The 144,179-nt window shown below is 43.7% G+C and overlaps 2 protein-coding genes across 2 annotated transcripts; both read left to right on the forward strand.

The window, feature by feature from the left end:
* Window positions 1–22,826: 22,826 nt before the first annotated feature.
* On the forward strand, window positions 22,827–43,009 carry API5 (apoptosis inhibitor 5). Its single transcript, XM_035116074.3, has 14 exons — window positions 22,827–23,002; window positions 24,477–24,638; window positions 25,772–25,865; window positions 27,685–27,750; window positions 28,763–28,914; window positions 29,865–30,071; window positions 31,022–31,126; window positions 31,537–31,626; window positions 33,191–33,372; window positions 34,912–35,005; window positions 35,667–35,723; window positions 36,507–36,583; window positions 38,342–38,478; window positions 40,793–43,009. The coding sequence occupies exons 1-14, from the start codon at window positions 22,934–22,936 to the stop codon at window positions 40,870–40,872; spliced, it is 1,572 nt and encodes a 523-aa protein (XP_034971965.1). The 5' UTR covers window positions 22,827–22,933; the 3' UTR covers window positions 40,873–43,009.
* TTC17 (tetratricopeptide repeat domain 17) lies at window positions 43,003–109,980 on the forward strand. Its single transcript, XM_035116059.3, has 25 exons — window positions 43,003–45,918; window positions 54,385–54,474; window positions 56,217–56,386; window positions 57,388–57,499; window positions 58,702–58,833; window positions 60,021–60,130; window positions 60,995–61,139; window positions 61,499–61,638; window positions 62,142–62,302; window positions 63,011–63,123; window positions 64,017–64,163; window positions 64,770–64,885; window positions 65,346–65,520; window positions 66,509–66,586; window positions 68,042–68,266; window positions 69,109–69,295; window positions 82,584–82,754; window positions 91,510–91,766; window positions 92,799–92,964; window positions 94,812–94,932; window positions 97,164–97,323; window positions 103,690–103,773; window positions 105,441–105,560; window positions 106,408–106,551; window positions 108,971–109,980. The coding sequence occupies exons 1-25, from the start codon at window positions 45,679–45,681 to the stop codon at window positions 109,100–109,102; spliced, it is 3,696 nt and encodes a 1,231-aa protein (XP_034971950.3). The 5' UTR covers window positions 43,003–45,678; the 3' UTR covers window positions 109,103–109,980.
* The last annotated feature ends 34,199 nt before the right edge of the window (window positions 109,981–144,179 follow it).

A 144,179-nucleotide genomic window follows, 5' to 3' on the forward strand; every position in this document is an offset into this window, starting at 1 on the left:
GGCTTCTTAGGGAAGGGAGCAACAATAATGAGACGTTGCATCAAATCACCATCCCAATCCTTGCAAAGCCCTTAGTGTCTGCCAACTGAAGGCAAATGGGATCTCGGCATTTATTAGCATCATTTCCCTCCTCCTGCTTTTCAGCTCATAGGCACTCAGATCAACTTAGATACATTGCAAAATAATAATTTCATAAATTTAAAAGCAATGCAATTTAAAAGTCGCAATTGGTTAAATAATCAGTTTAAAGCAGCAAAACATTGTGTTCAAGATCATTCCAGTGTCTGAAAAGAATGTATTAGATTAGACAGATTAATGATATTGTCATTTCCAAGGCGTACATTTGCAAACTATGTGGCTTTGTACTTTAGAAGAATGCAAGAATTACTAGATGTGTCTTTATTGGTGTATACTTTGTAGTGATGGTATTCTGTATTCTTGAATATGTCTCAGAGGGAAAAGATTCCCAGAATCCAGGGATGGGGGAGAAATTTGATTTAGTTAATATTTAAAGGTGAACTTACCTAATTTGCACTTTTGGAACTGTATGCTAACCAAACCACAGTCATCTTTCTAAATGTGCATTTCTCTGGCATATAGTAAGGTAAAGGTAAAGGGACCCCTGACCATTAGGTCCAGTCGTGACCGACTCTGGGGTTGCGCGCTCATCTCGCATTATTGGCCGAGGGAGCCGGCATATAGCTTCCAGGTCATGTGGCCAGCATGACAAAGCCGCTTCTGACAAACCAGAGCAGCACATGGAAACACCGTTTACCTTCCCGCTATTTATCTACTTGCATTTTGACGTGCTTTCGAACTGCTAGGTTGGCAGGAGCTGGGACCAAGCAAATGCACATATTCATGAAAATGGCATACAAATATGCCTTGCATTAAGCAAAATTGCATTTAAACGTGCATATTAGGAGAAATTTGCACTAAAATGCAGGTGAATTTTTGTAAGAACTTCAAAACAAAAAAGCTTGTGAAACAAGAGAACCTGAGAGAAACCAAAACTGATGGTCACCCATTCCTACTGAAAGGACCATTACTCTCAATAAAGTGTAGTGGCATTTGCGGACAGGCCTGAGAGAAATCTGGGAGGGGGTGGGTTAAAATGTTAGCTGAGTCACGGGGCGTGCCTTGAGTTTGATTGGCAGGCACTTCTAACTTAATGTTCGCTCACTTTCGTTTCTGCCCAGTCCTCTTGAGAAGCTCCGAATCCCCACCCACCCGCCGCTGAATTTAGGCCTTAGCCGACACTGCTTGCCCGATTAGCGGGGCTCGCTGTATTCAGGAGTTCAGTAGGAATTTTTCCACTTGGCTGATTGGCTGTTGCCATGTGGTTTTTGCCTACTGACGAGCAATATGTCACAACTTGTTAGGTTGGCTGTTAGGCTTTGGTTAAATGGTTTTGGAGGGGCATGGCCTATAGGCCTATCCCCCAATTATTTGCTCCTTATAGAAGTATTCCATTAAAGGAATCCTGGGGCTCAGGGACTCTAGTCCATCATCCGGCCTTAAGCAAGGATGGTGTGTCCATTACAGAGCCGAGCCTCGGGGAACACTCCTTGGGGGAAGGAGAGTACTGGGAAACCGTACCTCCAATCCCTTGGGGTGTTTACTTGACTTACCAACCGCGAGGTAAGTCGGAGTTGGTCGTGACCCAAATGGTCAGATGGAATTGGTCCTGCTCAACTGAGCAGATGGTATGGTCCTGACCCAGTGGTCAGATGGAAATGGTCCTGTCCCTTAGGGTGGACAGAAGGATTAACCAAAGCCTAAGCCAACACTCGAATTTAATTTGTATTTTAAATAAAGTTGTGGCCAAAAATTAATGCCAAAAACCAAACCATAATTATTGTGTCCGTTGTGAGTTATTGGGATTTCTTGGGGCCTTGTTACGCAATCCCAAGATAAAGTAAGGTTCTTTGTAGGCTGCCACATTCTGTAGACATTTTACTCTGCAGTTAGTGGGGAAATGCCGATGCACTTCTAGGTGGCATCAGCAAACGTATAGCATCCAAATCATGAGAAGTAGTTGTACCAACTTATTCTGCTTTGATCAGATTTCACCTGGAATGCTGTGTCCAATTCTGGGCAATTCAGTTGAAGAAGCATATCAGCACTGGAACTTATCGCAAAGATGGTGAAGGGCCTGGAGACCAAGTCCTGTGAGGAAAGGTAGTAAGAGCTGGGAGTGTGCAGCATGGAGAAGAAATGGTTAAGCCGCAGTTCCACTCTGTAGGTGGAAGTTAGTGTCTCACAGTTACTCATTTGCTTAGTGCAAGCATTTCAGTTTGCCAGGTGGAACTATCTCCCCTCTCCTGCCCCTTCCCATTCTGTTCTGGGTGTTCTCCAGACACCCTGCAGAGCCATAGGGGCGGGGGGGGGGAGTACAGGGGCACATGAGGGAATAGACTCTAGCTGCCACTAGCACAACTATTTTGTTGAATCTGGCCCTATGATTCAACCCTGTTGGTCTTACTAATCTGTGGGAAATCAATTACCCTTTATGTTAATTCCAACATAATTTTGTATCTTTTTATCCCCTTCTAATGTATGCTCCCCTGTCAGTAGGGAGGGAGGCACAGTTTTGGCTAACACTAACTAGCTTACTATGATGTTGATGCCATGGAGAATGTCCTCTCCTAGGCCACCACAACCACCCCCACCCCCACCACCCCCGAGAGCTTCTGAGAGTGATAGAACTACCAATAGGGGCCCCTCTGTCAATATTGGCACCAGAGAGGGTCTGTAGCGAAGGAGGCTGTCTTTCAGATATTTAGGACAAGAACTAGGAGTGAACCTCATAGCAACTGATCACTGAATTGCTATACATTTCTGTTGTGAGTCTGAAGTGCAGCTCTCCTTCCAAGTATGGTAGAACTATATGATGATACAAAAAGGTTTTTGGATTCAACTTCATAACGTATGCAGCCGGGAGGAATGAGGCAGACAAGAGCCCATCGGTGGTGTCAAGGGCCTTGTATTGCAGACATTTTATTGCTTTGGTGAAAGCTCCCAGTCATATCGCCAAAATCCATGTTTACACAGAAATGACTTAACCAGGACTCAATATTTACTCATTCAGATTATATCAGTGCAGCTTCTCTATGCCTGTGGCGGGGAAGGAAAGCTATTTGCCTGTATCTGATCAGATTTTCTGTAAAAACTCCACATTCTTTAGAGCAGAATAGAGTTTTATTCTATAACTGTATAGAGTTTTATTGTATAACAACACAGCTAATGTCAAGTCAGAAACAGAACGTACACAAGATACAACTTTCACTTTTTATGCTAAGTGCCATAATAGTCCCCTACCTATTGTATCCTATCCAAATATATAGCTAAAATGACCCAGCATCCAAGACCAGTGCCCATATTTCAGATTTAAAACATGCAAACTAATGATAGACCTGGTTTACCAATAAACGGACTTGGGGCAATAGGAAGCCATGTTCTGCAAAGAAGTGGCATATCTGGAGAAGATGGGAATCGTGTGTTCTTTTGTCTATACCAGGAATGGAGACCCCCATGCCCCTCCAGATGTTGTTGGACTCCAGCAGCCAGCAGCCCCAGCCAATATGGCCAATGATCAGGAATGGTGGCGGTTGTAGTCCAGCAACATCTGGAGGCACACAGGCTCCCCGTCTTTGATCTACACATTGGTGAGTGCTGTCATTCCTGTTAGGATATCTTACTCACAGGTAGGACCCTGGTAGAGACACATGCCCGACTGGCATGTTCTCTCCCTCCTGGTCGATCGTTCAGGAGCTTCAAAAGCTTTCTCCAGCCCAAACATCACAGCGACTGATGCCAACTGACATTAGCACACTTACGGATCCACAGAGTTTGCGCAATTGCATAACAGAACTCAATAGCACAGCATTTGGCTAATCTATGTTTATTTACATATAAACACACACAGAGCACTGCAACATGGCTCCCTCTCTCTCTAGCATCGGACAGCAAAGAGAATGAACAAAGGACAATAGTTCCACTCCAGGAAACACAGTAACAGAAACATCCTGCCTTTGTCACTTCCCACTCTGGAATGAAAACATATACCATCATGTGATAAACAACAATCCCATGAATGCAAACATGGGAAATGAATATTTAACAATTCCTTCTCTACCACTACCACCTGCAGCATGTATAGAAGGAAGAAGGGAAGGTCTGCTTAAGATGCAAACAGGGTTCCAAGTCTCTTAGACAAAGTGTTGCAAGCCTAAAGAGTTAGGGTTTGCAAAGTATGGAATGTTTCATGATGCTCCAGTTTTATGGCATCTCTAGCTTCCTGTCCTTCCATGGGTATTATAAGGCTACAATACTTGCTGTCCAGGATACCTGAATTGCAGGAGAGAAAAAGGCTTATATCAAGGATGGGTAGATTGACCTATTTCCATTCTATGTGTCGACTATTCTTCGTCAGCAAAGATTCACAGGTCAAAGTGTACCAAGTATGTTTGCCTACATACTTGGCACACTTTGACCTGTGAATCTTTGCTGACGAAGAATAGTCGAAACAGGGCCTTGTCCTGATTTTTACTGGAATTTATCTTTATTTGCCTTCAACATTGGGATTGATTCCCATTTAAACTCTGCATCAAATCAATAAAACCTTGTGAAGATTTTTTTTTTTTAATCCATCTTCTTTTGGCCTGAGTTCTTGCAATTTATCGTTTATTTCTGGACTTTCCCAAGAACTCCAATTTCCACTCTATTTCCATTCTATGTCACAATTTCCACAAATTAATCTGCAATTTAAAAAAAAATCTGCACAATATTCCATGTTTAAATACGCAATTAAATATTCTGCCAAAATACACAGGATTGTTCCTAAGTCATACTTAGAGTAAACCAACTGAAATTAATGGGCATGACTAACTTCAATTCTATTGGTTTTAATGGGGCTACGCTGACAGTGTTTAGTTGGAAACAACTAAATAAGTTTCTTTTTAAAATAATAATCAGGTATGATTTTCTAATGAACGTGTTTGGGCCAGAGAAGTCATAAATATGCTAGCACAAAATATGTGCTGCAGCGTATTTTGGAAGAATATCTGTAGATGGGATAAATAGCAAGTAGGATAAATAATGGCACATTGCTGCCCGTTGGGGCCTGCCATTCTAGCGAATTCCCACTACAGACCAAATTCATTTTAGCAGGAGAGTTTTAATATATAACATTAGCCTCAAAACTCTTAGAGGAAACCTCTATGGTGTGAAAGTGTGTCATTAGTTTCTCACATCTACCACGCAGCTCTCCATGTGGCGTCTTGACGCCATCCTTAGAGCACCCGATGTTTCCAATTAGGAAGAATGTAACCCAGCTTTCATATCTGGGAGAAAAATCAGTGGCTTTTGGTTTGCCTTTGCCTGCAAGCCTTTATTATGTACTTGTTGAGTCCCTACTGATACATGCATCTCCAGCCAAGAGATGTTTCCTATGTGTGGGGAGAGAGCATAGATCCAGTGACTGGCCATGAAATAGCCCAAGGCCCAACTGCTTGAGGTGGTTTTTTTGCTACAGAAATGCACAATACAAAGCGTTTTTTCCTCATTAGTCTTATCAGCCCTAGTGAAGCACTCCTGCTAATCCCCACCTCCAGCTGTTCAATCTGGCCCTTCGAGCAGCCACTTCCAATGGTCACGGATTAATGATACACAGAACTTGAAAAGGGATAAGAGAAAACAGAGAGGTGAAACACTAAACTAAACGCAAGAAAACAGAAGCTTGAAAAGTTGGTCAGGAAAGCCTGGAAGGCTTCTCAGCAAAGCAGCATATCATAAGGCAGACTTCCCCAACCAGGTGCTCTTCAGAAGTTTTGGAGTACAAATCCCATCAGCCACACGGGGGACAGAGGGAGGTGGATGGGTGCTCTTAGCTGGCTCCCAGCTGGGGTGGGGAAGAGAGATGGATTGGTGTTCCTAGCTTGTTCCCAGCTGGGGAGGGGGGGAGAGGGATGGGTGCTCCTAGCTGGCTCCTAATTGGGGGCAGAAAGGTGGATGGGTGCTCTTAGCTGGCTCCCAGCTGGGGTTGTAGTCTTAAACTTCCAGAAGCACTGTATAAAATAAGTCTTCCTTTTCCCTCTACAAACTATAATATGCAACAATAAAGCAAGTGAATGTGGTTAAGCAGAAGCCTAAATGTGTTTCAGATGAGATAAAACAGAGGACCTGGGTATCATAGTTAGTCACTAAAAGTTCCACAACACTTTAAAAAGAAGAGGCAGTGGGTTCTCATTTCCAACGTGTAAAGCCAAACCCATAGTTCCATAATTATTATTTCAGAATGAAGCAAAATTCCTGCATGACACTTTTTCCAGATTAGAATTCAGTGTTCTTTGATCACTTCCAAGCAACCCATTTCTTGAGCATTTACCTTGATTTGTTTATATGAAGTTTGTTTATAGGTTATATGACATCCCCTGTTAACTGAGCATTCGTTCTGATTAGTTTGCAGGGAGGTTGCACAAAGTCAAGTTAAGCGACTGTTACCCTGCACTTTTACCCTGCCATGGAAGATGTTGCTCTCATCCCATTAACACAAAGAAAATTATTCTGCTGGTGACTAGCTCAGATCTACCTCCTTTCAGTCTGAGCTCTTGCTTAGCGGTAATTCAGAAACAAAACATATTGTGACTATGGATCACTGCCAAATTACAGCAAGGTGATTTCTAACAAGGGGGAAAGCCTGTTAGTTGACAAGCAGCTACAAAGAATACGAGACTATCCCATCCCTTTCACATGCTGGCTCATTCCCACCCACTTTCCACCGAATTGGCAGCTAATTGAAAATTATGGTTTTAATTCAAAGCCACTTCATTGTTTCAAAGCACTTAGGGATCCTGTCTCTTATTGAATCCATTTTTAGCGAAGTCAGGAGAGGGTCTTGTCAACATTTTACTGGCAGGGCTTTCATCCAGACTTGGCTGAAAATTGGGAAGGGCCGATCCATGTGTTTTGTACACTTGCACTTGAATCATTTGGTACAGCACTTTAGGGATTCAAACCACTTGCAAATGTAGGTTGGGCATCCTATCTTATATACCAATAACAAACTCATTTTCCAAGCACTTATCCATATGCAGAACGTAACAGGGACATGACTGGGGGGCTTCCCCGCCCTCCCCCAAAAAAACCAGTCCATTGAGGACTCAACATGCTCAGCAGGCATGGGAATATGACTAATTGTCTGGGGTGTGGTTGAAAACCAAGGAGATGGAATGGGGAATCCTTGAAAAGGGCATAATCTCAGAATTGTTTGATGAGTTCCTAAAACATGATTTTGTTCCTCTAGCAATGAATTTGTTCATGAACTTGTTGGGAAGGAGCCTGTGTGTAGAGATAGCAGTGTATCTAGAAGCAATAGCTGGGCTATTGGAGAAAGCATTTTCCTGGATTGCAAAATAGGTTCAGGAAATGGAAACAAGGTACTATGTTGGGCAAAAATATTCCTGCATTGCAGAGGGTTGGGGTAGGTGTCTTTCGTGGTCCCTTCTACATGCTACAGTTCTATGATTCTATATATGCTTGCTGCCTTGCTTTTCAAGGAAAATAAAATAAATACTGTGGAAGTTTAGGCCAAAATCAGAAAATAAATCTGAGGCTGTGTGCCTCTTGCTGCTCTAGTTCACACATCCAGGGTTGAGTAGCAAAGGACAAGTGCCAGAAATGACTCTCTGGAGCCACCTCTGTCAACCACATTCAAGGAAAGCCATTAAGTTCAAACTAGTTCCAGATCCTTAAATTCCCCTGTCAGTTTCTGTGGTTTTTCAATCACATTTTCCTACTAATTGAATTTCTTTCCTCAGCTTTGCTCCTGTGCAAGTCCCCTTCAAAGAAGAAAGGATAAACTGACTGTAGATGGTAGAAAGTCAGCTTGTCAGAGATTAACAGGCACTCGAATGCACGTCAAAAACAAACCAAGCGGCTAAAGATTCACGGATAGCATTCCCTGTGTAGCCCACTTCAGGTGACCCCCATCTGCTGAGATGTTCTCCATAATGCAGAGGAAAGGGACAAGTTCAGCAATATAATTTATTAATTTTGAGATCTGGCACCCAGCAGTCCATGCAGCTCCTTTGCTTACCCCAAAGCAAGAACAAAGTTGCAATGCCGAAATTTGTCAACACAGGGTCAGAATACAAAGTTACCCAGCTCATAATGCTCTCATCTGGATCATGGCCACCATTCCACCCCCAGAAGTTCTCCTCTGACTTGGAATGCTAATTGAAATTATGGGGAAAGCAGGTGGAGAGGAGGGAGTGCTATTAGACTTAGGTTCTGCTTGTGTGGCAGGGACATCTGGTGGGCCACTGCGAAAGCAGAATGCAAGACTAGATGGATCCTTGGTCTGGTCCAGTAGGACTCTTCCTATGTTCTTCTTACCTGCACACATAGTCACACTGAACTGAATCCTCTTCCAGCTGCTGATTGTCCTGCTGTGTAAAGGTATTTTTCGCTGTGGGGCTAATGACAACTAGAGGAGGGCGATTTAGATGAAGAAAATGATGTGTATAAGGATGAAACATTGGTTCTCCCAGTGTTGCTCCTCTGATCAAATTTGGACCAGCATCCCAGCTGCCTATAATTTAAATTTTAAAAAATAGAGCCATTCACAGATCTCCCACATCATGTATGGTCCGGCCCTTTAGTAAAAAAATATATAATGTGATTTCTAATTATGTTCGCAGGAGACTATGCGCATTCAGTCAGGAGGGAATCTCACAGAGTTTAGTGGGGCTTATTCCCAGAGAGTGATACATAGGATTGTAAATGTACAGCACAATCCTTTGTGGAGGTGGGCGTACCTAAGCTCACTGAAATATATCATAGGATCACTATCAAGTGCAATCATGATGTCAGGCTTAGGGTGCAATCCAAGTTCTGCCAGGAAGTCAGATGAGGAGGAGACAGGAAGTGGTGTAAGTGCTGCTCTTCTGTCAGAGACAGATGTATGCTGGCACAATAACACACTGCTGGAAGTCGCATCCCTGCCCCTCAACCACCTGCATGCTGGTGGAAAGCTGCACCATTGTAGACGGGTGTGCAGGCAGTGTTCCACTTGCAGACTAGGAGAAAACAGGGCACAGGAAGCCATGACAACGCCCACTTCTTACATCTTATACCCGCCACAAAATGGCAGGGCAATGGATGTGGTAGTCTTGAAACAAGCAGATTCCTTGTTACCCTACAGTACCATGAATGTATGCTAGGATTGTTCTGCGTATGGACTCTCCGGGATAGAAATGTTAGAACCTCCCCCTTCTGGAAATAGCCAGACCCATTGAAGTCTGCAATCCACAAGTTGTAAAGTTGCAGAAAAGTCTCTTGATTCATAGAATATTTATTAATGTTCTGAATAAATTGTGGCAGTTCTGTCCTTTCTCCCCTCTGTTTTCAGTGTGAGCCTGCCTCCCATGCAAAGGGTCAAGATATTCTGTCACAGTCAGATTTTACTGCATGTTGTTGTTCTCCGGGCAGTGTCACTGTCATCCCCAAAAGAACTCTGAAAGACTTTGCTTGCCACTATATTCCTAACAACTTTTTTTAAAAAAAGAAAAATCAGATTTTTAATCTCACAAATAACCATGCCTTTCACCGCCTCATTCATCTCTGTGAGGAAAGATCCATTGGCTCCTTGATTGGCCACTTAATTACAATTGCTAGAGGCAGCCACTACCTAGGACATGGGTGTCAAACACAAGGCCCGGGGGCCAAATCCGGCCCGCCAGACCTCGTCATGTGGCCCGCCGAGCGCCCCAGCCAGCGGGACCCAGCAGCGGGACCTTGCTGCTGAAGCGCCGCGCCAACAAACAGCTGGGGCCTGGGGGGGGTAGAAAGGCGGGCGGAGCAGCGCTGCGTGGAGTGCCCTGAGCCACAGCAGGAGAAGGAGGAGGCAGCTTGCCGGGTTAGCGCCCAGCAGTGCCGCACGGAGAGTCCCGAGCCTCTGCGACGCAGCAGTGTTCTGTAGCACTTTGAATCCTCCTCCTCCTGCCACGGCTCGGCGCCTGGAAACGGCTGCTGCTGCTGCTGCAGCAGCACAGACAAAGCACCCAGCAGCGCTGTGTGGAGGAGGAGGAGGATTCAAAGTGCTACAGAGCACTGCTGCGTTGCAGAGGCTCGGGACTCTCCGTATGGCGCTGCTGGGCACCGACCCGGCAAGCCGCCTCCTCCTCCTCCTCCTCTTGCCTCACCTCCTCCTCCTCCTGCCGCGGCTCAGCCTCATGAATGTGAGCTCAGCAGCGGCTCAGCCTCATGAACGTGCAACTCTGAGGCTTTACGCACGTCTCCTAAAACGGACACCCGCTGCCTCACGCTGCACGGGAAATGCTTTTTGCCCCTGGGTCCCTTCGCGCTCTTTTCTGGCGCTGAATCAAGGCGACGACCCCCCCCCCTTCCCTTTCTTCCTTCCTCTCTCTCGTTCTTATTCTTTCTTTCCCTCTCCTTCCTTCCTTCTTTATCTCTGTCTTCTCTCCCTCTTTCTTTTTCTTTCCTTCTTTATTCCCTTCCTTCTTTCCTACTCTTCTTTCTCTCACCTCTTTCCTTCCTCTCTCCCTCCTGCTCCATCTTTTCTTTCTTTCTTTCTTCCTTCCTTTCTTCCTTCCGTCCTTCCCATCTTTCTTCCTCTCCTCAGAAACATAGGATGCTGCTTTATACTTCTGGCCCTTAAACCCTGGAACCAGGAGAGCAGCTCCAGTGAGCCAACCTCAGCCAGTCCCTTTGGTGAAGGGTGGTGGCTCACTGGCAGAACATCTGTCCTGCATGCAGAAGGACCCCAGCATCTCCAGGTACCAGTAGCTCTGCAAAGCTCCTGCATGAAACCCTAGTGAGCCTCCACCACCCAGTGCAGTTACCAAAAATCATTTTTCAATAAATTGTACAATAATTGTACATTTGAATATCTACTTGCCATTATTCTGACTATGTTTCTGCTTTCAGAGCTAGTTATTACTTACATTATTACAAAAAAACAGTAATAATTGAATGCAGTGACAATAATTTATGATAATAAAGAGTGGACACATAGTCCTACAGATACAACTGGCACTTTGAGGGTGACCAAACTGCTGATGCGGCCCCCGATGAATTTGAGTTTGACACCCCTGACCTAGGAGGTTAATTGTCACAGAGGGACTACAGTCAGCTTTGAGAAATAGGGGGGGGGATAAGTCAAAACAGAAAATCAAGAGGCAGAGAACAGACACACCTCTAATGACATAAGAATATTTTGGAAGGCCTTCAAGCAGAAAATATGTAGTGTAATGAGCAGAAGGGCAGGGTAGAGAACAGGGCAAGAAAGTGGTTTAGTAGGAGGATATAGGTGATCATTGTGCGTCTTTGCTGCCTTTGTTTTAAAAAGAAGTGTGTCCTTTTTTCACCTTCATTTTCAGGTTCCCTTGTCTGATTTTGAGTGTGATGCTTTCCCACAACAAAGGAATGTAAGTTTTGAAACTGTCGTCCTCACTTATCTCTTGTAATAGAAATTAAGCAAATGTTGCTCTTACTATATTGCTATTGGTACGTAATGGCTATTGTTACTGTGCTGTTAGGTAATCTTAGATCAGGAAAGAAAGAAAGAAAGAACCTTGTTCGTTCCAAGTCTGAACAATCTTTTCTCTAGGTTTGTATCATATTTCTTGGGAGATGTCTGTAGTAGGGATGGAGATGGAAGTGTGGATATTGAGTGTCCCCTGCTGGGCAAATAAGCAAGAACAGAAAGGACCCAAATTTTACTCTGTGCCGCTTTCACAGCCCAGGTCAAGTTCAGAGCACCTGTTTATTGAACATTTGTCTTGTTGGATTTGCACAAAGTTTGTAGGAAGATCGGATGGCAGCAACTACTTTTTATGCATTCATTCTGATTTGCTTGCAGGGAAGTTATACAACATTGGGTCGAGCAGTTGTTATCCATACTTTCCAGGGCAATTCACCATCAGTAGTAGTAGTTGTTGTTGTTGTTGTTTGTTGGTAATTGAATTTGTTGGTCTCTTTGTCTTGTCCAGGGCAACCCAAAGCCACTTACAACCAAGCAGACAAAAAATACCATACCTCACCTAAATACCAGGAGGAAAAAGAAATACATTAAAAAACATTCCACCCACTTCTAAAAGGCCACAGTTAGTTTAAAGCCACTGGGGACTGAACTTCCACACCAGGCAGCCTCTTGTACTCATGTAGGCACCCCATGTGATTTAAAACCCTAGACAGCTAAGATCAGGTATAAAGGAATACCTAAAAAGTCAGCATGACGTACTGCCAAGAACATGCATGCAGCGTCCTGTTTCCTGTGCACCAGGGGTTGGAAACCTATCCAAACACCATGGAGAGAGACAGATAATCAGAATATGATGGGGAAATTGCATTTTCTGCATTCCTCTTCAGTTGGAAGAGGAACATGGCTCTCACCGGCAGTTTGTCTGGAAGTCTGGCACTCACTTCCCCATGGAACTAGTTACAGGTAGGTAGCCGTGTTGGTCTGAGTCGAAGCAAAATAAAAAAATACAGTATCTGAAGAATATCTTCAGTATCTGAAGAAGTGTGCATGCACACGAAAACTCATACCAAAATAAAAACTTAGTTGGTCTTTAAGGTGCTACTGAAGGAATTTTTCCCATGGAACGTGAGGGCAGGCAAAGGCACTGGGTGCAAGGAGCACTCTGGCTGCTGCAACACCCCACCCCACCCCCAATCCCATTCCTGGAAGCAGAGGTTATCCTGCTAATTGGGTTTTTTTAAAAAAAAATGGAGTAAATTAAAGGCGCGTGCTAGACATGTGTTATGTACTGAGCTGAATCCTAGAACAATAGGATTCAGAATCAGCGGGAGCTACCCAATCCAACTCCAGGTGGAAGTGAATCCGCAACCTGATTGGCCTGCTGGAGCAGCCAATCAGGCGGCTGGCAGAAGTGAATCTGCTACCTGATTGGCCTGTAGGAGCAGCCAATCAGGCTGCAGGCAGAAGTCACTCCACAATATAATTGGCCCACAGGTGTAGCCCTGAAGTAGCCAATCACGCAAGGCCCATTGTGTAAATAATGTATATAAGCAGATGGTTTTGGGAAAAGAGCCATTCTTCTTCTCCTCTTCTCCTTGATGACTATGAGCTGAATAAAGAGCATGAAATTCACTCTCGACTCCGAGTACATTTCAACATGATAAGATAAGAAACTGCGAAAATGAACCCAGCTACAAGGATTTAGGTTTGGATTGAGAGGGGATTTCATTCGGTGAAAGAGATGATAGGGGGAGGGGAGCCCATGGTTTGCCTATATCAAAGTTTTTCTCTACATTTATGATATGGCAACCATCCCTGGAATGCAAGATTTTTTATTTAAAAAAATCTGTACAAGTGAAGGAAGAAATTGGAATACAGTGGTACCTCGGGTTGCGTACTCAATCCGTTTCGGGGTGCCGTTTGCACCCCGAAAAGTATGCAGCCCGGGCGGCGCTTCCGCGCATGCGCAAAGTGCTCAGACCACTTCTGCACATCCGCAAAGTGTGCAAACTGCTTTTGCACATGCACGCGCAGCGGAACCAGGAAGTAAACACTTCCGGGTCCGCGCGGTTCTTAACCCAAAAGTATGCAACCCACAGCGTACTCAACCTGAGGTGTGACTGTATTAATATAGAATTTAACAAGGTATGACTGTATAAATATAGAATTTAACAAAACTGGAACTGAGAGGGAAGGAGAGGAAACCCCATGCTTTGAAAATATGGAACAAAGTCCTCCCTAATCTGGTTATCCACAAAGGAATGTTTTTGAGATAAGGACAATTGGCCATAAATCAAGCAGCAGGGAAGAAAGGAGTCTACCAGCTGTGGGAATAGAAGCTTTTGGATTAACTATTCCATAGAATCATAGAATCTTAAAGTTGGAAGGGACCCCAAAGGTCATTTAGTCCAACCCCCTGCAATGCAGGAATCTCAGCTAAAGCATCCATGACAGATGGCCATCCAACCTCTGCGTAAACACCTCCAAGGAACGAGAGTTCATCACCTCCCGTGGGAGTCTGTTCCACTGCTGAACAGCTCTTACTGTCAGAAAGTTTTTCCGAATTTTTAGTCAGAATCTCCTTTCTTGCAACTTGAAGCCATTGGTTCGAGTCCTCCAGAGCAGGAGAAAACAAGCATGCTTCCTCCTCCATGTGACAGCCCTTTAGATATTAGAAGATGGCTATCGTATCTCCTCTCAGTCTCCTCTTTTCCAGGTTAAACGTACCCAGCTCCTTCAAGCGCTCCTTATAAGGCTTAGTTTCCAGGCCCTGAGTCATCTTGGTTGCCCTCCTCTGCACATGTTCCAGCTTGTCAACATCATTCTTAAATTGTGGTGCCCAGAATTGGACACAGGATTCCAAGTGTGACCTGACTAAGGCAGAATAAAGTGGTACTATTATTTCCCTTGATCTGCACGCAGTACTTCTCTTTATGCAGCCTAGAATAGCATTAGTTATTTTGCTGCTGCATCACACTGTTGACTCATGTTAAGCTTGTGGTTCACCAAGACCCCAGATCCTTTTCACATGTACTGCCAGTAAGCCAGATGTCCCCCATCCTATATTTGTGCATCTGGTTCTTCCTGCTTAATTACAGAACCTATTTGCAGTCTGGATTCAGACCATTCTTCCTGGGCGGTAAAAATGGCGAAGACTGCTTGTTTAGGTAAAGGTAAAGGGACCCCTGACCATTAGGTCCAGTCGTGACCAACTCTGGGGTTGCGCGCTCATCTCGCATTATTGGCCGAGGGAGCCGGCGTATAGCTTCCTGGTCATGTGGCCAGCATGACAAAGCCGCTACTGGCAAACCAGAGCAGCACATGGAAACGCCGTTTACCTTCCTGCTGTAGCGGTTCCTATTTATCTACTTGCATTTTGACGTGCTTTCGAACTGCTAGGTTGGCAGGAGCTGGGACCAAGCAACGGGAGCTCACCCCGTCACAGGGATTCGAACTGCCGACCTTCTGATCAGCAAGCCCTAGGCTCAGTGGTTTAACCACAGCACCACCTGGGTCCCTAGACTGCTTGTTTAAAGGTAAAGGTAAAGGGACCCCTGACCATTAGGTCCAGTCGTGACCGACTCTGGGGTTGCGCGCTCATCTCGCATTATCGGCCGAGGGAGCCGGCGTATAGCTTCCAGGTCATGTGGCCAGCATGACAAAGCCGCTTCTGGCGAACCAGAGCAGCGCACGGAAACGCCGTTTACCTTCCCGCTGTAGCGGTTCCTATTTATCTACTTGCATTTTGATGTGCTTTCGAACTGCTAGGATGGCAGGAGCTGAGACCAAGCAACGGGAGCTCACCCCGTCACAGGGATTCGAACCGCCGACCTTCTGATCAGCAAGCCCTAGGCTCAGTGGTTTAACCACAGCGCCACCTGGGTCCCTAGACTGCTTGTTTACTGGAAGCCAAATCACAGGCGAAGTGATGCAGAGACTTTTGGATACTGTGAGATAACCACTTCTCCCGAGGCATGATGGGAACTATCAACAGTTGTAGCAATGAATGATTTAACACCTTATATGGACGGGAAAACATTTGGGGGGGGCTGACACACTCAGGAAAGAATAGGGATTACAGTTAGCGATCCTCACTTGAAACTTTATAAATTAGCTAATATACCAACACAAGATTGTAGCTGTTATATAAGGGATTATTATATCGGAATGGAATGGAAACTATTAAGATTTTGGAATGCAGAAAAAATGTAGAAGAATGAAGTCATCAAATCTTGCACGCAGGGAGGCCAGTTTGATTAAATTGTATAATTTGACATTGGAATAATTGGCATTAATTGGATAAAATTGGTATTTTTATAATGAGGCTGCTATTGGAACGATACTGGAAAATCAATAAATACATATTTTATTTTTAAAGAAAGTATGCATGCAATCAGCTTCGTGTCTGGTAGCAGGCACATGGAATAGATTCATAAATAAATAGAAGCTGCCTTTCAGGAATAAAGACTGGAATATCCTTAGAGAAAAGTCAATGAAGGGATTCATTCAGTGGGCAAGCAACACAATAATTGGTTGTATTAAACAAGAAGTGAGGGAATAATAAGCAAAGTATCATAACACTCTACTGTGAGCATATGTTATGCCCTTGCTTTGAATAATTCATATAGTCTGGAACATTTCATCTTCAAGAGACATAATATGAATAGCAAATTTCCAGCGAATGGTAATAGCAATTATTGGAAGCACTAGAGGAAGAAGGAATAAAGTTACTGTTTACAAGTAAAGCAAGTTAGCACTCCTAGAGCATCTCTTAATATCTCCCTACGACCTCATGAATCTGATATCACACTCCAGAGCAGTAGCACAGAATTATCTGAGTGTTTTAAAACGTTTATTGGAAGTGAGTGTGCAAAAGCCTTTGCTTGGAAAGGCCTAATACTCCCTTAATGTCTTGCATTCACCCAGAAATACTGCTTTTAAAATTAAAATGAACAGTCATACATTCATAGCTGGCATAATCACCAATGATCATCTAGGAGTTGATAAGATGCTGTCTCATTTGGGAGAAATGTCCTAAGAAATGTGCTAGAAGCTTGCAGAAAATCAGGTGCATGATTTAATCTGGTCCTTATGCATCTAATGGTTATACGCTTTCTAATAAAACCCAGCAAATGTTATACAGTCGTACCTTGGTTATTGAATGGCTTAGGTGCCAAACAAAACGGCTCCTGAACACCACAAACCCGGAAGTAAGTGTTCTGGTTTGCGAATGTTTTTCGGAAGCTGAACTTCCAACGCGGCTTCCGCTTGACTGCAGGAAGCTCCTGCAGCCGATCAGAAGCCGCACCTTGGAGTTGAATGGACTCTCGGAACGGATTAAGTTTGAGAACCAAGGTACGACTGTAAATGTATTGCATTGCTCTTGAACCTTAGAATCTTGCAGAGGCACCAACTTGCCCCCAAGATTGAGGTGACGCACGGTGTGTGTGATGTCACACGGATTGCATGTGCAACGTCACGTAGTCTGGAAAAGGCCAAACACTCTGAAGGAGCCAGCCATTGAAGCTGTGCTTGGCTCCATGCTCGGCCTCCTCTTCCCCCTCGACATGGAGGGGGCTGAAGACACCTAGAGTTGACACACCTTGAATCTTGACTTCTGGGCCCTGTGCTTGTGCTGAGCCTGTCCCACTATAAATCTGAACAAAGACATCCTCCTGACTTACAAGTAGGAGTTGCTGTTGTAGTGTTTGGGGGCAGGACCGTGGCATAAATTACTGTGGGGGAACGCAGACAACTGTGTTGGCGCAGAGGAAGAAAATCTAGAATGTACTATAGGGCAGTGACTTTATTTGGACCAAGCGTAATGGCACAGAACAGAGAACAAGCTTTCTGGAACCCTTTGTCAGGCTGGATGTCCAGCAAAATGGTGGTGAGAGAGGAGAAAGATGGTATGATGTTAACGCCATGAAGTCAGCCGTTGTAGGTAGGATGCCAGATTTAAACCTGGGAACTTCTGCACTCAAAGCAGGTGCTCTACCAGGGAGCTGTGACCTTTCCATTGCTAACAGGTTTTAGAGACAAAGAAATAGCCATTACATATTCTCCATTTTTCGGAAATGTGAAATCCAGCCAGTACTTGGACCCATCTCCAGCTCTAAGTGAAAGGAATGCAGGTTCCTTGTGAAGCAGCAAACAGAAGTAAAAAAGAAACGAAGTTCTATTTTATATTAGTAAAGCTGGAGATTAATTGCAGGTAGACATTGAACATTCACTTACTTATAGGGTTTTGTTGCATTACCCTGAAGAAAGCAGGAAAGGTGCTAATTGTTTAAAAGTCAAAACCTAGCATAAAAATATATAATTAAACCTTATTAAATTATAAACCGTAACTGAATTTATCAAAGGTATCCTTTGATTAAGGTGGCACAGCATATGTATCTGTGCAGCTTTGAAATTTCCTTCTGAGGGTTTCCAACAATGCAGCTCAAAAGTGCCATGAGAACCCACCATTGCAAGTTTTTGTTTCTTTGTGATTTTTTAACCAGGCAAGGAATTTAAATGTTTTGCTCCCCACTAGTGCATTATTTCCACACAAGATAAATTGATACAGTGCCAATGCTTGGTTGGGTGGATGAAGACTGCCATGGGCTCTTACTGCCACCTAGGGGCAATCAGTTACATTCAGCCTATTTCTGCTTATTCATGTCAAAATGCTACCAAAAAGTACAGGTTATACCAGCGTCTATGGCAAAAGCATTTTGAGATCATGCCATGGTCACTCACACTTCATTTGCACAATGGTAACAACATATTTTGCCTTCTAATTTTTAAAAAATAGTTTCTGCTTTTCCGTCCAATGAAGTTTATATATTTAAATAGGGTTGTAGTGGTTGTACGTATTACTTCTTGTAATACACTTAAAGGTTGTTATTCATGTGTTTTTTAATATTGGTGTTCCTTTGGATCCGATAATGTACTATCTGCTCACAATAGTGAGGTATCTACAGGCTTGAGGAAATCCTGAGATTTACAGCAGAAATCTTTAGGAAACCTTTAGGGGGGAAATCCATAAGGAAATCCCCAATGAGGACTGAGCATGCTCAGTGGTTATGGAACGCTGACAGTCTTTGGCGAATAAACTAAGGCAGTGGTTCCTAACAGGTGGTCCGGGGACCCCCAGGGGTCCGCGAGCTATGCCAGAGGGGTCCGCAAGATGCTATTAGAATAAAAAATATATTAAATATATTTCGTATGATAACAGATTTTTTGTTTTGGTCGCTTCCTGCATGAGCAGAGTCTAGCGCAAAACTAGAATTAGATAGAGGCAGTAGTTCTGCTGTATGCCGTTAGGTGGCGCTTTACAAACACTACTGTTTTGCAAAGAGGCAGCGTGCGCATTCTACTAACGCTCACCTCCCCAAGATGCTTTGTGCGCGTCGGCTTCATTTGTGCGCTACTGCGCAGGTACCCTGTCTTCTCCATTCCCCTCCCTCCTCCCTGGGGGTCTTTGTCACAATAATGGGGGTCCTTGTCACAATAGCGGCTCGATGAGGGGTCCTTGAGAAAATTTTGTTGGGAACCCCTGAACTAAGGGTATGGGGAATTTGGTTGCAACTCTGAAAAGAAGCACTCTCATGCTGCAAGTTATTTTATTATTTAGTCTACAACACCCTTCATTGAAAGACCACAGGGCAGTTTACAACATAGTAACATAATAGATACTTAACCTAAATACAAAACATAGGCTTGTATCCAAAATTAGTTACGCTCAGAGCAGACCCATTGAAACAAATGTGCATAAAGTAACTTGGGGTTAATTCCAGTTCCCACTACATATTTTATTTAAACGCACGCACACATACAGATAGTGGTGGGTGGGTGTCCATGGGCATACCCAGCGCGGGGCAGGGGGGCAGCTGCCCCCCCGAATCAAATAATAATAATTTAAAAATTAAGTGAAGATTCGGCGGCCGCTGCAGCCGCCGCCACGGTGTCGTCGGGCCCGCTGGCTCTGCTCAGCCCTCGCCTGCCCCGCCACGCGGCGGCGGCGAAGGCTGCGAGCGATCGCATCGCTCAGCCGATACCGTGTTTCCCCCTTTTTAAGGCGTAGTCATAAAATAAGCCATAGCAGCATTTCTAAGCATTTGAGAAATATAAACCGTACCCCGAAAATAAGCCATAGTGATAGGCGCTGTGCGGAAGAGATCACTGAGCTCCCCGAGTCAGCAGCAGCAACGCCGGCCGCAGCAGTGTTTGCTGAGTCCTTTCTTGCTTTTGGGACTTGGTTACTGTGCTGGCTTGGGATGGTGTGTGTGCAATTGCTGTTGCTGCTTCGTGTTTTTCAGCTGGATTCTCTGGGTTCTAAGCACTTTCCCCCGTTTGTTTGTGAAGCAGCACTCGGCTGCAGCCCCTGCCTCTCCCGACGGCTGCATGAATGCGAGGCTGGATTTGATCGCTATCTCCTTTTCCATTTCTTTTGTCTTTGAGCACCCGGCCCCGCCCCCTCTCCCCTTCGTGGAATGAAGAACGGAGTTTTAGCAGCATTTCCTCATTATAAAAAAAAGGTCAGGAACTTTTACTTTAACCTCAAAAATGGGATATTTCCTCTCTCTAAAAACAACTCTGACCTGAACACCAATATAACGGGGGTAGATCACCTCCAGTTTATAAATCCGCAAGTAGATCGCAGTCTCCTAGAAGTTGGGCTCTATACTTTGGCTGATTGCAAGCCTTTGCATCTTTAAAAAACAAAAACCATGCGCTTCTCAGTCTTAATTTTCCTTTAATTCATCCCCCTATACCCTCCTCCAACCATTGCCTCCTTCCATTCCTTACCCCCCTCCCTCTCTCCCCACTTCCCTCACTCCTGTGCGATCTCATTTAGTCATATACTTGCTTTTTCTGTTGTGTTGTCTATTTTATATTTAATATTATTACCCTTTATGATGTTATTTTTCCCCTTGCGATAATTATTTATTTTTTATCTTTAACTAACTTTCCTTTCCATATTTTTCCATATATAACTCAACACTTTCCCATTCCTTCTTAACTCTTTGGATAGAGTGCCCCCCCATTATTGTTGTTAATTTTACAATTCCTGGATTTTTTATGGAACCGAACAGCTCGGGTGCTTCAGAATGTGCCTTCTGTTGCTACAGGGCTATGGGGCTTCACTATTTGACCCCCCCCCCAGGTTGGGATTTTTAAAGTAGTTCTGTGGGTCCCAGGGCACAGAATCACCCCCGATCCTTTCCTTTGTCTAAACAGACCTATTCCCCCCTGACTTTGGAAGGCTGTGCTTCAAGGGTGATACCAGGGGTTTTTTAAGACCTGCGCCTCTTAAGGATTGTTACAGTCCATAACTTCCATTGCTTTCTACAGGGTTGGGGGTTTAAAGCACTGCCACCCCCACCCCACCCTGCAGGCGCTCGGAACTGGCAGCGCCAACAACGCGCCCAGCAATGTGCAGAAGAGAGCACCGAGCATCCTGAGCCAGTGGGTCCCAGTTGTACCAGCACTTTTTTTTTTAAAAAAAGACACCCCCTGAAAATAAGCCACTGTGTGTTTTTTTGAGGGAAAAAAGTTATAAGACGGTGTCTTAAAAAAGGGGAAACACGGTACTAATGGCAAGAATTGAAATGCAAAAAGGGGCGACGCGAGTTCGCGGCAGCAGCAGCCAGGCGAGGAGGAGGGAGCGAGCGGGGAGGGAGGGCGAGTGCGCCAGGGCTGCCTTTCCTTGCACAGGCGAGGCTGGGCTGGCTGACGTCGGCCGCGCCGCCCAGCCGAGGCAAGGAGGAGGAGAGCGGGCCGAGCGAGAGAGAGATGTGGCTGCTGCTGCGGAGCCTCTCTCCCTCCCCTCCCTTCCAGTTCATGTCGCTGCAGTTGTGCAGCCAAAGTGGGGAGGGCTTGGCGGAGCTTACAGATAAGGAATGGGGAGGCTTGTTGCCTCTCCCAACCCTACGTGTCCAGGATTGAGTTGGCCCAAAGTGCATGGGCATCATGTGACCCTTTTTTTATGATCAGGGCTGGAGAGAGAAGCTATACCACATATTTAAGGGGGAACCCAGGTGGCTCTCTGGCCTGTTGGCTGTGTGTGTGTGTGTGTGTGTGTGTGTGAAAGGTTTCTCTTTTGAAGAAGGGTAGAGGAATCTAAAGCAGCTGGCAATACAGACTTGCTCCTGATACACCAGGGTCCCCAAACTAAGGCCTGGGGGCCGGATGCGGCCCAATCGTCTTCTAAATCCGGCCCGCGACGGTCCAGGAATCAGCATGTTTTTACATGAGTAGAATGTGTCCTTTTATTTAAAATGCATCTCTGGGTTATTTGTGGGGCATAGGAATTCGTTCATTTCCCCCCCCCCCAATATAGTCTGGCCCCCCACAAGGTCTGAGGGACAGTGGACCGGCCCCCTGCTGAAAAGGTTTGCTGACCCCTGTGATACACCCTAATAGTTGGCATCGCTTCTGGAGCAGGATTGGAATCTGAGTAAACTTTTCCTCCATTGATCCCATCAACATCCCTGGGATGGAAAACCTTAGCTCTGTCCCAGAATGCCGATGCCAAGTCTCACCATCTTCCTTAACTTCACTAAGCAGAAGGTTGAAGGCTCTGCCATCTCAAGTTTTGAAATCGCGGCGCCTAGGTGAGACCGGAGCCAGTTTCACCTGGGCTCCGTAGCCCCGCCCATGTTCCCACTTTGTGGCCCCTCCCCTCCCGTGCCTTGCCCCCGCCCCTTGCCCCCCTCTAGTTTTGATCCTGGGTATGCCCCTGTGGGTGTCTGTTACACTCAAATGCCATTGCAACCCGTGTACTTTGGGTCTTAAAGAATACACACACTCCACAGTTCCAGTGCCTTTATTTAACATTTTTATTAGCCCTGGGGCCTTTTCAAAGGACAACTGTGCAGTTTTGGTGCAGGATCTGGATGGCTTTCCTCACAATCATTCTCCTTTTGCTATTTTCCCAGCCCTCAAACAGCAATGTTTTGCCTCTGAGAAAAAGATATCCCTGCTCCCAAGCTGTACTCTTCCTGTTTTGCCTATGCAGGATAAGTAGCCGATACCTTTTTTAAAATAATAATAAGGAAGAATGGTAGCACATGAACCTTATACGTAAGAAGGGACTGACGAATATCAGCATTCCTAGCGGGAAGGCAGCTGATTCGACCGTATCAGAAGGGCGACCGGGAAAGAATGTGAGACTCCTGGCCTCACCAGCTCCGCTTCTGCGCTGGCTGCAATGACACCTCCGCGACGGCAGGGGCCGCTGTAGGAAGGACGGGGGCAGATGCGCCCTCTTTCCACCACCGCCGGAAGCCGCGCGCGGCCTGACTAGGCGATTCCGCTCGCTTCCGTCCACGGGTTGGAGGTGGCGTGAAAGGGAAAGCGGTTGTTTTCGTCGCAGCTTCAGTCGGAGATTGAGAGAGAGAGAGAGAGGCCGGCCGTGAGAGGACCATCCGCGGCACGATGCCCACCGTGGAGGAGCTGTACCGTAATTACGGAATCCTAGCCGACGCCAAGGAGACCGCGGCCGAGGTGCGACCGGGCGGGCGGCTCTGACTGCGCGCGGGGCTCCTGGGCCTAGGCGGCGGCCGGGGAACGTCGGCGGCTTTATGCGGCGGAGGCGGCTATTGCGGGGGGGAGGACGGGCCAGGCTCCCCACCTCTCTGCCTCTGCTCACCTCCCTCTCCCCGTCATGAGTCTGGATTCGACCCCCCCCCTTTGGGGGCATCGCCTCCCCCTCCGCTAGAAATATTCCATTGAGAAGGTGCCCCTTCCTTACTTAGCTAAACAACCTGACGGTAGGAGCTTGAAATCACGGGTGGGCCGAAGGCTCGCAGCTTGGCAAAGGCATGCTTAAAAAATAAAATGAATAAAAATCCGGTTGTAAAAGGATAAAGAAAAGCTGTTTTGTGAGGGGGGGACGTGCAGCGTAATAATCCCGTGCTCGCTTCTCCCAGTGTGCGTTTAGTTCAACGGGGGTTCCCCCCCCCCTCAAAAGTAAGCCTGCTTAGAATTGCGGCCGCAGCATCATACCATGTGCTGCGTGCTGCGCTTGCTTATAGAGGCAGGGTTGTAGTCGTGTTTACGTGGGCGTTCATTCATAAATACATTGTCACAAGTGATGCGATATAACATCTCATTTTGTATAACATGTACCCTGACGTTATCGTATGCATCCCTACAGCTCAGCCCTGTGTATGTTTACTTACCAATCCTCCTGTGTGTGTTTTAGAATTGTGGCCTTAGAGACTTATGTGCCATGCATCCTCTTCTAACGCCATTGCCCCAAGGGATGCCCTTTCCCCAGTGGTGTATTGTACTCACAAACACAGGTTTTCCCCCTCAACTCTTCTTCTTGTAAGCATCTGTGTTTGCTGTGTTCTACCTTGATGTGTAAAAGACCAGGGGGGGGGTCCTTCTTTTTTTCCACTATACTGCCACCCGCAATGATCCATGGCACTGTCTCCTCCAACACTTTCTTGGAGACACCTAGCAGTAGGTTATGAAGAACATATAAAGCAGGCATCCCCAAACTTCAGGCCTCCAGGTGTTTTGGACTACAATTCCCATCTTCCCCGACCACTGGTCCTGTTAGCTAGGGATCATGGGAGTTGTAGGCCAAAACATCTGGAGGGCCGCAGTTTGGGGATGCCTGATATAAAGTATCCATCTAAAATTAAACGCTACAAACATAATGGTAAAAGTGTTCAGCTCTTTCCCAGAGTAAGCATGTTCTCCAAAAGCTAGGACAAATAGGATGATATTGCAGTATTCGGAGAAGATGTTTGCAATGCAATCCTATACATGGCCTACTGAATTGAGTGAAACTTACTCCCATGTCCATGGGCATTGGTTTGTAACCTTAGACTTTTAGGAAAGGTGGTTTTATAGTTATCTAACAGACACCAAAAATAACTTTCTGGGTGTTGTTTGGCACAGGAGTAGTGGTGGTGAGATCTTCAGTGGATAACATTTGTTAACGGAGAGTTTTTATCTTCTGTCTTAGCACAAAGATGCTTACCAGGTGATTTTGGATGGTGTCAAGGGAGGTGCCAAGGAGAAGAGATTAGCAGCACAATTTATTCCAAAATTCTTCAAACATTTCCCTGAACTGGCAGATTCAGCTATCAATGCCCAACTGGACCTTTGTGAGGATGAAGATGTTTCTGTAAGTAATTTTTCTTTGGCATTTAGCACTTGCCTCTTCTTCCTTCTGATTTCATCCTTTCCCCTCTCCTCCCCACCCCACTATCAGATTGACCCTAAAAAAAATGTGGGGGAACAGAACATTTTTCAATCATAAGGTCTAAACCAGGAGAAACAGCTACCGGTATTACATCTTTGGTTTGTTTAACCAGTATTGGCATGCTTGTCAATTGATTGGTAAATTATTTTAAGAAACAAAATTATGGCAAGTTGATAGTGTGTTTTTTTTAAAAAAAAAATTGTACCATATAATCATCTGGGAGCAATCAGAGTGTGGGTGCCCTTTTTACCTGTTCATCAGGAGTTGGGGTTCATACAGACTTAATTTAGGCACAGACATCCCTTTTCAAAAAGTATTTTCATATAGTTTAGTTATGAATTTATAAGCTTCTCTTCAACATGTGCTCCCAACATATATGGTGTAAAATTTAAAATGAATTAACAAAATAATTTAAATACCAATTTCAAAAGAACAATGCAAACTAGCAAAACCAAAACAGGAGTGACTCCCCAAGGCAGGATGAAACTACATAATATTTGCCTGTTTACAAAACAATGACATAAAGTGAGAAAGTTCTACAGAAAAGGTTCATCCTTACATCCATATGAGTTGTAGCTTGAGCAGGGCTACATTAGCTCTTCATGTCTGTTTTAGTTGTTAAAATGTTTCACAACAGTGCGAGAGGAAATTTGTCATTTTAAACTTGTCTGTGTTGTAGTTTTATTTGGGTGTGAGTTAACCACAGTAGATATTGATGTTACTTTTAGACTGTTCATCTGTTGTACTGTGACGATCTAATGACAGATAAACATGTAATATTTACATATCTACCACAAAGTAAGTCCCATTTTCAGAGGAGCTTCCTCCCAGGTACATTGATTGATGTAGGATTTCAGGCTAAATCCCTTAGCGGAGCCTCATGATAGCCTTAGGCCTTTAGCAATTAAGTAACGCTGAACATAAAACACTGACATCAAAATCAGACAATATATTGTGTCTGACTTTCCCAACCTTTTGTTTGAAGCTGTATCATCTGTGTAAGAGAATTTTAATTCATTGGTTGGTGAATGTGTGTGTCTTTGTTTTGTTTATAGATCCGGCGCCAAGCAATCAAAGAATTACCTCAATTTGCTACCGGTGACAACCTCCCCAGAGTGGCAGACATACTCACCCAACTTCTTCAGTCAGGTAGAAGAGATTGGTGTTTGTATTTGTAACCTTCTTACAAGGTGTAATCAGAGCAAGGATATAGATTCGTTGCTATGGTTGTCTTCCTCAACCATCTTGTTTTTTTCCATGTCAATATTTGCAGTTCTATATTTTAGGAGTCTTCACCACCCCATAACTTTTGCTGTCTTACCTACTGTTCAAATTCCTAAACGCTCTGAACCTCCTTTGATTGAAAACTCAACATGTACAGGGAGCTGGCAATCTGTACATTCTAAAAGGTGCATGTCAATCTTGACTCGTGCTAAAAAGTGCATAGTCCATAGTGCAGGAAAGGGCTGTGCTAATGTACCATTGCAGGCAGAAAAGCACAGGCTGCGTGCCTCAGAACCAGATGGAGCCCAACCATTCCGTGTCTTTCACCAGGTGGTACTGCTACTCTGGCTGGTGCAGGAATTCTTCGTGCTAGCTTCTTGGGGAAGAAGTGACTATCCACAACCTCTAGGTCTTAAAAGCTGCATAGGTTTGTTGGAAACAATGCTGCTTCACACGTTGCAGTGAAACTTTTTGCTTGGCACAGTTAAGTGGGATAGATAGATGTATATGGCTTCTAGACGTTGGGTGAAATCCAGTGGTGGTCATTCACTGGTGGAATGTACACTTTTGGCAGACAGAATTCCTTCTCCTGCCCCTAATCACCTAAAGCATTGGATTCCCTCTGGAGCAGAGGGGCCGGTGCAGGAGGGTGGAAATGAAGGGGGAGGTCTGCTTGTGTGGTGTTGTATGTTGCCCATTGATTAAACTTTCTTGTCTTTAATAAAAAAAATAAAAAAATTGTCCAGTAGCATCTTAGAGACCAACTAAGTTTGTTCTGGGTATAAGCTTTCATGAGCATCCATACTTCTTCAGATATTCTTCAGTGTGCATGCACACGAAAGCTTATACCCAGAACAAACTTAGTTGGTCTCTAAGGTGCTACCGGACAGTTTTTTATTTTATTTTTATTTCGACTGTATCAGACCAACAGGGCTACCTACCTGAATCTAGAATTGTTGACTTTGTGCTTGTTTTTGTTGTGTTCTGCTTCTTTTGTTTGTTTTTGATGTAAAATAAGAAGTGTTATTTATAAATTATAAATTCTTTATGAATTTATAACTTATAAAGAATATTTAAAAAAACAGTGCCCTCAGGTTAAAACCTGGACATGCTTTGATTAATTGATTAATTTTCTTAAACCACAATATGGATTATAAGTATAGTATTCAGATAACAGGAGAAATGACTAAATGATTATAGAAGCAGTTTATTAAACAGATAATACAGACCCGCTTTCAGGAAGACTGAAGTCTTGGGGAAGATAAGGAATTGGGAATTAAGAACATGGTGGCATAAGTTCTTCTGTAAGAACATAGGCTTTATGCATTGTTTTTATGTATGGTTTTTTTGTTTTTTGTTATTATTTTATCATTTTTGTTAATTTCTTGTGTGTGTTTGTTAAGTAAGAAAACTAATTAAAAGCTTATTAAAAAATAAGCAGTGTTATTATGCTATCATTGTGCATGGTGTTTTACAGGGAATGCTTTATATGCTTCTTGTAAGGAAATAAACATAAGTCAGCCAGATGCAGCTTTGTATTTGTACTGTACTGCTATGTTATCTGCCTTCTGTTTTTATCTGCCTTCTGTTTTTCAGACAATGGTTTTGCCACTTTCATTCTTCACCTGGTTCTTTGAATAATTTCTTATCACATGAGATTCTAGTTTGTGTCGATTTCCAGTGCTTCACTTTATTTAGCTAGAATTAAAAATATTTTTCATCTTTAATTTTCTCTTTTCCCCAGATGATTCTGCAGAATTCAACTTGGTTAACAATGCTTTGCTAAGCATATTTAAGATGGATGCTAAAGGTAAAGCATGCATTATATCCTGACATTTATAAATTGTTTGTACACTCTTTTGGATCTTTTGGGATGAGAATTGACTATCTTTTGAGAGATATGGAATAGTTACCAGTCTGAATACCTTTTTGACAATAATAGGACAATTTGCAAAGATACAAAGAATATAGTTTTGTGTATTACAATAGATAGCTATTCCAGAGGAGGGTGTAGCTCTTTTAGAATCAACAGGCTTTTTTCTACTAATGTGGTATATAACATTTGCCATATTTATGCCATTTCCATGTAGCTGACTCATGCTGTTCTTTGGCAATCACTTGTAGCTGAGTAAGATTGTCTTCCATAAACACGGTTTTAACAGTAAGTCTGTAAGTGACTGTGGAGGTCAGTTCTGGATCCCATGTCCTTCCACAGTGGCGTCATAGGTTTCCGGGCGGGAGGTGATCACAGTGAGGGTTTGCTAAGCGTGCCTTCCTCTTAGCACGTTTCTCCCTTGCGTCCTGAGTTCGAACGTCTTCAAAACCCATGACACCTTTGGTAAAGGCTGTTCTCCAATTGAAGCACTCGCAAGCCAGTGTTTCCCAGTTGTCAGTGTTTACAGTGTTTACTACATTTTTTATATTTGCCTTGAGAGAGTTTATATACCTCTTTTGTTGACCACCAGCATTACGCTTTCCATTTTTAAGTTCGGAATAGAGTAGTTGCTTTGGAAGACGATCATCGGGCATCTGCACAACATGACCAGTCCAACAAAGTTGATGTTGAAGAATCATTGCTTCAACACTGATGATCTTTGCTTCTTCCAGTACACTGGCATTAGTTCGCCTGTCATCCCAAGTGATGTGTAAAAAAAAATTGGAGACACGGTTGACGAAATCTTTCGAGGAGTTGGAGGTGGTGTTTATAACATATAACATAGGTTATATAACATATACTGTACTTGAAATACTCAAATATCTAACAAAATTATATTTCTTTCCATTGTAAAGGGATGCTTATGTGATATTTATTTCTATTTTAGGAACACTGGGTGGTTTATTTAGTCAGATTCTTCAAGGAGAGGATATTGTACGTGAAAGAGCCATCAAATTCCTCTCCACTAAACTCAAAACTCTGCCTGAAGAGGTGTTAACAAAAGACGTAGAAGAACTCGTACTAACAGAATCGAAGAAAGTGAGTACATAAGTTTAGTTCAATTACGGACTTCATAACAGAATTGCTTCCTATCAGAACACATTAAGTACCACCCACGGGTGTAAATGAAAAATGCAGCTAATAGTGTAGCTTCACCAATTCAAGATTCTGAAACATTTTAGTCTAACAAAGGTATGCTATTTTTACTGTGGGGTGGTTGCTTTCTCCCACCCCCGGCCACCGCCAATGAACTATCAAGACTACAAACATTTTTGTCTGCTTTGGAGAATATCTAAGTTAGCTATCTAGGAGGATGATACTGGAATTGGAGGAATAACTTTTACTACCTGTCATACCATATGTGTAAGAAACACGTTGTCAAGCCTCTTGATAATGTTACCTATCTAACATCTATTGAATCTTACATATTACATTATCTAAAATTGAATATCGGCTTTGCTAATAAAAAGACGATAATCTTCATATTCACTTTTGTTCACAGCCACATAGGGGTCATTTTTCATTTAGTGCTGGAGACACATCCAAGTGACAGCTGGCATTTATTTTAAGATGGGGAGGAGCCATTGTTCCTTAATCCCATTTTATATTTGCTCAGACAAAAGTCCCATTGAGTAGAGTAGGGGCTTGGGCCCAGGTAAATTTACAAAGGTTTGCAACCTTAGACCTATTGTATTAAATAAAACAAGTTAATTTGCAACAGCAGTTAGGTTGGATTTAGAAGGTTCAACCAAGATTCAAATTCTGCTCAGATATGAAGCATTGGGGGAGATCGTTCCATCTGACTTAATGCATGGAAGCTTTAATACTAAAGGAAGAGGTTTTTTAAATGGTTTGTACTCTGAAATGTGCTGTAAAAAAATTAAGCGAGGAATGATAATTTGCAAGGAAAAAGAACACATGGGCACCTGTTCCCACCTGCATTGATATGATTCTTCATTCTTTTCTCTCTTTCTCTTGCTTTTCTTAAGGTGCTTGAGGATGTGACAGGAGAGGAGTTTGTCTTATTTATGAAGATACTATCAGGCTTGAAAAGCCTGCAGACTGTGAGTGGGCGGCAGCAGCTAGTTGAACTAGTGGCTGAACAAGCTGATCTTGAGCAGACCTTCAATCCATCTGACCCTGATTGTGTGGATAGACTCTTACAATGTACTCGTCAAGCAGTCCCACTTTTCTCAGTAAGTATTTGCAGTATGGTGTGTGGTTTATTTAAGTGTTGTGACTGTTGTGTCAACACAGCATGGCTGTATTGGCTGCGTCAGAATGACTATCCCATAATACAAGTCATGGGTGTGAAAAGCTGCAAGACGGTTGCATGTGTAAAGGAAAATGGACCCCTGACTGTTCGGTCCAGTCGCGGACGACTGGGGTTGCGGCGCTCAGCTCACTTTATTGGCCGAGGGAGCCAGCGTACAGCTTCCAGGTCATGTGGCCAGCATGACTAAGCCGCTTCTGGCAAACCAGAGCAGCACACGGAAACGCCGTTTACCTTCCCGCCGGAGCGCTACCTATTTATCTACTTGCACTTTGACGTGCTTTTGAATTGCTAGGTGCGCAGGAGCTGGGACCGAGCAACGGGAGTTCACCCCTAGGCTCTGTGGTTTAGACCACAGTGCCACCCGTGTTGCATGTGTAGCTGATATATATTTATAAAATAGCTTGTATCCTACTTTTGACCCCTCAAGGACTCTCCCAAGGACTATCCCAATAAATAAAGCAAGACCATCAATTTCATTGGATCAACCAGCCAGAGTGTGCTTAATGTTTGGTATCACTCAATAAAATCTAGTTAAGATAGATTAAAATCAAGTGCAGAATAAAATAAACCATAACAAATTAGGGAGGAGACAACAAAATTCAAATCAGATTAAAAACCAAGTGGAATTAAAAGACCTTAGAAGCTGAGTTCAAAGCTTTAAAGAAAGGAAACCAAGCAATTTAAGATACCTGTTTGCTTGAGTTGTAGCTTTCCTATCTCTCACTGCATGTAAATTGCACCACTGTTTTATCTGAGCATACTTGCTGTCTAAAATCTTTGAAGATGTTTCAGTCATGGAAAACAATGCCATGTTTACTTAGTAGTATGCTAACTTGTTGCTGTTACAACTGCTATTTTGTTTTTCTACAGAAAAATGTACACTCCACAAGATTTGTTACTTACTTCTGTGAGCATGTGCTGCCAAACTTGAGTTCCCTGACCACCCCAGTTGAAGGCCTTGATATACAGTTAGAGGTAAGCTAATCTGGAAATATCTCATGGAGCCTGAATTATAGTTATCCAAGGTTTGCCAAAAGAAGATAGGAAGAAATTTATTGCTAATTTGGACCACTGACAAGGCTGATTTCGGTTGACTTATCTTATACTCTCTCCTAAAATAGATTTGCCTTTTTATCATCATGCATGCTGCTATGCAGAACAAAACAACTTATGCATATAGTCTGCAGCCTGAAAGAATGCTATTCAACTAAGATCCTACAGGATCCTTCCGCCCTCTAGGCTCATTTTCTGATTTGCACTGTCATATCCAGGAATAAGCCCTTTCTTTCTGTCTTAAAATCTGTTTTTACTTAAAATTGTCATGGTATAAAGTTGCAACTGTTAATTTTCCAATGGCTCTTTTCCTCTCTCCTCACCCACTGTAGGTGCTGAAACTGCTTGCTGAGATGAGCTCCTTTTGTGGAGATATGGAAAAGCTAGAATCAAATTTGAAGAAGCTTTTTGATAAACTACTGGTAAGAGGATTATTAGTCTTAAGAGAGAGAGTGAAAGTTTGTAATTAGATTTCATTAGGCCTTTTATTTTATTTGAATTGAAAAGCACCTAGTGTAATGATAGTAATTCCAGAGGGATAACCGTGTTATAATAGCTAATTGCTTTAGCGGATTTGAACACCAGATGTTGACTAATTTTCATACACAACATGTTTACAAGTGTGAAGAAGTTCAATTCTCTGTGGATAGCACAGCCCTTGAAAGATGCTTGAACAGCAACCGGGAAGAAATACATGCTTGGCTTCAGTAGTAAAGGGCAGGGGCTCACAAATTGTGTCCAGCTTTGGTAGTTAGAGCACCAAACCGTAGGTGAGGTACTGTTGTCATCCTCCAACGTTGCCCCCCCCCCTTGGTGTAATCTGTAAGGGAGCCATAAATGTGTGGGGCTGGGTGTAGTCTTCCCATCTCTGTCTTCTAAGTGGGCAGCAAGAGGAGGATTTATTATTCATAATATTTTGTATACTGACCTTCATCCAAAGATCACAGGGTGGTTAACAATATAAAAACACAAAAATATATAGCATAATAGCTAACAATAACCCCCACACAATTTTTAAAAATGTCTCTGTCCTGTGGTCTGAACTGATTGTCGGGAGTCCCCCCCCCCCTCTTTAATCATTCCCTTTCCCCATGTTTCCATCTGGGCTCCCTTCACTGACATGAAATTGGGGCAGAGTCTGCACACCCCTGTAGTAGGCAATGGGAATAGATTCCATCTGAATACATAACTATGTCTTGCTGCTGAGGAGAGTGTCAGGAGGAGAGCAGGGACATTGGAATGGATAAAGACTCTGCAGAGGTCAAGATGCAGTGGAAAACAGCAGACAAAAAGCAGACTAATCTTGACTGGGTGAAAAAAAGGGAACGTTTAAAATGTTGCTACCTACTCTCACTCAGTCAGAGGAATAGAAGGGAGGAGCAGGGTGGCGCTATGGATTAAACCACAGAGCCTAGGGCTTGCCGATCAGAAGGTTGGTGTTTCGAATCCCCGTGATGGGGTGAGCTCCTGTTGTTCAGTCCCTGCTCCTGCCAACCTAGCAGTTCGAAAGCATGTCAAAGTGCAAGTAGATAAATAGGTACCTCTCCGGCGGGAAGGTAAACAGCGTTTCCGTGTGCTGCGCTGGTTCGCCAGAAGCGGCTAAGTCATGCTGGCCACATTACCTGGAATCTGTACGCCGGCTCCCTCGGCCACTAAAGCGAGGTGAGCGCCACAACCCCATAGTCCACGACTGGACCTAATGGTCAGGGGACCTTTATCCTCACTCAGTCAGAGAAATGGAAGGGAGGAGCAGGAACAGAATTATAAGGAAAATGTTGGCAGTTTGTGTGTTCTGGTTTTTAAAAGGACAAATGTGGCTTGAGATTGCACCCTAATTCTGACAGCTGGGATTACATACTTGGCTGTGCAACCATGTTTGTGGACCTCTTTTGGAAGGAGATTTGGTAACGAGTACATAGTTGAGGCAATGACATCTTAAATACTAGATGAAGTAACGTGTCAATTCTTCTGGTTTCTGTTTCTCAGGAATACATGCCACTCCCTCCAGAAGAAGCAGAGAATGGGGAGAACGCTGGCAATGAAGAGCCCAAATTGCAGTTCAGCTATGTGGAGTGTTTGTTATATAGCTTTCATCAACTAGGTCGAAAACTTCCAGACTTCCTGACAGCCAAGCTGAACACAGAGAAAGTAAAAGACTTTAAAATCAGGTACGGTAGTATTAAAGTGTGTGCAGGTGTGCAGGCTTTGTTAGAATAGCAGTAATGGAGTCATGTAGAATTCTGCTGATCTTTCCTCTGCCAATTATAATTAACCATATGATTAATAAGCAAGCATTAGCCAATAATATAAAAGGTTAACTAAAACTTCAGACTGAAAATATTGAAGATACTGTTCTAGTTTTCAGGCAATAGGGAAATGTCTATGTCAGAATAGCTGTATAGCCCCAAACTGACATTTCAAAATTGCTTCTGGCCCTCTAAAAATTAATGAGAGAATTCTTCTCAGTTTTCTTATTAAAATTTACTTGTTGGATATGTCATATTGTCTTTCTGTAACTCAAACTAGCCTATACTTGTATAGCAATGAAATGAATAGTTTACTAGGCAGTGAAACAAAATGCCTTTAGCTTATTAATATGCACCAAAGGCTTATCTTGTGTAAAAGCTGTAATGCTTCCAACAAAGAATTACCTTTACGTTCATGACCTGTAGCATATTAATACTGAACTGCAATTTAAGCTGCTCTTGAAGAACTCATAAAGGGCTCACATGTTCCGAATTCTCAGATCAAATGGCACTTTGACCAATAGTAACCCAAATGAGTCTAAGGATTATTTAGTGGATTTTAGTGGATCTCAACATTTGTGTCCCATGGTGACCCTAACTTAGGGCTTTGCTCTGAGGTTTTCTGCTAACCTCCATGTGAGATTTCCTCCATGCCTTTGTTCCATCATCAGTTTCTAAAGTTGATAAAGGAGTGGTTAGACGCCAAAGACTACATAATTATTTCAGACTTCTCTTCAGCATCAGAACAATCCTCTCCATGGCCAGTAACAGCATCTGGCATCCTGGGGATAGGATCCATCACTAACACCTAGCTTAGACACTTTGATTCCTATTCGCCCCCGGCCCAGTGATCCAAGCAGCACAGAGTCTACCCAGCATTTAAAGTGGGCATTATTGGAAGTTTATCATATATATTTGAATATTCTATTTTACATATACAAATGAAATAAAAACATAAACATAAATCCCTTTATAAATCAGAGCTCTCCATCCACTGCCTTCCATGGTAACCTAGAATTCCATTATGGGAAATTTTTCATGAAAGCATGCCGGAAGGAGACATACAAGGCACTATCCAACTGTCAAAGGGACTCCACTCAGGGTTTGTGTAGGGTTTACACCTTAGCCTTTTCTCCTCCTGGAAATATCCTTCAAGGCAGTGAAGGTTTCGGATCAAAGTTCTGCTTCTCTCAGTAAAATGTTCTTGGTTTTGATTGATGGTTAAATTACATTTGATATTTAAAGAGTCTTGATTCATAAATCTACCCCAATGTTTATTTCTCTATGGAGACACCTTTATTTAGGTCATTCTACATATGGTCTATTACGCAAATTCAGTTTGCCAAATGTCTTTCTGTTGAGGCTTTTCTTTTTTCAAGATACTAGCAGTTTTCCTTTTTATCCTCTAGATTTCACTGTGTGTTGCATAACTTACTGTTCAGCTATTCTCTTTTGTTAAAGATTACAGTATTTTGCTAGAGGACTGCAGGTTTACATACGACAGCTTCGTTTGGCACTCCAGGGCAAAACAGGAGAAGCATTGAAGACAGAAGAGGTATGTAGTCCTCTGTGATGGCAGTACCTTAGCTGAATTTACCATAATGATTTTATCACAGTATAGTTGATGGATAAAGCTTGTGACAGTGGCTTCGATCAATAGTAACTGGGTGTGTTGCTCACAAAAAATAGTTTTTCCAAATTCTGTGCCTTCTGAAAATCTTCTCCCGAGGGTTGTGAGACTGTCAGGATATGATATGGGAGCTGCACAAAAGGGGAATTGATGAAAATCGGAGATGTCTTTTTCCATGAGCAGAAGTATCTCTCCACTTAAGCAAGCACCCTTGGATTGAACTAATTGAAGAGTGCCACTGTATTGCTTCTATTTTTATGCATCCACTCTGTTTCATAGAGAACAGAAAAGCAGTGTGTTGCTAGAAGTGTAGCAAGAGTGGTGGTGGGGGTGTTCTGCACCAATCCTCCACATAAGCCAAAAGGCCATAACTAAACTACACGTTCAGTGCATGTGATTGAAGATATTAAGCATGAAAGATTCCAGACTCTAGCAACTGGTAGTGTTTCAGATGGAAAATAGTTATCGGTGTTGGTGTTCGTTAAAAGAAAAGAAGGCACTGAGCTTCATTGGAAACATCTTAAATATAGACTTCAAAACAGTTTAACTTTAACATTTCTAAAATAGCCTTTCTCCTTTTTTGCAGAACAAAATTAAAGTGGTTGCACTGAAAATTACAAATAACATCAATGTTTTAATCAAGGTAAGCCCTTCTATATTTTATTACTGGATTTGTTTAAAAAGGATGGTTTGGTGAAGATATTTGTCCTGAAGAGCAAGAGCAAAGAGCAAATATGCAAAGATGTTTATTCGGCTGTACGCCCATCATAAAACACAACAAAACAAAACAAATCAAATAAAAACCGCAGACTCGTACAAACCACAGATAATATAACACAATTCACAGTTCACAGGGACAAATATTAACAATTCAAAAAACATATCTTGAAGGTTTAAGATTTAAGATTAAAAATTTGTCCTGAAGCTATTTCTGACCAATCAGTTCTGTGGCCCTAACTCTGTTCTTTCTCGAAACAGTAATACTGTTCCAATAACTTTTGCTGGGTGCTGCTCAGAGCGGCTGGCACAGCCCAGTCAGATAGGTTGCAGCATTATTGTTGTTGTTGTTGTTTGTTGTTATTAAATGTAGTAGATTCTTTCCTCACCCTGTTGTGTTTGAGCATTATACCAAACCTGTAGGGAAATTTAGTGTTTTCAAAAACAGTGCAGGAAACAATGGAATTCCATCAAATACTTTACAAGAACATAAAAGAGAAGTGAGAGAGAGACCGAATTCATACTTTAATGCCGATCCTAATAATGGACTTTGCCAAATGTGGATTTTAGATTGATTTAAAAAAAAATCTGGGAAATCGTGTCATCATGCAAGAAATTTTAAATTTGGGGAACTTTAGTTTTTAACATCTATTCTTCATCTGTTTAAAGTACTATTCCCAGAAACATATAATTCCTATTTTGTCTCTAGGATCTCTTCCACATTCCTCCTTCATACAAGAGCACAGTTACACTGTCATGGAAACCAGTACAGAAATCTGAAGCTGGGTAAGTTAGCAGTGAATGACTTCCAACTATTTATGTATTTCTCTCTTGTCTTTCTGCGCTCCAGCAGATCTCTGTTAATGTACCGTAATATTGGAGTCTTCTTTTAAATCTATTTAAACATCTATAAAGCTATGCCAAAAATGTTATTCTGCACACATAACACCAGTCTTGAAAGATCTACATTGGCTCCCAGTACGTTTCCGAGCACAGTTCAAAGTGTTGGTGCTGACCTTTAAAGCCCTAAATGGCCTCGGTCCAGTATACCTGAAGGAGCGTCTCCACCCCCATCGTTCTGTCCGGACACTGAGGTCCAGTACCGAGGGCCTTCTGATGGTTCCCTCGTTGCGAGAAGCCAAGTTGCAGGGAACCAGGCAGAGGGCCTTCTCAGTAGTGGCGCCCGCCCTGTGGAACGCCCTCCCATCAGATGTCAAAGAGAAAAACAGCTACCAGATTTTTAGAAGACATCTGAAGGTAGCCCTGTTTAGGGAGGCTTTTAATGTTTAATTGTTTTATTTCATTTTTCTGTTGTAAGCCGCCCAGAGTGGCTGGGGAAACCCAGCCAGATGGGCAGGGTATAAATAATAAATTATTATTGTTATTGTTATTGTTGTTGTTATTATTATTATTATTATTATTATTATTATTCATTGGTTGAATCAGTGTGTTTGAACATCCAAAGGAGAGTTAAGATAAAAGGAATAATAGAATTGTAGAGTTGGAAGGTACCTCGAGGGTCATCTGGTCCAACCCTGCAATGTAGTAATCTCAGCTAGATCCTACTTGTCAGGTGGCCATCTAACCTCTGCTTTAAAAAGGATATACTTTATATAGCAAAACAAATAGTCGCTTCAGCAATTGTAATAACTTTACTCTGGAGAGAGAGAGAGTCAGTAACATGTTCCCATGCACACAGGAGAAATACAGGAGGCGGATAATCTTTGTTTTCCTTCTAGAAGTACCCACTCCTGATGAGGAGCTGCTCCAAAGAGTCCTTAACCTTTCAGAGGCTACTGCTGCTAGAATAGGGAGAGCTACAAATACTGCAAGTCTGAGTAGAATACCATATGCAGTGCCTGGCATCCTTGGCATCTTGGTCCTTAAAAAGATGCCTAATCTAGGAGTCACCTTCTCTAGGCAAAACATAAGGCTACCTAGTATCTTCTTTACTTGAGAATAAGCAGGTGGTGGGCTTTTCTTTAAAATAAATAAATAAGCAAGCTGCTTTTACAATTTTCTGCTATTGGTGTCTGGAAATTGAGTAAAAGCCCACCTGTTCTTGCAAAGGAACAAGCTTTTCCAAACTCAAATATTGTGTCTTCCAGATGTTACTTGACTTGTAACTCCCATTATCCCTGGCCCGTAGCTGTGCTGGCTGGGGCTATGCGGAGATGTAGTCCAGCAATATCTGGAGAGCACTTTTGGTTACTTACCCCTGCTCTAAGAAAAATAGAAGCTTTGATTATTAAAGTGATGTTCAATTTTACCAATTTTGTGATATCGTATTTGCTGAAATCTGCCCTGAGCGCTCTCATTTTATTTTGATTTTTAATTTTACAGACAAATGGGCTAGAGAGTAAAGTAATAGGAATCTTCTTGCTTTGAAATACTAGGAATTTCTGTTCTATGCTATTAATGTTTCAAGTCTGTAAATTAACTTTATACAAAATGCCTTCATTAAGGTTTCCATTGCTGTACATATTGGGTTCATTTTTTAAAGTCTTGTCTCTGCAATATTTTTTTATCCTATTTTCTTTGAAGGCAAAAACGAGCAAGTGATGATGCAGCTTCAGACTTGCCAACAAAGAAGGCTCCACCAGGACCAAAAAGGGATTCCAGGCAGATATACAATCCACCCAGTGGGAAATACAGTAGTAACCTGGGAAATTTTTCTTATGGTAAGCATTGCAAGAGATTGTGTTAATCTGCGCAGGGGAGAAATAGGATTCTGTTTTGTGTTGTAAGATGAGCTGCTAGGCTCTGTTGCCTTTGGGGGGGATGTTCACTGGTATTTCTGTTCATGAATTTTGTGTGTGCTTTTTCGAGATACAATCTTGGCATGATTTTGCTTTACATATCATATTGAACAATGTCTGGACAGGTGTAGCAAGCCTGTGCCCCTCCAGATGCTCTTGGACTGCAGCTGTTAGTCGAGCAACATCTGGAAAGCCTCAGGTCTCCTGTCTGTGGTCTAGAACAAGATCTTTATTAGTGCTCCCATTGGCATTTACCTGTATAAAATTTCAACCTGTCGCATCCAATTCTTGAGTCAGGTTTTATTCACATTGAATAGGAAGGGGGGGGGTTGTAACATGATAGGAAACTACATTCAGATTTATGGGAAGGTATTCCATACTGGGACCCAGGTGGCGCTGTGGTTAAACCACTGAGCCTAGGGCTTGCTGATCAGAAGGTCGGCGGTTCGAATCCCTGTGATGGGGTGAGCTCCCGTTGCTCGGTCTCAGCTCCTGCCAACCTAGCAGTTCGAAAGCACGTCAAAATGCAAGTAGATAAATAGGTACCGCTACAGCGGGAAGGTAAACGGCATCTCCTTGTGCTGCTCTGGTTTGCCAGAAGCGGCTTTGTCATGCTGGCCACATGACCTGGAAGCTATACGCCGGCTCCCTCGGCAAATAATGCGAGATGAGCGCGCAACCCCAGGGTCGGTCACGACTGGACCTAATGGTCAGGGGTCCCCTTTACCTTTACCTATTCCATACTATCACTAAATTATTTCATGAAAGAGCAATCCAAACTCCTGTTCACCATGCCAGATACTGTGCAGACCCTGCAGCTCTCATATGACAGCAACGGGCCTGATCCAGGCTTCTTTGCTTTGCCAGCCTGAGCACTGGTGCAGCACAAAGGCTTTTTGTTCTGTCCTCCCACCTTCTTTCCCAGCCAGGGCTGTAGGAGTGGCAATGGCTGTGTTGTTCCATGAATCTCTGCCACTCTTGGTCAGTAAGGTAGGACTGCAGCCTAATATAATGCTGGAGAAAGGAAATAAGAATTGGAGAGATCAGTATAAGCAGTTTCAATTAATGCCCTTTCCTCACCATGTTTTTTCTCTTTAAAATGCATTTTTCAGCTTTCTCATTCAATTAAGGGCTGAAAAAATGGTATGTTTGATACTCATTCACAAACCTTGGCTTTCCTATGCAATCAGTGCCATCTGTTTACTTAACAAAGACATTGTCTGGGTTCCAAAGAGTTTTATAAGTGTATATCTGCAATTAGTGCTTCATCGGAAGTTCCCCAGAGTTTTGCAAGTGGCTTGTCTAGTGTTGTAAATGGCTGCAGGCATAATGAGGAGCACTGGAAACTATGACACGGACACTTCCAGAATAGCTTAATAATAACAGGTAGTCACATGCTCCATAGCCAGTTCTGCAAATAAGTCCACAAAGAAATGATTAGCCTACCTCTACCTGTGTAGCATAATTGAGGGGTGAAGAGAGCCAGTTGACTTGCCATTTGCAAAACCTTTCTTGGAATGAGTTACTACCATAGGTAAACTGGCAAGCACCTATTTTCAAGTTTGTGTTCAGCTGAAGTAAATTACTGACCATACCTTCCACTATCTCAGGTTTGTATGTTTTAATGTAACTCAGCCTGTGATCTTAAGAGTAAAGGGTGGTTAAGAAATAATGATAACAACAGACGTGCAGTATGTGTAAAATATGTGCATACATATGTATGCACATATAGAATAATTATACGGATTACTGCTACTTTTTCTGTGTATCAGAGACTTTGATGTTACAATAGTTTTACTGGATAAGGAGGGGTCACACATGAACATGCTAAATATTTCTTACTCGGCCTTGTTTCAGAGTTGGGAGGCACAGACGAGCAGGTTTATATTCTGACTTGAAATACATTTACCATAGGAAAAGCTATTCAAAGGCAGGTTCACACTGTCCTATCCCTTGAGTGGTTGTGTAACTGGGAGAATGACCTTGTGGATCAAGCCTTATGCGAATTGGGCAGTACGCGCTGGGAGCTGGTGTGGTTCTTACTAGTCTTGCTTCCACAGTTGGGTTCCTCATCTACATGATTAAAGAGTATGGTGCAATTCTTACTGTCACGTTTGTTTAAGTGACACTTGTATTTAAAAGCTAGAATTATAACTAGGGGTAGTTGCTGTTTTCCTTCTAGTCAATCAGAGATCCATATGTTTTAAAACAGACTTTTATTTCTCTTTATTTTCAGAGCAGAGAGGTGGTTTCCGTGGTGGACGAGGGAGAGGATGGGGTGGCCGTGGTAATCGCACTCGTGGAAGAATCTACTGAAATCAATGGTGTTTTCATTGCCATGATCATCTTTCAAGTCTGATGGATTGCCTGGAGGGCTGCATTGTTTAAAGAACTGTCTTCTGCGAAAAACTGATTTAAATGTTCTTATACCTTTGTATGTATGATCTACTTTTCTAATGGACTGCAGACTCGCCCACAGTGAAGCTACAACTGTATTTTGGGATGTTTAGCAGCTGGCAGTTTGAGTTTGTGTCTGGGTTTGTTTTTTAAGCATCTTCAAGACTTGTCCAGGAAGAAAGCATGGGTTTTCCTGCTGACGTTACATTCATCTATAAATATGGCTTTACAAAGTAGGCTCCTTAGTGTACAATAATTTTCATATGCTAGACAAGAGGTGGAAATGTTATAACTGAAGTTGAAATCAGCGGTAACCCTTCTCCAGACAAAATTGTTTTGTTTTTGTTTTTTTGCAGTAAGTGGGAAAGTATGATATTGCAGAAAAAGTAGTATAGGCTACCAGTGGTAGCATTGATTGTTGATAGGAATCCTTGATTTTTAAAGTGTGCAACATGGATGCAGAAGAATATGTGCTCTTTATCATAAGTCAGTCCATTTACTTGTTGGGAAGGGTGGGAGGGAGCAGGGAAGCCCAGGTGTTAACGTGAACACATTTTGCTCTTCTCCATATATTGTAACATAATGTGTGTTTTGCAAATGGCTTTTTAAATGTTCTCTATAAATGTGTGTGTGCATATATATATTTATATATGTGCCATAAAATTATAGTGAAAAAGAATAAAACTGCTAGAAATGCTACCCCAAGAATGGCAAATTTGTGATGCTGTAATAACGCCTGTTAAAGAGCTTGGATCAGTTAGCCCTTAGAAGAAGCTCTTTTGTTTTTTGTTTTAATTAGTTAGATACCTATGTTTACAAATATTAAGCATGGCATTAGGCACTTGGAATTACTGCTATTCAGTTGCACTTGGGTAAAAAGTTAAAACATCTTGGTAAATCTTACATAATAATGGAATCATTATAGTGATAAGGATTCTAGATATTTTATTTAAAATAATATGATGTAGCAAACTTGATTCTCACCTCCCCCCAAAAATATTTCCCATTAAAAATGTATGTTGGATCCTTGGGCATGGGAAGAGGAAGAGTGAGCAGCATAAAATGTCAATATCAGTAACAGATCATAGGAAAATTTATAACACTGCCAGAATGTTTAAGTTACCCAATATCAGGCTTTATTTTAAAAATTGCATATTCATTCTTCGCATCACCCCCAATTCCCCTCTAGCGTTTGATACCTGTACTGAAAACCAACATTTTGTACAAAGCATATTTCCAGCAAGCCTCATGTATATCAGAGAGAAACAATTTATAAACTGGACAAATAAATCATTTTAATCATTCTTTGGGCTCCATCTGTGCTATGCATTTAAAGCAGTACCATACCACTTTGAACAGTCATGGCCTCCCCCTGCCAAATAATCCTGGGCACTGTAATTTGTAAAGCAGGATGAGAGTTCCCTAGGGAAAGCAACTGATTGTTAAACCACTGAGAATTGCAGCTCTGTGAGTGGAATAGATGTTTCCTAACAACCCTCAGACCCTTTAACAAACTACAGTTCCCAGGATTCTTTGGGGCAAACCATGGTTGTTTAAACTAGTATGGAACTGCAGGTGAAGCCTTGATGCGTACAAACAATTTTTTCTTTCAGTGGCCACAAACATTCTAATTAAGGGGAAACATCTACATCTGTTCAGATTTTTGTTTTAGAAACTGGCCAGGTCAAAGTAAAAATAATTGATCAAAATGGATTTTGAACTATTTTTGGTTAATTCAGTATGTTTGCTTACAATGGCAATTTGAGATCCTTTAATAATGTGAAAGCCTAATTTTTAAGGATGGGCATTCAGTGATTACTACTGTGCCGAAGTAACTTTGGACAGGAGGTGGGGAGGGTCTCCTAGGTAACAAATTTGACTTAAAAACTATTTCTATTCATAAATGATGTGCAGATTGTCCTTAGAAACAGCTAGCTTTTTCACTTTTTGTTGTGGCTGCAGTGACTTCTTTTTGGAGACACCCATTAATCACATTCTCTTTGTAAAATTTCCTTTATGCCTTTGCAATAAATCCATTTTGTAATTTTGTTAGTGACTTCTTGTTGCTTGGTCTTTTTTAAATGATAGCTTCCTGAAAACACACTGGACTTTTAACAAAATATGTCATCTCTAGGTTTTAGGGATAATCTAAATGTAAACCATTTTTGTGTGCTCTTACGAGTTGGGTGTGATGCAAAAGAGAGTTAAATATAATTAATTCACTTAAAAGAGCTTGGTTGGGTGTTGGTGTTTCTCTACTTAGCTCAGACATCAAGGGATAATGCACTTGCAGCATGTTGCTTTTGCATAGAAAAAGCAATGCTCATCCAAAGAAGGTAGAGTGCAATAGAGAATTTCCTACAGCAGCAACATCCTTTCTCTTCCTAATCATTCACAGCAAATTTACAGTGCTCTTGGATAGGCAGATTGTGAATAGGATGGCCAGGTGAGGGAGGGGGTTCCTGCACTTTGTTGAGGTGAAGAGGGGATTTCAGCAGGTGTAGCTTGCATGACAAGCCACTCCCCCTTCTACACAACTATTAAAGGTGCGGGAAGGTTCTCTCTCTCTCTTTTCCTTACTAGTTAGGAATGAACATGCCTGAAGAACATGTTGGTAGACATTATTGGGACGCTGCCTTAAACTGAATTAAGTCATTGGAGCTTCTAACTCTCTACTGATTGCCAGCAATCCTCTGAAGCCATTTGGGGGTTGCAAGAAGGCTGCATGAGGAGGAGAAGGGAAGCCCCATCATGGAAGACACGTACCCTTGCTTTTGACACCTGCGGTGTATATTTTTAGGATCCACCTTATATTTTTGAGATGGTACATTGTTTTAAATTGTTTTTAATACAGTGGTGCCTCGCTAGACGAATTTAATTCGTTCCACGGGTCTATTCTTATAACGAAAAATTTGTCTAGCGAATCCCATAGGAATGCATTGAATTTTTTTGATTTTTTTTTCTGCTCATAGGAACGCATTAATTGAATTTCAATGCATTCCTATGGGAAACCGTGATTCGCTAGACGAATTTTTCGTAAAACGAGGCAACCTCCGCTAGAAAAATCCTTTCTTTAAGCGAAAATTTCGTCTTACAGGGCGTTCGTTAAGCCACTGTACTGTGTTTTAATGTAATTGCCCCAGGGATTGGAGGGTAAAGGGCATGTAATAATGTCCACTGACTCAATCACCCATTCTATGTATTTCTAAGGGTATTTTATAATCCATAGCTATATTCCTGGTCCTGCAATTTATTCTTCAGCGATTGACAAATTATTCTTTTTTTTTCCAGTGATGCAATGTCTTACATAAATCTCTGGATGGTTAGGAATATTGCTGAATTCTGGTTTGAAAATCCCTAAATTCTTGTATCTTTAATTAGTCCTATTTGTTAATGGGGTGTGCATGTGCAAGTGTTCATCCTGTCAAGTGATAGACCCCGTCTTCCCCACTGTATTCAAGCTATTGAAGTTTATGCCTTAGATAACTTGATGTGTTGTGCACATGGGACACATTAAACAGCCACATTTAACAATAGATGCATACTGGAAAGGTGGTCCATTCCTTCTTACTAAAGTCATAATTACAAATTCAAAAATATAGTACAAAAATACCAGTTTAAAATTGATTAGATGCAGAATGGGGGAGTAGTATAACTCACTTTGTACGTTGAGGAAGAACCTTGTTTTGGATTAACAGCTTTTAAAATTAGTTGCAGTATCTAGCAAGACTGAAATGTTTCCCTGCTGCTTTTTGAATATTGTCATTTCTAAGGGCATTTATTCTTTGGAATCTGGCCCCTTTTCCCTGTGCAGAATGCAGGTGAGCCCGATTCTGTTCGGTCCTGTAAAAGTGGACACAGGGGACAGGGTAGGCATCTTTGTCTGCCACGGGTTCTAACCCCTGTGTCAGTATATCTGTTGTTGCTGAGGCTTTTGTTTCAGATGCGGGGGCAGCCTGAAATGTTCTTCCATCCGGACGGGCAGGTACAGCAGCCTCCAAACGGGCACATGGTCCCATGTCAGAAGCAGTCTCTCTACTCTGGCCCTCCGTTAAAAAGGGCTTCCTCTCGGGAAAACGGGCGCAGGATTGCAGCCTGAGGCACACGCGCTCCTCTTTGCAACCGAACGAAGGACTTTAACGCGGTCAGCCAGCTGGCGGGTGCTCCCTTTGCGGAACAAAAAGAGCGCGGCTCGTATTCACCTTCCGATGACAGCGGCTGCGAGCCCGCGATTGGCTGCTGCCTCTGAGCAGCACGTGGGAGGGCGTGGCGGAGGATGCGTGGGAGGGCGTGGCCTCCTCTCCACTCCCGGCGCCCTCCTTTCGTAGGCCACGCCCCCTTTCGACACATTCTTTCTCCGCCTCCTCCCGCTCTCAGGGGCGCAGCCACGCGAGACGTCCTCATCTGTTTGATCTACCGCTCTCCTCCCCTTCCTCCGGGCTCTCCCGGTCACATAGAGATAGAAAGAGGGAAATGTTAGAGTGACACGCGCACGCAGGACTTGTGGTCTTAACAGGGAGCTGGCTTCCCTCACTTCATTTGCAAGGCGAGTTGAACGAAGGAAGAAAAAGCTGCTTTGCTGCTGCCGCGGCTTCAAAACATCTAAGCAAACAAAATCGGGCTTCGTGCTGCGGCGGCTTGAAACATCTAAGCAAACAAAATCGGGCTTCGTGCGAGTCTAATCCTTTTCGTACCTCTAAGCGCGCACACACTTCCTTCTCCAAAATGGCGATGGAGGCCAATCCGCTTCCGGGTGGCGCGGGTAGGCCGGGCTTGAGGAAGATGGCGGCAGCAGCGGCGGCAGCAACAGGAGCAGTAGTGTCCGGGCAGGATGGTCGAGGGCTGGCGTGCGCCTCTCCGGGCTGGGCGCTGCTGGGCCTTTTCCTGCTGCTGGGCTCTGCGGCCCAGCCTGGCGCCGCCACCACCCACTGGGTGGTCACCGAGGATGGCAAGATCCAGCAGCAGGTGAGGGAGGGGCTCCTCTGGCCGCTGTGGGAACCGTCGCCATAGAAACGCTTCCTCCCCCCCTCCCTTCCCTCTGCATTCTTCTCCCGGTGCCGAGGAGGGTCCGTCCCCTGTGTAGGGAAGGAGAGAGAGAGACTCTGAGGGCGCGTTCCCGGTGCCTGCGGTGCAGCCCCTTCCCATCCCTCCCCTCCGCAGGGCACTTTCCAGCGCTGCTTCCCTTCCTGGCTCGAGTTTCCTTCCCTCCCTCTCATGTCTCCAAGGGCACGTGGCCGCGAGGTTCTTTCTAGAGAGCTGCGTGAGCAGATCCTGCAGGATCAGGCCAGTGGCCCATCTAGCCCAGCGTCCTGTTATCGCAGGGGCTGGCTGAGCCCTTGCCTGTGGAAAACCAGCAAACGGGGTTGGAGCACAAAAGCAGCTTCCCTCCTGTGGTTTCCAGCAACCTCGTTGCTGCCCTTCTCGAAGCTCTTCCTTTGATCAGCGTTTCTGTGAAGAGCCCAGCAAGGATCCCTTTAGGACAGCAAAGTGCCTCTGAGGAAAGAGTGTGGTGTAGGAATAGTCAGCAGGCCTTCCTTGTTGCTTTTCTGCCCACACACCTTCTGGGTGGCCCACGATTTGGTCTTCAAGGGTATACTGCCTCTGCTTATGGGCATTCTCATTTAGTTATGGTTAAGGTTGACCTCTGTAAATTTATCTAAGCTATCACTGTGCCACATTATGTAGCGGTGAATTCCATAAGTAACCATGTGTTTCATGTAATAGAGAGATAAAAGTACTATCAGCTGCCTGTCAGTTTCATTGGGTGAACCTTCGTTCTAGAATAATGAGAGAGGTGAACTGAAGACTCCTCAGTTTCTCCACATGGTTTTATTAACATGTCATGTGTCTTCATAGCCATCTTTCTCTAAAGAAGAAGAGTTTGGATTTGATATCCCGCTTTATTACTACCCGAAGGAGTCTCGAAGTGGCTAACATTCTCCTTTCCCTTCCTCCCCCACAACAAACACTCTGTGAGGTGAGTGAGGCTGAGAGACTTTAAAGAAGTGTGACTAGCCCAAGGTCACCAAGCAGCTGCATGTGGAGGAGTGTAATCACCAGATTACAAGACTACCGCTCTTAACCACTATACCACAGTGGTTGCCAAATGTCCTAGCTAGCCTTTCCTTGTTTGGAAGTCCAGCTCCCTGATCACTTTAGTTGCTCTTGTCTGTAGTGTTTTAAGTATTTCCTAATAATTCCCAACATTTAGTTTTTCCTCCCCACCCTACAATGCTGCACCTTCTGTTGAAGCTTTCATTTAAGGTTTTCTGTGGCACACAGTCATCTTCCACCTGAAATGCCCTTTTTGAGTCCTACAAAATCTCTTTCAAATTTCATCTGCAAACATGGCTAACCCTAACTCCACATCATATAGGAATGTTAAATGGCAATGGACCCAGTACAGAGTTTTGTTCAGAACATTTTCAAAATGTTCTGCTTATTCCTTCGGTGTGGTGTTGTGGTTAAGAGCAGTAGACTCGTAATCTGGTGAACCAGGTTCGCGTCCCTGCTCCTCCACATGCAGCTGCTGGGTGACCTTGGGCTAGTCACACTTCTTTGAAGTCTCTCAGCCCCACTCACCTCACAGAGTGTTTGTTGTGGAGGAGGAAGGGAAAGGAGATTGTTAGCTGCTTTGAGACTCCTTCGGGTAGTGATAAAGTGGGGTATCAAATCCCCTTCTTCTTCTTCTTCTTCTTCTTCTTCTTCTTCTTCTTCTTCTTCTTCTTCTTCTTCTCTTCTGCGTGATCTTTAACCAATTACCATTTCACAGGACAACCATGACTACTGTTTACTTAGGAGCCTTTTTGGAAGTCCAAGTATGACTACTGAATCTCCCCTTCCTTACATGCTTGTTGACACTCGAAGAATGAAAAACAAAACATCCTTTGCAGAATCCATTCTAATTAATTAATGTTGTTTAACCATCTAGTTTCAGTAATGCTTTCTACTAGTTTACTTAGGACAGTAATTAGGATATGTGGTTCTGTGATTTATCAGAGCCCCTCTGGCTCCCTTTATAACAGGCTTGATTTCAAAGGCAGCCCTGTCAGTTTCACCTTTGTCCTCATTCAATTTGTTCTGTTTCTTTCTTGATGGAGAGACTTGGGCAGAGGCTGATAAGGACAAAGTTCCATGTCGCTCTGTATTTCACACATCACTGCTTTTGAGTGAGTTTTATAAGTTACCACAGAGCCATCAAACCCTAGCTTTAAGTCAGGCATAGACAACCTTGGCTCTCCAGATGTTTTGGAACTACAACTCCCATGATCCCTGACCACTGGCCCTGTTAGCTAGGGATCATGGGAATTGTAGTTCCAAAACATCTGGAGAGCCAAGGTTGCCTATGCCTGCTTTAAGTATTATCTGGGCTATAGCTCATTTATCAATAGGAAGATTTTCTGTTTGAATGGCAAGGGAAGACATCAGTCCACTAGACAGCAATGACTAAGCAAGGTATAGAAGGTGGTGCACATGTATAAATCTATTCAGGTACAGTTCACCAGAAATGTAGTTTAGAAAAAAGTATATCATTGCAGCTTGATTCCCCTGTTTTATAAGTTAAATTTTTGCCAGCAGCTTGGAGCATTCCCACCAAATTAAAAGGACTTATCTAATTTGAATTGTTTTTCTGTTCTAAGCTGATGGGCTTTGATATAAAAGGTATTCCATTTTATAGATTGAATTCAGTGGTTATCTACATACAGTATAATAATCTGTTTTTATAGGGCTTCCTGGTTTTCCCATATTTTGTTGTTACCTAGATTTGTTGGTTCTCTTCTGTGCTTTATAATGTATGTCATATGCTGGGGGGGGGGCGTGAATCTGTAGGTAAGTTTAAAATGGTGAAAGTTTGGCTATGCTTAAACTTCATTGTATGAGGTCTGCAACTGAATTTGTTTTCTAATCATAACTCTCTTACTTGTTACAAACTGTTCTTAATATAGAGCCTCTGCTGATCACTTCCCAGTTTTGCTAGCTTTCTGATTTTCCTATAATAATTAATATCCATACCATTTACCATACGAGATATTGAAAGTGACTCTAGTATTTATTTTGCTTCTAATCCAATCTCCTTAAAGGGTACAAAGTCTGAGAGTTAGACTTGCTTCCCTGCTATGCAAAGTTGCCTGAGGTTTTGGTTGGTCCTAGGAAAGCTATTGCCTGACCATGAATTTTAGATATAAAACACTATAGATGGTAAGCAACAAGTGTTTGTCTGCTGCTGGACAGAATTAGCCAGCAGTATGGGGAGGGGGGGGCACTTGGTGTTCTCTTCCTGCTGCCCCTCCTTAATCTGCTCTGGAGGGGACCCTTCGGAGCAGATTTCTGGGGAGCTTCAGGGGGTGAGGGGACAATTGAAATTGACTCCCTACCCAATCTTGCTGACAGTTTATCTTCTAACTTATCAAATACCAATGGATATCATACTGTATTCGCTATTCAGGTGTGGTGATGCCTATTAATTGAAAAAAAATAATATTTACTTATTTATTAAAATGTGTATACCGTCTTTCATTTAAAAGAAATATTGAGGTGATTATAAATCAATAAAACAAACAGCATATAACAAAATATGATAAAACAATATTAATGAAGCAGAAATAAAACATCAGGATCAGCTGCAGTAGCCAGAAATGCCAATAATCAGTATTAACTCTTGGGCTGGGGTTTTTTGTTGCGGGGGGGGGGGGATGTTGCTGTTCATTTTTTGTATCTTTATTTTAGATCTTGTGTCTTATGTGAAACTATTGTTAAGTTTGGTTCTGTCTTTTTAATGTTGTATTTGTTTATAACTACTTTTGCTATGTATTTTTTCACGTTGTAAGCCATCTTGAGCATGGTTTGAACTGTGGAAAGGCAGCATACAAATAAAATTATGTATGTGTGTATGTCAGTCGGGAAAACTTTGGGTAAAGAACTATGTTTTAAATTGTTAGAGGAAGCTTCCAGGAGTTGCTGTGCACCTGATCTCCATAAGGAGATCATTCCACAAGTGAGGGGCCACTGGAGAAAGCCCTTATCTGTACATAGACATCTTCAGGCTATGGTAAAGTTAACCAGGTCTGTTCAGCAGATCACAGTGCCCGGGCTGGGCTGTGGTGTTAAAATCACCTAAAATGAGTAGACAGTCTTTTTCTTTTCTTTTTTAGATCATGTGTAGAAAGGAAGTTGGCGGTGAATGGTGTCAGCAGCAAAGGTGGACTGGGGCCACGTTTCTAACATCTCCTTTTCTCCCTCTCCACTCAGCAGGTTGCTGAAGGAGAGACAGATTGTAGCCTTAGGACTACATGGGGCCCACTCCTGACTGCAAATATTACTGATTGGTAGATCAGCTTAGTGAATATTGCATTTGGGGGGGGGGAGATTCCAAAAAAATCGGAATAATATAATTGTCAAATTATGCTAATTAGATGCTGCAAAATCTTCAGCTGTAACTATTCAAATGTCTTGCAATATTCATACCACAGCTGATGTTGTCTACTACGTACAGTGTTTCCATTGTTGACAGAATTTCCTAATCAATCTCAGACCTCTGCATTAAGCAAGCTCTGATGTTTTTGCTTAAGGGACACAGTGATTTTGCAACTTTGTGCTGGTTTTAATTGCTCGTTCTCCTTTTGCCCAAGTCCTAGTGATCCTTTTTGATTTCCAAAGGAACTTGCATATGAGAAAATATTTATAGGCTTAAATCCTACATTCTCTTAGTTGAAAGTTGGATCCATGAAGATCAAGAGTGCACATTTGCACAGATGTAATTAGGATCAGAGATGCTCTCCACCCACAGTCACATAGGGATTGTTTCTTCATCATGTAATTTTACACAGTTGGGGACATGTGAATAATGCAATTACATGGGTGGGGCAGATTGTGTGGGTCTTTCTTTCTACTTACTCTTTCCCCGTAATTCATGGATTCTATAAATGTTGCTGTATTCACTGAAATGACCTCCTTTACTTGTGTAAGTAAAGAATAGTTGTAGAAATTCACAGTCCAGTTCGTATTTACTTAGTGTAAGACCTAGTGGGGCTTAATCTCAAGTAAGTGCACTTGGGGTTATAGCCTTAAAGATCTGTCAAATAGTTCCTTTAAAATACTTTTCCACCATGCTCATTTTGATATTATTAAAGAGGGTATGGAGAATATTTTGCAGTTTTGTGTTGTGATGAAAAAGCTGGATAGTTGTCGAACATTCTGTTCAGAATAGAGATAAGACAGGATAGAAATATTAAACATGCTTGGTTATATGAATAGTTAACAATAAGGTGACTGATAAAAAGGCACGGGGTGCAATGCCTCTCTGCAATTAAAGTCTTCTGGATTTCATGGCATGTTATGGCTGCCTATGCTTCTTCATAGATGTGTAGCATAAGAAAACTTGGCACTTAAGGCTCCACCTGTGTTTAGTCATCCTGAGATCCTTGACTAATTCAAAACTAACATTTTTAAGCATGCGACTGGCCTTTCAAAAAGCACCTCTGACTATAAACTAATTTACTAAAAAGATTCAGCAAAACAAGTAACAGAATATAAGACTTTAAAAACAAGCAGCATATCCCAGTAGACTGTATTATATAAACAGATAACTCCCCTCACATTATAAAACCTTTTGGTTAACATAAACTGTTAATGGTAGTCTGACATGAGAACTTACTATGCTATTTGGTTGTTATTTTGCATGTATTGCCTAAGCACTATCTTCTGATTTAGGGTGGGATATTTTATTTTTTATCTTTATGATCTTGTTAATACTCAAAAGAAAACTGCTAAGCCACCCAGGAGCTTCAACATGGTCCTACCCCCACCTCTTGGCAGCATCCAGCCAACATCAGTCCCAACTGCATCCAAAAATCTAATTGAAATTGGTTTAGAATGATCTGTTTCAAGCAGGAGTATCTTGAACTGCTTAACAATTGCCTTCCCTGCTCATTTGTGAGGAAAGGGAAGCTTATATATATTTATAATTCTTCAAAACCAGAGGATCTGTGAAGACCTTTGGATAGATAGATAGATAGATAGATAGATAGATAGATAGATAGATAGATGTGTGCATTTGTGCACAAGATTAATCAGCTATCTTCTGAAAATAGATGTTCTATTTCTGCCCTAAGGTACAAAGGTGGACTCGTGCTAAAAGGCATTATTCCATGTCCATTGAACCCTGCTGCCTACTGTGAAGTAGAATCCTTTCCCTACTTCTGTTATTATTTGCAAGGGTCCATTTAGGTGTGTGCCATCTGCTTTCATTGAAAATGTGATAATAGCCTAGCCTACATGATATTTCCTCCAGGGTAGGAACATAAGAAGAGCCTACTAGATCAGGCCAGTGGCCCTCATCCAGCATCCTCACAGTGCCCAGTCAGATGCCTATGGGAATGTGCTAGCAGGACCTGAACGCAACAGCACTCTCACTTCCTTCACTTTCTAGCTCTGGGCCCCTGCCCCCTTAGCTGATAAAAACTAGCAGGGATGTGGCAGCTGGCTGGGCCAGGGAAGTGATTAATACCTCAGCAGCTTTTGATACCATCAACCATGGTATCCTTCTGGGGTGGCTGTCCGAGGTAGGAGTGTGTGGCACCACTTTGCAGTAGTTCTAGTTAATTAAGTTATAGTCTGGGGATTTTGCTTTGGCCCTGTGGAGCCTTCAGTGTGGGGTTCCTCAGGGTTCAGTTTTATTCCATATACTGTTCAACATCAACATGAAATTGCTGTGTAGGGATATTTGGAGTATGTTGTCAGCAATATGCTGATGACACACAGCTCTGCTTCTCCTTCACATGTGCAGATGTGGCAGTGGGTGTGTCGGACCTTTGTCTTTCCTCAGTAATGGACTGGATGAGAGCCAGCAAGCTGAGATAAGGCTGACACACAGTAAGTGGGTGGTTCTCTAGAATGGGAGGTTGCCTGCTCTTGATGGGGTTGCACTCCCTCTGAAGGAGCAAGTATGCAGCTTGGGGGGTACTCCTGGACCCATTGCTGTCACTTGAGGTTCAGGTGGCCTTGGTGGCACAGAGTGCTTTCCAACAGCTTTGGCTGGTGGCCCAGCTATGCCCCTACCTGGACAGGGATAGCTTAACTTCTGTCGTCTATGCTCTGGTAACCTTTGGTTACATTATAGCAATATGTTACACATGGAACTGCCTCCGAAGGTGGTTCAGAAACTTCAGCTGATGCAGAATTTGGCGGACAAAATTCTTGCTCACCAGGGCATGATGGTTTAAGCATATAAGGCTAATCCTGGCCTGATTGCTTTGGCTGCCAATTAGTTTCCAGGCCCAATTCAGTGTGCTGGTTTTGACCCATAAATCCCTAAATGGCTTAGGGTCACAATACCTCAAGGACCACCTCTCCCCATATGAACGAACCAGGACCCTGTGATCATCATCTGGCACCCTTCATGTGCCCCCTCCACAAGATGTCTTGTGGAGGATGGCAATGCAAGAATCAGCCTTTTCTGCAGTGGCTCCCAATTTCTCGAATGCTCTCTCCAGATAAGCTGGCATGGCAAATTTGGGGGCTAGGCTAAAACATTTCTCCATAACCAGGCCTTTGGCTGATTAACATTCTATGTCCTTTTAGATGTGTTTGTGGAAGGGTGTGTGTGTTTCGTTAAGTATTTTGTGTTCTCATTTTGTATTTTTATGTTGTGAACCACCCTGTGATCTTCAGAAGAAAGTCAATATACAAATTTAATAAATAATAACAATAAGTGGTGATTTCCCCCTTCATAAATAGCCCTCAGAAAATGATGGGAGTCAAACTTCTACTTTCCTGTACAGCAGCACTAGCAAACTCAATGTGCATATCGGGGAAAGCAATTCACTGGCATGTTAACAATGTGGATCTAACTTGTCTTTTATAGCTAGATAACTATATTAACAATTAACCTACTATACTAAGTGTGAGATTTTACTCTTAACAGACCTACGTCCTTACTAAGTATAAAATTTTAATCTTACATTCAGCAGTGCAAAAAGTCTGAGAAAGAGATTTGACAAACTAGTTGGGGTGACCCTATCTCCCAACAAATATTGTCAAAATGTAAATGTTCAGGTGCTATACAATTGTTGGCACACACTTTAGATTATAACACAGAGTATGTTTTTAACTAATCAACCCTCATACCAAATTGACCAACGTTATGTAATTTGTGTAATTACTGAAGCTTAGCATGTTTGGATCTTGTCAGTACGCTGGTTCCATGAGGAAAGAAAAGTAGAATATAAATGTAAGAAATCAAAGAAATAAAAACAACATTCTGTTTCAATTCCCTATATCCTAAGCTTCTGAAAGTTGCCTGTAGCCATTTGGCAATTTATAATGTTCAGAAATTCCTCAGGGCTATAGCCTGTTACTAGCAAATGCCTGAATATTCAGTTGTCTAAACATTAAGGATGTTTAATAATGCAGCTATTTTGCACTGTCTTCTAGGTCGACTCGCCAATGAACCTGAAACATCCTCACGATTTAGTAATACTAATGAGACAAGAAACAACTGTTAACTACCTCAAAGAGTTGGAGGTGAGGCTGTGTAACGAAATGGTCTTGGAAACCTGCTTTGTAGGTACTGAAAAGTATGAAATGCTAATTTCCTGATAAAGGAAGTGCATTTGGAGAATGATAAATACGGATGCTGGAAGCTTTAGCATCAATAGTTTTTTCTTCATATTTATTATTTCAGTCTCTATGCATAAAACCTGCAACTTAAAAAAAGAAGTGTTGAAGCTTTTTGGCTTTCCTTTGCTATTGGAGCTGTAAAGCGTGGTCAGGTTCCAATGAACCATGGAATTTGTTCTCTGAGTCTAAAGGGCTCCAAGAACAGCCTCTCTCACCTCATGAAAATTTCTTTGAAACTGAGTGGCATTTCAGAAACCATATCGGACACGCTTTTCATTTTGATATTCCAGACACCAAACATGGTATCTGAACCAAAGCACAGGCTCAGGAAAGCTCGTGGTTTACTACAGTAGCACCAGCTTCTACATATCTCCCATCTAAAAAGAGGTACCAGTCTGAAGCTTGAGCAGTGCCAGAAAAAACACACTAGTTCTTTCTTAAAGAGCATCCCGTGTCAGAAGCCAGCTAGCAAGTTTATAATGTAGCTAGGATTGGGGGTTCTGCTGGTTAAAAAAAACAAAAACAGATTCCCAGCCCCTGCAGCAGACATAAAGAAATTTATTTGCATCCTAGTCAAAGATGTCAAAAATAAGTCACTACCGTGTTTCTCCGAAAATAAGCCATACCCCGAAAATAGGCCATACCCCGAAAATAAGCCATAGTGATAGGCAGTTTAACCTTGTAGGTTAAACTGTACCATACTTAATTTTAAAAAATAAGACATCCCCTGAAAATAAGCCACGGTGTGTGTGTTTTAGGAAAAATAAATATAAGACAGTGTCTTATTTTTGGAGAAATACGGTATGTACAGCTAAGAGCACTCTTGGCCCTGTTTTGTGCAGATGATCCTACGTACGTACATATCTCTGTATTTTGGACCTTAATCACTAAAAGAATGAGTAGCAACCTTGATCCTTTATGAAGACTTGTTCACATGGCAGTGATTAATTGTGGCTCTCAATATTAGAAGTGTCCAATATTTACACTGGGATGGGGGGAAATTAAAGTCTTAAGAGTTGTATCCTGAAAAGCATGAGCAACAGAGCTCACCCACCTTCCCACTTTCACTGCAGCCCCCTGCAACCCTCCCCAAGAAGCCTTTTGAAATGCTTTGGTATGCAATTCAGGTGACTACAGTTAAAGGAGGGAAGGAATGGCATGGTTAAAGGTAAAGGACCCCTGGACAGTTAAGTCCAGTCAAAGGCGACTATGGGGTTGCGGCGCTCATCTCACTTTCAGGCTGAGGGAGCCGGCGTTTGTCCACAGACAGTTTTCCGGGTCATGTGGCCAGCATGACTAAACCGCTTCTGGCGCAACGGGACACTGACGGAAACCAGAGCACGGTAATGCCGTCTACCTTCCCTTTCTGCTTGCACAAGGGGCCTTCTGGATACTAGCCATTAAATTCTGCATGTCTGTACAATGAATTGAGTTATTCATGTTGGATAAGGATCGAATCAACATTTGTCAGCACCTCATTGCCCAGTTATTTCTGAGAACAAAACTTATAATTGGACTTCTCGGTGTAAATTTCTAGATCACTGAGTTCTTCATACAGAGTGGCATGATGAGTTCATGAATGTTTGTTAGTAATTTTCTGTTTTGAACAATATTTGTTTGAACAATATTTTTTGTATCTCTCCTAGAAACAATTGGTTGCTCAGAAGATCCATATAGAGGAGAATGAAGACAGAGACACAGGGCTGGAACAAAGACATAATAAGGAAGATCCGGATTGCATTAAAGCAAAGGTGCCTTTGGGGGACTTGGATCTCTATGATGGCACTTACATCACCTTGGAGAGCAAAGAGATCAGGTAGCGAGATGATTAATTGTACGGAATTTTTGCAACACCTGTAATTTCAGATGGTGGGATTATGATTGTGGCATGGGGAATCAGGTTGAAATAATAAGTGAATGCTAAGGTAGCTCTCCTGAATATTCTCAAAAAAGATATTTATAGTCATCTCAACAATATTTGCTTATGTGTCTTTTCTAGGCATTCCTAAACTTTGTTGCATTCGTTCTTGGTGAAGTAGGCTTTCTCCAGAGCATGATTTCAAATGTACAGGTGGCACTCAACTTAGGCAGGGGTAACGTTGTGGGATAGCACATAAAGGCAAAAATGCATATAGTCAAAACCCATTGGGTTCAATGAATTGCCAAAGTATTTTCCTGGATGTCTGCCCCCTTTATTTTTTTATGTCAGTGGCATAAAGCTTTTTGCGCACAAGTTAAATTTGTGTAAGTTGTGTGTTACTTGTATTTCAGAACTTGATTCCTAACCTTCTTTATTCAGTGTCAGTATGGCAGAATCCAAAAGAGTTCCTTAATTCTGAATATTGTTCATTTTATTTATTTGAGCAAGGATATGCACTTCAGAAAGTACCCACTATAGGATCCTAACTGAATTATTTTGTGCCTGCTTTGGGGGGGAAAGAGATTAGTACCGTACTAGTTTATAGTCTTAAGCTGAAGACTCAGCAGATACCATTTTAATGCAGGTTGATCTGATGTAGATATAAAAATATATAATTTGTTAGTTGACTTAAAACAGGTAATGTTAATCAGCATTCCTACATGACTTAGTTCCCGTTGCTAGTATTTTGTGATCTTTTCGACTGCAAACATATATTCTAATAAAAAAATTCCTGATACCTGAAGAAGTGTGCATGCACACAAAAGCTCATACCAAAATAAAAACTTAGTTGGTCTTTAAGGTGCTACTGAAGGAATTTTTTTATTTTGTTTCGACTCAGACCAACACGGCTACCTACCTGTAAATATTCTAATGTTTGCATTGCTATTTGGTTTTAGCCCTGAGGACTACATAGACACAAAGTCTCCTTTACCTCCAGACTTAGAAGAGCCAGAATGCACAAAAATTCTAGATCTTCCATATAGCATTCATGCATTCCAGCACTTACGGGTAAGTAATTAATGGTGTAGTCTTTTGTTACTTTACCTCTAATCTGCCTTTCTTCCTGAGATGCCCAAGTAGATTCAGGTAGTCAGGACTGCTTTGTCTTACGGTCGCTTTAAAGTATGTTATCTGTTAATTGAAGTAAATCTGAATAACTTTCTTCTTAAGGCAGCCTAGTAATATTTGTAGCCACATTACTGAACATTTTGGACAAGACTTAGGAATCATTGCAAAGCTTCTAGTGGTGATGCTTGCAATTCCCTCTCCAGCTTTCTTGCCTACAATGACTACTGTCTCATATTGCCTCCTCCACATGCATCCTAACTTCAGTTTCTATCACTTAATACCTTTTTCTTCCCCATGCCTCATTTTGTAGAAAATGTTCAGATTTTTTTCCTAAAAGAAAAATATTGGAAAGTTTTGCTGGTGTAGAATTTGGATTTTTCTAAAAAGGTAGCAAGTAACACAGTAGGCTTGGTTATCTTATGCATTGTAACAAGCATGGTTATTCTGCTACAGCACTTGAAGCAGCTGAAGTTCTTCAAAATTCCCCACTAACTGCAGCCTAAATTGTATGTGGGTGTTTTAGGATAAAAATAACTGAAGGTATTGATGGAACACTACTTAAACATGATTTTATATGGAATACTAGAACAATACATTTTCTAAATAACAGATGCAGCAATTTTGTGCGCTTATCTGAAAGTAAGTCCTATTAAATGTTGTGGGGCTTACCTCTGAGTAGACTGCTATAGGATTCAGTAAACTTGATATTGCCTTTTCAGAAGTGATGCCTTATGTGTTGGAATTTTGGGGCAGTATTTGCTAAATTGGGGAGCTGTGGGTAAATTTGACATGAGGAATTACTGGCTACCTTCTACCACCTTATCATAAGTGATTCCTGCTGATTCCTGGGTATTTTTGTAAAGAATGCTGAAATAGATGGACCTACGTATCAAAGAGTTACTTATTTTCTTAAGCGGAAGTTCATACTCAATATTCACACATTAGCTAACTGTTTAGAAATTCTGAATGCACACTCCTGCTATGAAAATGTGAAAACATTACTGGACCACAGAAGTTTTTGTAAAATGAAAAAAAGCAGGCAACAAAAGACTGAAGTCTGTCCACCTTGATAGTAGAGAATCCCATTTTATTTATCAGTCACTGACTCTTTTCTTTTTCTATCCTCTCTGTCCCCCACTTAGGGTATTCAAGAAAGAGTTAATCTTTCTGCACCCTTGTTACCAAAAGAAGATCCTATATTGACCTACTTATCAAGACGGTTAGGAAGAAGCATAGACGAGATAGGCCATCGCATTTATGAAGGTCTCATGAAGGTAACCACCTTGTGTGTGTCCCCAAAATGAGTGTATAGAAGCTTTGATGCAACATGAATATGGTTTACATTTAGCAGGCACTTAAATCTTCACATGCCTTCTGTCTGCTAGTTAAGTAAAAACATCCCAATGGATGCTTACTTACCCTAAGTGCTCATCTGATTTTTATGTGGCTTTTCTCCCTGTGAACCAAGACAATCTGGTGACAGTAATGTCTGCAAATTTCTACCAGTGGCCATTTAAATGAGGACCACTATAGTGCTTTGAATCTTGATTTGCATAATTTTTGATTTGGGATTTTATGTGTTCTGTTACATTTTATGTGTGATGTACTCTTTGTGTGAATTGCAGTGAGTAGTGGCGGATGCAGACACATTTCTACCTATCTGTAGGAGATATATAGCCAACTCATTTTTGTTTGAATCAGTGGGCAGGACTCAGTTAACGAGTTCAATTAGTGGAAGTTTGTACAATGACTTCTACTACCGTAGCACAGCAGGACTCCCCCCCCCCCAAATTGGCCCAGGACGGGGGGAATCCCTAAGCAGTGCACAAGGGGCAGTTGTTGTGTCTCACAAGCTTCTACTGACAGAACAATTGCCACAGCACCATGTTAAATTCCTTCTAGAGTTTTTATTTCATTAGCCCTCCCAGTTTTCATATACTATGAAGACATGCAGGTCCCAGCTTCTGGATGCAATGCATCCCCAGAAAATCGTTCATTAGGCGTTCACATAATGAGCTGGCAATTTCCTCCTTTTCCTATGGGAACATTTCTATTCCAGTCTCTCTCCCTACTTCATCCATGGTTTCTTCCTGAAATGGCTGCAGCCAACCAGCCAAAGGAAAAACTGATTTGTCTGATCTCTCCTGCTCCCTGATTTGTCCAATCTCTTTCCATCCCTCCCTCCTCCCCACATGGCTTCTGCCCGAAAAAGACTGCTGCTGACCAGCGGAGCACAAACAAGTAAGGAAGTGAGCAAACTCTGGCTGTTCATATCTGAATCAGCCATCCATGCAGTAAGGTTCAGGCATAATTCTTTATGTTCACGTAACTGAATTTGGGGGCCACAGGCATTCTGATAGTGTGTGTATGTTCAGAATCCAGTTTCAGCCACCAACAGCTAAAAAGTTTAGTAACTTTTTTAAAAAAAGTAAACATTTCTTGTGCCTCCTGTTCTTCACAGAATTCTTCTTCTTGGGTATTATATAATATGGCTTCCTTCTACTGGCGAATAAAGAACGAGCCATACCAAGTAGTGGAGTGTGCCATGCGGGCTCTCCATTTTTCTACAAGGTGAGGCAAATGGATTTTTATTGCCAGCATAATACAGTCTGTTGTATAACTTGAAAATTCAGCTAATCAAGGGTGGCAGTTGCTTCCTATTAGGATTGACAGGCCAATGCAGTTATATGATGGCGTTGTAGAGGCATATCTGGAGACTCTGCCATCTCTTGTTTGACTTGCACTAGCCTCTTTGGATGGGTGGCTCTTGCTTTGTGCTGTTGGCTTATCTGAACTATATTACAGTGAATGCTAAATCGTGTGTATGTGTATGTTGTACTGCTTATACAAAGATGTGTGGGAATAACTTAGGCTAGCTTTGGCATGTTCCCTGCTCCATAACCAAAGCTACTTAGTCATAACTCACTTCAGAATATTATTCTTTATCAGCAAATGGTGTTGAAATTATTATTACTATTTATAACTTACCAAACTACAATAGTTAATTCTGGTTTTTGGACCAAATAAGGAAAAAGACTATTTATACACAATTGTGCGTCATCTGATGGAAGTACTGGCTGAATTGCTCTTCATTATTAAAAAAAAACAGCAGCCTTTGTGCTCAGTCAACCCATGCGCTTTTAGACTACTGACATGCCTAGCAATAGATAAAAGTATAAGGCAGCAGGATAGATGTATACGCTTTTGGATATAAAAAGACACTTCATATTAGCCCAGTAGCTTAGGAAGCTCTGGGCTATCGTTATGTTGGAATTGCATTTTTGCACAGATTTTGGCTAGTAGCTTCTCAATACTTACCACTTTCCTGAACACAAGTAACCAGAGATCAAACCTGGGGCCTGGGGCTTGCCAGTTGCTTAGAAATGCCTTAGGATATCATCTTAATGACTGCTTTGTTTTTCCTCTCTCTTTCAGGCACAATAAAGATGTTGCACTGATAAACCTGGCAAATGTGCTACACAGGGCGCACTTCTCGGCTGATGCAGCCATTGTGGTCCATGCAGCTCTGGATTACAGTGACGTCTTCACCAGCTATTATACTTTAGGAAACATATATGCAGTAAATAATATCTTATTTTTTCAATTATCTAGAAAGATTATACCACATTGGTTAGCTCTCTTACAAATTGAGCAGTGAGACTCATGCATCTTCAGGACAAGAATGTTTTGAATTTGGCTATCTTTGAAGAACAGTTGATCTTTAAACCGACAGATAACATTTATTTGCATTTTTGCTCTTGTTGTTGTTTTGGAGGGCCTCACTAAAGCACCCATAATGTATCAAACATGATTCTATTTCCAGAGCAGTCACATGCTGAAGCTCGTAATCAATATGAAATTCAGAAGTTATATTAAATGTTCATATTACGTTTGAATCCTGCTAACATGTCCTTTTTTTCCCTCAATCCCTTTTTTCAGATGCTTGGGGAATACAACCACTCAGTACTATGTTATGATCATGCTTTACAGGCAAAACCAGGGTTTGAACAAGCAATTAAAAGGAAGCATGCTGTCCTATGTCAGCAAAAGCTTGAGCAGAAACTGGAGGCTCAGCACAGGTAGTGAATTTATCCTCAAAATTCATACACAGGCTTGTTCAGATTTACTTTCTTGTTTCCTACTTCCTTAAAATAAAATATAAAACTGCATAATTTTAAATCTAAGGAAAATTAAAGCACGCACTGCAGCATTAAAAATCAGCTGCATGGTAGCATGCTGTAACTTAACTGTATCTCTTAATAAAACCTAAGAAACAAGTATACAGAAAAAACCAACCTTGAAAGTAAGTACAGTCGTACCTCGGGTTACGACCACCTCGGTTTGCGAACAGTTCGGGTTACGAACTGCGCAAACCCGGAAGTGCTTTCGCCCCGCGCGATTTGCGCATGCGCAAAATGGCGGCGCCCATCGCGCTCGGTTTGCGAACTATTCGGGTTACGAACTGCGATCCGGAACGGATCGCGTTCGTAACCCGAGGTATTACTGTACTGACATAAGTGTATAAGCAAAAGCTATTTTAAGCAACTGAAATGTCCTTTTCTTTGGTGTTAAATTTTTCAAGATCACTTCAGCGAACATTAAATGAACTGAAGGAATATCAGAAGCAGCATGACCATTACTTAAGGCAGCAAGAGATCTTAGAGAAGCACAAGCTGATTCAGGAAGAGCAGATCCTGAGGAACATTATCCATGAAACACAGATGGCGAAAGAGGCACAACTAGGTATCTGATGTGTAACAAGAAGGTCAATGGCAAATGTAAAAGCCGAAATGAAATTTGTATGTTTGTCCAAGGAATTAACCAGGGCTTTTGAATAAACCAACACACTGACTAGAACACTAGTTGGCGCCATATTAAAAATGCCAAAATGTTGCATTTTAGTGTGTTCTGCTCTGTTTTAACAAACAGACTCTCATTTCAGCATGCAGCCCCTTGTCTCCACTACAAAAAGCCACTTTTGAAGGTCACGGGACCTTTTGGAGTAACATTCTGTTAAACATGAGAGTCTTCCGCCTGCGAGGAAAACCAGCAACCTTCCTTGTTCAAAAGAAATGTGTCACATGCATGGGCCTCTGAATTCTGCCTGTAAATTCATTGTGCTCCAAAGTACTAAAAATGCATGATTCTTAGAGCCCTGTAGTCTGGAGCCAAGGTTAGCAAATGCATTTCTTTCTGGCAAAAACTGAAGTGCTGGCCAAGATAGCCAATATGCACAAGCTCTGTGTGGACCAAGATAGATAGTAATTGATTATCTAAAATGCTCTTCCTCCATGCAGAATCAAGAAACATAATAAAAAAGGGAAATTAAGAATCATTTGTTTTCAGATGCTTAGCTTGGAAGAGATCTGTTAGGTATATCTTATTGATCCTAAATGCTGTCAACCATAATTTTGTTAGCCTTAACTCGAATTCTATGTTTATATACTGCAGGAAACCATCAGATTTGTCGCCTGGGCAACCAGCAGCACAGTTTGCATTGCCAGTGGGACCAACCTGTCCGTTATCACCGTGGTGACATGTTTGAAAATGTTGAATATGTTGAGGTTTGTCTGTAGAGCATTGCTCTCCCTGCTTCATGATCTGAGGCAGGCATCCCCAAACTCGGCCCTCCAGCTGTTTTGGGACTACAACTCCCATCATCCCTAGCTAACAGGACCAGTGGTCAGGGATGATGGGAATTGTAGTCCCCAAACAGCTGGAGGGCCAAGTTTGGGGGTGCCTGATCTGAGGTGTCTAAAGATGAGGCTATTCCGTTTATACCTATTTCTATTTACTCTAGCACAGGATTTTAAAACAAAACTGGGGTGCACTGAGTTCCAGTCAATCCAATATGTAGGTTCCCTTTGGAGCCCCATCTTCCATCTTGGAGGGCACAAACTGCCTGGCTCCTAAACACAACAGACATGCATTCATTCCAGGTTGCTGATTACTGTATCTTGTCCTGAGCATCAGATGGAAAAAAGCACCCAAATATTGAAACAAACTTGCTTTGTGGCTCTCTGCCTCATCTTTGGATTCTGATCATCAAAAACTCCTTCATGGTATGCTAAGACACCAGATACGTGATGAATAGGTTTCAGGGGAAAGAAAACTAACTTTCACACTGTTCATTAAGAGAAGGAAATTGAAAGTATTGTCTGGCAAAAGGGTTTTTTTTAATGCTTTGAAGAGAGATTGTGCCTGCCTACCACCTGTAGTTCTGAAGTCTGGGGAGGTGATTTGCACTGCTGCTTAAAATTATTAATATCAGGGCTGTTGGTTTTCTCAGCATCTCGTGAGGGGACTTCCCACATTTTCCAACATGCTCAGAATTGCTTTCCGAGCAGCACTGCATGCAACCCAATGTTGTTTGTAAGGAAGTAGCTTTTTTTCTTAAAGAAGTCTTGAGGTGTCAATTTCATGCTCCAAACCTTTTTTCTGCATTTTCTGTTTCTAGTTTGGCAGTGATTCTTCCACTTCCAGTATGACATCCATGAATTCTGAACTTCATGCCAACCACACTGACTTTGGCCATTCCTTGGAGTCTTCCCCTTTGGTCCATTCTGTCTTCTCATTATGGGGCCTGGAATCTGATGCTTACAGGGTAAGTGGATAGGGTAGCTATGACATTTCTTCCCTATGCAAGCCCTCCTAGCAGTTTCATTGTTTGCTAGTGGTGTTCTGCTAAACACAAGTACATAACTAACAAGATGCATTAAATAAAGCTAATCACTTTTTGGCCTCTTGTTGGCAGTGGTGTCTGTACACAAGCAGAATGGACTTCCACTCATCCAATAGGACTTCTCATTCCTCTCCTCCTCCTGCATCCCCTAACCCCATTTGCTTCTCAAGGTGAAGTCCCATTGTGTGAGCGAAAGTCCACTCTCAAAACGTTAGATTTCTCCCAAGGTACCTTCTGGGTCGCTCTGGTTTTGTCTCTCCATTCACAACTCTGTCTGCCACACAAACCACAAAGATGTTATGATAGTAAACCACGGTGAACAGAGTTCAAAACTGCAGGGCAGCTACCTGAGATTTGTCATGGATTTTGCTTGATAAACTGGGAATAACTGACCAAAGAAAGTGGAATCATTTAGAAGTTCTGGTTCCTTGTGTTCTGGCGAGATTTCTCTAGCAAGTAGAAAATCAGAGAGTCATAACTGGTAAACCCACTTTGTGATACCTTAAGAAATATTTTCTCTGTGATCAGGAGAAGCAGAATATTTTGTGGCCTAAAAGATCAGAGTGTGTAAAAACCTACCCAGCTATCCCCTCCCCAGGAGAACTACCAACTTATTTCCTGCATCCAGAAAGCAGGGGGCAAAGGTGAGTACTGTTAATAAATTAATTCATATGTCATTTGTATGCAAATGTAGCCAGAGCAGCTCACAGCAGCAGCAGCATAATAATAGTATAATACAAAAATACAGTTTTTGAAACATGTAATATGCCTAGCACTGAAAAACCAACAGCAATGAGACTAAAAGATGTTGCATGTGATGTTCAGTTAGAAAACTGGAAAATAGGCTGCAGTCCTTTGCATGCTACCTTTAGAGTAAATCAGAATGAGTTCAGTGGGATTTTCATTTTCAGGTTACCTTTAGTGCTGTGGCATAGTAAAGAGTGCCAAACCAAAGCTACTATTGTCTGACAGTAATGAACATTTGTTCTGCCTCTCTTATTTATGAAGCAATTTAATTCTACTATGATTGTTTCTATTCATTTGGTAGTCCTGTAGTCTGAATCATATTTTTATACCTGTGCGGTGTTTGTTTAAATTTCTTAGAATCCATTCAATACTTAGCAGTCCAGGGGATGTCGATGCACAAACAGAGGTCTATGAGCCAGATTGTTCTTCCATTACTGATGCCCATAACAGTGACTCTTTGCACTTTTTGATCAAAGAACTAGACAGTCATCTGGATCTGAGAGTAAAGATGCCAGATGATCATGCCAAACAAGTAAGAGATTTTATGATTATATTTGAAGATTGTTAGTATACTTATGGTCTTCTCTGTCCTATAAATTGCCACTTTCAGACTTGACAACTTCTTGAAAGCAAGAGGTCTTCCCACATAAAATTCAGTTTGGAAATGGCCAAGTCACCACGGAAGGGAAGCCTGTAGCCATTACAACATGTTTGTTTCAATTGACCTACCTGCAAAATGTTCAAGGCAGCCTGCTTTTGCATTACGATCAGATTCTGTGAACTTGGTTTATTCGGTTAGTTGACATGATACAGGTGCAAGGAAGCATTTATGCACTTCCAATTAGTGGTGCTTTACATTGTGGTATAGCTGGTGGCTACGAGTTTGAGCTGTGAATTGGGAAATCCGTAACTGGCATCTTACCACTGCTGTGAACTTGCTAGTTGGCCTAAGGCAAGCCACTTTCTCTCAATCTTAGCACTGAACCACCCCAGCAATATGGGCAAAATTATCACCTCCTTTCCCTCTGTAAGGGACCAGAAGTAGCTGTTGCTAAATCAAGCCAGCTTAGGCTATATTACTTGACTATTTAGACTTGCGGTTTCTGTTTGTTTTCTGTTGGATTTTGACTATGTTGTTTTCTCCAAACACTCTACCAACAGTAAGCCTTCATGCAGATAGCGTAAGACTCATCTGGTTTTAGCCAAAGTTCAGGTTGCTTGTTTTCAGTTCTATGATCATCATTGTCTCTACAAGCATAATACATTATTTGTTTAATTTATGAAGTTAACATGGAGCTGATGATTTTTCCAGTTGAATTGCAATGATTTTTCCAGTCTTTGCAATTTAGCCATAACCATCCAAATAGAAAAGTAGGCTCTCTTGGGTTTTCATTTTGTGGTAAAACCTGCTGATCCTTTAGATCATTAAATTTGAATTACCAAACTAACTTTTCTGCATTAAAGTCTTGCATTCGATAGGTTCAAATGTATGGTTTTAAACACTTCTCTGTCTTGCACAGATATTATACTCTCGTGTCAACAATCAATCAGTTACGCAGCAGCAAATAGGATCATTCATCTATCATGCCATTGTAAAGGTAATTGCAATGACTGCAATGTATGCTTTTTATTTTCCTCTTAGAGTATATGGATTTTTTTCCAGAATCCCAAAGGGCCCTCATCTACAAAAGCAATAATCTCTTTAATTGATTCAGAGTGTTCCACTTAAGTCAACTGTAAATCATTCCACTTCTTTATTTTTGTTAGAAATGTTTGTGATTTTTATGCATGAAAAGTGCTGATTTGGTCAGATTTTACAGCCTCCGTGACTGATTGACATAGAGTGAAATAAGGGCAAACAAAGAATATAATACCACGAGTACCAATGATGACTAGAAATTGAATTTGTTTCAAGCTATTCTTGGTATGGTCGAAAACATACAGGGTCCTTTTGTCAAGAAATATATTGATAGCTGTGAAGCCTTGGATTGACAAATACTGAAGGAGATTTACAGGCCAATATTCCTGCTGTACACTATACCTATGATTTCAAGAAATATAGCAATCTAGGAAATTGTAGGAAAGAAATTCTGCTGCAGTACTGCTGCCTTCCGGAAAGAAAATGGTACAGTGCTAGCTCTGGTAAATGTTGGAAATGTAATAGTATATTCTGAATTATAGCATTTTAACCATACAGGAATGCTAGAAGGATAGGGTAGGTATCCCAGAGACTATAGAATTGTGTATTTGCTTTATCTATAGTGGCTTCCTAATGGCATATGTTCTATGGGCAGCTCACGATAGAAAAGAGTAAAATATAACAACAGCAGAATTAAAATAGCAGCATAAAAGCTTTTGAACCCACAGAAAGGAGACATAACTTGTCAGAAAATACATGCACATAGATACTCATGTTGTAATGTGAATTGTTTGATTCACAGAATACTAGCACTCTTAGTCAATTTAATTACATATTTTATTCTAAGCAAGACTCTCATGTATCTTTTGTTTATGTAAGAGTGTGTGTGTGTGTGTGTGTGTGTGTGTGTGTGTGTGTGTGTGTGTTCCCTGCTGATTCACAATCCCACTTAACTGATGAGATATTAAACAAATCTTAGACCTTAGACATGGGCCTTAGAAATACCTTCCACATTATATAGGGGCATAATCTTGTTATGCAAATCTGTTCTTTTATTGTTAATGCTGCTTTTAATGCAAGCCATAAACACTGCAGAAAGCATTTAGATAGCTGTGAGATGGGGGCTAAACATGCTCCCTGCCCTTGGAGACTCCAGCCATTGAGAATCAAGCTTGCTCTCACCTGCGTCAGCACATCCTGTGTTCCTTGTTTCACTGGGGTGTAGTAGAATATTAGGACATAGTTAGATCAATGTTTTGCTGTGTGCAGCTGATTGGTATATGCATGACCCTCCGGCAGTGATCTCTGCAAACATCTGTTGCTGTAACATCTAGGGGGGCAGTGGTAGTCTAACATGGTAAAGCATGGAATGAGATTAATGAGGGTAGCCTTTCTTTTTTGTGGTTTATTTCAGGCAAGGGATCCCTTATGGTTGGTTCTCAATGAGGCTGGCCTTTACTGGCGTGCATTTGGAAATGGCACCTTCGCCTTCACTTGCTTACAAAAGGCCTTTAACTTGACCCCACATGAATTCCAGGATATTCCTTTAGTCAATCTAGCCAACCTTCTAATTCATTATGGTCTTCATCTGGATGCCAGCAAACTTCTCCGAAAAGCTTTAGCCATCAATGGCTCTGAGGTGAGTCTTCATTTTTCCCCTGTTCTCTTCTGTTCTGTTTGCTTAAGTAGGATTGAAGCAGAAGTATTTCTTTCATACCCCATCTCAGTGTCCAGAAGTGAATTAGTAGAAGTGGTTTGTTACATTTGAATCTTGGGAAGTTGCTTGAATGTATTGATGTAAAAATATAGTTACTCAAAGGGGCCCAGCACTTGTTTGCTAACTTCACACAAATTAATTCTTTAAACCCTGTCTTCATTTTGTTCAGCTGCTGTTAATTGACATGGTTGCCCAGGACTCCTAACTAGTCAGAAATATTTATACAAGGGTTTCAGAACACTTCAATAATGTTCATAAACCATTGAGTGGAAGGAAGCTCACACAGGGGGGGCGGGTCCCATCCAACACCCTGTTCCCCTTCCTAAGAAAATCTAGAGAATCAAAGGACCTCTTGAACAATTGGGAGAAGTGGGAATCTTGAATCCACCCCTAACTGTTCGGAGGATCCTTATTATACCACCTAGAGAAGCTTTTGTAGAACAGTGGGAACTAGATGGGGCAGGGCATGAAAAGGTCCCCTTCAATGAGTTTCCTTCTACTTTAGCTGCTTAAGAGCCAAACCAATAAGTCCATACTGTATCTTATAGGTTTGAATACTGTATTATCAGTCTTAATGTAAAAAGATACTGATATCTTAAAGGGCGGCTTTAAGTACATATGCGTACATACACGCACATATTTGAAACAGAACTCCCAAGATCTGAGCATGCTTGTTGTAAATTTCCAGTTCTTTTGACAACTGAACTGAAATCTGGGTTTTGCCTATGCCTGTGCTGATGGAAGTTTGCCTTTCGCCTTTTTAGCCTCTGACCTTCTTGAGCTTAGGAAATGCCTGCTTGGCTCTGAAGAACGTCAGTGGGGCATTGCAGGCTTTCAGGCATGCCCTGGATATTGCGACAAAGTGTCTGGAGTGTGAGAGGAGCCTGAAGCTGATCCGCTGTTTGCAGTTCTATCCGTTTCTGTACAACATCACCTCTTCTGCCTGCAGTGGTAAGCAGCTGCTGAAACAGTCCCCAAATTAGTAACTTTATCCCTTCAACACTACCTGCAGAAATTGGACTACTTCTCTTTCTCTCCCTCATTGATAATCTGTTTTTCATCTGCTCGCGCTCTCTCTCTCTGTCCAACTAGAAAAGGGAACAGTGGTTTTTTTCAGTTAGATCTAATTGAGAGTAATTTTTGGAAAGTTGTCTTCCCAGAATTCCCTATCTAATTCTCCTTACAAATTGGGTGCAGTGTTTACTAAATAGAGAATGCTAGGTTAGTTTCAAGCCCTTCAATAGCATTGCTCTGCTGTAGGGCTGCTGCAATAGTCCCATGTTTACACCTCATCTGTTTTCTTAGCAAATACCAAGAACCAGGGAGACGGGGAGAGAATGGCCCTAAACATGGAATAACATGTCACTTTAAACCCATCTGCACCACTATATAAAAGCAGGCTCCCTGTTGTTCAGAACCTGCTGTAAATATTAGAAGAGATTTAGCTTCCTTTTCAAGTAAAGCTGTGAAAAGATTAAACAAATTCTGTCTTCACCTATAGCTGCTAAATCTCCGGTGCATTTTTGCTCCTTAATAGCACTTAAATTTTATTTGAATATATGATTGGAACTGATCTAGTATAATCCCTATCCAATTATCTGTATGAGCTAACACATTAGGATTATTTAAGGCAGTGGTTCCCAAACTTTTTGATATAGCGACCATTTTACTGTCACATGACTTTTGGACTTTGGTCTTCAACAGCTGTCTGTTTTGTACATTTCAATTGCAAGTCTGCCTACTTTTAAACCATCACTTGAGGCATCGAAGCAAAATTCAACAATACCCCTATTAATATGGAGTTTAATTTATTGAAATATTTATAGTACTTACTAAATTATTACTGGTTTGTTTGTGAGAATGTAAGAAAACTAACCATCAGATTGCAGGGTATTGCCTCATAAACTGTAAAACTTTATTCTAAAAGCATAGTTACACAATCAGTGATAGATATAATGAACTACGAGCATCTTAAAGTTTTATTTACGATAAGCCCATTTTATCAAGTATCAGCGGGATGGCTTGAGCTTACATTTTATTACCAAGTAGGTCAATGGAGGCTTTGATGGTTGTCAGACATAGTCTCACATCAGTTAATACATAGGATAAAGGTATTTCTTATTTCAACTAAGCACATTTCAAATCACCCTTGGCTCAACTATTTACTCATCCTCTGATTTGTGGGTGCTTACAAGCACGTTGTGCCAAGTTGTCACCAGATCTGCTGCAAGCCACCAGAGAGCAGTTCACTAGCATTACAGTGTGAAACTTGACCCTTTCTGGCATTTGGTTACAAGTATCAACACAGCATTATAATATGCCCAAAAATGCAAAATGTTATCTGAGGTACTATACCAGTTAAGGATTAAAAACAATAATCCTTTTGGGTTTACATATACAACCGATGACACATTTGCACAAGCATCACAACCCACAGGTTGAGAAACGCTGAATTAAGGGATGGAATTGCATGGCATTCCCCTACTTAAGTATCTTCTCTATGCCAAGATTTTATTTTCCCATGTTTCATAAAGAGATACCTTTCAAGGGATTAGAAACAGGACTGCATATGTGCATCCAGATTCTTAGCATAAGTGCAGAACCTAGAATCAGACTTCTCAGAATCTCAGCTTTCAAAAAGGAAGTTTTCTGTTTCAGTTGACGGGAGAAATTTAAAGCTATGCTTTTGTACAAGGCTTAAACCACAGTGGTGCTGAGGAAGACTTCTTGCAGTCTGAGCCCGTAGTGAGGGGGGTAGGCAGAGTTTCCTGTAGTATACAAGTGCTTTTTTTTTCCTCCTCTCTGGTTGGTGGCTATTAAGACTGTTGGCTTCCACTTCATTGTCCTCCAACACCCAGCCTCCATTCTTCTCTTTTCTTTTCTTTTCTTTTCTTTTCTTTTTGTCATACCTAACATTGTCAAAATAGATTCTTAGGGTGCAAGTAGAACCCAAAGATGCAGGAAATGTTTGTGAGCTTCCGTAACCAAGTGAAGAAACTTTCCTTTACATTCAGTGCTGGTTACAGATTTTCACTACTGACTGTGATTCAACCCTTGGTTATACAAAGTGTTAAAAATCACACATATATGCACTTCTGAGTAGTTTAGGATTGCTAAATTCAGGGCCGTCTACTGGGAAAGCGCAGGATCAGAATATTGACCAAAATCTCTGCCTTTGTAACTTAAGATTCTCATGACTGCTAGAATACAGTATGTGAATTTTTCATGTTCGTCTATCTTTTGAAGTAAAATCCCAATCTTCTGTTACATTTTCAACAAGTATGGCAACAAAATTATGCGCAGAGTATGGGTTTTATTGAAATACAGGTTCTAAGGCTGCATCATTCTTCTATGTTAGTTATTTTGCTTGCATGACTGTTTGTGGGAAGGAAGTAAGGAGCTTTCTTCTCTCTGTTCATAAGAATGATGGTCCCAATGTGGTTGTTCTCAATTTGGCACTAATCTGGGTTCATAAGGATGATATTTCTTCCCTCTGTTCATAACTATTAATAACTCTCAGAAAAAAATAAATCAAGATCTACCAGTGGGAAAGTGGACAAAACATGGATTCAATATTGGAAGCTTCCATATTGACATTGTTCTCTCTCTTGCTCTTCATATGCTGTGTTCCTTTCTTTTATAGACTACAAAGGTGGGAAACACTTCAGGTCATCTTGTCTATCCCCTGCTAATGTGAGAACATTAGACATTTGAACATGAGAAATGGTGTGGACATTTCTTTTGTTGCTGTTATTTTTAGAATGTGAAATAAACATTCTAATGACTCCAGCTTCTGACACTTGATTTTATTTTATTTTTTTGCGGGATTGAAAAAAATGGAAAGTGAAAAGAAGATACCAGGAATTTGCCAGGATGTCTGATGATCATTGTTCTGTGTTATTTTTTCTTTTTCCTTTTTCCTTAATAGGCTCAAGGGGGGGGGGCTCTTTATAGGAATCAAACCTTTGAAACATATTTGAGCATATCTCAAGCACTGGGACACCCAGAACTGACTGAGTCTATCTAGCTTGTTATTGTGTATTGTGTCCCCAGATGTTTTGGGCTACAACTCCTGTTGGTCCCAGCCTGTGTGAACATGGGGCAGGGATGATGGTGGATGAAGTTCAAAACATCTGAAGGGCACCAGTTGAGGAATGCCAGTCTACCTTGACTGCCAATAGCTCTCCAGGGATTGAATCAGGGATTTTTCCCAGTCCTATCTAGAAATGCCAGGGATTGAAACTGGGATATCAGCATGTAACGCATATGCTCCACCACCGATACACAAAAAGTAGATAGTGCAACATTGGCGTAGTGTTGTGCTACATAATCAAATAAATAAAAGCTACATGTAGGTTTGTTTGCATTCCACATGTTACTGGTGCTAACTCCTATTTAATGGAAAGTCATGACTTTGTGGAATACACGTCCGGTAATCTTGAACACATCCAGATTAAGGTTCAGTAATAATACACAACTAAATACCCAGAGTAGTTGCGTATCACTACTATTGTACTTGTTGCTGCCCCAGTTAGGTATGGGGTGGCAGTTAATTGCATTGATGATTGCCATCTCTCTGAGCACAACTCTTCAGCATACTACTAATTGAACTGACCATACTGCAGAAATGGGACGGCATGTTATGCAGGCATACTTCGCTTTATTGCATTGAACATATGATTGCTTCTTACGAAGATGCGGATGCAGCTGCAAGCAGTCCGGCCGCTTCCAGAGGAAGGAAGCCCCGCCCTGCCCTTGCCATCCACCTTCTGGCCACGGGAGTAGAACTGACTAGGGCTGGAGCTGGAGTTAGTTTTTTTTTTCCCACCCCACCCCTGCAGCTGCAAGGTGTGTGGCTTAATAGACTACAGTATCATGTAAACGTAACTTGTACATGCACTAGGAAACAAAACAAAAAGTCTGACTTGCTTTATTGCGGTGGTCTGGAACCAAATCCGCAATATCTCCAAGGTATGCCTGTACACTCCCATTACTTTTGGTTTCTTACTATAAAGGTGGAAGAATGAAAGGGCTTCAGTAGCAATAGATCCTATTCCTCCCTTGACATGCTGGTTTAGCAGTGTGATAATAGGTGGTTTTTATCTGAGGTAAATAAATAATTTTATTTATCAAATAACATAAGAATGGCAATTAGGCACAGGGCTGTGCTTTGTCCCTTAGACACTCCCTGTCCCAGGTACAGAATTACATGGCAAAAATTAATGGTCACCAGAACTGCTCCAAATATGTCAATATACATACAGTATTTACTTACAAGTAACTCCATGTTCTGTGGGACTTACTCCCTTGCAAGTGGATTTAGGATACCGTATTTTTCGCTCCTTAAGACGCACTTTTTTCCTCCTAAAAAGTAAGAGGAAATTCTTTGCGTCTTATGGAGCAAATGTGTGGTCCCTGGAGCCGAATTGCCCAGGGGTGAAAGGCAGGTCATGCTTTCTTTTTTAGAAAGAGCTAAAGGCTAACAAGAGGGAAAGAGAGTGTTGAAAGGAACCCGCTCAACAGCTGATAGCAAGAGATCGGGGAGGGAGATAAGGGAGCTAGCTCCCTTTCCGGCCCGCCCAGGCCTCAATTGTTGTCTGCAGTGGGAGGCTGTTTGCTTCCCCAGCGACGTGACTGGCTGATTAGATTATCTGTCTGGAAACTGTAGAAATGGGTCCCTTTCCTAGAGAAGCTGCAGAATGAGCTGATCCTAAAAATGGAGCTTTCCCCCTTTGCAAAAAAAAAAAATGCACAACTGTGAGCTGACACCCCCCCCAAAAAAAGGGGCTTTCCCCATTTGCAAAAAAAGCAGCACAACTTTGAGCTGATCCTCAAAAAAATGGAGCTCTCCCCCTTTGCAAAAGAAGCTTCCTCAAATATTTAATTTGGGAGGGGGGGCAAAGGCACCTAGGCCTCTGGGAGTTGGCTGCTATGCATAGGACAATTCAAGAAAGCAAAAAAAAATTCTTGTTTTCCTCCTCTAAAAACTAGGTGCGTCCTATGGAGCGAAAAATGCTGTATATCCTAGGTGTCACAGTGTTTGCCAAATTTTCCTTTTCACTTAAGTGTTTTGCAGAAAGGTTGTTGAAGGTTTATAATGCAATTATGTGCATGCTTATTCAAAAATAAGTTCTGTTCCCAGTAAAGCAACTGTAGGGTTAGAGCCTTAAATTTGCTTGAGCTAGACAATTCTCATGCCCTCCAGGTGTTTTGGACAACAGCCGCCATGGCCAAATAATGGTCAGGGTTTATAGAAGTGTTCTCCAAAACATCTAGAGGACAACAGGTTGGAGAAAGGTTTGGTAGGCCAAAATAAATGTTCAACCACAGTAACTGTTTCTGACTTCCAGTCCTTGAGGTACCTACTTTCCTTTGTTAACATGAATATCAAGCACTATTGTTCGGGGGATTACCTTGGATGGTCCCAGGTGGACTTTTAAAAATTAACTTCGGTGACATGCTCACACCTCCCTCTTTCATCTGCCACGATGGTGGCTTCCTCTACATTCTTTAGGACAGCTTTCTCCAACTTGGTCGCCTCCAGTCGTTTTGGATTGCAACTCCCATCAGCCCCAGCCAGCATTGCTAACGGTCAGGAATGGAGGAAGTTGCAGTCCAAAACATCTGGAGGGAACCAGGTTGAAGAAGGTTGGCTTAGACTTTGTGTATATGCGCCCATACATGGTGATTCTCATTCTGTAGCATTCTAGTTATGGTTTTTCTTAGGTTTTTTCTTATTATGAAGCTCCTGTTCATTCCCTATCTATTCCCACACTACATATGCATTTCTTTAAAAGCATCTATACTGTGCTTTCTTAAAGTGCTGTGTTTTCTGGTGCCCTCTTGTGGCATAAGGTATCGCATTTCCATTCAGCAGTATGTATATCTTTGAGCTTTTTGGAATAAGCTCCTTAAGTGGTTTCCTTTTGGTGTTGTTTTCTCCAGAGCTATACTGGGAGAATTTATACAGTATCAACCAGCTTTTAGAATAGGGTAGACTAGGATCTTACATGGGAGGAAGCTACTTTTAGACTAGTATCTTATCAATTTTACATCACCCACACCACACATGAGGCTTTGAAGAACCTTCAAACATTCTTTTAGAAAAGCAAGATTTCCCAAAGTTCTGGCGAGAAATTGTAATTTATAATCCTGTTTTTTTCCAGTTTGGACAAGAAGAACAGGATCATATTGTGATCTACAGTTAGCAACACAATAATGTCTAAAAAAAAGCTAGGTGCTGGCTCCCAAACGCCACAAACCCAGAAGTGAGTGTTTCGGTTTGCAAATGTTCTTTGGAACCCGAACATCCAATGGGGCTTCTGAATGGCTACAGGAGCTTTCTGCAGCCAATTGGAAGCCACACCTTGGTTTCAAAATGTTTTGGAAGTCGAACGGACGTTCAGAACGGATTCCATTCAACTTCCAAGGTACCACTGTATATAGAGTAAGAGTTCTCTCAGAATAGAAGTTCTGTTACTCAGAAAAATATAATAATCTATACCTTACTAGATATTACTTAAAGCTTGTATCGAGTGCGGTACACAGTATAATAACATAAGTGTAATAACATCATAAATAGTAAACCATTTCTTTAAGGGAAAATGGTGAAAGGACAAGATAATAGGTAGAAGCCAAGTGGGGCATCCCTAAAAGCATCTTCATGAGAGAGTTTTCAGTTGCTTTCTTAGAGTAAGAAGGTAGGAAAAACACAACCAGCATGTGGAAGCAATCTGCTATCATAGGCATTCTTTTGGAAAACGACCTGATCACCTACCAGCTCAAATTGTGCTTCTGGGATTCCCATGCAGCAGGTGCTATCCAGCCACAGTCAGCCACAAGGGAACTTGCCAAGAGCAGGACTCTTGTTAGAAATATGTAACAAACCCAAATCTGACAAACAAAAGTGTCTGTGGTTGCTACATTACCGACATTTAGGAATAAGTTCCAGTGAATTTCGTGAAACTTTGGAGTATATTTTGCTTTTGTGCATCAGATTTGCTATTAAAGTTTCTCTCGGAGCCACTATGAAATGTGGCTCTCCTGGCCACGTAGATGAATTTGAAGATACAAGAAGTGCTGCTGAATCACAAAGAAGGCAAGTAGAAAGAAGATCAAATTTACTTTGCTTTCAACTCATCAGTCTATTTAGCAATACTTTTCAAGATTTGAAGTTTTACACTTCTAAGTGTTACAATCCTAAAATAATGCTGCAGGCCAGATCGATTACATTTATGAAAATGAGAGGCAAATCTATTGCTTTAAAAATATAAATATAATGCACATTAGTGGCAGTCTTCCATCACATGAGACATTCCTAGAGGTGGGTCTGTATTGTTGAACAGGTTGCCCACCTGCCTTAACACTAAGAGATCCATTAATGCAGCTTCCAAGAAGTTGTCTTTTTCTCTCTCAGATGAGGTTTTTCTGGTCCTGTGGCCACGGCTCAGGAACATTTTCAGGTGTGCTGCTTGGGTGTTTTAAGAGAAATAGTACTGAGCAGATATTTTACCCTAAAAATAAGCAATGTTGGGTTGGACTCAGGCCAAGTCATGGTTTACAGCCATTGTCGTTCTGGCTTGCTGTAAACAGGAGTAGGTAGATAGAATTGGTTTACATAAATAGGCCAATATTGAGACATAGAGCCCCCACCTCATTTTATTGCACTTTGCCTTATTGCAGTTCACAAATATTGTTCCTTATGACGTCACGGGTGCAGCTGCAGGCAGCCCGGCCGCTTCCAGGGGAACAAAGCCCCTCCACCATCGCTGCCCCTCTTCTGGCCACAGAAGTAGAGCTGGCTACTGGTTTTCCCTTCCTGCCCCTGCAGCCAGGGGCTTGGCTTAATAGGCTACTGCAGCATAGGGTAAACATAACTTTAATCACCGGGAAACAAAAAATATTGTGTTACTTGCTTTCTTGCGATAGTCGCTTTCTTGCAGTGTTCTGCAATATCTCCAAGGTATGCCTGTATTTAGGAAGATAATGGCTGAAGATGGGGGTTCTCCATACAAGAAAGGTTGCGGACATAGATAATATTTTATTCTGGAAAGAGAAAAAACAGAAATGCATACCAGAAGCTGTAAAAAGTTTTCCGAGAACATGCCATTGCCATTCTAACGGTCTGTGCATTTCACCCTCCCCTGTCTTCTAAAGGACGTCAAGTTATATTTGAGGCACTAATTGAAATTCAGGCCACACCACTGCTTAGCCTGCTGCTCTATATGTAGCATCAGAGTACCCTGAGAGGCATTGCAAATAGCATTTCCTAGTCTTTCTTATCTGCTGACGATGTTGGAGAGTTAAATTTAGAAGCCATCTTCCATGTTGGGCCTCGTTCCCAGACAGGGCTGAGAACACGCTGTGGTCTCCATCCACGTCACAGGGAGAAAATTCACGTTGTAACCATTGGAGAGGGAGGACAATGATTAGGGTATGGTGGCTTTTATGGTAGCTGCCCCCCCCCCCGGCCCATTATTCATAGATCAATTGTGCATTTTTAAAGGGGCTATGGGATTGCCAGCCATTCTCTGGGGAGGTGGGTTTGTGTACGTGTGTCCCTTTTGTGCCACATTGTGTTCAAATTTAGCAGACAGACGTTCGCCCTGCTTTTTTCTTTTCATGATTTATTTAGTGATGGTTTATATTTCATAAGGGTAATTTTTAGCACTATCGTTGCTGGGAACAGAGCCCATTATGCAATTGGTCAGACATTGGGTTGTGTGCCTTGCTGCTGCTGCTTTTCTAATGCAAAAAAAGAAATGTCACAACTGTAACATTTAAAAGTAAGTTATATTGGAGTAATAGATGTTTTATTACAGTTTGTCCTATACGTTAATAGGATCAACCTGTTTCTACATTTACGTACAATGTTAGGGGTGAGAACACCCTAGTTAAAAAACAAATGTGCACTGGTTTGTTATATAACAAGTTTGCTATCAATATATATGAGGACATCCGCTTGTTGAAATTTATATTGATAATGAACCACATATTACAGCATCAACTAAATTAGTTTTGTTTGCATAATAATATATTGGATCAAAGTATGTAGCATCAATCAAACTGCCCTGCATTCCATTATTGCATTCACAGTAGTGTAGCCAAACAGCCATGGTCAAGTAAATTAGAAAACAATGTTGGCTAAACTGATTGTATGATTCTGCTTCCAAGATTTAGGTTACTGATGTCTTGTTTGGGATTGAATGGGAGAGTGGAAGAAAGGTACACAAGGACTAGAAATACCAACGGGATGGGGAATGGCTAGAGTCTCTTGAGCTCCCCTATGGGCAGGTTTAACAGAAGGGCAGGACCACTCAACTGTCAGTCACCAGATGTCATCATGACATCAGGTGATCTGTTTTTCCATTGTAGCATGGCATGAATTAGGACCCCTGCCAGGCCTAATTGGAATCACAAGCTAGAGATCCCCTATTGCAGGAATAGCAGAACAGTAGGGGGACTGGTGCATATTACAGGGAGCTGTGGAGGGCACTGGGTTCCTACTCCATGGACATTTGACATCCTGATTAGGACTCTTCTTTTTGAGCTTTCATAAAGTCGCAGGAGGATATACTTTGGTTGAACATTAAGAGAAACTTCTTCATAGTCAAAATAGTTTGACACTTATACATGTGAGGGGGAGATCTTCAAGTAGACACTGGACAGCCATCTCTTGGAGATAGTCTAGTTCTGGATTTCCTGCACTGAACAGGGGATTGATGGCCTACAGGGCCCTTTCCAACTCTGTTTTTTACAGTATGCAGTTTCTTAGGTTGGTATTGGAAAAAAAGGTGAATAAGAGGATGCATGATAGAGGTATATAAAATTATGCTGGGTGTTGGAAAAAGTGGCTAGAGATATGTTTCTCCCCCTCTCACATAACACTAGAACTGGGGGACATCCAATGTAGTTGAATTCAGGACAGATGAAAGAAAGCACTTCTTCCACACAGTGTATAGTTCTAAACTATGGAATTTGCTTCCACAGGAGGTGGTGGTGGCCATCAACTTGGGTGGTTTTAAAAGAGGATTGACAAATTTCTGGAGGATGATACTATCAAAGGCTATGTTCTACCACCACTGTCAAGAGACCATATGCCTCTGAATGCTAGTTTTCTCTAGAATGTGCTTTCCCAGATCCTTCAACTTTTTTAAACCAAAGAACATGTCTAGCATCCTTACTGCTTCACCATCTATGTTGCCTTTTGTGGTTACTTTATAATGTTAAATTAAAATGTATTATATAAATTAAAGCCTTACCATTGTTGAGAGGAAACTGCCCACAACTTGGATGTATCAATTATAGCTAATCAAAATTGTAGTTGCCCTGATTTCAACAGTAAAATGGTGTACATTGGCTCCTGTTCAGCTGATGATCTTCTAATAGAGAAGTTGTTTGTTGGTTGTTGTTGTTTAGTCGTTTAGTCGTGTCCGACTCTTCTTGACCTCATGGAGCATAGCACGCCAGGCACTCCTGTCTTCCACTGCCTCCCGCAGTTTGGTCAAACTCATGTTCGTAGCTTCAAGAACACTGACCAACCATTTCGTCCTCTGTCGTCCCCTTCTCCTTGTGCCCTCCATCTTTCCCAACATCAGGGTCTTTTCCAGGGAGTCTTAGGGAACCAAATACCTCCATGCCCTTCTGAAGTGCTTTTGCTTGCCTGGAATGTGCCCTTGAACTGTGATGGGGCTTCTTGCTTTGCTGGATGGATGATACAGAGTTGGGTCATGTAGAAACCTCTGACTTTTGCTGGGCTGGAATGTAGACTTTGTGCAAAAGTCAGAGTTGCCCCACCCATTTCTGCCTGTGGCCCTGCCCACCCTGCCAGGTGCCCATGAAGGGAGCACAGCCTTCAGGCTGCAAAGGGTTCCCTACCTCTGTTCAACTGGAGCAGTGCCATTTTCTCTTATTTCCCCCACTTGATGCCGTTAGTTTAGTACACACTGGCAAGTGGTGTCAAGACTTCCAGCATCTGAGATCTTTCCGTGTTATACATTAGATCTAAAAGTGGCTATTTGAGTGCTGCTACTGGTTTTCAATACTCCAACTGCTTTTTCTGTAAAAGTAAAACCGCTTTACCTCTGTAAAGTAAAGTAGATTCTTTGGCTTTCTTAGTATAGCAGGGCTTCATCTTCCAAAAATGGTGCATGCCATCATCTAGTCCAGGCATGTCCAACAGGTAGACTTTGACCTGAACCCCAAAAAAGGGGGTAGATCACTGCCAGTTTTTAACGCTGTGCGTAGATTGCAGTCTCCTAATCTAATCTATTTAAAACGAATAATAAATATGGTGCTAGCTTAACAAGCACATTATTCTAGAATTTCATTATTTTCCCATTTTGTCCTTCCCTCATCTCTTCTCCACAGTGTTCTTTTTAGTGTGGGTGTATATAAACACATGCATGCACCATAAGGCTTTTCCATAGCATCCACTTAATTAATTTTTTTTGGAATGCTAAAGTATCCAAGGTTCATTCTGCTGAAGGGCATCTCACAATGTAGTCTGGATCAGATGTCACCAAAAAGGCCTCATTTCCGTGTTGTGGTCCTGTGCTCACTATCTCTGATGAATTATACATGAGGCTGTGTAAAGCAGATTTAAAAAGATGAAACCAATTAAATTTTAATGGGGGGGTGAGATGAGTTGGGGGAGGGGAGGGAGGCGCAGTGCTGAGACCAGGGAGAGATGACAAAGACAAATGTAATTGTATAGCAGATGCTTTAAAAGTGTGTGAAGTTTAGCTGCTTGTGCTACTCTGTCATTAACCTACATTGTAAAATAATTTTGGTTACCCTCTTCATTCTGTTACTGAATACAATACCACTCACCAGCAGATTAAAGAGGGAGATTTTTACTGAGACTGCATGTTCTGTAGATCTCACTCTGTTTCGTTTTGGCCTCTTCCTAAGTAACAAAAGTCTGGCCTTATTTAAGTGAGATCCTGAGCCTTCATACTTTCTCATATTTCACTTGGAGCAATGGATACCCAAACCTAAAATTGCATTTTAGCAGCTGAGCATGTTCCCAGTATGACTAGTTCACAAACTTTTTCACTGATCTAGTTGCCCATGCATATGCACACACACACACATTTTTTTAAAAAAACACCTCATTTCTTAACATTATTAAATATTAAACCATTTGAAGTTCACTTGACTTGTTCCAAAATCGTTAACTATGGTTTTGCTGAAACAGGAAACTGGTTTAATCTTGACTCGTGCAAAACGAGGAGCAAAAGTCTAGGGATGAAAGTCTCAGTTTTTTATTAGATTTGTGAATTTTATTCAACATTGCCATGGATTATGTGGCTTGATATTTATAGTGGTACCTTGGTACTCGAACAGCTTGGCTCCTGAACACTGCAAACCTGGAAGTAAGTGTTCCGGTTTGCAAATGTTTTTCAGAAGCCGAACGTCCGACGCGGCTTCTGCTTGAGTGCAGGAAGCTCCTGGAGCCAATCGGAAGCCGCGCCTCGGTTTTCGAATGGTTTTAGGAGTCGAACGGACTCCCGGAACGGATCAAGTTCGAGAACCAAGGTATCACTGTATTTCACAACTCTTACCTATCAACTTGCATTGTAAGGCTTTCCTGAGCAGATTTGTATCAGTTAAAGAGAGACAGTGCAGTATTTGAACCTAGCAATCAAAATCAACCCAGTAGAAACCAAGTGAGAGTGAAATAACAGGATTTTCAAGAATAGGACCCAGCCTTCATACTGCAGCAGAAAGAAAGAGCAGGAAAATCTTCGTGCTCTCTGTGTAGTCCAACATATGAATTCTGTGTATGTTCAGTCTCATTCAGGAAGCTTTCAGATCTTGGCTAGAGTTTGGGGTGGGTGTCCTGTCCTCCCTTCCGTGTGTGCACATCAAGGGACATGGTTTCTGTCCCCCTCTCAATTCTGTTTCAACTACCATGTTGTAGGACTTAGGGCACTGCCTGTAGGGTTGGTTTCTAAATAAAAATGCCTTCCATATTTTTATTCTTGCCATCGTTCTCCCTTTTCCTTTTGCACTTTTTGATTTTCTGTTCCGTAGCCCATCCAAGTGCTCCTCTTCCCACTTGTGATTGACAAGGTGAGAGAGATACTTCGGAAAGTGTGTCACTTAATGACTGCCATTAATTTCCAAAGCATTGTACATGATCATCCTTGTTTGTAGACCATTTGTGTGTATGTGTCAATAATTCAGATGATTATAGCAGCTTGGCCTAAGGGAGTCATGTCTGTGTGTTTCACAGGCCACTGTCACGGGAAGAGCCAAGGCAGCAGCCATACCAAGCAGAAGTACCTTGACAAGCCCGATTCTGAGATCATATCCATGGAAGAAAATCTTGCGGCAGTGACTGAAGATGATTCTACAGATCTTCTTCACAGTTCCACAACAGAGTCATCCTCTTTGACTTTAGAAAGTAAGTGAATATTGGAATAGTGAGCACAGCAAAGGGGGGTTGAGCCTTTTCTTCTTTTTCAGAGCAGTTACTTTCTACGTTTCTAAGTTTGGAAAGCGCCTCTTTTTCACTGTTAGCATTAATAAGTGTATGAGAGAAGGAATTTCACTGTGTGCAACTTCTCTGCAGCGATTTGAAACTTCCCACTTTGATACAACCATTAAGGATACAAGGACCTTAATGTTGAAGTTGGCCACCTCCGCTGTACCTACACTCTTGACCAGGCACCCCCAAACTTCGGCCCTCCAGATGTTTTGGACTACAATTCCCATCATCCCTGACACTGGTCCTGTTAACTAGTGTCAGAGGGCCTGATATGGCTACTCTAGAGTAACGACTCCAGCATGGTCTTTTAAGGCTTTTGTTAAGTGCTGATTATTTACAGTGTTCAGAGCGGTAAAAATGCATCCTTAAGGTGAGGTGTCAGAACCTCCGAATGGCGATTGGCGCGTTTTCTTCCAGCACCAAAGCTTTGGCAGACCCAACCTCTTCCCCCTACGTTTGCGTCGCAATTCGGGAGTTGGGGGGATTGGCCTCCCCCCCGTGCGTCCAACTTCCTTTCCCACCTGAGGCATGGGCTCCACAACCTTGCCTGAGCCTCGGACACCACTTCCTGACTCTCCGCTGGAGGCAGAGCTCTCCTTACTCTCTCCAGCGCTTGGGGATGGGCTGGAACTTAAGATGGGAGGGACTTCCCGGTATCCCTTGTCCCTCACATCCACCCCCCTCCCAGGCTCCTCTCCCCCCCTCCCTAGGGGCTCTCTGCTTGCTGGGGATGAGTGAAACCCCAAGAAGTCTGTGGCATCCGAGCCTGTGGGTGTAAAAATTTCCCCCCAATCCTGCGATCTTTCCCCTTCCCCCTGCGAAGACGGGAATCCCAAGAAGTCAGTGGCGTCAGAGCTGGTGGGAGTAAAAATGTTCTGCCAGTCCTCTCCTGTCTCTGACGTAGTCGACCTCGGTGAAACCCACACCTCTTCTTCCGTATCCTCAAATTCTGCTTCCCATCTCCATGGAGAGCTGCTGCCTGCGATCCCTTCCTCCCGCCCCTCCCCCTCCTCCTCCCTTTCCATGTGCCAGGGCTTGGGTCTGTGGGGGAAAAGGGCGTGGAACTCTTCCACTAAAAATTCCTCGGGTACTTCCATGGCCGGTATCCACTCATTGTGGGACGGCGGAGTGTCCTCCCATGCTATCAGGTACTCCAGCCCTCTCACCCCTCTCCTTGAGTCTAAAATCTCAGTTGCCTCATTGAGCTGTCGGGCGTCTCCCGTTTCCCCCCTCCCTCTGGAGGCTGATCGCTGTCCCTGAACCTGGTACTTTCTCTGTACGGCGACAGCAGCGATCTATGAAACACTGGGTGCACTCTCATGTCCCCAGGCAGTGCTAGCCTGAAGGCTACTGGGTTGACCTGTTGCGTGACCGTGAAGGGGCCCAGCCTCCTGGGTGCTAACTTCTTGCATCGCCCCCTGGTGGGAAGACCTTCCGAGGATAACCAAACCTTGTCCCCCACCCTGATGACCTCTCCCGGTCGCCTGTGGCGATCTGCCTCCTTCTTGTACGCTTCCTTGGCCCTCTCCAAGTGTTCTCTGAGCTGCTGATGCACCGTCTCCAGGTCCTCTGCCCAATCCTCTGCCTGTGGGCCCTCTTCCTCCTCCTCCCCCTCCCTCTCCGGGAAAGATCTGAGGTCGCGCCCGTAGTTGGCCTTAAAGGGCGACACCCCTGTGGAGACGTGCACCGCATTGTTGTAGGCAAATTCTGCCAGTGGCAGGCGATCTACCCAGTCCGTCTGCCTCTGGCTGACGTAACATCTCAGGTACTGCTGCAGAATGGCGTCGACCCGCTCCGCCTGTCCATTGGTCTGCGGGTGCCGAGCCGTAGACAAACTGACCTCCACCTGCAGGAGGTTCATTAGCCGCCGCCAGAACCTGGAAACAAATTGGCGGCCACGATCCGAAATAACTCTTAAAGGCAATCCATGCAGTCTGAATACGTGGTCCACAAACAGTTTGGCCGTCTCTTCTGCCGAGACCGCCCTGGCACACGGTATAAAGTGGCACATTTTGGACATGAGGTCCACCACCACCAACACTGCGGTCTTGCCCCTGGACGACGGCAGGTCTGTGATGAAGTCCATGGACACTACTTCCCACGGCCTGTGCGGTGTGGCTAATGGCTCCAGCAAACCTGCTGGTGGCGCTCTGACCACCTTTGCTCTCTGGCAGGTGTCACATCCCCTTACATAATCCCGAACATCCTCCCGCACCCCTGGCCACCAGAAGTGTCTCATGACTAGGTGAGTGGTTTTGTCCCTTCCGAAATGACCCGCCGTTGGGTTGTCGTGCATCTGCTTGAGGACCTTACCTCTCAGCTGTTTGGTGGGCAGGTACAGGGCACCCCTCCTTTCCTCAAAGTCTTTGGCCTGCTCCCTCCCCCCTCGCAAGTCTCTGAAGATGCGGGAGGCAAACTCATCTGCTGCCGTCAGTGCTGTGAGTTCTGCCTCGCTCACCACTGCTGCTCCGCAGGACCATGCTGATGGGGGGAAAATGTGCCTGGGCGCTGGTGGCAACTCCTGCTCCAAGTACTCTGGTTTGCGGGAGAGGGCATCCGCCCTGACATTCTGCTCCCCCGGGATGTAGTGGATGGAGAAGTTGAAGTTCGAGAAGAACTCTGCCCACCGTATCTGTCGCTGGTTGAGCACCCTGGCCGTTCTCCAGAACTCCAGGTTCTTGTGGTCTGTGCACACCTGGATGGGGTGCTTGGCGCCCACCAGGAAGTGTCGCCAGTGCTGGAAAGCAGCGTGGATCGCAAGAAGTTCCCTATCAAACACCGTGTAGTTGCGTTCAGGCTGTGTCAGCTTCCTGGAGAAGAAGGCACAAGGTCTCCACTCTCTGTTGGCGTCCAGTTGCAACAGGATCGCTCCCAACGCCCGGTCTGAAGCATCTGTCTCCACGCGTAGGGGCGCATCCTGCACCACGTGGAACAGGTTCTGGTCGGACGCGAACACCCTCTTGAGGCTTTCGAACGCTGCTTGCGCCTCTGGCGTCCACCTGAACTTCTGCTTGCCTCTCAGGCAGTCCGTGATGGGAGCCGTAACCCGCGAGAAGTTCTTGATGAATTTCCTGTAGAAGTTGGCGAATCCTAGGAGGCGTTGGGCATCTTTGCGCGTCCTGGGGCTGTGCCAGTCCAGGATGGCCTGCACCTTGTCCTTGTCCATCGCCAGTTCCTTGTCTGACAGTTTGTAGCCCAGGAAGTCCACTTCCCTGGTGTGAAACGTGCACTTCTCCAGCTTCACATACAGGTGGTTCTCCTTCAGGCGTTGCAACACCTCCCTGACATCCTTCACATGTTGCACTGGGTCAGCGGAATAGATAAGGATGTCATCCAGGAAGACCAAGCAGTTCTTGAAGAGAAGGGACCCCAGGACGTGCTGCATGAAGGCCTGGAAGCATGCTGAGCCCCCTTGCAACCCGAAGGGCATCACCAGATATTCAAAAGAGCCCAGAGGCGTGAACATCGTGGTTTTCCACTCATCGCCTTCCCGGATCCTGATCAAGTTGTACGCCCCCCTCAGGTCTAGCTTGGTGAAAATCTTGCCCCTGCGTGCCGCTGTCAGGAGATCGTCCACTCTGGGCATGGGGAAAGCCACTGGCTCTGTCACTGAATTGAGCCGTCTGAAATCCACCACAAGACGGCGCTGTTGCGTGTCTTTCTTGTCCACCCAGAAGACCGGGCTGCCCCCTGCTGCCTTGCTTTCTCTGATGAACCCCCTCTTGAGGTTCTTGTCTATAAACGCACGCAGATCCTCCAGTTCCTGATCTGACATGGCGTACAGCTTGGCTGGGGGTATCGTTGCCCCTGGCACCAGGTTGATCTGGCAGTCGAAAGACCTGTGTGGGGGTAGGTGGTCGGACTCCGCTTCGCTGAAGACCTCCTGCAGGTCCCAGTACTGCTTGGGTATCGCCTCACCCCCTTTGACATGCATGGTGGCCACCGTGGCTATTGGAGGCCCCTCCCCTGGTTGGTGCTGCATGCAATGTTCCAGACAAAAGTCCGACCCAAACGTGATGCATCTCTGGTGCCAACTTATGGAGGGGTCGTGGCGCACCAGCCAGCTCATTCCCAAAACGATGGGGGGGTCTGAGATGGTCGTGACGTTGAACGCCAGTGTCTCTGAGTGCCTTCCCACCGTCATTCTCATGGGGGGGGGGGTTGATGAGTGATGGCCCCTCCCAGCAACTCTCTGCCGTCAATGGTGGCTACGTGCAGGGGAAAATCCAGCTGCAGAAGCTGGATCTGGTGCTCTTCTGCAAAGTTTCTCGAGAAGAAGTTGGCTGAGGCACCACTGTCAATTAAGGCGAGGACCGTCAGGGGATAGCCATTTGGGAGCGTTAGCGTGACTTCTAGAACCACTCCTGCTCTGGGAGGGGTGGGCTGGCTCTGCTCCTCTCTGTGCGGGTGGGCGGGCTGGGGCTGTTGTCTGCTGACTGTGCCTGGCTGCTGCCCCTTGTCTCCTGCAGCCAGGCTGTCTCGTTTCCCTGCTGTGGTGCTGCTTCAGTGGGGGAAGGTACAACCGTTCCCGCCTTTCCTTGCCACTCTCTGCGATGAGGGCAGTCTCTGACGCGATGCCGGGGGGAGTTGCAGAGAAAGCAATTCCCGCCTCTTCCCTCCTTGCGTCTTGGCGCCGCCGGGGTTTGAAAAGCCCGCGCGCGCGCTCCACCGATCTCCATCGGTTCCGGCTCTGGGCTTGGCCTGGGCGGGTCTGGGGGCGGGCCCTGGGGTGGGGTTTGGTGATGTGGTCTGTCCTGGGAGCGTGGGAACCAAGGTTTTGCTGCGCGCGTCGCTTGTTTGTCATTCCATCTGGATTCCTGTCTCACCCCCCACCGCTAGCGCCGCTTTGCTTAACTCATCCATAGTTCGCGGTTTAGGACCTCTTGCCAGCTCATCCTTAACGTCTGCGTGCAAACCCAGGTAGAAGGCTGATTTCACTGGCTCACTTTGCAGATCCCACCCCAGTTTGTGCACCAGCATGGTGAATCTCGCCCAGTAGTCCCTAACTGTCGATTTTCCTTGTGTTAAGTTGTGAAGCTCCTCTTTAGTGGCCTCCATTTCACTGTCACTAGCGTACATTATTTTTAAAGCTTCTAGAAATAATTTTGCGTTCTTCATGCAAGGATTTTTTTGCGCGATGAGCGGTCTTACCCATTCTCGGGCGGCCCCCGTCAAATGCTCTATGATAAAGGAGACTCTGTGCGCGTCATCTGGGAATTCTGCTGCATGCAATTCCAGCGCATAATTTATTTCTGTCTCGAATCCTAGGTACTCCCTAGGGTCGCCACTAAACTTGGTGACTAGGCTCTGTCCCCTTCTCACTTGGACTAGCTGCGGCTGGGGCGCCCCCCCCCCCACCTCTAGCGGCTTTCTCCTCTTCCAACTTTTTCTGCAGGTCCAATACCATCACCCTTAGCTGTTTCTCAGTCTCCTCTTTTGTCCTCACCTGGTCCACCAGCTTGTTCAGCTCCTCCTGCGCCCCTCGCGCTTCCTCCTGAGCGGCATGCAATTGCTGCTGTGCCTGCGCTGTGAGGTTCCGTAGCTCCTGCTTCGCTGCTTCGGCCTCCAGCCTCCAATGCTCAGCCTCTTGAGCGCTCATCGCTGCACTCCAAAGTAGCCAAAAAAAGATTCGGAGGTTGCTGTCAGAGGGCCTGATATGGCTACTCTAGAGTAACGACTCCAGCATGGTCTTTTAAGGCTTTTATTAAGTGCTGATTATTTACAGTGTTCAGAGCGGTAAAAATGCATCCTTAAGGTGAGGTGTCAGAACCTCCGAATGGCGATTGGCGCGTTTTCTTCCAGCACCAAAGCTTTGGCAGACCCAACCTCTTCCCCCTACGTTTGCGTTGCAATTCGGGAGTTGGGGGGATTGGCCTCCCCCCCATGCGTCCAACTTCCTTTCCCACCTGAGGCATGGGCTCCACAACCTTGCCTGAGCCTCGGACACCACTTCCTGACTCTCCGCTGGAGGCAGAGCTCTCCTTACTCTCTCCAGCGCTTGGGGATGGGCTGGAACTTAAGATGGGAGGGACTTCCCGGTATCCCTTGTCCCTCACAACTAGGGATCATGGGAGTTGTAGGCTAAAACATCTGGAGTGCTGCAGTTTGGGGGTGCCTGCTCTTGACCATCTTAGCAGAGCAGGCTAAAATAAATCCCTTGCATGGAAATGCATATGTTTAAATGCGCTTGCCATATCTGCTGGTTCATTTGTCCATAGCATACCTGCCTGGACCACAAAATAAGTCACCGCACCTGTTGAGTGCTTAAAAAAATAGTAGAGCACCAAAAGAATGCATCCTTGCCTATGGTCCATGTCATGTATAAATCAGGCTTCACTGAGCTGCATACAATTTGATTGCAGAACGATTAGGGAAAGTAGAGACATATTGCTTGATTGCATAGGATTGTAGTTTAATTCCATTGTTAAAGGACTTTCCCATCTGTCAGACATGCTAATGGTGTCACATTGCTCTGATTAGATTAGATGAAGATCCATCCTCAGTCAGAACAGAGGTCTGTCTGGTCCTGCACCCTCTTTCTAATAGTAGCCCACCATACCACATGCTTCTGGGAGATCAACAAGTGCCCTACTCCTCTTGTTAAGCTCTCAGCAATCGCAGTTTAGAGACATACTGCAAGTAAACTCTGGGGACTCCCATTCAGTGATCATGCCTTGGTAGGTACATAGGATGCTTGCCTGATACCCTCTACCCAAATTCATCCTCTTGCCTTTACATGAGTCTTTCTAATAGGAAATCGAACTCGCTAATTATTTCTGAGTCAATATCCCAGCCATAGCTGCCAAGTTATCCCTTTTTTAAGGGATTTTCCCTTATGCTGAATAGGCTTCCTCGCGAGAAAAGGGAAAACTTGGCAGCTATGATCCCAGCACAAAAATAGGAAGTAAAAGGGAATTGATTCCAATCAGGGCACAAAAGGTGCAAACCATATCTCAGTCAAGTGAACAGAGCCAAGCAACTGCCTGTTCCCCTCCCCAATTGTACAAATTGTACACTTTCTGTAGTTGCCACATCATATACTGAAGCAATGTGCATTGTCCTTACCATTCTCTGCTCGGTGGAAGAGCAAGTCCACCGAATTTCCTTCTTGTCATGCCAGCAGGAGCTTTTCTGTGATCAGTCCCTGTGTGTAAACCCCCCACTTACATGACTTAGTGAAATGCTTCAGTTTCTGGAACTGCTGCTCCCTTCAACTAATGGGAACTTCTTGCAGATTTCATTAAGAGAAGCATGCAGCTGCTTTTGATGTATTTTGCCTCTTGAATGATAGCTTCACCGGAGACATTTTTTAGAGGAACTTAATGGAATCCCCTGCATGGTGGCTTGAGAGCTTGAATTATGAGGTGAATACATTTTTAATACCTTTTAGATTCTGAGCTCTTCAGGTTGGATAGTTCCCCCCCCCCCCCGCCCCCAAAATGGGAAAGGGTATTTTCCAGATACCAGAATATTATCTGGTTTTGAAAAAAATTGCAATTTTGGTTGCCTAAAAGTGCTCATTCCTGGAAAATACAGTGGAAAGAAATGATGCTTGTGCCAATCAAGCATTTTAGATCTGTCCTTACAATGTAAACTTTCCAAGCAGGGTCGCTGCCGAGAGCTTTTCAAATTATTGCTTTCAAACCAACAAACAATTTAATGAGAGGGCTTTGAAAGATCAGTGCTTTTCAATCCAAAGTGACAAGTTGTAAGAAATAGATCTTTTAGCGTAGCAACACCTATACTTCGGAATCTATCACTTACTGACATCAGGCAGGCTCTTTCACTTTACTCTTTTCAGCACCTGCTAAAACATCTTTCTTTAAGCAAGTCTATCCAGACACAAAGACGCTGCTGTGTTTTAATCTCTCTCTAGTTTACTATTGGTTTCAATGAACTTTTAAGTGTTTTTAATTACTTAAATCAAACTTTTATTAATATTTTAAAATACTTATTATAAACCACTTAGAGGTTTTATTACAAACAGCCTGCATTTATATCATTTTAAAAAAATATACCGGTATGTAAAATTGATTCCCATAGTCTTGGTTTCAGACAAAAACAGCATATGGGTGGTTTGAGAATATCATAGTGCTGAAAGTTTTAATCAGTTCTTAAACATTGGATCCTTATGCAAAAGAACTCTTATGTGTTCTTGTTTTACGGGGGGGGGGGGTTCACACAGTCATGCCTTTCACACCATTATTGTAATTAAAATTTAATCTTCCATAATGTATCGGATATTGTGACTTGACTTTTCAACATACAGTGGTGCCTCGCTAGACGAATTTAATTCGTTCCATGGGTCTTTTCTTATAACGAAAAATTCGTCTAGCGAATAGGAATGCATTGAATTTTTTTTGCCCATAGGAACGCATTAATTGAATTTCAATGCATTCCTATGGGAAACCACGATTCGCTAGACGAATTTTTCGTAAAACGAATTCATCTAGCGAGGCAACCTCCACTAGAAAAAACCTTTCGTTAAGCGGGGCATTCATTAAGCGAGGCACCACTGTATATAGACTGTTATGTATGGCAAGGAAAGGTTATGGATTAGTTTAGTCATAAGAAAAAGCAGAAGTGTGGTGCCAACCTGTCTGGCATCTAAGCCTAACTATAATACAGCTTTTGATTTCGAGTGATTTGTTTTGTCGCTCCTCCTTTGCAGGCACCGTCATTGCCGAAAGCAATGGTTCAGAAGAAGTGGAGAGTTTGGGAGATGCTCAGATGTCCGAAGAAATGTTGGCATTGGTTGACGAGTTTGAAAATTCGTGGCCTCTTGAAGCTTTTGAGGGGGCACTGGAAGTAAAAGGCCATCGGATGGACTTGCAAGGGATCCGTGTCCTCAAGAAAGGTTCTCAGGACGGACTTCCCAGCTCTTGTTTTGGAGATTGTGGAGATGATGACGATGACGAAACTGAATGGGTAAGAACTCCCATCAAGATGCTCAAGCTGCATATTTCTTGTACAGTGTCTCTGGGTTATCTATAGCCTTGCTCAGGCACCCTGATAATCACATGAGGGAACATTCACACAAGGTATGTCCCATGGGACATAGGTTTCTGGGTGGTAGTTGATCACGGTGAGGATTTGCCAGACATTGCTTCCTCTTAGCTCATTTCTTCCTTTCATCCCGAGTTTGTGCTTCTTCAAAGTCCATGACAAGGGGGCCAAACCTTCAGAACACATTACTCAAATTCTATATTAGTTACATTGTCTGCCCATTGGTTCCTGTAGTTTACATCAAGTGGCTAGAAAAGGCTTAACATAGGCCATTATACAGTCCCTCCCTGTTTGCTCCTCTGAGTCTGCAATGATCATTTTGCTTCAGCATTCCAATGTTAGTCACAGAGCAAGGTGTATTTTGAATATAGCATTCCTTATTAGACCTCTTATTATTGCCTGATGTATATAATATATAGTATATTAATTCTGTGTTTCTCAGCTGTACTAATGTGTGTTTTCATTGATGTTCATCAGTTGTAATTGTCAATTGTTATAAAATGTTATAAACATGACTGTGTTAGTTTTCTATTAGTTTCAGTAGGTCTTCTGTGAGTAAAATTTAAGTGACCCTATGGTTCTCTTTACCCTCACCATGTTAGTCCTATGACAGGGGTGACGAACCACAGACCCAGTGGCCCCCCCCAAACTTCTCTATCTCCCCCGGGAGACTCTCTCCATGCAATGTTGATTGTCTGTTGCAAGTGTGGTCCTCAGTGCTGAATTGTTGCCCAACCTTGTGTTAAGTGAATTATTTTTATATACTTGTGCAATTTGATGAATTAAATGCAATCAGAAGGAGGAGGGCCAGGAGTTCCAGGGAAAAGAGAAACTGTCTGGAAATTGTCCTTGAAATCAACTCAGACCACCGAAAGCCAGCTATCTCTTTATTCTCAACAGCACGTCTGATATATTTGGTTGCTAACCCTCATGATGTGTTTTTTTCTTTGACAGATAACATTCCAAGTGAAACGTGTAAAGAAACCCAAAACAGAAAACCTAGATCCACAAGAGCCAGCAGGAAGACATGGAGAGGAGGGAGTAAATGGAGAAAATGATAACCTTTACCAAATGGCATTGGAGATCAGTGGGCCAAAAATACCCTCCCCAGGACCACCAGGTATATATTTTTAAAGGATTATATATTCTGTTAGAGCTTCAGGTTGTGTTTTATTCATGATTGATTCAAGTGAAGCATAAGAAATTATTACATAGGTGAGGAGTGGGGAACCTTTTTTAAAAAAGAATGTAAGTCTGTTGACACTTCTATCCTGGAACGACAGTGTAGCCTTTTGCTGTAGTCAGTGAGATTGTGTTAGATGTATAACAATACAATATTTCCCAATAGCCAAAGTCACAGTCATGCGAGCGGAATGAACACGAAGAAAAGTGTGACTTAAGACCTGAGGACTCCACAGGTTATATTCATCATACATGAATTAGGGACAAACAAACAACAAAACTGTGAGGTTCTATGGGTTAAAATGTGGCATAGGGCTTAATTAACCTTTGTCTAAATTACTTCAGAGTAAAGCTCGGAGTCAAATTTGGGTTTCTGAATGTATCTCTGTGTAGAAGAATTGCTATCTTACCCCTTTTACTTACCTCATAATAAGGAGTGGGGGCTGTATTCATGTTGGTGAGGGCATTTAAAATGCTTCTTGATCTGAGCCACTTAAGCTACCCTCGTCTCTTTCATTCTCTCTTTAGTAGCATGATTTTGTTGGAGAAGCATTCATGTTACCATCCTGGGACTAAGAGAAGACTAAGCAACCATGCCAAATGCCATGGCTGAATGCAACTTGGGAGCAAGGCACCACCTGAGCCAAGCTTAACAAACATAGCAAGGCCAAGAGAGCATAAAAATAGATGGTCCTAAAACCCCAGAGTAGGGATGGGATGTACAGAATCATGGCAAAGCAGGGATAGGACTGTTGTTTCCTAAGGGACGTCTGCCAGCTTCTTCCACCTGTGTTGTCTATTTGCTGCCTTTTTTTGTAATACTACTACACTTACCAGCAGAGACTTCCAGGGCTCTTGGTCTTATGAACTAAGACTGGGCTGAGTGGCGCCTTGTGTGATGCCAAAATTCAGTGCCCAAACCCTGCCTTTTGCCTTCCACTTTACATAATAGTTGGGGCGCCCCCAAGGCTCTGTACCCAGTGCAACTGAACCGGTCATGCTCCCCTAAATCCACCTGTGCTGGACAGTAAAAAAAAAAAATCACACCAAGCCACACCTCTATACAGGGACCCCAACCTGAAGAAAATATTGGGGAGGAGGCAAGCCCCGCACCACATAATCGACCGCATGATGCAGTGCACACACACCATTTGAATGGCAATGCCCATCCACTTTGCAGAGGCCAAGCCCCCTCACATATTGTGGGGGGGGGGGGCTGAAGACCCCCTCACCCTCTAGGAGTTGGCTCCTATGTCTCCATACATGGATCTGAGCAGCAGAAGTCTATTCACAATTTGCTGTTCAAAAAGTTGCAAAGTAGAATATATTCAACCATTGTGTAAAGAAAATATTGAAGCTTTTCATATTGTGTGTATGGTTGCAGAATTTCTGGATATAGATCCCAAAGTTCTTTTAGCTTGGAGTTTCCTTTGACCTCTTACCTTAGGACTAGTATTGATAATTATGTTGATACTTGTATTTTAATTATCCATTTCTTTTCCCCTGTATAAATTATTGACTGAAGTAGGGGATGCAACAGAAAATTGCAGTGTCTAATAAATAGGAAAATGCACCTTGCGATTTTTTTTTCAGACACAAATGTATCCATCACAATCTTCTATATGTCTCCCACTTTAGATGTTGACCTGTTCACATGATTAGAACACTCACATGAGCAGTTATCTATAACAGTTAGCAAGCTGCAATATCCCTTATTTTGATTTGTACACTGCATTTTTGGCTGTGTTCAGACTTAATACTAAAAACTTGTTTGCTTCTTTCCAGGGAAAAGGCGAGACTACCGCAGCTTGGGTTGGCCAAGTCCTGATGAGTGCATAAAACTTCGCAGAGTAGAACTTACCACAGTAGCCAGCACATGGCTTGCTGTTTCTGCTAAAAATATCGAGTGAGTGTTTTTTCTTGAAAACAAACCGGGTTAGTGCACAAACCAGTACAGGTAATCTGTGGTGCCCTTCACGAGCTTGGCGCCCTCGCTGCATGCTGACTGGAGCTGATGGGAATTGGAATCCAAAACAGCTAAAGGTCACCAGGCTGGTGAAGACTGATCAGTGTTCTAAAATATTATGGGCTGGTGCACTGAACTCTGCCTACTCCAGCCACACTGTTATACGGAGGCTAATCGTGTCATACAAGGGACGCGGGTGGCACTGTGGTCTAAACCACCGAGCCTCTTGGGCTTGCCGATCAGAAGGTTGGCAATTCAAATCCGCGCAACAGGATGAGCTCCCATGGCTATGTCCCAGCTTCTGCCAACCTAGCAGTTTGAAAGCACACCAGTGCAAGTAGACAAAATAGGTACTGCTGCTACAGGAAGGTAAACAGCGTTTCCGTGCACTCCGGCTTATGTCATGGTGTTCCGTTGTGCCAGAAGCGGTTTAGTCATGCTGGCCACATGACCCGGAAAGCTGTCTGTGGACAAAAACCAGCTCTCTCGGCCTGAAGCAAGATGAGCACCACAACCCCAGTCGCCTTTGACTGGACTTAACTGTCCAGGGGTCCTTTACCTTTACCTTTTTACCTAATCAAGTCATCCATAGTATCCCAGGGTAATCACCTTTGTCTCCTTTAACACACAATATGTCACCATCTGTTAACAGTGCAGTTTCTCCTGCCCTGCAGAACTTAAAAGACTTAACAGTTCGTAAATGATGTGGAGTTAGGAATGAGCAGCGAGGTAGTCAAGTTATTAGATAAATGTTCAAGATGGTGACATCCAAAAGTAAATTCAGTGTTATGACAGCCACATTCTGCCCTAGTATCAATCTGTCAACCATCTTCAAAAGCAGCCCCACATAGAGCACATTGCCATAGTGCAGGTGGCATGTCACTAAAGCAGCAATGTCTCTTGAGTATTTTTATATGTACCTCTCAACTTTTAAATCATCTTTGGAGCTCTCTTACGGAAGCACATAACCTGAAAGCTGTGTGAGTTGCTGCCCAGTGTGGAATGCCACTTTTTAAATAATATATTCTCATGTAGCCGGCTTGAAAATTTTGTTGCTAAAGCCAGGACCTAAGCCCGGTTGATATAATACAATGCTGAGTGAACAGGAATCATGTCATCTTCTAACACAATCTGTTGACTCTGGAACTTACTGTCTAGCTTATTAACAAATTTCTTAACTCCCATGAAGTTTCACTGGCAGTTTCAGCATTTATACCATCTCACTGTGGGAAAGTGAAACCTGATGCTAAAGGAATGCATGATGAAAGATTTGGAAGCTTGCTGTTACATATCCACATACTAGGATTGGGAAAGCTGCCAGTTGTCTTCTTGCTCCATAAGTAATTTCTGGATTTTGCAATGAATGGTAGTAACAGTTTTGAGTACCCTGCTTCTCCCTTAAGCATTATTATAAGAGTTTTTTTTTTCAATAAAAGCTCTTTGTTTAAAATGAAGATCAAATCTATTCCCCTTTTTTTAAAGGAAGCTCCTTTTTTTTCTTTACTATCTTAAGATGAATCTCATTGAAAATTGAGAAGACTTGTGCAAGCATTCAAAGCTGATTAGCTGAACTTGTTTCATTTGGAGGATCAGGGCAATGAAATAGAAGCACATATCAATCTATTATTGAGTGACAGACAGACTACTCAAAGTATAGCTGTACTTGGAGGAGACAGTGGGCTGAGATGTTCCAAGTTTTGACACAAGCATACAAATAATAATTTGGTATGCTGACCACTTTGTCAGTACAAATGGTTGTTCCAGAATGCAGAGGCAAACGGTAGAAGCAAAAGGAACATGCCAGTCCTCAGTCCCGATATAAGGCTGGTACAGGAGCAACTAGCCAGCCCTGGAGTGTGCCTCTTAAGATGTCTGTATTAAGATACAATTAACATCCGGACTAAAGAATGGATTTTAGTGCTACTTATTTACTTATGTTGCTACTTATTCACTTATGTTTTGAATTTTATTTATAAGCTATTGGGAGGAGTTCAGTTATAAGTCACTATAGATTTTTTTTTAACTAAATAAATAACTTGAAACCAGCTGGTAGGGTGCAGACATACAATGTGTTGTGGAGAAGCTATTGCTGCCCTGGAACTGTTGCTCCTTCAACCTCTTTCTCTGAATACTTCATTTGTGATGAGATTTGGCCTTCCCTTCATTTCTAGTATTACGGAACACATAGATTTTGCAACCCAGCTGCAAGAACCTGCCGTGGAACCTCTCTGCAGTGCCAACTTACCTGCCAGCATGCATACTTTGGATCACCTTCAAGGTGTTGCCAATCGGGCTAGTCTTCATTACATGGGAGAGAGTCAGCTGAAAGAGGTAGGCTAACCTGTGGGCTTCACACACACACACGCTGGTAAGAAGCTTCTTTGCACATTGCAGGTAACATTTCCTATTGCTGTCTACCCAGTGCTAGTGGTAGTTTAGCAGCATGTGTGAAACAGATGTTGACAGTTGGCAGTGCCAACGCAGAAGGTTTCTTGTACTTCCAGCTTGTACTTTAGCATTAAAACAGATGTGCAGGACACCTGTGGGGAAAGGATGTTGTCACAGTGGCCGGAGTGGACTACTTCAGAGTAACGACGCTACGCAGCTCTGCATTTTATTCTTTTATTGGTGCTGCGTATTTACAGTGCTCAAGTCATTGCTATTTACACGGAGCGATGTTGTCAGTCGGTTTCAGAACCTCCTAATGGCTTTTGGCGCGTCTTTCTCCAACACAAAAGCTTTGGCAGACCCATCCTCTTGCCCCTCCTCTTCCTGCGTAATTCTGGAGTTGGGGGGATGGGTCTTCCCCCCTTACTTGCCCCTTCCTGTCCCACCTGGGACCCTGGCTCCTCTACCTTGCCTGAGCCTCGGACACGACTTCCTGCTTCCCCACTGGAATCGGAACTCTCCCTGCTTTCCCCTTTGCTCGGGGACGGGCTTGAACTCAGGAGGGGAGGGACTTCGCGATATCCCCTGTCCCTCACATCCACCCCCCTCCCAAGCTCTCCTTCACCCCTCCCCAGGCCCCCCCCATGTGTCGGTGACGACTGGAAGCCTAAAAACTCGGTGCTCTCCGAACCCGTTGGTCTGCGGGTGTCTAGCCGTCGACAAGCTGACCTCCACCTGCAGGAGGTTCATGAGCCGCCGCCAGAACCTGGAAACAAATTGGCGGCCACGATCCGAAATAACCCTTAAAGGTAATCCATGCAGTCTGAAAATGTGATCAACAAACAGTTTGGCTGTCTCTTCTGCCGAGACTGCCCTGGCACACGGTATAAAGTGACACATTTTGGACATGAGGTCCACCACCACCAACACTGCAGTCTTACCCCTGGACGAAGGCAGATCTGTGATGAAGTCCATGGACACCACTTCCCACGGCCTGTGTGGTGTGGCTAAGGGCTCCAGCAACCCTGGTGGCGCTGCTCTGACCACCTTCGCCCGCTGGCAGGTGGTACAGCCCCTTACATAGTCTCGAACATCTTCCCTCACCCCTGGCCACCAGAAGTGTCTCATGACTAGGTGAGTGGTCTTGTCCCTTCCAAAATGCCCCGCTGTAGGGTTGTCGTGCATCTGCTTGAGGACCGTACGTCGAAGCTGGGTGGTGGGTAGGTACAGCGCACCCTTGTAGAAAAGCAGCCCTCTGCGTTCTGCAAAGTCTTTTGCCTGCTCCCTCCCCCCTCTCAGTTCTCTGAAGATGCGGTTGGCAAATTCATCCGCTGCCGTCAGTGCTGTGAGTTCTGCCTCGCTCACCACTGCTGCTCCGCAGGACCATGCCGACGGGGGGAAAATGTGCCTTGGGGCTGGTGGCGCCTCCTCCTCCATGTACTCTGGCTTGCGGGAGAGGGCATCCGCCCTGACATTCTGCTCTCCTGGGATGTAGTGTATGGAGAAGTTGAAGTTCGAGAAGAACTCCGCCCACCGTATCTGCCGCTGGTTGAGCACCCTGGCAGTTCTCCAGAACTCCAGGTTCTTGTGGTCTGTGCACACCTGGATGGGGTGCTTGGCGCCCACCAGGAAGTGTCTCCAGTGCTGGAACGCCGCGTGGATCGCAAGAAGTTCCCGATCAAAAACTGTGTAGTTTCGCTCGGGCTGGGTCAACTTCCTGGAGAAGAAGGCACAGGGTCTCCACTCTCTGTTGGCGTCCAGTTGCAACAAAATGGCGCCCACAGCCTTATCAGAAGCATCTGTTTCAATGCGTAGGGGCGCGTCCTGAACCACGTGGAACAGGTTCTGGTCTGAGGCGAACACCCTCTTGAGGCTTTCGAACGCTGCTTGCGCCTCTGGTGTCCACCTGAACTTCTGCTTGCCTCTCAGGCAGTCAGTGATGGGAGCCGTAACTCGAGAGAAGTTCTTGATGAACTTCCTGTAGAAGTTGGCAAAGCCTAGTAGGCGTTGGGCATCTTTGCGCGTCCTGGGGCTGTGCCAGTCCAGGATGGTCTGCACCTTGTCCTTGTCCATTGCCAGCCCCTTGTCTGACAGCTTGTAGCCCAGGAAGTCCACCTCCTTGGTGTGAAACTTGCACTTCTCCAGCTTCACATACAGGTGGTTCTCCTTCAGGCGCTGTAACACCTCCCTGACGTCCTTCACGTGCTGCACTGGGTCGTTGGAGTAAATAAGGATGTCATCCAGAAAGACCAAGCATTTCCTGAAGAGTAGGGACCCCAGGACGTGGTGCATGAAGGCCTGGAAGCATGCTGAGCCCCCTTGCAACCCGAAGGGCATCACCAGATATTCAAAAGAGCCCAGAGGCGTGAACATCGTGGTTTTCCACTCATCGCCTTCCCGGATCCTGATCAAGTTGTACGCCCCCCTCAGGTCTAGCTTGGTGAAAATCTTGCCTCTGCGTGCCGCTGTCAGGAGATCATCCACTCTGGGCATGGGGAAAGCCACTGGCTCTGTCATCGAATTCAGCCGTCTAAAATCCACCACAAGACGGCGCTGTTGCGTGTCTTTCTTGTCCACCCAGAAGACCGGGCTGCCCCCTGCTGCCTTGCTTTCTCTGATGAACCCCCGCTTGAGGTTCTTGTCGATAAAAGCGCGCAGATCCTCCAGTTCCTGGTCTGACATGGCGTACAGCTTGGCTGGGGGTATAGTTGCCCCAGGCACCAGGTTGATCTGGCAGTCAAAAGGCCTGTGTGGGGGCAGGTGGTCGGACTCCGCTTCACTGAAGACCTCCTGCAGGTCCCAGTATGGTTTGGGTATCGCCTCACCCCCTTTGACGTGCATGGTGGCCACCGTGGCTATCGGAGGCCCCTCCCCTGGTTGGTGCTGCATGCAATGTTCCAGGCAAAAGTCCGATCCAAAAGTGATGCATCTCTGATGCCAACTTATGGAGGGGTCGTGGCGCGCCAGCCAGCTCATGCCCAAAACGATTGGGGGGTCTGAGATGGTGGTGACGTTGAATGCCAGTGTCTCTGAGTGCCTTCCAACCGTCATTCTCATGGGGGGGGTTTGATGAGTGATGGCCCCTCCCAGCAGCTCTCTGCCGTCAATGGTTGCCACGTGCAGAGGAAAATCCAGCTGCAGAAGCTGGATCTGGTGCTCTTCTGCAAAGTTTCTCGAGAAGAAGTTGGCTGAGGCACCACTGTCAATTAGGGCGAGGATCGTCAATGGATAGCCATTTGGGAGCGTGAGCGTCACTTCTAGAACCACTCCTGCTCTGGGAGGGGTGGGCTGGCTCTGCTCCTCTCTGTGCGGGTGGGTGGGCTGGGGCTGTTGTCTGCTGACTGTGCCTGGCTGCCGCCCCTTGTCTCCTGCAGCCAGGCTTTCCCGTTTCCCTGCTGTGGTGCTGCGTCAGTGGGGGAGGGCACAACCGTTCCCGCCTTTCCTTGCCACTCCCTGCGATGTGGGCAGTCTCTGACGAGATGCTGGGGGGAGTTGCAGAGAAAGCAATTCCCACCCCTTCCCTCCTTGCGTCTTGGCGCCGCTGGGGTTTGAAAAGCCCGCGCGCGCGCGCTATCAATCTGCATGGGTTCCTGGTCCTGACTGGCCCCAGGCGTGGCTTGAAAGGGTTGTTGAGGGAGTGGCTTCTCCTGCGACCGTGGGAACCAAGCCCGCTTTGCGCGCGTTGCTTGCTTGTCGCTCCATCTGGATTCCTGCCTCACCCCCACCGCCAGAGCCGCTTTGCTCAGTTGATCCATATTACTGGGCTTTGGACCTCTCGAGAGCTCATCCTTCACCTCCTCATGCAACCCCAAGTAAAACGCCGCTTGCATTGGGGCAGACTCCAGATCCCACCCCAATCTGTGCACCAGCATGGTGAATTTCGCCCAATACGCGCGAACTGTCATATTTCCTTGGCGTAAATTATGAAGTTCCTCCTTAGTCTGGTCCATATGACTATCGGACGAATACATCGTTTTCAAACCTTCTAGAAATAGTTTGACATTCTTCATGCAAGGATTCCTTGTTGCAATTAACGGTCTTAGCCACTCCCTGGCCGCCCCTGTAAGGTGCTCCACAATAAACGCTACTCTGTGCTCATCATCAGGGAACTCATCGTGGTGCAGCTCAAGAGCATACACAATCTCAGTCTCAAAGCCCTGAAACTCCTTCGGGTCTCCATTGAACTTGCTTACTAGGGTCCCGGCTCTCCTTCCTGGCAGCACTTGGACTTGGGGTGCCCCTCCCGCCTTGTTTTTCTCTGCATCCAGCTTGTTTTGGAGGTCTACCGCCACCGCCCTTAAATGCTGCTCTTTTTCCTGGAGCTCTCTCACCTGTTCCGCAAGTTGTAGCCGGTCGTCCTGGACCTTCTTAGTCTCCTCTTTAGCTGCCTTCAATTCTCCCTGCGCCTGCAGCGACAGCTGTTGCAGTTCTAGCTGGGCTTGCTCAGCGATCTGCCGCCACTTCTCCGCCTCTGACACGCTCATCCCGGCAACTCCAAAGTAGCCCAAAAATGATTAGGAGGTTGCTGTCACAGTGGCCGGAGTGGACTACTTCAGAGTAACGACGCTACGCAGCTCTGCATTTTATTCTTTTATTGGTGCTGCGTATTTACAGTGCTCAAGTCATTGCTATTTACACGGAGCGATGTTGTCAGTCGGTTTCAGAACCTCCTAATGGCTTTTGGCGCGTCTTTCTCCAACACAAAAGCTTTGGCAGACCCATCCTCTTGCCCCTCCTCTTCCTGCGTAATTCTGGAGTTGGGGGGATGGGTCTTCCCCCCTTACTTGCCCCTTCCTGTCCCACCTGGGACCCTGGCTCCTCTACCTTGCCTGAGCCTCGGACACGACTTCCTGCTTCCCCACTGGAATCGGAACTCTCCCTGCTTTCCCCTTTGCTCGGGGACGGGCTTGAACTCAGGAGGGGAGGGACTTCGCGATATCCCCTGTCCCTCACAGATGTGCAGTATGAAAAGTGTGCTCATATTGCTTCCATGCCAATGGTGTGCTAATGCACAACATTGTGGTGGGAGACGGTGTGCCTGTACAGAACGAACCTTTGTTGCGCTATCCTGCCATGTGACTCAAGTGAATCAGAAGTTCAAATTCCATAAACCTGACTTCCCCAACAACCCAAATAAAATTGTGCAAAAGTTCTATTATTATTATTATTATTATTATTATTATTATTATTATTATTATTTACTTAAACCCCGCCCATCTGGCAAGGCCTCCCCAGCCACTCTGGGTGGCTCCCAACAGAATATTAAAACACGATTAAACATTAAAAACTTCCCTAAACAGGGCTGCCTTCAGATGTCTTTTAAAAGTCAGGTAGTTGTTTATTTCCTTGACATCTGATGGGAGGGTGTTCCACAGGGCGGGTGCCACTACCAAGAAGGCCCTCTGCCTTGTTCCCTGTAACCTCACTTCTCGCAGGGAGGGAACCGCCAGAAGGCCCTTGGAGCTGGACCTCAGTGTCTGGGCTGAATGATGGGGGTGGAGGTGCTCCTTCATGTATACTGGGCCGAGGCCAGTTAGGGCTTTAAAGGTCAGCACCAACGCTTTGAATTGTGCTCAGAAACATACTGGGAGCCAATGAAGATCTTTCAGGACCGGTGTTATATGGTCTCGGCAGCCACTCCCAGTCACCAGTCTAGCTGCCACATATAGACTATCTACCGGTAGCAGAAGTACCAGTAACTGAATGGTCTTAGGTCAGGGATAAGAAACATGGTGTTCGTCAGCTGTTGGATTCCAGTTCCCATCAGCCCCAGCCAATGTGGCCAATGGCCAGGAATGATGGGAGTTGTAGTCCAGCAAAATCTGGAAGGCACCACACCCTGGTTTAGACACTGACCTGGCTTCTCATCACTTTCAGAATAGAAGTTACTATTTTCTTCTGGTTCATGTAGCTGCATTTGTAGGATGCCAGAAAGCTTATACAGTGGTACCTCTAGTTATGAACTTAATTCATTCTGGAGGTCCGTTCTTAACCTGAAACTGTTCTTAACTAGAGGCGTGCTTTCACTAATGGGGCCTCTTGCTGCCGCTGTGCTGCTGTCATACACAATTTTTGTTCTCATCCTGGGCCAAAGTTCTCAACTCGAGGTAACTCTTCCAGGTTAGCGGAGTTTGTAACCTGAAGCGTTTGTAACCTGAGGAGTTTGTAACTTGAGGTAACACTGTACACAGATACAAGAGCACGCTGCCTGTCGGAAGGGAACAGATTATATCTTCAAAAGGGAATATCCAGATTTCAAGATGGCATTGATTGTATTACCCTAAGGTGTTGTCTTCTCTTGTTCCTCAGGTGTTGCAGAATCTTGGGAAAGACCATTATCCACCACAGTCTTTAGAACAAGTTGGGACTCGAATAGCCAAAGTTCTAGAAAAGGTAGGTGTGCACAACTAAGAGCTTACAAGTTCACATTGTCTTAAATTTACCTGGTTAATAGCAATCTCTGTAACCAGTAGTATTGCCAAAATACCTGTGATACATATCAGGACTTCTGCTTCTGCTCCCCGCCCCTTACTAACCCTGCATACACCCCAAAACTGGCTCTGGGTTGGTCGGGAGAACAGGGCGTACACAGAGAACAGGGTGTACACAGAGGAGGTATCATTCTGTCTGGCAAGCTGGGATACTTGGACAGACAGAACAGTTGTGAGTGCTACATTGAATTCCACCACAAGGAAGGCTATATTCTCTTGGAAATATACTTATAAAGTGGCTCCCAATACCATTTTAAAGGCACATTTTTAAAAATCAACAACAAATATAAAAGTAAAGCCATCATTGGGAACATTATTTATCAACTGAACACCTTCCTGCAACTTCTCTAATGTAATTTACTCTGGCAGACTTCTGGGGAGTGGTAACACAATTTGGGGTCAGTGACTGAGAAGGCTTGGCTTCTTGTGGAGGTCATCCTTACTTCCCAAAATGATTCCATGCCAGCAGAGGACCTGTTGAAAATCTTAACTGGTGGGAAAGGGGCACATATGTGGAGAGGTATCTCTGAAGGCATGTGAGGCTTCAAAAGTTAAAGCCGGTAACTTGAACTGAGCCCAGAAGCTGATTAAAATGCTCCAACTTCCTCACATTCTCAGGGAGGCAGGCTATAGCATTCTACACCACTTGAAGCTTTGGAGTCATCTTCAAGGGCAGTTCCAAATAAAGCCCACTGCTGTAGTCATTCTAAGGGGTGACATAAGAGTAGTCTGGTCCTTCCTCTCTAAGAAGTGGCCTAGCCTCCGAATCAAACTGATATTCCCTTATGAGTCTTTGAGATAAAGGCAGGACGTCTGAGAGGAGGTTCCGCAGTATGTTGAGGAAAGGCAGTGATAAAACAATTGAAAGCAGAAGCCAACATACATTAGTAAATCATTATTATTCTCTTTCTTATTTGTGGGTATTATATTCTGGATTGTAATAGCAATCATTGTCGTTTAAAATTTGCTTATAAAGTGGTACATTCTTGTAAATGGTGTAAATTGGATGTTTCTTTGTGTCCATCTCAGTATTATATTATTTTTTAAACGGAAAACACACCAGATTAGACCAGAAACCGCTTACACTGCCAAATGGCACCTATTTACTGTTTCCCTTTGGCAGTGAACCAGAGTCTCAGGTCTCCCTAAATGTACCTTTTCAGAGATTATAGGGTCTTTGTTGGTCCTTTTGAAAAACAGGCATGCTGGCATTCATCCCCACTACCCCGTCTCTGACCATCCAACTCCTTCGAGACACCTCATGGGAAACAGAACTCTTAACCAGTAGTTAAAATAGTTACTGAAAATCACCAAAGAGTGGCAGCATTTCTGCACTAAGCAAAATACGAGGTCCTGCTCTTGTAAGAAAGCACATAGCCATTGTACCCATTGCAGACATCCATGAGCACCCTTCGATATGCTGTCTGCATAGACAAGATCTGCATTACTAAGTTGTTAAGTGTCTTAATTTTTGAATAAGCTTAGGATGGAGGAAGGTCCTTGTGCAAATGTGAATATATGATAATGTCCCCACCCCCACCCCATCTTGTGTTTTTTATGCCACACCAGAATCAAACCTCTTGGGTCCTCTCCAGCATGGCAGCCCTTTACTGGAGGGTAAAAGGTCAAGGGAAAAAAGCAATTGACTGCCTCCGGCAAGCTCTGCATCATACGCCCTATCATATGAAGGTATGTGTTGTACTACCTGTGTGCCTGTCTGTGATTTCCAGCTTTCAGTTTGTGTGTCTAAGTTTATGTGCTTTCACTGTTACTAACGCCTCCAGAACATCTTCCACATAAATAAATAACCGAATACAGAAGTTTCAAGACAGCCTTAAAGTATTTTAGGGCAATCATCTACAGTTGCCTTCCAGTTGCCTTTAAAATAGATATAAAGTGTGGCAGAAACACTTCCGCTCACAATAATTAGATTGGCTTGCTGGTTTTAGCTCTTGGCTGCAGCCTCTTTCCCCCACTGGAAATCTGTTCTGGATAGAGGACACTACAGGGCAGTGTGCAGTGTAGAGGATTATAGCTGGGAAAACTTCCACCTCCCAAAACAAAAACAAAAATGCAAGAGAGCAGTTGGATCCAACCTGTGTTTTGTATGCTTGCAGTAGGCACAACAGAGGCTAGCTAATATTGTGCTCCCATAATGGAACACAAAGCAAGCTGCATGCCTGCACATTAATGAAAAGATGACCTGGACTTTTCAGGATATCAGGCTACCAAACACTTTCTCCCAACAACAACAAAAAGGCACTGCCTTTTGGACAGTTCATAATCTCAGCATGATTTATTTGTTTAGGAAATTCTGTTGGCACACTGTCAGTTAAACAGTTGTCATTTCATTTTGCCATTATACATTAAAATCTGCCTTGGCAGTGCAAGAAAAGAAAAGAAAAGCCCCCAAAATAGAAGCTGACCCTAATAAGCAAAGCCGGTTCTTTCAGCAGCTGTCATTTCCAATGACCTGATTTGGCCTAAAGCAACATACTCTTCTCACTAGATTTGTTCCACTTTTCTTCTCTTTCAGGATGTGCCACTCATAAGCCTAGCAAACATCTTTCACAATGCAAAGCTTTGGAATGATGCCATCATTGTGGCTACAATGGCAGTAGAAATTGCCCCACACTTTGTTGTCAATCATTTCACGTTGGCTAATGTCTATGTAGCAATGGTAAGTGAATAATCATTAGATTCGGTTCCCTTTCCTTTCGTAGCACCCTGATTCTCCTGTGTTACAGATAAGTAGAGTTTAGGAACAAGGAGAGAAACCACAGTTGTGTGTGGAGACAGCAATTAGTCATGTAGCTGGTAGGTAGAGTCTCGTCCCTTTTGATTTTGTTGGTTTCTGGCGGTTGATATCATCTGGCTAATTCTCAAAAGGCCATGTGGGTGTCTCCAACTTCCCAATTCAGATCAAGTTGCCCTCTGGTTTGGTGCCCGTGGTGCTTGCCTGCCCCAGTCCCTAGCATTAGGGTGGGGGCAGCGTCCTGCACTGTGCTTTGCCATGCTACTCTTCCTTTTTCTTCCTGTAGTAGTTTTAGGCACCCTCATAGCACGTGACCTATTCCCCCTTGGCATGAAGCCTGGCTAGCATTTGATAGGACACTGTAGGCTGCAGAAGCATCTCAGTTGATGGGGGAGGCAATCAAAGAGAGCATTGCATCACTGGCAACCTGGAAACAGCACCATGGTCTTCTTCTTCCCATGTCACTCTCTGTTGCCCTGGCAACCACCATCTCTCCAGCAGCCACCAGAGGCAGTGGCTGGCTTTGTTAAAAAATATAAATAAAAAGCTCCTTCTGTCTGGGATGATCTGCTGGGAGGGTCATTCTTACTATGAACAAGGATAAGGGATATATCTTAGAATGCCTTTACACATATTTGTATGCACACAGTTGTGAATAGATGGGAAAACATCTATCCATGAAATTTTGCTGGCAGCAAGTTCACATAACGCAAAAGCGATGTGTTACCAACATTGACAGAAGTTTTTGTGTGAAGACAGGTCAACATAGGAGCAATTGCAGAAATGGCAGCAATTCTGCATTTTGATAAATGTAAAGGTGTTATCAATGTCAAAATTATGGCCTTAATTGTAGGAAGGTGCATTCAAATAAGGCATAGATTAGGGGCAAAATTCAGTGGAGTGTGGAATTAGCCAATGACCTGCCCATGCCCTTCTGCCAGTCTAATGTTTGAGTCTGGAGTATTTGGGTCATCAGGGAGTGCAATAACCGCATGAATGACTACATTGGATGTGAGGAACATCTTGACATGAGAATGGTAGCAGGTTAGAAGTGTTCTCTTCCGGTATAAGAACAGCCAGGAGTAGCAAAGGGGAAAACAGATCTTAGCTGATGATGCCGTGAAATTCTATGGCTTTTAGTTTTCCAATATGATGCTACTGGTTGTCCCATCTTGACATGTAAAACTCCACATGATCCATCTCCTCCTGACACAATATACTTCATAAACTGATTTTGACCGTTCTTATTTTATTTTCATTTAAAAGCTAAGCCTTAAAAAAAAGCACCAAAAAACCAAAAATCTGCATCACTCAGCAAAACGTGACCATATTATTTCCATTTCCTGAAGGTAGTGCTAAACTGGAAATAACGTGTGCTAAGTCATTGAAGAGCCATAAACTAATTCCATGATTTCAGGCCAATTTCTATGTTACCACTGCCACTGGCAAAAAACAACAACACCCTGGTCCTCAGGGGAAGCAGTTTGTATGTTGGCTGCTTATGCACAAAACTCTACCAAACACTTTGTCGCATAAATGCAAAACTAAACAACACACACAATGTGACAGACTGCATGTAACAATATAAATTCTTTTTAAAAATTCTTTTTAATTTTTAATGTTTTGTTTATATAAGTCTGTCTACAGAAGCACATATTTTGATATGATATGTTGAATCGTATTTTTAAAAAGAATTTAAAAGAATTTTAAAAAAAGAATTTATATAGTTACATACCGCCTGTCATGTTGTGTGTGTTGTTTAGTTTGGCATGCACTGCTGGTGTAGTTTGAGCTGATGCAGTGTGATGCATACAGTGCATTGCCTTGCACAAACAGCTTCTCATGCGGAACAGTGTGCATACAACTCCCATTTTTCAGTGGCTACCGTAACACAAAAGTAAGATATCGAGTCCCAGGCTCCTTAGTTAATGTCTTTATACAAAGGCCCTGATCGGATATAACCCTTAACCATTTTTTAGCACTGCAGAAATGAGCAGAAGCAGCCTTACACACTTCCATTCCCCTTCCCCTTTTGAAGCATTGCTGCGAGCAAGAGATTCAAAGCATCTACTTCCAAGTTTATTTTATTTCCGGTATTTTTTTAAAAAATACATAGTTTCTTGCTATGGCCAGCAAGCTTACCTTAAACTATGGCTTATTGAAAGGTGCCAGAATTCAGCTGTTGTTTTTGTTCCTGACTCGATCCAACAAGCAGCAGTGTGAAATTTAGCCTGATGTTCAACACGATAGCCCTGCTATCGATAGCATGGTACCTGTTTGGTAGGTGCTTTGCTGGGGCTTATGGTACTTTGACCACTAATCATTTTGCATCTGGGCCCTACAGGAGGAGTTTGAGAAAGCCATGAGATGGTATGAATCAACATTGAAACTCCAACCCGAGTTTGCACCAGCGAAGAATCGGATCCGTGCCATTCAGTGTCATTTACTCATGAAAAAAGAAAGACGTTCTCCTTAAAGATCTTCATTTTTCCCTTTTGTTTTTAAAAGACAACCGAATCATTCTTCACTTTTATGCTTGTAATGAGGTGTGCTAATATAAATTGGGAAACCAGGATTTTTACTAAGAATTGGGGGTTGTTTTTATTTTTCAGAAACGAAAGCATCCTTGGAAGCATTACAGAAAAAAACATTTTTACTAAACATCTGTATGATTAAATATTGAGCCCAGAAACTTTCCACATGCCTGTGACCCAAACATCCTTAGATTTTTTCCGTAAAACAAATTGGTGCCAGCATAGAATGTAACCTGCTTCTTGTCTAGCATATCTATGAAAATGCAAAGCACATCATTGCACCAGACACTCTATGTAGGAAGAAGATTTTTATCCATCCGAAACTCACATTTTACCATTTCTTCCAGTCCACATTACAGCATTGCCAGCTCAGAGATTGTCAGATAAGAATGCAGGTGGCTGCAGACCCATTTTTGTACTGTTTTTAAGGGGGGGAGGAGAAACGGCAAGCACAACATCTAGTTGTAAAAGCATTTTTATTTTGGTTACCTGAAGAAAAGGGAAATAAGACAAAACATTATTTAAGAGATTTTATATCCATATATATGTGAAACCCTCTGCAGCCCTTAGCCTGTCTTTACTAATTATTTGTTTTACCCAGCTGAGTGTAAGGTGCAAATGTTAAAGGCATTTGTCCACGTGCTCTGTGACTCTACAAGTTAGAGAAAGTGAGAGCATTTTAGCAAACAAGGCAAACAGTCTGTTTCCAAATCAGTACCCACCTTGATCAGTGAAGGACTTGAAGCTCCATGTCTCATTGTTGAATCAACAAGGGCACATAACTTGGAACAAAAATAAAGAATTATGTTAATGAAGAGAATGCTGGCCTCTCCTTTTATATAGTCAAATGTATTTTACCTCAAATGTGGTGCAGTTACCTTAAGTTGTATTGAATGTACAATAGGGAACAGGTTCAGCTTTGCACTGGAGTACAAGCGGTCTTTGGATTGTGTTCTATATGTGACTCTCTGGGCATTTGACTCCACACATTTCCAGTTGCATTGAGGGGGAGAATAGGATCACACTTGTCCGCGTGCTGCAAATTAGAATGCAGCACAGTCTAAACTTTAAGGCACAGGGAAAGCTTATACCCCTAGAGCAGACTTCCCTCCTCAGACCTTTTTCTCCTCAGCAATGATCAACTACATATGATCAACTAGGAACTAAGAGCAGCCAGTTCCTGCCTAATGTCAACTTGGAGATCAGGCATGCCAGACCCTAGTTACTGCTGAAGGCTTGAAATCGTAAATGACAATGGCTCCCACTGAGCTTAGACGTACATGTAGGTCTCAACTGATGGTCCAAAACAGAGGCTCACAAGTTCCTTTAAATATGGTAGGCAGGTGCATCACCATACATACCTTGCACATCCAGCCGGCAGCTTCAGCTTCAGCAAGATAAGCACACATGGAAATCTGCTCCAACACTTATTACCATTGCTGGATCGCAAAGCTAGTAGTATTACATTTTTGCCAGATTAGGTCAGAGGACATTTTGTAGTGAGGATGATCCTTCCCATTGGACTTGATAGGGAGGGTCATTGGAACTGTTCATCTATAGCTCAGTTGGTAGAGCATGAGACTCTTAATCTCAGGGTTGTGGGTTGGAGCCCCACATTGGGTGGACTAAATGATCTTCGTGGTCCCTTCCAATTCTATGATTCAAGCTATTCAAGTCCTTTTCCAGGTGGAATCGTCCTTCCCTCCAGACTTACCCTTTTCTTTCTTGTCTTGGGAGGGGGGATCTATCTGACTGAGTCTTTCCTGCAACTTATCACTGTTCTTTTTTTCCTTATGTTATCTCCCCTTCTCTAGTTTGTTGTCCTCTGCTGCCTACTAGAATGTTTTTCTGATTCTTTGCCTTGGTTATTTTTCATATAGCACATGATATTTAGTGCCTTTGCTTGTCCAGAGGTTGTTTTCTTCACCCCACACCTTGTTAGAATTTTCCACATGGTTCCTGAGATTCCAGGGGTGGGGTAGACATGTTCATCATGGGGTTGAGGAGCTTATTTTGGCTCTGCTGGTTTGGTCTCGGGTGCCACTCTTCTCCCTGGAGACCCTGCCTACCAAGTATAGTGGGAGGCACCCTCTCTCCAGAGTGTCCCGCAACATAACCTGTAAATAGAAATAGTAAGAACCAAGTTCCATTTTCATTGAGATATGCACACTATTGCATCGCTAGATAAGTAACCAGTAAAACTCGGGGTTGTGTGCCTTCACCTTTTTTCTAAATCCCTAACTTGCATATTGCTAGTTACAGGTAGGTAGCCGTGTTGGTCTGAGTCGAAGCAAAAAAAAAAATTCCTTCAGTAGCACCTTAAAGACCAACTAAGTTTATATTTTGGTATGAGCTTTCGTGTGCATGCACACTTCTTCAGATACGAAGCATATTGCTGATTTGTATGTAGCAGAGAGAAATACTGAAATGATATTTTCCCAAATAACTAAGAAGCTTTCAGTCTCTTTCACCTGAAGAGCAGGAAAGGTCAATCACGGCATTCTGGCAGATCAGGTCATTGCTCCTTCTCTGGAAAATGGTCTGGAGGTCAGCTTTCTTGCCCCTGGTTCCTGTTCCCATTGCACTTGCTTCCACCACTTGAGAAGCCATTTTTCTGCCTGTGCCGGCCACTACCTTGTACCTAGCGCTGCTTGGTGGATCTCAATAGTTTTAATAAAAACAAATCCCACAAGCATCAAGTCTGCCCATGCCTACAACATCTGCCATTAAGGAATATGATGAGTCCATGAGATTTGATTCCATACTACTTGATGCTGTATGGGGCTACTGTAGAATTTAATCAAAGATAGGCATCAGGTTACAATATCATGAGTAGTTACAGGTAGGTAGCCGTGTTGGTCTGCCGTAGTCGAAACAAAATTAAAAAAATTCCTTCCAGTAGCACCTTAAAGACCAACTAAGTTTGTTATTGGTATGAGCTTTCATGTGCATGCACACTTCTTCAGATATCATTATGAGTTTGTGGGTGCTAAACACCCTAAATTACTGGGTTCAGTGGGTGTTAGAATCTAATTAAGGCTTAGTGTTAAAACTGCTACACCTATGTGTATTTAAGCCTGTGTATTAAAGGTAAAGGGACCCTTGACCATTAGGTCCAGTTGCGGATGACTCTGGGGTTGCAGCACACGGAAACGCCTTTTACCTTCCTGCCAGAGCAGTACCTATTTATCTACTTGCACTTTGACGTGCTTTCGAACTGCATGTGTCCTGTGTATTAGACGCTTCTAAATCCCCTGGAATTCGCATGTATTAGGGAGGCGGGTGGCGGTGTGGTCTAAACCACAGAACCTAGGGCTTGCCGATCAGAAGGTCAGCGGTTCGAATCCGCACAACGGGGTGAGCTCCCATTGCTCGGTCCCTGCTCCTGCCAACCTAGCAGTTCGAAAGTGCAAGTAAGTAAATAGGTACCGCTCCAGCGGGAAGGTAAATGGCATTTGTGTGCGCTGCTCTGGTTCGCCAGAAGCGGCTTAGTCATGCTGACCACATGACCCAGAAGCTGTACGCCGGCTCCCTCGGCCAATAAAGCGAGATGAGCACCGTAACCCCAGAGCCGGTCATGACTGGACCTAATGGTCAGGGGTCCCTTTACCTTTTTAAGCTTCCTGTGTTGGTGTAGTCACATGAGGGATGGGCCATTAGGACTACAAAGCATCAAAGAAACCGTGAGAGATGGCCGAGAGGTGGGGCCCCTTTCACTTAGGAGATAAAACCAAAAGCTTAAGAGAAGAGTAAGAGGAAGCAATGTGGGCCAAAAGCTTAGAGGGTAGGAGTAATGTGACAAGCAGGAGGCAGAGAGATGCATGAGGACAACTTGAATCCAGGACTACATCTTGGGAAGAAGCAAGACGCTCCTAGTGTGTGGTACTGGGAACCTCTCCATCGAAAGCTCAGGTTATATATCTCTGTAAATAAACCATATACTGTATCATAAAGACACCACAATCTCTGCTGTGCCTCATTTTCCCAAATGGAAACACAGACCCTGGAATATCTCACTGCTGAGAAGATTGGGATAGTGTGTAACAATATATAGACATGTTGTATATCTATTGATAAAATGGTTACCTTCCACAGATTGGAGTGAAAGTAAGTAATAAAACTCAAGAATTTGAAAGTGCTCATTTTTCCAGGAAAATAAGGTCTGTTCACTTTTTCAGAACTCTATTATCAAACCTAATAAGTGACTCATAAAAACAGATACCTCATCTTTTCTTTATGCCCCTTCCACGGGAAGAAACTTGATCTTCCCATTGAAAGGGTTTCTTTTACACGTGAGAGATACTATCCGACACAGTCTCCTTCTCTGAGCATCTGAGTTTAAACACTCTTGACCACACAATAGCATCATCTTCCTGAATTTTGATAACTTGAAGGACCCTTGATGGAAATAACAGAAGTAGAAAGTGGCCATTTCACAAGGGCAGTATGGGTTGTCAATCTTTTATACTAGATTTCCATGACTAATGAATAGCCACCCTAACTGGGGGCACAAGGCTGCTTCTCTGAGGATCTAATGATTTGCTGTTACTGGTCACCACCTTTGTATATTTATAAATAAATATTACAGAAATGCCATAGGACAAACCCCGAAAGTTCAGAGAAGCCAGGAGCACATAACAATATAGGACTCCAGGGATACATAGTGCCTCCCTATCTTGGAAAATCCAACGCTTGCAGATTTCTAGAAATGTGAAGAATTCCTCCCCAACACACACCAGCCCCACATTAAACTATGAGGCTGCAGAGCAGCCAAAAGTGGTGAAGGGAAAATGTAGTCAACACTTCTGGAATCCTCCAGGTGGCGGCTGGATCATATTTTAAGTGCAGCTGTGATCTAAGCAGAAAAGACAAATACTCATATCTAAAAGCTGGACCGAGCACCTCTACTCACCTGCAAGCGTTAAGTCCATGATGAATAACAATATTTTTTTAATATAAAAAAGAATCCAAGCCAGGGAAAGGTCATTAGCAATGTGGATAAATTCTAATGTGTAGATTTTGTTTTTGGCTTTGCCCTTTGCTCTCTGTAGAAAGATTACAGTTAAAGACACCAGGAAGGTGGGGGGGGGTTGGTCTTTAAAAAAAAAAAAGGGTTGAAGTTTGGGCTTCCTCTGCCATATCTAGTTGAAGGTGGCCTGAAAAGGGATTTCCCACCCTCCATCCTCATCTTACTGATAAAGAATGAAAGACATCTTACAGGCGTCAAAGGTGACCATTTTTTCCTAAAACATTCATAGTTGAAGTTGTTGCCCATTTGTTGGGAGTCGGTGTGAGAGAGGATTGTTCAGCTTGCTTATAAGAAACCTAAAAGTGCTCACCACCACCTCTTCCTTCCCTGGTTCCCAAGCAACAACCTCCCATCTCACCTCATTTAATTCATGCTTTTTTAAAAAAAATGGTTTTTTTGAATTCAACTCTTGGCAGCATGATTCGGTCTTGTGTTGTGGGCATCTGATGCATAAGAAACAGTAAGAAAAGGTAAGTGGGGAATGTGGAAGTTTTGAATAATCTGTTAGAGCATTTATGTTCCTAGCTGCACAAAGAGTTGCTTTTTTTGGCGCAAGAGGGCAGCATTCTAAAAGGACTGCTTTGGCTCTATCGGAACAGAAGACAACTCCGATGAAGACAACAGCCCAGTGAATATTAAGGAGCTCCTTATTTCCCATGTACCCAAGACGAGAAAGATTCGTGCAACCAAGTCCAAGAGGGAAAAGGCTGAAGTTTAAAACACACACTCATAATCCTTCCAGAGGCTTAAGCAATCAGAACAATCTGGTTGCAGTGAAAATCTCCCCGACGCCACTGAGTCATACAATTTAGCAATGGAAACATTAATTAAAGAGATCTGGTCGGGAAAGGTCTGTCCTCCTATGCAATATATTCCTCAGGCAATTGCCTGTGGATTTCACCCCTTCCGTGCCCACATTTACCAGCTGGTCTTCTGCCCTTTGTCCCTGTTAATAGTTTTCAGCTACAGCCCAGGTAGTGAATAAGGTGCCCACCATAATCCCTGATCATTGGCCATGCCAGCTGGCACTGATGGAGGCTGGGGTCCAACAACGTCAAGAGGGCATTGCATTGGCTACCCCAAACCAGTGATTCCTGTCCTTGAAACAACATGTTGCTTTGCTGTTCGTAGCTAGGCTAGGCTCTATACATAAAGGTAAAGGGACCCCTGACCATTAGGTCCAGTCGTGACCAACTCTGGGGTTGCAGCGCTCATCTCGCGTTATTTGCCGAGGGAGCTTCCAGGTCATATGGCCAGCATGACAAAGCCGCTTCTGGCAAACCAGAGCAGCGCACGGAAACGCCGCTTACCTTCCCGCTGTAGCGGTACCTATTTATCTACTTGCACTTTGACGTGCTTTCGAACTGCTAGGTTGGCAGGAGCTGGGACCGAGCAACGGGAGCTCACTCTGTCGCAGGGATTCGAACTGCCGACCTTCTGATCAGCAAGCCCTAGGCTCTGTGGTTTAACCCACAGCGCCACCACACCCAATTGCCCCCCATTTCACACCTGGTACCAAGGTGACTAGGCATTAATGGAAGCTAAGCTACACAGCTAGCTACAAAGGCAGGTTTTTCTGCATTGAATGAAACAATTGAAACAGGTAGGCTTCTTCACACATTACATAGCAGCAAGTGTGTGTTTTCCACTGTTGTCTACACAAGGTGTGGAGTTGCAGTCACTTCCAGCCTCGCGCTATGTAGTTCACCCATCACCCTCTCAGCTGAAAAAAGACACCTGTCATGCACACACGTTATATGATTAGGTATATACATAAAACTTAGATGTGCAATATGCCTTAAAAGCCTAATGTGAGGAATGACCCTAAATCTCCATAGCCCATGTATCTCTGCACTGTGTGTTGTATCAACATCTAAATATTGCTTTGGACGTTTGGAAGAAGTGTAAGTGAACGTGAGGGATCATCTGGAGCAACCCCAAGACTGAAATGCCATTCAATGGTCACCCTTTGCAGTCAACTGGTATAGAAACTATAGAACCTTGTTGTTAAGGATAATAAAGTTTCCTCTATTCTGCGATACAAAATTAGTTCCTTTTTCAGTCGCTCTGAAGATTACAAATGCCATGATTCTGTCACTTTAGGTTTTTTTCTGATATGGAATACATTGGTTCATTTATTTTTAAAAAATGTTCGTTTTTCTCTTTTTAGTTAAAATAAAATGTAAATTGGAGGGAAAGGTGTGGTCTTTTCTGCAGGCTGTGATGATAACACTGTAATGTGTAAGGCGTAAGCAGTGGAGAACCAAGGCTGGTGGTGCCCTGCCTTCCCTATGTATACTAAGTACCTGCTCATTGGAAAAAGAAGACAGCCGTAAATCTAACCTCTGTTGCCATGCTTTAAAGTGTGGTTCTTATAAAAAAAGGAAGGGAGGGGAACCCACACCACTAAATGCAAAGAAATCATGAAAAATAACAAGGAACAAAAGCTCTCAATCCAAGCTGAGCGCTGCACAGACAGGAACCTGCTCTGACGTACATGAAAGCCCCACAGGGATTAACTCTTTCTTGCCCAGGAAAGCCAGCCTTGACGTATCTGCTTTGCCGTGTGTTTCGTGTTCCTTCTGTTATAACCACAAATACATTTGATCTTGCTACCTAGATTCTTTACATTCAGATTTTTGTATGCAACATTAATGGACGTGTTGGGGGGAATCACTCTCCATCCATTAATTCTTTTTGTACATGTGTTTATTGATGCATTGTTTTAAAAGTAAGGGAGAGGAATTTAGTGTCTAAAATTGGTGTGCTAAATAAGCAAGAGCTCCAACACACACCCAACAAAATGGAGAACAAAGTCTTTTCAACTTGTTCCCCAATCCCTCTTCTCCCATCGCAGGAACACATGTTGCAATCCTGTCGGGGGCATCCTTCATCCGAGAATTTTAAAGCATATAGCAGAGATGTGATTAATGAAGACTCGTATCATCTCAGATCTACATCTGCCAAATAAGACATTAAAATAGGATGAAACGCTCTTCCCAGACTGGTGCAGCTAATTGACCATAATGGTTGCAACATATCACAGGAGATAGAATCCAACATCACCTAGTTGCCACTCCTTCTTACAAAACTGCAGCACAGAGGTTGCAACTATGCTAACAGCTTTCTGGAATCTTCTTTGTGGCAACAAGGGATGAGGAGGAGGAAAAGAAAAAGAGAACTTGCATAAACCTTAAGAACATGAGAAAGGCCTGTGGAATCAAGCCAAAGGTCGATTGAGTCCAGAAATTTTTTTCCCACCATGGGCAACCAGATGGCACTGGGAAACCCACAATGAAGACCTGAGGGCAATACTACCCTCCAGCTTGTGTTGCCCCGTGACTGATATTCAGAGGCATGAAATTACCACCATGAACCCATGTGGCCTTCTAAGGGAAGTTTTATGATACGGACAATACATATTCCTGGCAGCATATAGTAACCATCTATGTCAACAAAGCAGTCTCTGTTGAAGTGATTATCCAGTGACACAATCATGATCCTCCGCAGGTCTTTGATTAAATGGAGATCACACAAGAGAAATTTCAAGTGCATACTGCCCCAAATGGCTCTCCCCTACCCACGCACAAAACACAGAAACAAAATTAGTCAATGTACTTACTTGGCAGTGTATGGATGTTGCAAAATGAAATTCAGACAAAGTGCATGTTGGACTCATCTCTGGCCAAGTGTATGATAGGTGAAGATGAAGAACTGCTATGACATCTGCAAAAGGAGATGTGAGTTACATTTTTCCGTACATAAGATGTTGAGGGCTGATTATACAAACTCCAAATTTTGCACCAATACAGATTCTAGGATCACATGAAATGTGTGAACATTTGTATAGATTCACTTGATCTACACCATTCATTAGAAGCTTGTTATCTATTCCACAGTGATCTGCCCTTTCTTAAGATCTCTTATCTCACCCACCTGCTTTTACCTCAGGTTCATGTATATTACTCTTTTTTCTCATCCTTTTCTTCAACCACTAAATTAAGTTCTATTCATTTGAGTGTGAACAGAGACAATGATTTCCCCTTTCACTACATCACTGCTGCTGTGAAGGGTCATTTTGCACACATTTAAGTTCAAATTAAATTGTCACAGAATCATAGAATTCTAAAATTGGAAGGGACCCCAGGGCTCATCTAGTCACAGATTGTACTTTTTGTATTCTGTTGTCACTCCACTTGATCTTGACTCTGCAGTTGATTCAGCTCAAGTTGAAGTACCCAATGCCAGATTCGGTGATTGTGGGATCAGTCTCAGTTTACACTGTCTGCTGATGGGGACATGGTGCCAAGGGCAACACATCCCACCATGTGCCCTCTTAACCCCTGTCCCTCCTGGCTTATTAAATCCAACAGAGGAGGTCTGACTGGTTGAGTCCAGAGCATGGTTAAAGCTTCATTGTGCAAGGGGCTGGTCGCTGCTGCCTTGAAAGATGCAGTTGTGTGGCTACTCCTAAAGCAGGCATCCCCAAACTGCGGCCCTCCAGATGTTTTGGCCTACAACTCCCATGTTCCCTAGCTAACAGGACCAGTGGTCAGGGATGATGGGAATTGTAGTCCAAAACATCTGGAGGGCTGAAGTTTGGGAGTGCCTGTCCTAAAGAAACCAGCTCTATACTGGAACAACTATTGATCAGTTACCAAATACTCTCTTCGTGGGGAAAGTGGTGGAGAGGGTTGTGGTGGAGCAGCTGCAAACAATCTTAGATGGCACAGATTTAGATCCATCCCATCTGGTACAGGTCTGACCATGGTACTGAGTCATCTTTGGTTGCCTTGTTGGATGACCTCTACAGAGAGCGGGACAAGAGGAATACAACTGATTGGACTGCCTGAATGTCATGAAAGGCTCCCATTCCATCTGTTGCTATGAGAGTTATCCAGCACAGCCACGATAGCAGATATAGGAGGGGTTAGCACTGCTTCAAGAATAGCCCCATGTGCTACCACTAGACTATATCAGAATCATGCATTGGTTCTGCACATGCTCAGAGTGATTTCCCTAAAGACCAGATCTCTTCATAAGTAACCAGAGAAGCAACAGGGAGGGTTTCCTACTTTGCTAAAGAAAAAAAAGATGCAAAGAAAGATCTACAGTATTTTTAAACCTTCAGCTCTGAACTTAAATTTGAAGAAAACTATAAGATAACTAGCACCCCTCTGTGTTCTCTTTCTCTCTGTGTGTGTGTGAGAGAGAGAGCTTGTCCTTTTTAGCTTCCGAGAGAAAGAAAGGCTGGGGAAAGAGCCGTCACTGCTCCCACCCTACCCCAAGCTGAGCCATTTCTATGTGAGATAGTTGTTTTTCCTTCCTTGGATACAGGGGTCAGATCTACTGCTAGTGATCAGCCAGGCAGAGGAGGTGGATGGAAGCATCTAGAACAGGCAGCCCCAACCTTCGGCCCTCCTGATGTTTTGGACTACAATTCCCATCATCCCTGACCACTGGTCCTGTTAGCTAAGGATCAAGGGAGTTGTAGGCCAAAACATCTGGAGGGCCGCAGGTTGGGGATGCTTGATCTAGAAAGTCTGTCCACCACTGAAAATTTATTGATGTTATTGTGTGACAGGAGAAAGATTGAACCATGGCTTTGGGAGTTTTGGCGAATTCTGAATCTTGGCAGGGCTTTGCCCCACTTTGCTTATAAGAGGGGCATACCCTGAGGTCTTGCATTCAGGGAAGGTTGAGAAAGGCTGGCATTGCTTCTCACCGGAACTTTTCTACTGGAAGTTTAGTATCAAAGATTGCTTTTTCAAACCTTGCACAATTGGGAGGTAGGGGGGACAAGACGAAAGTTTGATAAAGGTACTGATTTTTATGGAGCTGATGGGACTAGCACAGCCAGGGAGTCAAACAGCACTGCGCCTGACCCAGCAAAGAAGCATGTTCAGCCACAGGAACATCTACTGGGGCAGCCAGTAATGATGATGCATAGATCCATAAGAGCCAGCAGAAAAGCAGCCGCTGGGGAACATACAAAAGTGAAAGGGTACTAAGAACCAGATGAGGAGGCATGAAACATTCTTCCATTGCTCTCAACACAAGGTCTGTCTGCAAATGGAGGGAGTAGCGATAGAGAAGGTGCCTGGCGTTGTTGCTGATTATGAAGCATGACCAGGAAACAGAATTGGTAATATATAATATGTAGGTGTAGGTGTTTGTAGGTGTTTGTATAGGTAAACACATGCCTGTATATAAGTACAGTCCATATATCACTCTGTGATTTCTACATCCTCCACATTTTAATTTCTAAAATGAGGAAATGGTGGGGCCAGGGTCGATCCTGTTTAGGAGTCCTGTTATCTGACTGATTTCTATCATGTGTGGCTATTTGTGGTTAGGTTGCTCTGTGGTGAAATAAGGGCACTCTGCATATGGTCAGAGGCACTCTATGACTTGTGGGTTGTGGGTTTGAGCCCCATGTTGGGCAAAAGATTCTTGCATTGCAGGGGGTTGGACTAGATGACCCTTGAGGGTACCTTATGATTCTGAGAGTCAATCCTCAGGTATAGCTCGTTTATAAAAAGAACCCATGCAGAAGTAGACAGTAACAGACATTGATCTGTAGCCTGGCTCTGTGCAAGGTAGCTTCATCTGTCCTTATAAGCCATGGGTGGTGAACCTGTGGTTCTCCAGATGTTGTTGGACTACAGCTCTCATCATCCATTGGTCATCCTGGCTGGTGCTGATGGGATTTGGAGCCCAACAACATCGAGAGGGTCATATGTACTACCTTCCCTATATAAGGAAGTTTTTAATGTTTGATGTGGTTTTATAAATCGTTTTATAAATCGTTGGAAGCCGCCCAGAGTGGTTGGGGCAACCCAGTCAGATTGGCAGCATGCATGCATAAATATTTATTATAGGTCCTTCCCTTATAAAAATGGGACGTGGGTGGTGCTGTGGTCTAAACCACAGAGCCTAGGGCTTGCCAATCAGAAGGTCGGCGGTTCAAATCCCCGCGACGGGGTGAGCTCCCGTTGCTCGGTCCCTGCTCCTGCCCACCTAGCAGTTCGAAACCACATCAAAGTTCAAGTAGATAAATAGGTACCGCTCCAGCGGGAAGGTAAATGGCGTTTCCGTGCGATGCTCTGGTTTCGCCAGAAGTGGCTTAGTCATGCTGGCCACATGATTCAGAAGCTGTACGGCGGCTCCCTCGGCCAATAAAGCGAGATGAGCACCGCAACTCCAGAGTCATCTGCGACTGGACCTAACGGTCAGGGGTGCCTTTACCTTTACCTTTCCCCTATAAAATAAGACCTAGATAAATAGGTACCGCTCGGGCAGGAAGGTAAACGGCATTTCCGTGCACTGCTCTGGTTCACCAGAAGCGGCTTAGTCATGCTGTGCGTATAAGACGACCCCCAACTTTTCCAGTTAAAATACAGAGTTTGGGATATACTCGCCATATAAGAAATACGACCCGGCCTATAAGACAACCCCCAACCTTTGAAAAGATTTTCCTGGGTTAAAAAGTAGTCTTATACACAGGAATATACAATAAGTGATTTTTATCTAAAGCTTTTTGATACAATGCAGGTAAACAGGTTTTTAAGGTCCCATCGTCCCCCCGCAAACAGTAGGCAATATTTGCCAGGACTTTCAAAAATGTTTTTGAGGGTTGATGGTCCGATTAGGTGCAAACAGAATCTGACAATCTGAACACTGATTCAAGACTTGGGTACTGCTACCGTGTATTATTAGATCAACATACACTGACACAAGGGCTTCAGAAAAGTCCACGTTGAACTGTGGAGCCTTGAATGTTCAACAAGAGGGCACAAAGTGAAAGGTTTAAAATATCTGCACCAAATAATTTGGTCTGCAAAACACTTTGGAGAACAAGTTGGATGGCCATCTGCCATGGATGCTTTAGCTCAGATTCCTGCGTTGCAGGGGGCTGGACTAGATGGCCCTTGGGTCCCTTCCAACTCCAAGATTCTGATTCTTGAGGTTGATGATCCTAACCACTAAGACAGAAAACCATGCAGCCCCTCAGCCAAGCTTAAAACCTCTGATTTCCTGAGCCATAATCTTTGGGCTGCTGCCATGACCACGATATCAGAGATTCCCCTTAGTTGATTTCCTTCAGCCCCTATTCATCTTGCTCTCTCCATTTGTTAATTGTGAATCCGAAAACATGATACCTGGTAACCTAATGCTAAAACCTCACAACTCTCCAGCAAGCAACATAATTAAATTGCAAGAGATGTCGTTTACCACTCACCATCTAATTCTTGGAAATGGGTTTAAATGTATGGCATATGTCCAGTAACACAAGTCACTGTTTACTTATTTTTAATCTACCTAGAGGAAAATAGCAAATGATAGTTAGCATGGTGCCAATGTGACACCAGATAAGTGTGCCCATTTATAATAATAATAATAATAATAATAATAATAATAATAATAATAATAATAATTATTATTATTATTATTATTTATTATTTATACCCCGCCCATCTGGCTGGAATTCCCCAGCCACTCTGGGCGGCTTCCAACAGAAAAATAAAACACAGTAATCTATTAAACATTAAAGGCCTCCCTAAACAGGGCTGCCTTCAGATGTCTTCTAAAAGTCTGTTAGTTGTTTTTCTCTTTGACATCTGATGGGAGGGCATTCCACAGGGCAGGGGCCACTACCGAGAAGGCCCTCTGCCTAGTTCCCTGCAACTTGGCTTCTCGCAACGAGGGAACCACCAGAAGGCCCTCGGTACTGGACCTCAGTGTCCGGGCAAAACTATGGAGGTGGAGACGCTCCTTCAGGTACACTGGACCGAGGCCATTTAGGGCTTTAAAGGTCAGCACCAACACTTTGAATTGTGCTCAGAAACGTACTGTGAGCCAATGTAGATCTTTCAAGACCGGTGTTATGTGGTCTCGGCGGCCGCTCCCAGTCACCAGTCTAGCTGCCACATTCTGGATTAGTTGTAATTTCCGGGTCACCTTCAGAGGTAGCCCCACGTAGAGCGCATTGCAGTAGTCCAAGCGAGAGATAACTAGAGCATGTACCACTCTGGCGAGACAGTCTGCAGGCAGGTAGGGTCTCAGCCTGCGTACCAGATGGAGCTGATAGAAGAAGAAGAAGAGTTTGGATTTGGATTTGATATCCCGCTTTATCACTACCCGAAGGAGTCTCAAAGCAGCTAACATTCTCCTTTCCCTTCCTCCCCCACAACAGACACCCTGTGAGGTAGGTGAGGCTGAGAGACTTCAGAGAAGTGTGACTAGCCCAAGCTCACCCAGCAGCTGCATGTGGAGGAGCGGAGACGCGAACCCAGTTTCCCAGATTACGAGTCAACCACTCTTTTTTTTAAAAAAACAACAACATAGTTTTTATTGATTTTACAAATTCCAAAAAACGGTACATACATGAACACCTTTTCCACCTTCTTCCCACCCCCCTCCATGGGTCCTCCCCTGCCACAGAAGTATCCCACGCAGGTGAACAGTCAGAGATGGTCCATTTTATGGTTGGATTTCTGTCCTCCTCCCCCTCCCCTGCCCCCAAAGCCCCCCCCCCTGCCACCAGAGAGCTCCAGGAAACCAGGGCAGTACGCAGGAAGGCATCCATCCAACCATCTGTTCTCATACCAAAAAAGAGTAAAAAGAAAAAAAGAAAAAAAGAGGGGGGAAAAGAGACAAAAAAGGAAAAACAAAACAAGACAAAAATAATCTTTTTTCCATTCATAATTAATAAACCATATTTTGTGGGCTTCCCCAACCTCCCCCCTTCCCCGGTTTTCATCCCTTTTTTATCCTCTTCAACAGTTTCTTATTCTATGAAATAATTACCTTTATACCTTATACTACTTTAAAACTTGGCTATTATCATTTTCACCAAATATCCAAATCACTGAAAAATCAAACTCCCATTTTTTCTTCCCGTGCCTAATTTTTCCCCCCTCTATAAGCCTCCATATTTTCACCTTTTTCCAAAATCAATTCACTTTTAAACTATAACTATTCCCAATCTAACCTTTCATCCCCAATTTCCGGCTCCAACCCCCCAATCCAGCAAGTTCCGTAGTCAGCAGTCCAGTTTTAACCCTAATAATCCATCCTATTAATCACAACCTCACTTTCCCTTCACCCCACCCCCTTTTTGCAGTATTTTGCCATCCAGGCCTCCATACAGCACCCCTGAGTTTCTTCTCTTCTCTGCTTATTTTTTTCCTCTTCCCTGTGGGTATTCTGGAGTTCCAGTAAATCCAATCGTACCCCCCTCAAAGGAGGGGCACTCCACCTGACTTTTTGTAGAGTAAAATCATCTTTTCTTTCTTGGTGGGCTTCATTTTGTATTATATTGTCACAGTCCTCATCTTCATCTTTTCGTTCCAAGTCACAGTCCCCATCATTGTCAAAATCCTCCAAATCACTGTCACTGTCATTCTCACACTCGTCTTCCTCAGTTTCAGTAGCTTCATCCTCTAAGAAGTCATATTCTGCCATCACCATCTGGAATTGTTGCTTTAACTCTTGCTGTTGTGTCTCCTCTTGACATAGTCCTATTCTTACTTCCCACATTATGGTCAAAACAGTCCGCTGGAACTCAGGCGAATACCTTTTTGTTGACATACCCTGTTTCTCATATTTTAAGGCATCCCTACAAAATAAGGCATGGCAGGATTTTCCTGAGGTGGAAAAATATAAGGCATACCTCGAAAATAAGCCGTACCGGGTGGTGGAAGAAGGTCTGTGGCAAAGAAGGGTTGCTGCTGCCGCGTTAACCCCCGAGACCTGGCTGCAGCCTCAGCGCGCAGCGCGTGCAGCCCCAGAACCCGGCTGTAGCCTTTGCGCGCGAACACCCGGGACCCGGCTGCAGCCTCTGCCTGCCGCGCGCGCAGCCCCAGGACCCGGCTGCAGCCTCTGCCTGCCGCGCGCGAAGACCCGGTGGGAGCAGGTCTGTGGTCTGTACAGATACCGGTACCGGTACTTATTTTTTAATTAAGACATCCCTTGAAAATAAGCCATGCTGTGTTTTTTTCAGGAAAAAATTAATATAAGACATGACTTATAATATGAGAAACACGGTAGTTCAATCCTGTCAAGGTCAAAACTTATCACATGGGGTGGAAAATGGTCACAGTTTATTTTCTCGACTCCATTTTAACAAGCTGGCTGCATTCTCCAAATCTTATTAGAAATAAAGTTCAGACTCACATTTCAAAAGCATATAAACCAAAAAAGGATTTCCAGAAAGTCCAAAAATAGAAATAAAAATAAAATTCCACTTATAGATCCTGATCAGCTCACTGGGTTGTCTGGGCTGCCGGCTCCCGGGGAAAAGAAAGGTCTTTCTTGATCTTAACCTCTTTCTGCAGGGTATTCACAACCACAGTCTTTCTCCCCTTTTACCCTGCATCTAGGGGAGATCCTCTTTGATGCCTTTGAGGGAACCTTTTAAGTTGAAATCTTCTATTTACGGCTTCGGGTTTCTATTTACTGTCTCTTATGTTGCCGGTGGGGGGGGTGGCTTCCTCTTTTTCCCTTCTCTCCCAAATCCAAATTATTTTATAATCCAAATCGTGAGATTACTTACACTCTTATTTCCAATCATTTTTTTTTCAGAAGAATCCAGCGCTCTCCACCTTCGGCTTGAAGCTTCTCTCCGCTAGGGTAACGTTGTCGCTCAAGATGGCCCCCGCAACTTCTACCCTCCTCGCTCCGGAGCTCTTATTAGAGCTTGACGGAGAGTTGGGGAGTCCGGATTGGGGCTCTGCCGAGCAAAATTCGCCCCCGGGACGCTCTTCCCGAGGTTCTAAGGGGCGCAGCGTCGCTCTCGCTGCCCTCCCCACTCCTAGCAGAGACGGGCCGTCTCGGAGACGAGACGGGACCCCGCCGATCGGCGCTGGCGCTGAACCGGAAGCCTATGAGTCAACCACTCTTAACCACTACACCACAGCTGCCCTGGACACAGAATTGACCTGTGCCTCCATGGACAGCTGTGAGTCCAAAATGACTCCCAGGCTGCGCATATGGTCCTTCGGGGGCACAGTTACCCCATTCAGGACCAGGGAGCACATCAGAGGTTCACTCACATGAACATCTGTAGAAATGCCTAACCATGGTTTATATAGGACTTACACATCACCTCAGTTATCTGGAATCACACCCTCCATTTTCTGCATTCTCACTACCATTCTATTCACCTCATTCAGCAGTGTTTCAACTGTAAAAAGCATATCTAGACACAGTTTGTATGCATCACTTTCATGGTGTGGGCTCCTAGCAGTGCACCTACAGCTTCCTACAGCAGATTAACTGTGGTTCCTGTTGTGCTGTAGAACTGCGCCAGCTTATCCCGACTTTGTACTATTGTATTTAAAAGAAGAAGATTCTTTTCTGATGCAGAGGACCCTCAATGTCTTCCAAATGCTTAGTTTCTTTTACAAAGGGCAACTGCATAAAGCTCGTGGGTTTCATATAGCTATTATGGCTAACTGCCATTAATAAACCCTCCACGAATGTATCTAATTGACAGTGAAAATCATCTAAGCCATCGCCATCACATTTTGTGGCACTGAATATCAATTTAAAGAATTTATATCCCACCCATTTCTCAAAAAACGCTACACTATTTTGTCTGTTCTAAATCTACAGCCAATCTAGTATTAGGAAGAACATCATTTCTCTATCCACTTTCTTTACAACAGGGATGGGGAGCCTGCAGTTCTCCAGCAGTTGAACCAAAGCTCCCAACTTTTGTGACCATTGGCCATGCTGGCTGGGGTTGATGGGAGTTGAAATCCAACAACTTAAGGAGTGCTCCATCACTTGTCTACACCACGAATCATCTTCTAACATGTGGTCACCATTCCACCCTCCCTTAGTTGTATCTTATCTGTACTAAGCTCCAAATGCTTTAATCTTTCTTCATCTGAAAGATGCACAGGAAGCTTCTGTGTATGCAGCAGGATGTCAACCTTCCAACACTGGCTCCATTGACCAACGAGCCACTCTTTAAATCTGAGGGACTCCCAGGAACAGTCTCTGATGAGATGTGCCTAGAGAAAACTAAGGAAGTCATGACACACATAGAAAAGTCACACATAGGCAGCTGTTTGGTAGGCCTGCCATACGTCCAGAATTTCTGGATGGTATCAAGAACTTGTATTGACATACCTCCGGCTGAGCTGGAAGGAGGGACTAAGTTTAGCAAAAGACCTGCCTATTCCAAATTCCTCTTATTCCAACAGATCTTCAATTTTTATTGCTCTGTAAATTGGAATACTGGGCTGCCCAATATAAGAGCATGATGCCATATTTTTTGCTGATTAATTAGAACGGTTACAAGTGACAGTTAAAAGGGAAAATGACCAATGAGGGAAATCACCTTAAGGAAGAAGTACAATGAAGACCAGGCATCAATGTGGCGTCAAAGGAATACTGGTTGGATACCTGGCTGGCAGAACATGGTGATATGGAGTCTGCTATTCCCCCCAACTATATGGATGTTTTATTATGTCAGGCTTCTCAAGTTCAGTGATTCTTAGCACGTTGTTTTTGTTTGTTTTTAAAATCAACTTCCAACCCCTGCAAATGTACTTATCTTCCTTTTTTCCAGTCTCCACATCACTGGCAGACTTCTGGTGGCTTTGCACATAATGCACCAAACATGCATGTTTCTGTTGTTTGCTTTTAATGTTTGGGACTGCTCACCACACACAACTGCCAGGGTAAAACACTTGCTTCCAAAAATGAATACATGCCACTTAAAAGCTCCACACATCCCACCAAAACAAATACAGTAGGACTTGCTTCCAAGCAAATGAAGGTGTTCCCTTCCAAATGCAAATAGCCTGTGCTTTTTTAAAAATATATATATATATAACCCCATGATTGCAATGTTGAAGGTAGTCGCTATCTGAGTTTCAAAATATTTGTTCTCTCTCCTGCCTTGTGCTTTATCTCTCAGGTCTCCATACATCACTAAAGCAACATTCACTACTCACAGCCAGGGCTGCCTTGGTGAATGTGCTCCACTGTTATTAATGGAAGCAAACTCTGTTTCCCCGTATTAAAAATACACCTTCCTCTAAATATAGGCAATCTCTGTGTGTCTACCTACTACAATGGGAGAACTGAAAGGGACCAAAATATTGACATCCACTGGGTGTTGATAATTTGTTTTGGTTCATGCTCTCTTCCTGGGTATTATTCACACCTTCGTGGAAAATCTGTTATTATTTAGCAGGAGGAATGTGCAAGGCGTTGTTTAGATGTGGGGTTGTTAGATGGAGTTTCCTCTGTTTGTTTTTCCATGCTCTGTCCAAGCCATGTCAATGAGAAAAGCGTTTACTGAGCTATTTATAACCTCACTTCTCTCCCTCCCCCTCCTTCCTTCCCTTTCCCCCTGCGTGGCTGTACCTTTTTTCATCCACATTGCAGAAAGATGGCATCACTAGCCTGTGAGGGGAGGGCTTCTGGGGACATGGTTTGCCTAGTGTGCAGTATGGGGAGAAGGGCGGGGGTGTATGAGGACAGACTGTACCTGGCAGAAGAAATTGGGGAGAAGCAGGCACTTGGAAGTCAGGGAAATAATGAAGAATCAGGGAGAGAGAAAATCTGGGGAAAGAGAGAATAGCAGAGGGAAACATGGTGACCTGGCATTAAAAGGATGTGAAAGCTCCATGTTCATTCAAACATTGTCATGAATGACTGTGTATCTCATTCACTGCCAGCTCTCCACTCTTCTCTCCGCTCCTAGTTTGCAATTTCTGTCAATTTCCTAGCATGTTTTGTGCAATTGTATGAATGGGTGTGGTAACAGGAAGAGGGATACTTGATTCACTGATTTGCTTGCGCTGCTGTCAGGGTTGTTGTTTTTAAACCAGGGTTGTTGTTTTTAATAAAGCAGTTGGGGCAACCAGCCTCTGAAGATTTAGAGAGGAGACCTTAGTGCAGTTTGCAGGGTGCATGGTGTTAAGTAAGACACACGTTAAATTAGATCTATATCCGCCTCACCTGCTCTATGCAGGGTGTGTATCTATTGTTGCATGCCACCCAAATTTCCGAGCGGTGTGAGATTCCAGCGGTTCTAGGTGCTTACCCAGGGTTCAGTTTCCTCAGACTGACATACAGTTTATTTACACATATGTACCACCTGGGCCTAAGATGTAGGGGCTCACAATGTTACCATCCCAAGGTGGTCTTGTTTCTCCCACAGCCACAGCCTTGGCAGAAATCAGGCATGGCTGTCTCTCAACTGCCCAGCCTACAGCCTGCTTCTAGTTTCTAGCTTACATACACCACTATTCTCTGGTCTTTGTCCTTTTAACTATCAGTAAGTTGAAGGAGGGGGGCCCCCATCCATTTGACATCTGGCACAGAGCCACTTCTTTTGTTATCTTAGGAGGCATTATGGCCCTTGCCTGGCTAATTCAACAATTGAATCCTTGCTGAATTGAATCCAGGAATTAGAAGGGGCTCAAAAATCCAACCCCACTCCCACCTCACAGCAATATGGGGCTCAAACCCACAACCCTGAGATTAAGAATCTCATGCTCTACCAACTGAGCTATCAAGGCAACCTCAAATGTTCTACATGTGCTCTGTCATTGTGGTTTTGAGCCAGGACCTACCTCAGCAACCTGTTTTCAGCACCAGAGTTTAGCTCTTGGACATGTGAAGCAGTCATAGTGTGCCTCTGACCATATGCAGAGTGTCCTTATTTCACCATAGAGCAACCTAACCACCAATAGCCACACATGATAGAAATCAGTCAGATAACAGGACTCCTAAACAGGATTGACCCTGGCCCCACCATTTCCTCATTTTAGAAATTAAAATGTGGAGGATGTAGAAATCACAGAGTGATATATGGACTGTACTTATATACAGGCATGTGTTTATCTATAAACATACAAACACCTACATCTATATATTATATATTACCAATTCTGTTTCCTGGACATGCTTCATAATCAGCAACAACGCCAGGCACCTTCTCTATGGCTACTCCCTCCATTTGCAGATAGACCTTGTTGAGAGCAGTGGAAGAGAACCATCTCCTCGGTTGCTATCCCATCCTCCTAGGACATCAGGTTTTGGCATGTGCTGTCAGGTACTGCCTTACTTTTTCTGTTTGGAGGCTGTGGTAAGTTGTGTGTATAAATAAAAATATGGGGGCTCACACCCTGTATCCTAATATTATGTAGTCCTCGCCCTTCTGGGTTGTATTGACAGAAATCATAATGAGCCCATTCTGAGTCAAACACAGCTGAGAATTATAGAATTTTAAGGGGGAAAGCGGCTTGTTCTCCCAGCCCAACATCCCCCCCCCCCCGGGATCCCTGTGCCATCTTCCTCATGGAACAGAAAGGTATTTACGGTACTATTAGGCTGCAAGGCTGTTCCATCCCAAATTTCCACCCACCTCTATGAATGCTTTCCCCACCCCCTGTGCACAGAAGGCCACACTCCGGAATATCCCAAGGCTGAGTGACTTTGTCTCTAGGTCCAAATGGTGGGCCACCAGTATTGCTCTCTGGGCACGGCCTTGACCCTCCCTAGCTCCAGGGGTGTCTTGTCTATGGGTCACATCTCTTAGCAATGAAGGGCACAAACCAACCCTGCAGTTTGTTCCTGGCCACAAGCGACCCTTCTTTCAAATCATCCTGCATTTAAGTCTGAGGAGGTATAAACCAACCCCGTCACGACAAACGCTTTTAAGATTCCGTTGTTTGGTTTGGCGAGGGTTAATATTTGCTTTTCCAGCAGAAGCTTTGTTTTTGCCATTTAAGCTTTGCCATATCCCAGAGCGGGGCCTTTAGCCATTGCTTCCCCCCTCCCCGGAAACTTCAAAGGGCACGTCTGTGTGTCCCGCGATGTGCTTAAAATTCGACATCGTGAGGGAAGCGCATCGATGTGCATCAATCTCTCTCACTCTCTCTCTCTCTCTCGGCTTGCGCGGGAAGTGGGCAATTTTGGCGGGGTCCCCCGTCTTCCTGCCACTGCTGCTGCAGGCCGAGGGATTCTGCCGGGCTGAATAAGCAGGCAGCGCGGCGCTGGCTCGCTCGAGCTGGCAGAGGAGGCGGCGAGCACGGGGGGGGGGGGAGGGAGGAGGGGGGACGGCCAGATGGAGGGCCGAAGGGAGGGGGGAGCGCTCGAGGCAGCCGCGGGAGGGAGGGAGCGAGCGGAGGAAGCGAGACACCTACGCAACCACCGAGCGAGAGGAGATCCTTGGATGCAAACACAGGCGTCCTCCTCTCCCTCCCACCGCCTGCTGCTCACATGCCCCTGATTCATTTCCACATGCCGTACACGTGACATGCTAATTCAGGGCTACTACACAATTCCAGGGCGGTGAGAGGAGGAGGAGGAGGGGCGTGCAAAAGCGAGGCGCACGCTGCAAAGCCAAGACTGCAGCTTCCCTCTCTCTCGTGCGCAGGGGAGCTTGGCTGGCTGGGGCGCATTTTTAAAGCAGCCCCCGCAGCAGCTTGTGCCCCCGTCCGCCCCACCTCGTCAGTGTGTCTCCCTGCGAGTGCTAGTGCCTCAGCAGCGGCCTCCCGTCTCACCCTTCGTCGGGACACGGGGTGACGGCAGACAGAGGCGCCCTTCGCCTGTGCTTCCCGGCGGCGGCAGCAGCAGCAGCAGCGGCAGTACGAGGGGGTCGGGGAAGGCGGGGCCAGCTGCTGTTGCTACCGCCGCCGCCGCCCGCCTCTGCCCTTCTCCTCCGAAGCTGGGAGCCTTAGAAGGGTTGAGGCTATATTTAAACACAAACAAACGCACGATCTTATTCGCTAGGGAGAGGCGGGCGGGGGAAAGGGGCGCGCGGAGCGAAATACGCAAACGGGCTCAGGCCCCTCCCCGCGCTCGCCTGCAGGAGGAGAAAGAAGGGGGGGGGTGTGGAAACTGCAAGCCTCCGGCACGTTTCCCTGAGACTTGGCTCCACGGAATTCAGTGGGGCTGCCTTGCGAGGGAAAAAGAGGCGCGGCGCTGCAAAGAAAGAGGGGAAGGCTGCGGAAGGTGGCACAGGCTGTTTGTTAAACTGAATAGATCATTTTAACCCGCGGGGAGCGGGGCTGTCTGAAAAGAAGAAGGGAAATTCCTCAATGGAACGAGTCGCAGTCACCCGTAGCAACGAGTGCTTTTCATTACTATTTTAAGATCAATAAATACGCGCCTCGCTCACAAATGGCTTCGGTCCATCGGGCTGTGCCACAGATGACAGGGGTAGGAAACAGGCAAGACTCCGCAGAAGTCCAGATACATCGCACTTATTAATTTATTATCTTTATTAGTGGCTGCATGGTGGTCAAGGGTCTCTGGGCGTTGGACAATGAAAACGACATAAAACCGCGATCCAATAAAATTGAGAACAACAGCACACAAAATCCCCAGTCAGTGACGAGATTAAAGGGATTCCAGCCACATTCGCGTGGTCTAATAGCAAGCAATGCCTTGGTGTGTTCACAATACATCACTAATAGGCTGAGGATTGCAGAATCCAGTGGTGACTTTGCGTATGTGAGGTGGCCTTCACAAGTTTAACACCGTAGAACTCTGGCGTCAGGTCAAATGCAATGTTCAATAAATCTAGAGTGCAGAAATACCAAATAATATGCATGCAGGTGTGAGTCAGCCTTGTACGTGACATATACCTGTACTGGGAAGCAGCAGCCAGGATTGCAGCATATATTCACCATAGTTGCACATGGTGAATATAGAAATTGTTTCACACATTATTATTTTGCATGATTTCCAGTTATAATACATATTTTGGATGTTAATCCAAGACACATGAACTCTGCTAGAGTGACTGACTAGCATGTGTATTTCTCATCCATCCTAGATGTTCAATATAAACTTTTGGTACTCCCACATTTATTGTTTCTTTGTTGCTAAGGCATGACAGAAGGTGTTTCCTTTGTCCCAACCTATCAGGTCTCAGGTAGCCTCCGGAAGAGGTTGGAGAGCTTGGTGCGCCCAAGGGCAGTAGCCCTTCCTCTGCTCAGTCCAGATCCCCAGACTATGAAGAGACAGCTGTCTCAGGTTGCTGGACTGGGATAGCTCCTGCTACCCTGTTTCCCCTATTTTAAGACGTAGTCATAAAATACGCCATAGCAGGATTTTTAAGCATTCAAGAAATATAAACCATACCCCAAAAATAAAACATAGTGATAGGCGCAGCAGCAATGCCGGCCGCGGCAGGAGGAGGAAAAAAAATAAGACATCCCCTGAAAATAAGCCATAGTGTGTGTGTTTTGAGGAAAAACAAATATAAGACAGTGTCTTATTTTTGGAGAAACACGGCATTAGTGTCTGAGTCAGTCAATTGCATGGTGCAGACAGGGAGGGGTAATGGGAGGCCTGCTGTGATGATACCAGGTAGGGATGGCCCATCAGACAAGAGGGAGATGCCCACATGGGTTGTCAAAGGGGAGGGTGGGCTGAAGGGTTGATTGGCGAACACAGGAGCCAGTCTCTTGATCCACACAACACTACTCCTGGAGTGGCTTAGCTTTCCACACCAGAGCTCTTCCTGTAGCTTTCCTGGTTTCTGTGATGGAGGTGGGAGAGCGGGAAGACAAATGCCCCATGTTATGTCCAATGCCTCTCTCTCTCTCTCTCTGGTCATTATTGCATTTCCTTGTGTGTTTTCCTCTTTCCTTCCCAAACTCAGCATGCCTTGGATACAGTTATCCCCCACTCTGCATTGCTGAATATAGGATGACTCTTCCCATTTGGGGGGTTTGTTTGTTTTAAAATGCAGTTATTTATTACGGTTTTTGAGTAATACAATTAAAGTAACATTGAAATATAAATGGAAAATTAATGTGTATACTAAGAAGCCATCATCTGTGTTATATTAGGGAATTACTAAGCTAGTGCTTTTAATGGACACTGTGTACATTTGCCAGATGTGAGGGTTTGACTCAAATATCTATGTTTATGCTTCTTCTTTTTACTAGTTTAAGAGCGTACAGGCCATGAATTACCATAGTGTTTAATGCTAGCACAGTCAGAAAACTTATCCAGATCAAGAAACAACTGATCTCTGAGCCTCACTAAGGATTGACTGAAAAAGTGGGTGGTATAGCCATAAAAAAACAAAAAACAAAGACAAGTTTTAAGATCTGCTTTTCTATTTAAAAAAGTATTGTGGTGAAAATCTAGCATATTAACAGCCAGGTAGACTTTATCTGTTCAAGAAAATTGGAGATATGAAAGTAACATTTAGTACAAAGATTACCATAATAAAGGACAAAAGTGGAAAGGACCTATGGTAACAGAAGCAGAAGACATAAGGAAGAGATTACAGGTAGGTAGCCGTGTTGGTCTGAGTCGAAGCAAAATAAAAAAATTCCTTCAGTAGCACCTTAAAGACCAACTAAGATTTTATTTTGGTATGAGCTTTCGTGTGCATGCACACTTCTTCAGATACACTGGAAACAGAAGTGTCAGACCCTTATATATATACAGAGGGTGGTGGGGGTGGGTGGGAATGTGTGATGGGCTGATGGGAGTGGTAAACCTGTGGATGGCTGTTAACACCACCCATTCCCACCCACACGAAAGCTCACACCAAAATAAAAACTTAGTTGGTCTTTAAGGTGCTACTGAATGAATTTTTTTATAAGGAAGAGGTGGCAGGAATACACAGAGGAATTATACCAGAAAGATATGGAGGTCTTGTACACCCCAGGTAGTTGCTGACCTTGAGCCAGATATCCTGGAGAGTGAAGGCAAATGGGCCTTAGAAAGCACTGCTAATACCAAGGCCAGTGGAAGTGATGGTATTCCAGCTTGACTACCGTATTTAAAATTTTAAAAGATGGTGCTGTTAAGGTGCTACACTCAATATGCCAGCAAGTTTGGAAAACTCAGCAGTGGCCAGAGGATTGGAGAAGATCAGTTTACATCCCATTCCCAAAGAAGGGCAGTGCCAAAGAATGCTCCAACTACCGCACAATTGCGCTCATTTCACACGTAAGCAAGGTTATGCTTACAATTATACAAGGCAGGCTGAAGCAGTATGTGGACCGAGAACTCACAGAAGTGCAAGCTGGATTTCAAAGGGGCAGAGGAACCAGAGCACAGCAAACTATGGCAAGTTCTTAAAAAATGGGAGTGCCTGATCACCTCATCAGTCTCTTGAGAAATCTCTATGAGGGACAAGAAACTACAGTTAGATCTGGATAAGGAATAACTGATTGGGAAATTGGGAAAGGAGTATGCCAAGGCTTTATATTGTCTCCCTGCTTATTTAACTTATATGCAGAATTCATCATGTGAAAGGCTGGACTGGATGAATCCCAAGCCGGAATTAAGATTGCCGGAAGATATAAACAACCTCAGATGTGCTGATGACACAACCTTGATGGCAGAAAGTGAGGAAGAATTAAAGAACCTTTTAATAAGGGTGAAAGAGGAGAGCGCAAAATATGGTCTGAAGCTCAACATAAAAAAAACCTATTATCATGGCCACTGGTCCCACCACCTCCTGGCAAATAGAAGGGGAAGAAATGGAGGCAGTGAGAGATTTTACTTTATTGGGTTCCATGATGACTGCAGATGGTGACAGCAGTCACAAAATTAAAAGACGCCTGCTTCTTGGGACAAAAGCAATGACAAACCAAGACAGCATCTTAAAAAGCAGAGACATCACCTTGCTGATAAAGGTGCATATATTTAAAGCTATGGTTTTCCCAGTAGTGATGTCCCAGTATGGTCCAATGAGAGCTGGACCATAAAGAAGACTGATTGCCAAAGAATTGATGCTTTTGAATTATGGTGCTGGAGGAGACTCTTGAGAGTCCCATGGACTGCAAGAAGATCAAACCTATCCATTCTTAAGGAAATCAGCTCTGAGTGCTCACTGGAAGGACAGATCCTGAAACTGAGGCTCCAATACTTTGGCCACCTCATGAGAAGAGAAGACTCCCTGGAAAAGACCCTGATGTTGGGAAAGATTGAGGGCACAAGGAGAAGGGGATGACAGAGGACGAGATGGTCGGACAGTGTTCTCGAAGCTACCAACATTAGTTTGACTACACTGTGGGAGGCAGTGGAAGACAGGAGTGCCTGGTGTGGTCTGGTCCATGGGGTCACAACGAGGATCAGGCCAAAAGCCCATCTAGTACTGCGTCCTATTCTCACTGTGGCCAACCAGAAGCCTACGGGAAGTTCACAAAGAGGACTTGACTGCAAGGGCATACCTGTGATTCCCAATCACTAGTATGCCTATGACATGCTAGCATAGTTACTTGTGAACCCTGGACATCTGTATGCATTATTTTAAACCAAGTGCTTGGTCTTCCCTGTTGTGCAAAAGAGTCTGTGGCATCCCAAGAGGTTGAGAAAGCAGGTTAGGTTTAAGAACCTTACAGTGGTCACCAGATAGACTTTTGGAGGATACTTTCACACACCATGCTTAAAAACTGCACTTTAATATGAATATACCATGATATTTCAGTGCTTCTGCCACATTCAGGTTCTTGTTGTCTATTCACACATGGAAAAACTAAGCATCATGTGTGATGCTCTCCTTCCTATTAAGCAAATATATCTTCTCCTGCTCCCCATCACTCTTGCCTTGCAAAAATAAAACAAACCTGCAGTATTCTCTCTCTCTCTCTCTCAATTTCTCTTTCTTTCTTTCTCTCTTTCTCTTTCTCTCTCTCTCTCTCTCTCTCTCTCTCTCTCTGTGTGTGTGTGTGTGTGTGTGTGTGTGTGTTTTGCTACTGATCTCATTTGTATGGTGCAGAATTTTTGTAGCACCAAATGCTGATTCTCCATGGACCAGAGTTAGTGACATATGCTTTCTTGATTCTCACATCTCTTTTCTTTATGTCTTGCCTATGGAACTCCAAGTAGCATCTCTCATTTGTTCAATGAGGGGCAACTCAGGACAGCAGCTGGCTTGCTTGCTGCTCCTAAAAACCTCCCAGGCACAGAAGGTAATTTCAGTTCAGTCATCGCTCAAGGTCTTCCTGGACAAGGTGGGTGTATATGTGCATGTGCCCGTGTGACCAGCTACACCACCTCTGCCTCTGTGGCTCAAGAATGGGTGGTTATTGCTTATTATCCCAGTCCAGTGAAGTGGATGTCTAGCATTCCCATTATACGGACAGTGAACCAGCTATGCATCTTATCTACAATTTAAATTAAGGCCACCCTGTTCCAGAACCAACACTCAATGCACCTTAGGACTGGCTTACCCGTGCCAGTACAACACTTGATCATCCAGTGTTTGATTAACCAGCAGTGCACTTTTGAAGCAGAATATGTGGTATTGAAAAGCACATTGCTGGATATGATGAGCTCCAATAAAACACAGACCAGAACAGATAGCACCAGCCATGATCATCTGACCTAATCACAGAGAATTAAACCATCTCATGAGGGCTAAAGCACACTCCAGCCATCAGAAAAACAGAGGCTAAAATACCAATAGGAATATTCACATAATGTTAAAAGGCACATGGTTGATGCTAAAGGGCCTGGGAGAATAAAATAAGTCTTTGTGTGGTCCTGGAAGGACATGAATGTAGGCACCAGATGAGACACTCTTGGGAGGGTGTGTTCCATACTGAGTGTGGAAGGCACTGCCAAGGGCCAACTCCCTTGTAGCTGCCCTCCAGTTTGAGTGGTTCCCTCAAGAGAAGGGCATCCCTTGGTGATCTCAGGGCTCAAGTAGGTACATATGAGAAGAGGTGAACCCCAAGACGCGCAGCACTTTGAATTTGAAATACATCCCATGCTGCTCAATTCAAAATAAGTCCTGGCATCTGAACCCTAGTTCTGGTTTAATTGAAATCCTGGGCACTGAGGTTAGGAGAGGAAATAAAGTCTATGACAGCTGAGTTTTAAAATGCTCATCCTGAGCTTCAAACAGAAATAGTTGATGAGGGAGAAATGAAGTGAATCACGGGCAGGTTAATAAGGCTTCCTAAAAGGTTAGAGGGCAGAGGAACCAGAGACCAAATAGCAAACATGCGCTGGATTATGGAGAAAGCTAGAGAGTTCCAGAAAAACGTCTACTTCTGCTTCATTGACTATGCAAAAGCCTTTGACTGTGTCGACCACAGCAAACTATGGCAAGTTCTTAAAGAAATGGGAGTGCCTGATCACCTCATCTGTCTCCTGAGAAATCTCTATGTGGGACAAGAAGCTACAGTTAGAACTGGATATGGAACAACTGAGTGGTTCAAAATTGGGAAAGGAGTACGACAAGGTTGTATATTGTCTCCCTGCTTATTTAACTTATATGCAGAATTCATCATGCGAAAGGCTGGACTAGATGAATCCCAAGCCGGAATTAAGATTGCTGGAAGAAATATCAACAACCTCAGATATGCAGATGACACAACCTTGATGGCAGAAAGCGAGGAGGAATTAAAGAACCTTTTAATGAGGGTGAAAGAGGAGAGCGCAAAATATGGTCTGAAGCTCAACATCAAAAAAACCAAGATCATGGCCACTGGTCCCATCACCTCCTGGCAAATAGAAGGGGAAGAAATGGAGGCAGTGAGAGATTTTACTTTCTTGGGCTCCTTGATCACTGCAGATGGTGACAGCAGTCACGAAATTAAAAGACGCCTGCTTCTTGGGAGAAAAGCAATGACAAACCTAGACAGCATCTTAAAAAGCAGAGACATCACCTTGCCGACAAAGGTCCGTATAGTTAAAGCTATGGTTTTCCCAGTAGTGATGTATGGAAGTGAGAGTTGGACCATAAAGAAGGCTGATCGCCGAAGAATTGATGCTTTTGAATTATGGTGCTGGAGGAGACTCTTGAGAGTCCCATGGACTGCAAGAAGATCAAACCTATCCATTCTTAAGGAAATCAGCCCTGAGTGCTCCCTGGAAGGACAGATCGTGAAGCTGAGGCTCCAATACTTTGGCCACCTCATGAGAAGAGAAGAATCCTTGGAAAAGACCCTGATGTTGGGAAAGATTGAGGGCACTAGGAGAAGGGGACGACAGAGGACAAGATGGTTGGACAGTGTTCTCGAAGCTACGAACATGAGTTTGACCAAACTGCGGGAGGCAGTGCAAGACAGGAGTGCCTGGCGTGCTCTGGTCCATGGGGTCACGAAGAGTCGGACACGACTAAACGACTAAACAACAACAAAAGGTTAGAGCAAACTATTTAGGATCTGTGAAATCATTGCCTAGCCAAAGAGTTACATGCTTCATTTAAGTCTGGGACAGATCTGGGTTACATGTCAGACTTTAAATTCTCAGAAATGGGGAGCAACTAGGAGCAAGCCATAGCACCAGAGAGGGACTCAGTCTTGGAACTTCTATCAGTTGATCTCTTGGCCTATCAGCCTAATTTTTGTGTTCAGCCTTCCCTCTCTCTCACCTCCTGCCTGGTGTACTCTGTGGCTAGGAGTGCTTCTCACCAGCTTCATTTGGTTCATCAGTTCCAGCTGTTCCTGGACAGGTGCAACCTGACCACCATAGTGCATGCATTGCTAACCTCAAGGCTGAATTATGGCATTGCACTCTATTGTGGGGGTCCTGCCTTTGGGTATCATTTGGAAGCTCCAGCTGGTGCGGAATGCAGCAGCCACTGCTGATGGGGGTATTTGGCCAAGAACATGTGACACAATTGTTAAAACAGCTGCCCAGGCTGCCCATCTATCATCCTTGTATTAACCTACAAAGCCTTGAACAGCCTTAGTTCCAGGGTACCTCAGGGATTGCCTGAGCCCTTATATCCTAGCTCAGTCACTGAGATCATTTGCATCAGCATCGTTAGTTGTTTCCCAAGTTGGCAAGTCTCACTTGATAGCAAAAAGAAGTAAAGCCTTTACTGGGAGAGCACAGACAGCTCAGCTGGTTAGAGCTGAGCATGATGCTGGTAACATCAAGGTTGCAGGTTCAATCCCTGTATGGGACAGCTGCACATTCCTGCATTGCAGGGGGTTGGACTCAGGGATCCTCAGGGTCCCTCTCAACTCTACAATTCTCTAATTCTATGTCTAGTGTCCTCAGCCCAGTATTGTGGAAAACTCTGCTGACAGAGATTCAGCAGGTGCCTTTAGTGTAAAAGTTAAAACCCCTGCTGAAAACTTTTCTATTCCGCCCATGCAGGCGATTAAGAATACATCTTTCCACAACGGTTAATTGATGTTTGTTTTTAACCTTTCTAATATGTTTACTGTGTGGTTTTAAGTTTGTTTATTATAAACTGCTCAGGAATATTTTGATGAAATATTTATAGAAATAAATACATATGTAACTCCATGTGCCTCATAAGTTTTGGCAGGCCCGTCCTAGCCATAGAGGCTAGTGGCGCGGAGAACCACGGCGCTGGGTGCTGGAGGGCACTGGAAGGGCGCCAAGTGAGCGCAGGGTTCCGGCGATCTGGCCAGGACTGCGCTCCTTCTCTGAGAACTCCGCACTGCACCTCCTTCTCGTTTCCCCAGCGCTGGGTTCCGCTCAGTTGAGCTTCGCCACCAGTGCGCGCACAGCGCCCAAGCAGCTCTTGCTGGTCCTGCGGTGCGCGCGCTGGTGGCGAAGCTTGACTGAGCGGAACCCAGCGCTGGGGAAACGAGAAGGAGGCGCAGCGTGGAGTCCTCGGAGGTAGCCTCCCGCTGCTGCCGCGGTCCGCTTGGCACTCCCGGGCCCTTGGAGAGGCTCTGGAGGGGGGCGCTGGAGGGACCTAGCGCCAGGGCGCTGGATGGGCTTAAGAGGGCCCTGAGTTTTGGAGAACACCACAAAAGCTTTGCTTTTGTGACATTTTGGCTGGTTCCAATAAAGGTGTTGCCCAACTGTGGATTTTAGCATAAAGAAGTGCAGATCCAGGTACTGGTGACTAATCTGGAGTGCCAAGTCTGGTGTATAATGTGGGATATTTACAATGCAGTCAAACCAGCAATGCATGGTTGCTGGACAGGCACATGGCAGGATCTGAAGCTCAGAGTTTTCCTGTAAGTTTGCTACTGCCTGTGTTGCTCTTTCCCCTCCCTCCCTTAGCAGCCTTTACCAGCTCCTCTGGCAGTTCCTTTCTTTCAGCTGTGCCCTTGGATTTTTGCGGGTCAGTCACTCACGCTGGACAGTTTGTTCCGGCACGCGCTGCCCTCCTTTAAAATCCGCAGGCAATGCCCGGGGGAATCAGCAAAAGAAACCTCTCCTGCCGCCCTAGCCCCAGTGTCACCAGCTCGGGTGTGGAAGGGGCTTGCATAGCAGGCAAGGGAGCCAAGGCAAGCCACAAGGGGGCATGTGCTGTTCTAATTCATAAAATGTGCATTCATTGACAAAAAGAGAGAAACCCATCGCTGAACACTTGGTGAATGGTGTGTGTACAAGTTAATGCTGCGGCAGCCTAGACTCTCGCAAGTGATAGCTGGGGGGCTGGGGCTGGGTGAAAAACAAGAGTGAAATGTCTCAACAAATGAAACTAATCTGTAACAATGTTACGAGAGATATTGCACATATTTCTGTAAACCAAGAAAATCCTTAATATAAAAAATAAAAAATAAAAGGCGCTCTCAGGCAAGCAAAAAAAGAGAGAGAGAAAGGGAAGGGAGGGAGGGAGACGGAAACTAGCTTGCAAATGAGAAACGGAGAGCTTAAGATGGCAAAGCCTGGCAGATTAGGGTCTGAGAGTGTACCTTGGGCTTTGAGGGATATGATGGTGTTAGTGATTTAGTAGTACGGTAGTATTGTTGTTGTTGTTGTTGTTGTTTAGTCGTTTAGTCGTGTCCGACTCTTCATGACCCCATGGACCAGAGCAGCCAGGCACTCCTGTCTTCCACTTCCTCCTGCAGTTTGGTCAGACTCATGTTTGTAGCTTCGAGAACACTGTCCAACCATCTCGTCCTCTGTCATCCCCTTCTCCTACTGCCCTCAGTCTTTCCCAACATCAGGGTCTTTTCCAGGGAGTCTTCTCTTCTCATGAGGTGGCCAAAGTATTGGAGCCTCAGCTTCACGATCTCTCCTTCCAGTGAGCACTCAGGGCTGATTTCCTTCAGAATGGATAGGTTTGATCTTCTTGCAGTCCATGGGACTCTCAAGAGTCTCCTCCAGCACCATAATTCAAAAGCATCAATTCTTCGGCGATCAGCCTTCTTTATGGTCCAGCTCTCACTTCCATACATCACTACTGGGAAAACCATAGCTTTAACTATACGGACCTTTGTCAGCAAGGTGATGTCTCTACTTTTTAAGATGCTGTCTAGGTTTGTCATTGCTTTTCTCCCAAGAAGCAGGCGTCTTTTAATTTCGTGACTGCTGTCACCATCTGCAGTGATCAAGGAGCCCAAGAAAGTAAAATCTCTCAATGCCTCCATTTCTTCCCCTTCTATTTGCCAGGAGGTGATGGGACCAGTGGCCATGATCTTGGTTTTTTTGATGTTGAGCTTCAGACCATATTTTGCACTCTCCTCTTTCACCCTCATTAAAAGGTTCTTTAATTCCTCCTCACTTTCTACCATCAAGGTTGTGTCATCTGCATATCTGAGGCTGTTGATATTTCTTCTGGCAATCTTAATTCCAGTTTGGGATTCATCTAGTTCAGCCTTTCGCATGATGAATTCTGAGTATAAGTTAAATAAGCAGGGAGATAATATACAACCTTGTCATACTCCTTTCCCAATTTTGAACCAATCAGTTGTTCCATATCCAGTTCTAACTGTAGCTTCTTGTCCCACATAGAGATTTCTTAGGAGACAGATGAGGTGATCAGGCACTCCCATTTCTTTAAGAACTTGCCATAGTTTGCTGTGGTCGACACAGTCAAAGTCTTTTGCATAGTCAATGAAGCAGAAGTAGATGTTTTTCTGGAAAAGGTAGGTTTATACTGGACCATAATAATAATAATAATAATAATAATAATAATAATAATAATAATAATAATAATAATATATTTTAACTAAAATACAATATTGAACATCTCCCACTGCATTGGTAAAAGTAGGCTCAGATCCACACATTTTGATGGAATCCCATGTCTGAGCTGTTGCCCAGGCAGCTCAGGCTTAACAATTGGAGAAAACAAAGAAACAAGAAAGGAAGGAAGCTCAGATGCTCTTGCTGATTACCAGCTGAAAGGCACCTGAGAATAATGGGCCAAGAAAAAGGTCACAGTGTATAGAGACATTGCCTGTTGCTGCTCTTTTTTTATGGCACGGAAGGTAGGTGGGAGCTTGAAACCAAATTTCACTTAAATCTAAACAAGAATGCCATTTCAAAATGAAATGTCATATGTTAAATCAAAACTAGAATTTTCCATTAAACCTGGAAAAGCCCAGGGGAAAAAAGAACACTCTCTCGATTGTATGGTTGATGACACCAATTTGAAGTCATGGTAGTTCAAATTTAAGCTGGGTAACATTTAAAAGACTAGTAGCCTCACAAGTATCAGGGGAAGAATGCTCTGCACAGGATTTCAGCATTAGGACTCTTTTTAAAGGTGGTATGAATTATCAGTGTGCTGCATTAGATATGTGCTTTATTATATGTGTTTGTGTTGCATTTGTGTTGCATGTGTTGCCCTCTCTATTTGAATTAGGTGGCAGAGTTACGAAATGCTAGTCCAGGCCAATCTAAGATATGTATCCAACTGACAAACATGCTTTGCACCTTCTCCCTTTCATCCAGTCATGGAATAGTCTCCCCAGAGACACTCACCAGACACTTTCAAAACTATTCTTTTTACTTTTGGCAGGTTGTAATTTTGTATAGTGTTGTTCTACCTGTATCTGCTGTATCATTGTTTTCTTTAAGGCTACAGTATTTTGTTTTGATGTTTTAACTGATTTTCAATTACTTGCATTTTTATGTGCTCGATGCTGATTATCTATATGAATAGAAAGAAATGACATTGATTTTATAAATACCTTCATTAGTAAAAATATTTATTTCTCACCTTTGTGTATTAAAAAAAACTGCCCTGCAGATGTTTTTAACTGCAGTTCAGTCATGCTCAAGTCACAAATGCTCAAGGTGGCTTGCAACCAAGTATAAGATAAATAAAAAACATCTCATAAAATGTCATGAAGGTTAAAAAATAGAAG

The sequence above is a fragment of the Zootoca vivipara genome, chromosome 1 (genome assembly GCF_965207765.1).
Source record: "Zootoca vivipara chromosome 1, rZooViv2.hap1.1, whole genome shotgun sequence".
NCBI lineage: Eukaryota > Metazoa > Chordata > Lepidosauria > Squamata > Lacertidae > Zootoca > Zootoca vivipara.

What these genes read in the sequence shown, in the direction of transcription:
- API5 (XM_035116074.3), top strand. Translation starts at nt 22,934, where the DNA reads ATGCCCACCGTGGAGGAGCTGTACCGTAATTACGGAATCCTAGCCGAC. An exon ending in GCCTTGATATACAGTTAGAG is followed by an intron (nt 31,127 to 31,536) that starts GTAAGCTAATCT and finishes CACCCACTGTAG; the next exon opens with GTGCTGAAACTGCTTGCTGA. An exon ending in GTACAGAAATCTGAAGCTGG is followed by an intron (nt 36,584 to 38,341) that starts GTAAGTTAGCAG and finishes TTTTCTTTGAAG; the next exon opens with GCAAAAACGAGCAAGTGATG.
- TTC17 (XM_035116059.3), top strand. Translation starts at nt 45,679, where the DNA reads ATGGCGATGGAGGCCAATCCGCTTCCGGGTGGCGCGGGTAGGCCGGGC. An exon ending in ATGGCAAGATCCAGCAGCAG is followed by an intron (nt 45,919 to 54,384) that starts GTGAGGGAGGGG and finishes ACTGTCTTCTAG; the next exon opens with GTCGACTCGCCAATGAACCT. An exon ending in TCTATCATGCCATTGTAAAG is followed by an intron (nt 66,587 to 68,041) that starts GTAATTGCAATG and finishes GGTTTATTTCAG; the next exon opens with GCAAGGGATCCCTTATGGTT.